The following is a 144179-nucleotide window of genomic DNA, read 5'->3' on the forward strand; positions in this document are numbered from 1 at the left end:
GTAGGGATCTATAATCGCTGTCTCTCTATAATAGCTTGCCGTTTTAATATTTTTTTCCCTCAAAGAAACTTAGAAAAAAGCTAAGAGATCAGTTACTCTCTCAAATCTGTTTGCAATTGTTCCTGCAATTTTGGGGAGCGGGGAACATTTGAAGCCAACAACCCCCCTCCCCCATGACTGCTTGATTTGGACTATCTTTTTTCCCTGTAAGGAATGCTGATTTCAGATGGAAGAAACTAGGTGAAACATCTTGATATATGGACATAAGAGCAAGATGAGATTCAGGGTCTACATAGTGAAGAGCCAGCATGGTATAAAGGTTAAGAGCGGTGGACTCTAATCTGGAGAACCAGGTTTGATTCTCCACTCCTACACATGAATGACAGACTCTAATCTGGTGAACTGGGTTGGTTTCCCCACTCCTACACATGAAGCCAGCTGGGTGACCTTGGGCTAGTCACACTTCTCTCAGAACTGTCTCAGCCCCACCTCCCTCACAAGGTGTCTGTTGTGGGGAAAGGAAGGGAAGGAGATTGTAAGCCGATTTGATTCTTCTTAAAAGGTAGAGAAAGTCGGCATATAAAAACCAACACTTCTTCTTTTTCTTCTTCTTCCACATCTGTTCCAGCAATCTATTTCCCCACTGTACCCTGGTCCTTCCTAGATGCTTCCGGAAAGCCTATAAATGCAGGGCACAGAGGCCAAAACCTACCCATATCGTCATCCTCCACAGAACAGATATACTACCCCCCAAAATGGAGGTTACATTTTGCCATCAGGGCTCGTAGCCATCGATGGACTATCCTCCGTGCATCATCCCCCTTCGCTTTTGATACTGACACTTTGGATCCAGACCTAAAACAGCCCAGGATTGACCCTCAGACTGCTATCTGACTATGCTACCCGCTTCTGGCCCTCAGGTCTGCTGGCATTCAGGACATTGGTGGGACTTCGTGGGATGTGGAGAACAGGCAAGACTGGGATGGTCCTCCTTCCCTTGAGCTCCACCCTCCCTCACTGCTTCAAAATGCTGCTCCCCAGGCAGATGTGGGCCTAAGAAGGTCAGGGAAGCCACCAGCCTCAGCCACAGGGTTGCAGGTAGGAATGGCTCCGCGATAGAGCCCTTACTGCTGGGTTTGGTGGCTGATCCAGATGGCTCCAAGACTGACCTGCCTGTATGCTCCCCCCCTCCACTCCTCTCCTAGTCAGAGTGCCAAGTCAAAGTCCGTTCCAAGGTCAAGGCCATGAGAGTTTCAGGAATGATCAGAGGACCAAGAGAACACAGGGTAGTAGTAATGTTGTTCACACGCCATCCTGGATGCAAGCGTTTGCTTAAATAAGCCTAAGAGGAACCAGCTGTTGCCGCTGCTCCTGTAGCTGTGGAGGGCTGCTGTTGGACACAGGGGAGTCCCCTGCTCTGGGTGGTTGTAGGCATGGGGGGAACTCATCCATCTGTGCCTGCTCAGCTTGCTGCTGTTCCTTTCTTCTACTGCCTGCTGCTTCAAGGTCCTCTTCCTCTGAAGCCTCAGCAGGCTGCCCCATGACAGTGTGTCTCTTCCAATAGGGTGGTTGTCATCTGCATTATTTCCACCTCTGCTACCAGGATCAGAAGCAGAATGGATCTGCTACCTGTATGTTTTCATACTGGCAATACAATGGTTAATTTCGACCATCCTCAGTTCTGCACTGCTCACTATGGTCATTTATGCATGGTCGCTTTAACCTCCTTTATTCCCTGTTTCAGCCAGGATCAAATTTTTCAGTATGCACACTATCTCATTCCTTGGAAGCTCAACGCTGTTTCAACGCAAAACGAACCCAGCTTTTCCCATTCCTCTTCTGGCCCGAATTAAACCGTTCATCCTGGCTCATTCTGGAGTCACAGAGTGTGCATACTGCATTAGGGGGAAACAAAGAAGATTGGCTTCTCTCACAGCCAATCACAAAGCAGTGTGTAAAGAGGCGGGGATTCAAGTGCATCCTTTCTTCTGAGCAAAAGAAAGGCTTTTTAAACATGAGGCTTGGATTTCTCTCCCCCTTCTTTCAGATTGCTCTGTTTTTTGTTTTTTGTCTTAAAGTCCTTTTTTATGCGGCAGTTGGGTTTGGCGGGAAGGAAATCTTCTCTCACGGTAAGCCAATTACAGAGTAACATTTAAAGGGGTGGGACTTGATTTGAGCTTGGGAGACTGCTTTTCTGTATTCATGGCTCGATTAGCACACAGTTTCGCCCCTGATCATTCCAGCCAATGCATACATTTTCTCCCAAATCGGGTTACATTAATGTGCACTGAACCCAGGTCCAACCAGGGAGAGCCAACCCATGCATAAAAGGCCAATGAAGACCGGCTGCCCTGTATTTTTCCCCCTTCGAAATATCTACTTATGTCATCCATTTAAAACTTTGCAACCTACAATATTAAACTTAGCTGTGAGTTGGATCTAAAGCAGCACCCACACACACACACACACACAACCTTTTTAAGCCTGTGAGTACCTTAGGAATTCTGACAAAGCGGGCCTGGGTGCGACAACAAATGGCTGCCAGAGGAGGCGGAGCCAATGACAAAATAGCTGCTGCGGGAGGTGGAGCCACATGCACAGAGGAAGCCCAAATGCAGGGGAGACGTGGGGCGATCTAAACAATACACCAGAAAGAGGAGTGAGAGAAAATAACACCAACGCTGTGGTGACAGGTGCAACTGAAGCAATGTTATTTTATTCTGCGCAGCCCATCAAATCTCCAGCGGCCAATCAGGAGCCCTGCTGGGCAAAATCTCCAAATGGCTCCACCCACTTTCTAAATACACTTTGTGAGAAAAGTGTCAGCAGGTGCCATGGCGCCCACAGGTACCATGTTGGGGACTCCTAACGCATCGCCCATGGGACTGGGTATCCCTGCCTCCCCACTCCTGTTTCAGTCCCGGAGCCCCCAAAAATCTGTTGCTGGAGGTCAAGGGCTACTTGCAAACAGTGTGGGAACAAAATGGGGGCCTATAGTGGGAGGGGAGAATCAGGAGTCTAGGACCATCACACCTGCGGGACCGCCTCTCCTGGTATCCCCCCCAAAGAGCTCTATGAATAGCAATCTGCTGGGGGTCCCCGGCTGTCCTCAACAAGGGCCAGGGCCTTTTCGGCCCTGGCCCCAGCCTGGTGGAATGCTCTGCCTAGTAACATCAGGGCCCTGCGGGATCTTAAGGAGTTCCACAGGGCCCGTAAAACGGAGCTATTCCGCCAGGCCTATGGTTGAGGACAACCGCAAGATAATCCAACAATACTGGCCTCCCCATCTCTCTCTCTCTCCCCCCCCCCCCCACTCCTGACAACTGTTGGGGGCTGACCTGTTAATTTTTGCTACGTAGTGGCACCGGGGTAAATTTAAGGCCACCTATTTATGATTGTATTATGTTTTACTGATGTTCTTGAGGTTTTAGATACTTTGAGGTTGTTGATGTTTTAACGATATTGAGGATTTTATGTATTTTAGCGGTTGTTACCCACCCTGAGCCTGGCTTGCTGGGGATGAGGGCAGGCTACAAATTTGAAAAAAATAAATAAAATAAAGCACATATCATCCTTCCTTTCTCCACCAACAGCACAGCAGCTCCATCAGCACCACAGCTTGCGATCCAACTCTTTGTGCTTATTTTTTTTTTTTAAACTGAGTCCCTTCTCCCCATATGGATAAAATTCTACCTTCTCCACAAACACCATTTTCCCCTTGGAACTGAGTAAGCATTTTGTTGGACAACTACGTATTGGGACATGTTTTTTTCTTGCAGAGGCAAACAGTAAAACTTAGCAAAATAACACTCTGAAGTGACTTCCTAAGCCACCTTGCATTGCTGGTGCGCTAGGATTTTCAGTGCAACAAAAAATAAATCCCAATATGCGGGATTAATAGTTAAGGTTATGCAAAATCCATTTAATCAGCATGGCTAATTTTAGATTTAACTAAAGCTGCTGGCAATTGCATGCATTTTGCTCTGGGGCTTTGCCTTTAAATAATGAGAGAATCCACTTTTAAAGGTACATTTATCTTAACTGAGAGCCTACCTAATGCTCTTTAGTTGCTGAAGAAGTGATTTGAATGGTATTTGCATGAAGAAAAAGAAGGAATTCTTCAGAGGTGCTCCTTCAAACTGTCAAGTAAGCACTTCACTTCTTTGCAGTTCTCTTAGTGAATACTCCATGGGTGAGTTTTCCCACAATAAAGCACCAACATGAATTTAGCTTCTGGGGCCAATTATACAAATTATACCTCCTTGCCTCCACAAAAAGTGCTGGGAGAATCCAAAACCTTGAAAGATAGATGGAGAGGAAAGCCCCACAACAGGGATATTCACTAAGGAGGGTGCCCTTTTCTCAGACCAACACCATGCGCTCACGACTCTAACATTCTTTCAAGATGTGTGGATTTTTTTTGTCTAAATTAAAAGTTACCACACACGGAAGGATTTAGTTCTACATTAACACCTTAAATCAAGCGTGAAACGGATTAGACCAAAAGTTAAAAGCATATTATAAACTGAGTTCTTAGCGAGAAGAACTTGGGCCGCCTCAGTTCTTAAAAGTAAAAAATAACAGGAAATGGAAGCATCTTTCTTCACAAGCTTCCATTTTGCCTCCTGTGTTAAATGTACAAATTGCGGAGCTTTGCATTTCATGGGGCAGAACTACCAATCCCCCTAGACTTGAACCTGCTGCCAAAAATGGCATCCTGAAGTCCCACCCCCTTCTCCATAATATAGGATTGCCTACCCTGTTTGCTAACGTTATCCAATCGCACTCTCTACCAGCCAAAGACATAAGACAGGAAACACACAACTGAATGATGTCAAGACATGGGAGAGAAGTTCCATCGTGTTACAGGGAAGGCAAGAGAAATCCCTCAGCACTCGGGGACTCCCTGACACATATCTTAATATTTGGAGTCAGGTTCACACCAGAAAGATGAACACAGCTTTTAACAGAGCAGAAGGTGATTTGGCGGGCAAATGGTATAGAAGATCATTCATTTCATCCCATCAACATCTTTGCTCAAAAAGGTTTTGCTGGTTTTCGAAGCACCAAAATCCCCTTCTGCACCTTTCTGGGATTCTCTGATGGAGACAGGCAGGACAAAAAGTTTCTGCCATATTTCAGTGGTCAGAAGATTGGCAGAATAGCTCAGCATCTTTTGGAGTGACCCTTGCCTGCCTCTTCTCTGCTCTTCGGCCCCAACAAGCACTGTGAGGGCAGCTGTTACCCTGTCTTCAACTGCCCAGCTGGGCCTTCCACCCAACTGCTTGCATGCCGTCTCCTTCGGCTCGTTCCCACTTGCAAAACTGCTGCACACATCCAAATGGACCACAGAGAAATGCTTTCCTTCCTCCCTCAGCTGCTTTGGAGATCAGGGCTCTTTCACAAATGATGAATAACGCACTTTCAATGCACTTTGCAGCTGGATTTTACTGTGGTCATTTATACATGGGAGTTTTGCCTGAGATTCATTGCTGGCTGGACCCATACTTTCCTGTTAGGAATCCATGCACCAGCAGTCTCCCAGCTCAAATCAAGTCTCTGCCCCTTTAAATGCTGCTTTTTAATTGGCTTACTTGTAGTGCTTACTGTGAGAGAAACTATCCCCCCCCCCCAAAAAAATCCAATTGCCACATAAAAAAGCATTTTAAGAACAGAACAAAAAACAACAGAGCAATCTGAAAAGAAGGGGGGGAATCCAAGCCTCGGTTTTAAAAATATTTTCTTTTGCTCAGAAAATGCTCCCAGGAAGCAGGAAGTATTTGAACCCCACCTCTTCAGGGTTGCTTTGCCAGCTACAGCTGCCTGTAGTATCTTGGATAGTGGATACACCATGCCCTTAAGCAAAAACAAACAAAAAAACCCCCTGTATCATCTTATCATTCTCAAAATGCACCAAAGACTAAAGTTAATCACCTGGAACGTTTTCACAAGGTCTAGGTCACAGGCTATTTTTATATTTAATACATCAAATGCTGATAAAAGAATCTCAGCAGAACTGCAATATACTGGGAGTGAAGCACGCACTATTCTGTTGGTGGCTTAGGGCCAAGGTCTGTTTTGCTGACAGGCAGGGCTTCTATGTTTAGGTATTTCTTTGTTATTAAGTGCTGCTAAAATTAATGTTTGCTAACCCAGACTATGTTCTGTTTGTTGGGTGATCAACTAATCTCTACTGACCTCTTTCCAAGTAGAGCATAAGAGCTGGTTTCTTTCCAATGTTTTGTTTTATCCACCAATGCAGTAGTTATAATCGCACTAACCAATCAATGCCTGACTGATATGCGCCTTGATAACCACAATCATGTGCTCCCCGTTCTCCTAAGCTATGAGAATTTCCAAGGCGGTGATAAAAGAACACTGTAGAGCTCTAGATAAAAGAACACTGAAAACATATGGGATCTTGTAATATTTGAAAATATACAGCATAGTGGAAACAGGCAGGCTCCTAAAAACAGGCAGCAAAAACACTAAACCTGCATCAGATTCCCAGACAGCCACTGTATCAGCCAACTCCAAGGCTGCATCTCAGTTTTGGCTAACTTGCTAAAAAATTCCATTCTATGGCTTGGATCCAGTGTTGCAAAAGTGGAAACATAAATGGGCTTTGCACAGTTCTGCTTGTGCATCACCTAGCACTTCCCAACCTTTATATTAGAGTGTCCAGAAGTTGGTTGCACACAATCTTGCACAAGCAGAAGCACAAGTGGGAATACAATATGTTTGACTTACCACAAGCAGCTATCACACTCTTTTCCCTGCCTTTCCATAAGCAGAAATTCTCCTTCTCCATCAGTGAGGGTAGGAGAGGAAAAGGGGAAGAGGCTGCTAGCTGGTGTAACACCTAGCTGGCGTTTTCCTCCTGCTCCACATAAGGCCTGGGGGTGTCCAGAGGCACTATTCAGCTGCAATGAAGATCAGCCAGGGGTAGGGTTGCCAGCTCTGGGTTAGGAAACACCTGGAGATTTTGGGGGTGGAGCCTGGAGTGGGCGGGGTTTACCAAAGGGGACCCAAAATGGCTTGCTTTGTTTTCCTCATCATACACCACCACTCTTTTGGAAGCCCCCCCCCAATTCCATAAGTGATCTGCTATGCAATCATAAGAACACTTTCCTGGGAGTAAATCCCATTGAATAAATCCAAATAGGAGACCGAATAGACGTGCTTAGAACTGCGCTCTAGATCTAGCATCTTCACATTTCTCACATGCCTTTTATGCATGGGTTATTTTCATGGTGATCACCCTTCAACTATTTCGGGGCTTTGTTTTCATTATGCACGTCTTTTCCAACCTTTAGAAGTCACTTTGCTTTCTCCCTGTGATTTCCCCACATTTTCTGGATGTCACCAGAAAAAGCATCTAGAAAACATGGGGAAAATGTGGGGAGACAGCAGGGTGACTTCTAAAGGTCGGAAAAGACATGCATAATGAAAATGAAGCCCAAAGTAGTCGAGGGGTGATCACCAAGGAACCAACCCATGCATAAAAGGCCACCGTTTTCAAACCAATACAGTAGCTAGAAGAATCACATTGCGGTAAGATTCTTCTTTAGCAGAAAGCTTAGTTTTATTTATTTTTCCTGTTTGTGGGCTATCTTTGCAACTTCAAAATATGCCTAACCCTAAAGCAGAGCGCTGTTTATTGAGCCAGAAGAAGAGGTAAATGTCAATACTTGAGCTACTTTTAAAAAAATTATAATAAGTTTATTACCAAATATAATGTATTATTACCAAATATAATACCAGATGCCTATAGGCAAGTTAATTCATATTGGGGAAATGTGTGTATGTGTGGGGTTTTTTGCAGGTAGTCAATACATGTGGTATCTACTACGTCCTAAATGACACACGAAACAGATTTACAGAGTCTTTAACATCAATTTTAATGGGTAAAGGATGTTACGGAAAGATCAGATCTGCAGGGGGGAAAGTAACCTTTCAAATTAGTGCTCCCCTTCGCACAATTAATCTTGATTTAATAAGACAACTAATGTATGTTATTTGAACATTGATTATTAAACATCCAGTGTAAAGAGCTGTTACTTTAAAATGGATAAGAACCCTATGCTGCAGCTTTTAATATGCCGCAAATAATGTTTTAATAAGCAATTGGTATTTATTTAATTTGCAGTGGTATTTAATTAACATGCAATAATGTTTTACGAAGTCTAAATTAAACGCTGCGCTTCTAAAAGCTTAATTAGAATGGTCTTCAGTAAGTGCAAAATAGATCAAGTATCTATTCTATACCACCATATGTCAAATGTGATTATTGGTAAGGTAGGTGTACAGTAAGGAATCCAGAGGATTGCGGGGGGGGGGGTCTTTAAAACACAAAACAATGTGATCTTAGTCTACCAATTGGAAGTCATAGAGAAAGTTACAATGAAGATTTCAATATAACTTGCGTAGATTAAAGGACAGTTTATTTTCATGCTTGACTCAGCATAAAATGTTTAAGACAGCAATTTCTTTTCCTTTAAAAAATATAAGTGTAATAGCAAACTAATTGTGTTCCATCAAAACGCTGTCTAGATCAGCTCTTGTTGCTGGAAAGAAACAGCTTGAGGCCTTAGGTGCTAAAAAAAATAAGAAAACAGAGATCTGTGGTCAAAAACATAGTGTCAGGTTATACCTCTGACACAAAAACAGAAGTCCGGTGGCCCCTTAAGGATTAACAACATTTATTCCAGTATGTACATCAGGAAAATTGCAGAGATGGGAGGGAGAAGGAGTTGGGGCAGAGAGAGGTGTGGTGCCAATCCTGCCCTCAATTTTGCAGCCGTAACTCTATGTGTAAGGGACTGGAACAGGTTAGGTTGTAACCTGTCACACAAAAAGGGCAGTCAGAGATATCAGAGGTTCCAACCTTTCATGAGGTGCAGATAAATGTAAAGTAATAGGATAATGTAAAGTTATAGGATAAACAACTGGTCAGGGAAAGAAAGAGCCTGAGGAATATCTGCGACAGGAAGCCCTTGGCATTTGAATACAGGAGATAAACACCAAATCGCCGGAAGCCCAGCTTGGCTCCTTGCCAAACACACACTGGCAGGTTGTGGAAAACACAAACTTGCTAAGCCTGTCTACTTACTAGGTCATAGGGAAAAAAATAATGACAGCCAAGAATTGCAGCCACTTGAAGAGAGAACCTGAGCTCAAAACGCAATCTTCGACCCTCTGCTGAAGGAAAGTCCCTCGACGAGGCAGAACCACACATGCACACGCCTTTATTGGCATATAGAAAGAAAAATGTACATTAAGATAGATCCAAGTACAATCGATAAAATTGGATATAACAATCCCGAATCAGCCATTAAGGAATGCTACATACCATTCATGGTATCTGATTGCTAACTGTAAAAACCTTGCAACTGAATCAATTATTTTTGGATTTTGTGTGGTCATAAGGTAGGATGTCCTAATTTCATCAGAAAGCCATTCCCTATTTACAAACAACAGGTCAATGAACTGGGATCGGCTGCAAGCATAAAAAGAGCAATTCAAATGTACATGAGCAAGTGATTCTATTTCATCATTCCAGCAAGGGCAAATTCTATTCGTAAATGGGATTTTATGAAACAAAGTGAATGGTAGTGCATTTAGCCAGGCAATAGGGTTGCCAGGTGCCCGGTGGTGGCAGGCAAACCCCCGGCAATTCGCCCCTCTGCCCACTGACCACCTGAGGGTCAGCAGGCAAACATGCACGTGCGCGCACACACCACACATACGTCACTTCTGGTTTACAACCAGAAGTGCTGCCTCGCTAGGGGCCTTATATCACTCAAACTCTTAGTTTGAGTGGTAAAGGGCCACTTTGCCACTCAAACTAAGCGGTATAAGGCCCCTCGCGAGGCAGCACGAGTGATGTGCATGTGCGTGGGCATGCACGCACAATCCAGACCTCAGCCTTAGAGCCTCCCGCTGGAGGAGAGGGGGGACCTGGCAGCCCTACCTGGCAAGCATGTATGCTCTTCGCTGTTTCAGTGCAGTTAGGCAAGTATAGCATAGCACGTTAGATTGTCTCTTTGACCAAGACTCCCAACTCAAGAGGAGACATCTACTACTTGCATGGCTTCTTTTTTTTTTTTATAATAATTTTATTGGTTTTTATAATACAAATTTTCCATGATAGTAAACAACAATAAAGGCAATATGAAATTCAAAATTCTAACTCTATGTTGTTATGGTTTCTTAAATTCATAACAAAAAAAAAACAATTAAAGGAAAATTTATGACTTCCCCATCGCCTCTCTCCGCCTCTTAATAAAGTATTCATCCCATCGTAATTGGTCTGATCTTAACTATCATAAATTCATTTAACTTTCATAAAACATCTTCCATTAATATAAACGATTATAACTCTTAATATTAATTGTGTCCTCTAGATCAGATTAATAAGTATTCTTCCATTTTCCCCAGTTTTAATTCATATTCACAATATTTCATCCAATCCTCCCATTCCCCTAAAAATCGAACATTGTCTTTTTCATTTAAAATGGCTGTAAGTTTTGCCATTTCCACCAATTCAAACATTTTCCCAATCCAGTCTTTTTTCTCGGGAATTTCTGCCCCTTTCCATTTTGCTGCATAAAGCAGTCTCGCAGCTGTTGTAGCATAGATCAAAAAAGTTCTTTGTATTAGCAAATCGTCAGGTATCATACTTAATAGCATCATTTCTGGTGTTTATGGTATATTTTTTGTACTATTAATCTCAATTCATTGTAGATCATATCCCAAAAATCTTTAGCTTTATCACAAGTCCACCACATATGATAAAAGGAACCAATTTCCTTATTACATTTCCAACATTTAGGGGATGTCACTTTATATATCTTTGCAATCTTCTTAGGTGTTAAATGCCATCTATACATCATTTTATAAATGTTTTCTCGAATTGATTGCGCATTTATTCCTTTCAAATCTTTTGACCATAGTCTTTCCCATTTATTTAAAGCAATATCATGTCCCATGTTTTGAGCCCAGTCGATCATAGTTGGTTTAATCGTCTCCTGCTCACAATATATTGTTAAAAGTAGATTATACATTTTCGAGATCAGTTTCAAATTGTTATCTAATAACACCTTGTGGAAAGGGGACTTTTCTTTAGAAAATCCATTTTTCATATCTTGTACATACTACTTGCATGGCTTCTAAGCTCCTGCGTTTCTATATCAAAAAAGTCTGCTCCTGATCACATCAAACGCTGACTTTTCTGTAAAGCAGTACAGGGAATCTAAAGAAATTCCTATTGATCTGATTTTTTTCTCAATATGTGTTATCCACATGGATGACTGAGGTTCAGTTAACGTATGAGAAATAAAACTATTTAGTTCAGCCTCGAAATGCCACTGAAGCCAAAATGTAATCGTTACCAACTGTGCTCTGGGTCCAAAAGTCTTTTATTTGTTTCTAGACACACATTTTGGTGTTCCAAGAATTTTACATAAGAATTTAGATTGTATTCTTTCAACGTCCTGATTTAAGGCATCATGAATCCATATTGGGTTTCCATAGAGGAGATGAGAACTTAGCTTTGCACTGAAAACCTTAAGAGCTGCTGGAACGTACTGATGACCTTTGGTGCAGTAGAAATATGTCATAAGGCAGAACCAAATCTTACAAGATACGCAACTGGCAATAGAAGCCACAGCCCTGCAGTTCTTTGTAACAAGTAAAGTCACATCCCATACTGTCACTGCACAATGAATTTTCACACCACAAGCGCAAGAAAGAGGGTGGCATAGCATTTGGGAGCTCCAAGGTCAAAGCACTGCCATGAACGCCGTCACAAAGCTTGCTGGGTGACCTCGGCTACTCATTCTCCCTCAGCCTGACCCACCTTGCAGGGTGAGAACAAAATGGGCAAGGGAGAACACTGCCTTGAAGGAAAGACAGGATAAAAAAAATGGACTGGCCAGGTGGAAAGATGGAAGAATCAGCAAATGTATCAATTTAGTGAAGGGGGGGTTACATCATGTTTTATTTACTTGAAAAAACAGGGGCGAACAAGTCACGGGGCAGCTATTTTGGCAAGGGTTCTATATCTCTTGTATCCTCTCATCCTACCTTTCTTTTAAACAGCAATCACATTTGGTGCGGCTACACCCAAGTTACACCGCAGTCTGCTGAGGTAAGCATATATCATGTGAAAGGCATATATAGTGTGAAAGAGGTTTTTTTTCCCCACATTTGCAATCTGCCAGGGCTCTAGAAAGTAAAAGGTGTTAACCAGTGTTAACCTCATAATAACCCTGTGAGGTAGATTAGACAGAGAGACAGCACAACCAGCCCTAGATCATCCACTCAGTTCCCCGGGCAAATGAAAATCTGAACCCAGACCTCCCCTGTACTATGAGTCACTGGATCTCTGTGTGTGCTGCAAAGCAACACAGTGTACAAAGTGCCCAAAAGACCTTCTGCACATATCTCCAAATGTATAGGGGAGGTAAGTCTGCCATTCACACATACACAAACGTACCACAGCAAACACCAGCGTTCACTGTGGCAAATGTAACTGCTGAGCAAAGGCGACCTGACTCGAAGCTCCGACTCTTAGTCCTTATGAAGAATACAAAGAAGAAACAATCCACAACCACCATTCTTTTGGGGTCTTACTGAAATGGTGCTTCAACGCCACAGACAAGGAAATTAATGCTCTGTAAAACAGATGCTTTTTATACGTTTCGGGGGGGGGGATGCAAATTTTACAGCAGCTTTGCTTCGCAATCCCTCATAATAACTACAACAAGGTTACCAATAAAAGAAAAAAACAGTCCTTTGAAAAAAAAGGTGCAGGGATTTGTGCCTTTGGCATGTGTACCTGGTATGCAGGCCTATTGAACCATTAGAAAGAGTAGTTAATTGGGAGGCTCATAACCAGCACAACCTGTCCTGAGACAGATGTGCTTCTGAGAGCCAGCGTGGTGCAGGGGTTAAGAGCAGTGGTTTGGAGCGGTGGACTCTGAACTGGAGAACCAGGTTTGATTCCCCACTCCTCCATGTGAGCGGTGGAGGCTAATCTGGTGAACTGGATTTGTTTCCCCACTCCTATACATGAAGCCTGCAGGGTGACCTTGGGCTAGTCACACACTCTCAGCCCTGCCTACCTCACAGGGTGTCTGTTGTGAGGAGGGGAAGGGAAAGTGATTGTAAGCCGGTTTGATTCTTCCTTAAGTGGTAGAGAAAGTTGGCATATAAAAACCAACTCTTCTTCTTCTGAGGAACAACAACATGCGGTCTGAAACCCCTTTCTGCCCAAGGAAGCTCTCTGTTTTACTCAAAAGCTGACACAGCACCTATAGAAAATTGGTTCGCCTTAACAATGGTATTCTTTTACCATCCCTGTGAATTTTGTTCTAATTGATTGACACGGTGACACATTTCTGAACCAATTGTGATATGATTCATAGAGTATTTCATATTAGGGGAAACAGTTTTATGAGGCGTTAGGTTCCTTAAGAACTGGAAACTCTTCCCTCGCGAATGCCATTTCCAACCCACTCTGCAATGAAAATGCCCTTCTAAATGGCAAACGCTAATCAACAAGAAGAGCAAATACAATTTTCTTATTCTTCAGCGATAAGAGAAAACTCTGATGTATTAGTAACTGGTCGGCTTTATTTCCTTGAGGTAAAAAATTGACTGTGAGGAAATGGCCCTTATTGTACTTGCTTGTTTGTGTTAGCACTAATAAAGGAAATGTGCTTTGTTTCCATTTTATTTAACAGTGGCTTGTTTATTCCTTCACTCACACTGGGACATAAGTACACAGAGCCCCCCCCCCTTTTTTTTACTTTATCCCACTGATAAATGGACCAATTTGCATTTGACAGGGAAGAAGAGGCTCAACCAGGCAGCTGCAGTGTATAAAACTTATGCATCTGACTGTAATTGCCGCACGCTTTATCTGAGCAAATGTAAATTTAGAGATTCCACAAAGGGCATCTCTTTTCATGCTGAATGCATTGTTCTGCAGTTTGCACAGATAGGGAGGCATTTATAAGCAATTCCAGTAAAAATTTAAAATGATGGTTCCTTTAACTATGATCTTTCTAAATAATTTGCCTTTCAAAAGAAAACAGAGATAAGGAGCAGTTCTCCCCATTTTCCCATCATTTTTCCTGGATAGTAACAGACTAATTATGATTTAGGATTAGAGACTGCAGCATAGTCAGTTTTTATATATAGTTACATAGCTTTATATATAGCTTATCCCTCAGCCCCACCTTCATAGCCTAGTACACATTTCACCCTCCAAAGGCCAAAATCTTGTGCACAAGATGGGTCTAAGCCAGGAGCCAGAAATCTGTGGCTTGATACGGAACCAGATATGGCTTCTAATAAAAAAAGAAACAACATCTTAAAGTTAAGGTACATTGTAGGTGAAGGGTATAAAAACCAACAAGAGTTGGTTTTTATACCCCCATTTCCCTCTACCTTTAAGGAGTGTCAAAGTGGCTTACCAAAGTGGCCTTCCCTCACCCCGCCCCCACAACAAGCACCGTATGAGATAGATGGGGCTGAGAGAGTTCAGAGAGAACTGTGACTAGCCCAAGGTCACCCAGCAGGCTTCATGTGGAGGAGCGGGGAATCGAACCCACTTCTCCAGATTAGAGTCTGCCACTCTTAACCACTACACCACCTGGTGGTGAGATGCTGGAATATGAGTGGAATGGCATAAGAACGTAAGAAGAACCTGTTGGATTAGATCCATGGTCCATCTTCTCCAGCATCTTGTTTCACACATTGGCCAACCAGTTGCCTTGGAGGGACTACACAGGACATAGAGGCAGAGGCCTTCCCCTGATGCTGCTTCCCAGTGCTGGCATTCAATGATATACTGCCTCTGAATGTGGAGGTTTGCTTCAGTCACTGTGGCTAGTAGCCATTGACAGCCCTCTTCTCCATGGATCTGTTTAACTCCCCTTCAAAGCCATATGTGCTCATGGCTATCATTATGTGCACTGGCAATGAACTCCACAGTTTAATTACTCCAAGAAAAGAAGTGTTTCCTTTTGTTGTGAACCTATTTACCCAACAATTTCACTGGATGCCTTCAAGTTGTAGTATTATGGGAAAGGATTTCCCCTATCCATTTTCTCCACTCCATGCACAATTTTATAAACTTCAACCATGAGTCATCCTTTTTCTAGACTGAAAAGTTTCAGGCCCTTCAGCCTTTCCTCATAGGGAAGGTGCTTCAACTCCCTAACCATCTTGGTTGCCCTCCTCTGTACGTTTTCCTTCTCTGCAATGTCTTTTTTGAGATAAGGTGACAAGAACTGCACACATTATTCCAAATGAAGCCACAGCATAGCTTTAGACAAGGGCATTACAATATTGGTTGTTTTATTTTCAGTCCCTTCTCTAATAATCCCTAGCATGCGAATTCATGGCTGTCCCACTCTGGGTCAACATTTTCATCCATCTTTCCACTACAACCCCAGGATCTCTTTCAGTCTCAGTCCGAGCAAGTTCAGAACCCGTCACCATATATTTAAAGTTAGGAGTTTTTGTTCCAATATGCATCACTTTACTCTTACCCATGTTGAATTTAATTTTCCATGCTGGAGCTCACTTAAATATTAGTAGTAGTAGTAGAAGAAGAAAAAGTAGTAGTAGTAGAAGAAGTAGCAGTAGTAGAAGAAGAAGAGTTGGGTTTTTTATGCCGACTTTCTCTACCACTTAAGGAAGAATCAAACCGGCTTACAATCACCTTCCCTTCCCCTCCCCACAACACACACCTTCTGAGGTAGGTGGGGCTAAGAGAGTATGACTAGCCCAAGGTCACCCAGCTGGCTTCATGTGTAGGAGTGGGGAAACCAACCCGGTTCATGAGATTAGCGTCTGCTGCTCATTTGGAGGAGTGGGGAATCAAACCCGGTTCTTCAGATCAGAGTCTACCGCTCCAAACCACCGCTCTTAACCACTACACCACTCTGGCTCCTCCTGTAGCTCTTCACAACCTTCATTTTCACCATCCTGAATAAATTGGTAGCAACCACAAACTTGGCTACTACACTGCTCACCCCCAAATCCAAATAATTAATAAACAAATTTAATTTAACCACTGCTCACTTTCCTCCATTGCGAGAACTGTCCATGTATTCCTACTCTCTGCTTCCTGCCATTTAACCAACTTTTAAACCATAAAAGGACCCTTCCTCTTATATCATGACTGCTAAACTTGCCCAGGAGTCTTTGGTGAGGTACCTTATTAAAAGACTTCTGGAAGTCCAATTACATCATGGCTATCCTATCACCCTCATCAGCGTTTATTAACCTGAGGAAAGAACTCCAAGAGGTTGCTGAGGCAGGATTTCTCTTTGCAGAAGCCATGCTGATTTTCCATCAGCAGACTTGGATCCTCGATGTGCCTACAGTTGACTACAGTTTCGACTAATTTACCTGGAACAGATGTTAGGCTAACTGGCCTGTAATCTCTTGGATCCCCTCTGGAGCCCATTCTAAAAACTGAGGTGACATTTGCTGTTTTCCAGTCATCTAGCACAGAGGCCAGTTTTTATCAGGCACATATTAATTTTTTTACACGTCTAACAGCCCATTCCTGACCTCCAAGGACGAAAGTCCTTAGGAAGCCAAAAAGGAGCTGTGCTGGCGGATGTCCCACTTACACCACCCAGGTGGGCTTGGACGCCAGTTGGGGGACCTGGATGCCAGTCTCCGTGGGCTGCCACCCAGGGACGCCACCCAGGGACGCCAGCTGTGCCTTCCGCCGGCATCTCACCGGCGCAAAGCCCACGCTTGTGTCTCGGGGGCATTCCCGGGGCGTGCCAGGGGCAGAGCTGCCACTAGGCAGCTTCCTGTCCCCTTTCGGCCCAGCACACCGGCAGGGAGAACAGTGTTGCTGCACCTGCTTTTTTGCTGGCGCAGCCTCGCTGTTCTTAATGGGGCAAAATGCCCCATTTAAAAATTAAAAAGCCTCCAAAAGGCTTTTTAAAGCCTTTCAGTGGCCAGGAAATGGCTTTGGAGGTGCCACGGTAGTGCCTCGGCCACACCATCCCCAGCAGCCAAAAGCTCAGGAATGGGCTGTAAGTGTTTTTTGGGGTGCAGAAATGCTACAGATCACTAATGAACATGTCTATAATCAGTAATGTTCAGGTGTAGATTTTCAGATTTGGAAATTGGCTTTCTTATACAGGCCCTAAGGTGACCCCTTGCTCTGAATTTTGATGTTATTGGCTTGTTAATTATAAAAGGTTGCTAACCCCTGGTCCATTAAAGTGTTTTTTAAACTTTTTAACTTAACCCTGTCTCCTTCCTCTTCCAGGAATAACCCCTTCCTAACCATGGTCCAGGCATATGACACTACTGTGTGTTAGAATCTGTGGACCCGACCTTTAGAGTACTTCCCCCACTACCTCCACTGTCTTGCTTGGCAGCGAAGTCTACCTGGCAGCTTCAAGCGTTCACAAAAAAGACATAAACTAAACTTCGGCACTCAGTTCTTATTTGGTATAGGAAGAGTGCAAGAGAGTAAAGGGCAGGGTTACAACACCAAAGAATAATATAATAATAAATTAATTAATAAAATACCACTTATGAAGGTAGAAAGCCAGCAGGGGTCGGGGGGCTATCCAGTGTGCTGCATGGAGTGTCACATGTATGATTATCTGCCTGCTGGACAGAAGTCGTGGGTGTGCGCTCGGTGCAGGGAGCTCCTGGCTCTCAGGAAGCGAGTTCACTTCCTCGAGGCCAAGGTAGCTCAACTGGAGGAGCTGAGGCAGGCAGAGAGAGAGGTGACTAAGGACTCCAGGCATGAAATAGTCACATCCCAGTCCCAAGGTGACGGCAACCTGCCAGTCACGGATGATGGAGCCCTTGGGGAAAGAGGCCATCTCACTGAGGTAGGGGAATGTAGTACCTTAGAAGGGACCTTTTCCTTGGTGGATGAACAGATATCCTCTCGTACTGAGGATATGCCTCAGAGGGGAGAGGGCTTCTTGTAGTGGGGGATTCAATCCTTAGGAATGTAGATAGCTGGGTTTCTGGTGGATGCATGGACCGCATGGTGACTTGCCTGCCTGGTGCGAAGGTTGTGGACATTAGTTGTCATATAGGTAGTCTGGTAGATTACCTGTCATATAGGTAGTCTGGTAGGTAGTGCTGGGGAGGAGCCAGTGGTTGTGGTGCATGTTGGCACCAATGAAGTGGGGAAATGTAGTCCGGAGGTCTTGGAATCCAAATTTAGGTTGCTAGGCAGGAGACTAAAAGCCAGGACCTCCAAGGTAGCTTTCTCAGAAATGCTACCTGTTCCACGTGCAGGACCAGCTAGGCAGGCACAGTTGGTGAGTCTCAATGTGTGGATGAGACGGTGGTACAGGGAAGAGGGCTTTAGATTTGTAAGGAACTGGGCAACATTTTGGGACAAGCCGGGCCTATACAAAAGGGACGGGCTCCACTTGAACCAGGATGGAACTAGATTGCTGGAGCATAATATAAAAAAGGTGGAAGAGCAGCTTTTAAACTGAACCATGGGGGAAAGCCGACAGGAGCTGAGAAGCATCCGGTTTGGGCAAACTCAGTGCACATGGACAAAGGGAAAATTGCTTCAGATTGCCCTCATGGGAATTACTTGGACATGAAAGGGAATGGGGAAAAAATGATGAATAGCCACTTAAAGGTGCCCAAAGGCACATGCCAGGCAAGTCGAAAGAGAGAAACAGTGTGGAGGTGTTTCTATGCTAATGCTAGATGCCTCCAAGCAAAAATGGGGGAATTAGAGTGCATGGTTTAAGGGAAAACATAGATATAGTGAGCATTACAGAAACCTGGTGGAGGGGAGAGAACCAGTGGGATACAGTCATCCCTGGTTACAAACGGTATAGAAATGACAGGGAAGGGCATATTGGAGGGGGTGTTGCTATGTATATCAAGGAAGGCATAGTGTCTAATAAGCTAGAGCCCATAAAAAGGGCAGACTCATCCACAGAATCCTTATGGGTGACAATTCCGGGCTCCAAAGGAGATTTAGTACTGGGGACGTTCTATCTGCCCCCTGACCAAATGGCTCAGGGTGATCTTGAGATGGAGAATGAAATTAGGGAAGCATGCAAAGGTAATGAAGTAGTAATAATGGGAGTTGTTTCAAGCTCCTGCACTACTGACTGCAATGGAGGTACTGAAGGCCCAGAGGCAACCTGTTCCTCCACTTCAGCTTCAGAGTCCTCCGGGTCCTCAGCTCCGAAGGCAGGGCCCATGACAACCCCCCGCAACATCATTTTACAACTCAACATATTCCTGTCTGGATCTTACAAATTAAACTTCAATTAACCACCAGAAGTGGCAACCATGGAAAGTGAGATTAAATGCATGGATCGTCTCTTCTCTCTGACAAACAACACCTATGAACTTGCTATTCTGAAATTGGATGAAATTCTGGGAGATCTTAAGGACATTAAAGTCCGGATTATGACAATGAGATCTGAGATGAGAGAAGGAAGCTCCCCAAATGATAAACCATTAAATGAAGAATTAAACACTGCAAAGGAGATGGAGAGCTACGAAGGATTTCCGAAGGATATATACCTGCATGAAGAAACCAAATCTACCCGACTGATAACCGTGGAGATGAATGTAAGCGACTTGGATTTTTGGTTGTATGTACTACCTGATGAACTTTTCAAAGTTAACTGGGAGAACCTAAAAGGGCAAACAGCTGGAAACACCGGGATTTTTCTCTTCGCCTTGGAGATGGAAGAAAATCTGTTGCAGATTCACTATCTTACATCAATTTTTACAGAGGGAACTGCATTAACAACTTCCATGGATGCCCTTCATCGTTCAAAGCTTTTGGGAAAGAGAGGAAGATGTTGGAAATTTAAGATAAAGAGACTGGGTCAAAGGGCTTAGTTTTTTTGGGGATTTAACTTAAAAGGTCATTAAACAGTTTGGCTTTGATAAAAACAGAATAATTAATGACATTAACATAATTGACAGTTATTAGATATGTGGGAGAAACAGAGAAATTAGAATATTTATTTCTAAAGGAGGTTAAAAATGTTACATATTATCTAATCCATTTTTATTTCTATTTTATATCTGTTCTTTTTTCCTTTTTGTTTTTTCTTTTTTCTTTTTTTCTCTTTACTTTAAAATAGGTAAATGAAATAGTAAATGTTTATAAATGTTTGTAATAATATTAGGATTAGAATCTTAAACAAAGAAGATAACAAATAAATGATAAGATTAAGGGAGATGTTGGGGAAGTCTTTATATTTTATTTTTTATTATCTATATATGGATGTATTTTCAATGACTTGGAGTTGGGGTTATACAGTGAAGTAGCCAAATTATTTAGGGTGGTTAAAACTAAATTGGACTGTGAAGAGCTCCAGTCCAGAAGGATCTCTGCATACTGGAAGAATGGGCATTAAAATGGCAAATGAGATTCAATGCGAGTAAGTGTAAAGTGATGCATATTGGGACAAAAAAATCCCAACTTCGCATATACACTGATGGGATCTGTGCTGGCAGCGACAGACCAAGAAAGGGATCTTGGGGTGGTAGTGGATAGCTCAATGAAGATGTCAATCCAGTGTGCGGCTGTTGTAAAAAAGGCAAATTCCATGCTGGCTATAATTAGATGAGGAATACAGAATAAAACTGCTGATATCATACTGCCCTTGTACCAATCTATGGTGAGACCACACTTGGAATACTGTGTACAGTTCTGGTCACCGCACCAAAAAAAGGATATTACAGAGCTTGAGAAGGTGCAGAAAAGAGCAACCAAAATGATTAGGGGACCAGAGCAACTGTCCTATGGGGAGTGGTTAAGACGCTTAGGGCTGTTTAGCTTGGAAAGAAGGCGGCTGAGGGGAAACATGATAGAGGTCTATAAAATTATGCATGGTTTGGAGAGAGTGGACAGGGAGACATTTTTCTCCCTCTCCCATCATACTAGAATACGGGGTCATCTGCTAAAGCTGGAGGGTGAGAGATTCAAAACAGATAAAAGGAAGTATTTTTTCACACAACGCATAGTTAAATTGTGGAACTCCCTGCCCCAGGATGTGGTGATGGCTGCCAGCTTGGAGGGCTTTAAGAGGGGAGTGGACATATTCATGGGGGAGAGGGGTATTCATGGCTGTTAGTTAGAATGGATATTAGTCATGCTGCATACCTATTCTCTCTAGTATCAGAGGAGCATGCCTATTATTTTGGGTGCGGTGGAACACAGGCAGGATGGTGCTGCTGCAGTCGTCTTGTTTGTGGCTTCCTAGAGGCACCTGGTTGGCCACTGTGTGAACAGACTGCTGGACTTGATGGGCCTTGGTCTGATCCAGCAGGGCCTTTCTTATGTTCTTGTCATGGTCTCTGACATATATGTGGTATTTTGTGAACATGTGCAGAATTAATTCCATGTAATTCCACATGTAAAGCTTGAATATAACATGCAAACTGAACCACAAGCTACAAAGGCTTGTATAATGAAATGCTTGTGTAATGCATATGTCCTTAGAACAGACTAACAGAATTCTCTCAAGGTCAGCTCTATCAAGAGCTAACTAATTATGTCACCCTGGTCTTGTCCTTGAAGGGGAAGAGCAGAGCACCTTTCCTTATCTATCAAGATTTTACTAAAATCACCTTTCTAACTCAGCTGCCAGATATCAGAATCTCAAAAGCAGAACACTTTTGTCCTTCTCAAGGTCTCAAGATATCTTAATGTACTAACAGTGCATTAATAGCTGAAACTGTGCTTATTATAGCTTAAAGGCATTAAAGTTCTCTCAAAGATATGAGGAATATGCTTTCTTGCTCTTCTGTAATCTCGCTCAAGGCTATGCAGCTGATCAAAGTAAGCAATGTCACTTTGCAGGTGACAAATGTAAACAATAATTGTTTTATGAGTTATATAGTTAAACATTGTGCTACAGATTTCTAAGTAGTCTCATTCAATGCGTATTGTCCTAACGAAGAGGATGGTATAAAAATTAAATATGTAACATGATCATGAAACCCAGAAATAAGTGTTTATACTTTAAGCTAAGTGGACTGAAAGGAAGTCCATATATGGACATAAGGAGCTGAGAAGCTGCTACTAAGCCATTTCTGCATTGCTCCTGATATCTGATAGAGGGAATAAAAGGTGTCCCTATTGATGGATAAGAAAGAGGGGATAAACGATTTCTCTGTACTCTTAATGAGTCTAGAAACAGTATAAATACAGCCCCAGTAAACTCAGAGATTTAGAACCTTCCAAAAGGCTCTCAGAAAAGGCTGAATGGTATGTATGGATTAAATACTTTACTCTAGACTTTGTGAATTAGATACTTTGAACTGAATCAGAATAATTTGACTGTTATATTTTATAAGTTGGATTTTGAAACTGAATAGTATGTAAGACTTGCTTGCTTTTACTGCATACATTGCTTTTACTGCATATGTTGCATATATTTACTGCATATATTGAAATACATACATTGTATTTTTACATGAGTTTTTATAGAAGTGTTAAAGACTTGATAATCTGCATTTACACCTATTTTACTAGAAGTATATCAATAAAAAGACTTGCTTTTTAAAAGTAAGTAAAGTTGTTGAGTCCTGCTTACTCAGTGATTGGCTGAATAAGATACCTTCACTTCTCAGTAAGTGGAACATTCTAAGAGCCTGTCATTCAAACAGCACGACCCGCTTCACAGCTGCTACAATGCAGAGGTCCTGCTTAGAAAGAGAACCCGCCCTCCACAGCTTATTTCCCAGCAGCCACAATCCATCACTTGCAAGTGTCCTTCAGGTTAGCTCACTATCCCCCCACATCCTGCTCCAGAGGAGGAGGAGCCCAAGAAGAAAAAGAGTTGGTTTTTATATGCCGATTATCTCTACCTTTTAAGGAGAATCAAACTTGTTTACAATCTCCTTCCCTTCCTCTCTCCACAACAGATACCTTGCGAGGTAAGTGAGGCTGAGAGAGTTTGGAGAGAACTGTGACTAGCCTAGGGTTGCCAACCTCCAGGTACTCAAACCAAGTAACAGCAGTATTGGCTGTGAAAAATACAGAAAACTATAACATGAACAGCGTAGCTTTGTTGTCAATTGAATACTGTTCGAAGGTACATTCAAATACAATCATATAATACAATGTGCAGTTCTTACATGAACAGAACTGTCGTATTCTCAATATAAAGTAGAGAGAATTAAAGTCCAAGTCCATGCCCAGAACTCCTTGAGACAGAAACAATCAAACCAATCTCCCTGGAGCTGTGTAGCAAGGTGCAGGACAAAGTGGACAATGATTGGTTCAAATGAACCCACCACAGGACAGGGATCCAGTATTCTTCCTGTTTCGGTAGGTTCTTCAACAGGGTTCAACACAGACTGCACAGTAGCAAGTTCACATGTTGATTGGAACATTATGTCCTGATTGCCCCCCCCCCCGGACTCTCTGTGGCCTAGTGTTCTATTAATGGCGCCAATTAGTATAATTAGGTTGTAATGGCTCATTGTTTATAATTGTTTATACTTTTTATTGATTTTAATGTATAGTCCTGCTGAATTCTATGTGTTGGATTATTTAACAATTGTCAGTCGCTCTGAGCCCGGCCCTAGCCAGGAAGTAGAGTGGGGTACAAATTGAATAAAATAAATAAATAAATAGGGGGCCAGAGAGATCCCATTCTCTTCTCCCAAAGTCCATGTTGTATAGGGTTGCCAGCTCCAGGTTGGGAAATACCTTGAGATTTTTGGGGTGGAGCCTGAGGAGGGCGGGGTTTGGGGAGGGGAGGGACTTCAATGCCATAGAGTCCAATGGCCAATGCAGCCATTTTCTCCAGGAGAACTGATCTCTATCGCCTGGAGATCAGATGTAATAGCAGGAGATCACCAGTCGCCACCTGGAGGTTGGCAACCCTAATGTTGTATGAGTCGCTCAAATCCACTCATCTTTGCACAAAGCCGCAGGCTGAACATGCACAGTGCTGTTCAAACCACCTCTGCCCCTTTCGCTTCTGGAGTAAATGAGTCAGGCTGGATTTGGGCGGGCAGTGAAGGCAGAACATGGTTAGGAGGGCGTGCCAGCTGATGGCAACCAAAACAAGGGAGAGCCTTGTGGCATCTCTGGTGCATTCATGTTTTTGTAAGCCAGAACTTACACCATCACGTGCAAGGAGTCTCTCCCTCGGGTGGCAGAAGGAGACATGTGGGAAGAAAGCCAGGGGTGCGCAGGTGGGCGTGAGAACTCATTAGGTGTTTTGCATTCTTCAAGAAAAATAAAAACGAGATCCAGCCGAAAGAGTCAACCATCCGGTCAGGGTGGACCGCTCCTGAGAGCAGAGGAAGTCACAAAGCCAGAAGAAGAGTTTCTAGACCTCTAAATAGGAGGGACTATTATTTTCGGCAGTCCCTGCTGATCCCAGCCAAACCTGTTTCTGTGAAATCTGCATCTGAACTTGTGAAATGCAATTAGTAGGATACTTAAAATTGCTGTAGCAGCAGGTGGGAGGGAAGGAAATACATTAAATATTGCATACAGCGGTGGCTTTAGCAGTTCTGTGGCAGGACAGCTTTCTCTGAACCAGGGAGGTTCAGATTGGTTGAAGGGGAGATTTAGGGTTCTGCAGAAGTTTGCTCTGTCATAAAAGAGTGCCAGCCTGTGCCCACTGTAATAAACCCGCCCAGGGTTTGTGTGTTTGCATGCTTATAGGAGTATTTTTGGTGCCACCACCCCAAACTAGATCCAGCCTTCTGTGTTTTCCAGTGGTTTGGGGGACACTAGTAAAGGCAATCTCTGAGCATGGGCGTTTCTCAAGGCACGAGGGGAGGTGTTTGCATATGTATCAAACACAGATATTCCATGGTTGGTCTTTTATTAACGTACATCTAACAAGACAAGAGAAGACAAGAGTCACTGGAAAAGGCAATCATGCCAGGAAAAGTTGAAGGCAGCAGGAAAAGAGGAAGACCCAACATGAGATGGATTGGATCAATAAAGAAGCCACGGCCCTCAGTTTGCAAGATCTGAGCAAGGCTGTTAAGGATAGGACATTTTGGAGGACATTGATTCATAGGGTCACCATGAGTCAGAAGCGACTTGACGGCACTTCACACACACACACACAACAGCTACTGCATTTGACGTAGGGAGTCTGTTTCTCTACCTGTGCATTCATCACCTTTTGTAAAGGGGTCTGGGGGTGAATCTCATTGTAAAGGTAAAAGTAGTCCCCTGTGCAAGCACTGGGTCATTAATGACCCATGGGGCGACGTCACATCCCGACGTTTACTAGGCAGACTACGTTTATGGTTGTCTACACTTTACCCCCAGCAAGCTGGGTACTTAGTTTACTGACCACGGAAGGATGGAAGGCTGAGTCAACCTTCAGCCTGAAACTGACTTCCATTGGGATTGAACTCAGGTCACGAGCAGAGCTTTGACTGCAGTAATGCAGCTTACCATTCTACACCACGGGGCTCTCTGTATCTCATTTTATCTGCACAGTAATTCTGTGAGGTAGGTTAGGCAGAGACGTAGGGGTTGCCTGTGGTCACCCACAGTGCCATCCTGAGCAGAATGTCAATAGGCTTAGAAGGGTGTAACTCTGTGCAGGATGGGGTGATCAGGAGTTGGGGTCACGTTTTGCTGGTTGACATCATTCTCACCACTACACTGCACTGCCTCAAACATCGGGAGCCAAGCACTGGCTTTATTGCCATCCATCAGAAGAGCCAGAATTGCATTCCTTCTCCATAAACTATTATAAATGGAGATCGTTGCCAACTTTAGCCCCCAGCAGAGTACGTTGCAATAGTCCAGTCTAGGAGAGAGCCAGCATGGTGTAGTGGTTAAGAGTGGTGGTTAGGAGCGGTGGACTCAAATCTGGAGAACCGAGTTTGATTCCCCACTCCTCCACATAAGCAGCCGACTCTAATCTGGTGAAACGGGTTGGTTTCCCCACTCCTCCACATGAAACCAGCTGGGTGACCTTGGGCTACTCACAGTTCTCTCAGAAAACTCTCAGCCTCACCTACCTCACAAGGTGTCTGTTGTGGGGAGGGGAAGGGAAGGTGACTGTAAGCTGGTTTGATTCTTCCTTAAGTGGTGGAGAAAGTCGGCATATGAAAACCAACTCTTCTTCTTCTAGGTGTAACTAAGGCATGGATCATTGTGGCTAGATGTGACTGAACCAGGAATGGATGCAGTTGACGGACCTGTTGCCAACCACCCCTTCACCTGCACTCCCTCCCAGCCTGAATGGTAACACCACAGTAACACCGTGAGCAAGTCCCACAAGGCACACAGCAGAACATGGGGAACACTGCCATGTTTTGTGACACAAAGGGAACCATGCAGCAGTGAACACAGCAGAAGATCCTGGGACGACAACCACAGCAACTGCTTCCAAGAAATCCTCTCTAGAAGAAATCGGGGTGTGCCAACAGCAATTAAGCCACACCAGGCAAGAAGACAAAGATGCCTGTTCCTGTATTGTCTTTTTCATGAGATGCAATCACTGACCATTAACACAATTCGGCTGCTAAGTGCCCTGTGACAGTCTGGAACCTTCTATTCAAAGCTTCCCATTGTCCTCAGAGCTCCTGCCCAATACATGACTCATCTTAATATTTTGTAATCCTGAATCATAATTCAATCAAAAACTGCCCTTCCTGATTCCGTTTAGTCAGTCCTATAGTTTTCTCTTGGTTACTCTCAAGTATCCCTTTATCCTCTGTCATGATCTTTTGTTGCCAGAAAAGAACCAATTTTACCCTATGGGACAAAAACTGTATAACTAACCTGGCTTTAGAACCAGTAGAGAGAGTCTCTGATCCTGGATACCAGTTGAACTGTAATACACTCCCAACACACGCTGGATCCCTTCTTCTTCCATCTGATTTATTTGCAGAATAGGACAGGTAATCTTTGCTCTCCCCCGATCTATCTCCCCACCGCCACCAATTTTCCAAACCACTATTCCCCATTTTCCACACCTTTAGCTCCAGTGTGGAGTAGCTCTGCTGAATGTTTCTTAAAAAGGTAAAGGTCCCTTGTGCAAGCACCGGGTCATTCCTGACCAATGGGGTGATGTCACATCCCGATGTTTACTAGGCAGACTATGGTTACGGGGTGGTTTGCCAGTGCCTTCCCCAGTCACCTTCCCTTTACCCCACAGCAAGCTGGGTACTCATTTGACCAACCTCGGAAGAATGGAAGGCTGAGTCAACCTTGAGCTGGCTACCTGAACCCGACTTCCGTTGGGATCGAACTCAGGTCGTGAGCAGAGCTTGGACTGCAGTACTGCAGCTTACTACTCTGTGCCACGGGGCTCCTAAATGTTTCTTAGTTGTGGCTATATTAATTGGGATAAGGAAAGTGTCTGTGCTTTGGTTTAGTACTGCTAGTATTTGCTTGGGTAAGTTCCCCCCTACCACCACTACTGTACCAAATCCCTCAATGAACTGTGTATTCCTTTTAAATCAGATCTGTCATCCTTTTCCTATTAAAGACTTGCTACTCACCACTACCTTTTTAGGTAAAAGATTCCAGTTTTGCTGTACCCTGCACAAACATGCAAGCTAATTCCCCATGTTAATCTGAATGCATGTTCAACGCATGATTTATCAAGATAGCAGCCCGTCAGGGAGCTTCATATTAATCCTAGGAATAGAAATACTAAGCCTTTGTGGCTGATGAAGCTACTTTTGTAGTGAAAACGCTGGAATACGTCCGGAGCCATGTTACCATCTGCATCTCCGTTTCCTGAAGATGAACTGAAACTGACTAGAAATTCATTTAACGTATCATATGAACATTTTCGTAACTATTCATCAGCACTTTTGGCTGGTTCTTCTTCTTATCCTTGTTGTCACTCTCCTGCTTTGTAACCTCGGTTGCTTAGCTTGGTTGTAACCTTATTCTTGTTGTAATATAGTGACAGCTTTTGCTGTTTTTGCTGCTTGCATTCCATTGCCTATTGCTTTATTATTTAATATTTTCTAGCCTACTACTGTCTAATTTGTGCCAATACTCCTTACAGTAGAGTGAGATGTTTGCATAAACTACCTGGAGGTTGGCAACCCTAATTGGACCCCACTGAGGACCTTTCCCTCCCTTAACCTCGCCTTCCCCAGGCTCCACCCTCAAAATCTCCAGGTATTTCCCAACCCAGAGCTGGCAACCCTAGTTGGGAAATACTGAAGATTGGGGGGGTGGAGCCTGAGAAAGGGGGTTTGAGGAGGGTCCTCAGTAGGGTAGCCAGGTCCCTCTTCGCCACCAGAGGGAGGTTTTGGGGGTGGAGCCTGAGGAGGGCGGCATTTGGGGAGGGAAGGGACTTCACTGCCATAGAGACCAATTGCCAAAGTGGCCATTTTCTTCAGGTGAAGTGATCTCTATCGGCTGGAGATCAGTTGTAATAGCGCAATATCTCTGTTATGTATGCAGAGGGAAGCAGCATCTATACTGAGCTTGGAGTTTCTCCAGGCTCCTGAGCTGCGTGTTCATATTGGCTGGAAGACTGGAGCTGTCCAGTCACAGACTCGGGTGCTTGTGCGTTCTCACTGGCTGCAACAGCTGTAGCCGCCCAATGGTGTACTGGGTGTGTGTGTGGCCTGCGGAGCTGAGCGAGCATATAAGCACGGTGCATTACTGAGTTAGCTACCTGTAGTCACAATAAAGCAATGTTGTAGCATCTCTGCCTCCTGACTCGTGTATCGCCCATGGGACTTAACAGTGGCGACTACCCAGCCCACCCCAGCTGAAATCACTTGAGGGCCTGTAAGCAGCTCGGCTCGCTGAAATCACTTAAGGCCGGTAAGCAGCCCGGCTCGACAGCTGAATCACTACCGATACACGGGGGGGGGGGGGGAGTTGCGGAGCAAGACCCGATGACTACCCTCAGGGAAGTTCGAGCCGTTCAACCCCGCCACTCCAGAGAAGTGGGAATCTTACGCTATGAGCCTGAAATTCTTCATGGCAGCCAACGACATCACAGATGCCGAAAAGAAGCGGGCGACCCTCCTCAGCAGCTGCAGACTGCCCAAGTTCGAGATCGCCCAGGGACTCCTGGCCCCCGTGCAGTTGGACTCACCAAATGACTTAACAATCTCCACCTAGTACCTGGATTCTAGTAACCCTAGTCCTCAACAGGGTACAACACCACAGAGTCCACCCTCCAAAGCAGCCCCTCTCTCCAGGGGAACTGATCTCTGTAAGTTAGTTACACCTAGACTACCCAGACCACCTAGACTGGACTATTGTAATGTACTCTGCTGGGGGCTACCCTTGAAGAGTGTTCTGAAGCCAAAACGAATGCAAAATGCAGCGTGGCTAGACCGTTGATCTGCTATAATACCTAGGGTTGCCAACCTCCATGTACCTGAAAACAAAGAGTAGACTATGCTATATATGTTGGCTGAGTAACCCAAAACAAAAACAGCAATAGGCTCAAACAAATCGTGTTAGAAATCACTGTGCATATGAACCGACGCACATCAGAGAACACCCTGAAGGAAGACAAAAATACAATAACAATAAACCATCTAACCCTGAATGTTAAGGACTGGAGGTAAATTCTATAAGCAACCATGTCCAAAAGAACGCCGACGTGATATTTCGTTGGTTCATATGCACAGTGATTTCTAATACAATTTGTTTGAGCCTATTGCTGTTCTTGTTTTGGGTTGCTTAACCTCCATGTACCAGCTGTAGATCTCCCGCTATTACAACTGATTTTCACCCGACAGAGATCAATTCATAGGGTTGCCACTGGCGGGAGGTTTTTGGGGTGGAGCCTGAGAAGGGTGGGGTTTGGGGAGGGACTTCCATGCCATAGAGTCCAATTGCCAAAGCGGCCATTTTCTCCAGGGGAACTGATCTCTATCAGCTGAAGATCAGTTGTCACAGCAGGAGATCTCCAGCTAGTCCCTGGACGTTGGCAACCCTATCAAGTCACCTGGAGAAAATGGCCACTTTGGCAATTGGACTCTATGGCACTGAAATCCTTCCCAACCCGCCCTCCCAGGCTCTGTCCCCCCAAATCTCCAGGTATTTTCCAACCCAGAGATGGCAACCCACGCAATACCGGGAGTTCGCCGGGCCCCACCTGGAGGTTGGCAACCCCCGCGGCCCGCTCTCTCACGCCCCCTCCCTCACACGCCAGCCGCGAATTGACCCCGCCCACCTGCGGGCGCCGGGGCTTCAGACCTCCGCCTTGCGCGTGCGCCGGGGCCAGCGAGCCCGCGCATGCGCGCTCGCCTCAGAAGCCCGACCGGGAGCGGAGCGAGGAGGTCCCCGTCGGCGCCTCGGAGGGGCGTCCCTCGTCTCCGGCGCCCCCTTCATGGCGGCCTCCCTTCCCTCGCCCGGGCCGTCCCGCCGCTCGGGGCCCGCGGCCGCAGCCGCCGTGGGCCCCCCTCGCTGAGGGGCAGGAAGGAGCCGCCGAGGAGGAGCCGCCGAGCGCTCGCCCAACCGCCCGCCCAACCGCCGGCCCGCCCCTGCGCGTGGGCCATGGCGACCCCGTGCCGGCCCCCTCCGCCGGGGCTCCTGCTGCTGCTCCTGGCGCTGCTGGACGGCGGCGGCGGTGGGGGGGGCCCCGCCAGGCTGCCCTCCGGCTGCAAGCAGGACGGGGGAGGCGGCCGCCCCAGGAGCGGCAAGGCGGCGGCCGCCGAAGGAGGAGGAGGCGGCGGCGGCGGGAAGGTGGTCTGCAGCAGCCTGGAGCTGGACCGCGTCCTGCACCCCGACGCGCTGCCCGACAGGACGGTCACCCTGTGAGTAGCGCCGCCACGCGCAGGAGGGCCTGGGGAGGGCCCCCCCCCCGGCGGGATGCCCTCCGCCCCCTCCCCGGGCCACGTCTGGCCACCCACGCAGACAGCGGCGCCAACCAAAGGGGGGGGGGTCCTAAGCAAGCGGAGGGGTCCTTTGAGTACTCTTTTCTTTTTTTAAATGACTCATTTAAACTCTTTTTTTAAAAACTTTTCTTTCTTGGCGGTGGTTTGTGAAGATCGTGGGAAAGAGTTTAATAATGCACGTTTAGAATAGCAAGGCATGTGTTTTAGCAATAACAACACCGGCCTCGTTCTTACCTAGGAGACCCTGATCTCCATCTTCTTATTCCATGGTTTGGGAATATGAATTTATAGTACTGGATGTAATAGAAAAGGGCAAGAGTCCAGTAGCACCTTAAAGACTAACAAAAATATGTTCTGGTAGGGTATGAGCTTTCGTGAGCCGCAGGACATATTTTTGTTAGTCTTTAAGGTGCTACTGGACTCTTGCCCTTTTCTACTACTGCAGACAGACTAACACAGACAGACTAACACGGCTACCCACTGTGAATAGTACTGGATGGTTTATCATTTAAAAAACACCATCCCCTTATGACAGTGGTCTCCAGCAAAATTTACCTCCTAAGGAGACACACCCCCAGTAAAAAATAAATAAAAGGGCATTCACAAATTGCTAAAGCTACAAAAAGCAATTTTCACAGTATTCATGACCCACTTCATGGTTAGGATGCACAGGGTTGAACACTCTGCCCTATGAAGCCAGTAACTTTCTAAATTTAAGATTTATAATATGGTCTGTAAGAGTTTTGTAGTTAAGATTGTGGATGGCTTATCAATAATGATAAACATCCTCCCGTTTTTGCCTTCAGTGTTTTTTGGGAAACAAGAAGTTCTTTCTCTTCCTTTCTCCCTCTGCCCTGGAACTCAGGTCAGTGAATATGCTAAGCGCCCTACTGGAGCAAACCAAAGCTTTATATGGTAGTATTCAAAGTCTTTAGGACAAGGAACCCGCTTAAATTAACCCGCGGTTAAAGTGACAGCCTGTGATCTGGAAAACCCAAATTCCGATCCCTGCTTTGTTATGGAAGCTTGTAGGGTGACCAATACAGTGGCCAGTTACACACCTAACTACCACACAGGGTTGTTGTCAGGATAAATAAAAGGGAGAATGTTGTAGGCCGCTTTGAGTTCCCATTGGAAGAAAAGTGGGATGTAAATGAAATAAATAAAATATCCTTCCTTTCACTCCCTTTTCATCATTCTGTCTCAATGTATTTTCTTCTTAAATACTCTTAAATGACAACAGAAAATGTTGTCAGTGGTGCAGCCCTTCTTAGGTCAAAGCATGACCCAGTTGTGGGACCTAACCTACATGTTCAGGACTGGATTAATGACAGTATTGTCTTTCCAGCCGTGGAGAAACAAGCAGCATATAAACTGATTATTAGTGTTTCATGGTTTGTTCTCAGCATATAGTGCAGAGTGGTCTACTGTTGCTGAACATTGATGTTTCGTTTAGGTACCAGAGCCTATAAGCACAAATGAAGGATCTTTGTATCCTTCAGAGTAAAGTTGTGCTCTTCATTTTGTAGCTCAATCATAGGCGTGTGTCAGGAGTTAGGAGTCGTGCGGTCCAGGCAGGCTCTTGACATGAGTTAGGCCCATTTCTGTTCAAGAGCATCTTTTGGTTTTGTTTCCCTGAGCTGTTCAAACTATCCCCGCTCCCTGCCTTCCCCCCCTGCTCTGACCTTGAGTCACAAGCAGGCAACTTCAGTATTATGGCTTGCTCACTCCCTGCTTCCCACCAGGCACTGTTATCTCCCAATTCCCAGGCCTGCTTGATCTTGCACCTGGGATTGCTTTGTGCTTAAAGTTATGCTTTGTAGACTGGATGGTCATTAGCAGCTTTGAATCTGCGGATTGCTGATGCTGTACCTGTGGCTCCTGAATAAGCATTTACCTGCTTTAGACCTGCTTGTCTGAGCGAGTGACTTTTTTGGGATTGCCGAGGTTGGCTGGAGAACCTCACATTGTGTTTACTCAGACACTGTGATGTGAGGTGGAAAAATTCCCAGCAATGTATTAAGAGTTTGAAAATGTTATAAAAAACATTGCTTTAAAAGGGTTTTTGGATTCCACGGCTAAAAAATGGTTGGAAGAAGTCTTCACAGCTAAAGTGCGAACAGTATTTTTTATAACAGTTTCAAACTCTTAATACATCGGTGGGAATACATAGAAAGTGCAAACAGTATTTTTTATAACAGTTTCAAACTTTTAATACATCGGTGGGAATACCTAGTGCGGTAACAGTGGTTGTATTTTTCCATGAAACGTTTTCTGCCCACATATGTAAATACAGTTGTCAGGGCTGTTGGACTGTCAATCAATCAATCATGTTAGATGGGCTAAATGGGGGATATGAAGCATGGATAAACCACAGTACTTGTACGTGGTGTATTTGCTTTCTTCTGGTAGCATTTTTTAAGTTTTGCTAACATTGGAAAACTTTCTTGGAAAATCCACCATTGCTCAGAGATAAGGTTGCAGTCTCTTCACATTTATATAGGAATAAGTTTCCCATTGAACTCAGTGGGGCTTGCTTCTGAGTAAGTGTGCTTACAATTGAGCTGCGAGTTCCATGTGATTGACTTAGGAGTAAAACATCCATAGAGAGGATTGGGCTGCAATAGCAAGGAGAAGTAGTGCTTTGCTAAACATCTGTTTCAAACTATTTTCTTGAAGGAAGAGTTCAGTTCTGTGTTGGATTATGTGATGTACCTGTTGTGTTGGTCCTTATATGCCTTATGCGCTGTCTTGCAAACTGGTTTCACAGCTCTCTGGGACAGCAGTGTGGTTCAACACCATAAGGTGGACATTGCCTGTTGAGTGTGATGTTTTGTGGAGTGGGAAATTATGAGTGAACTGTTGACCACTTATACAATTGATTGCATGAAAGGTACATGTCAAGAAACACCTCAAAGAAGCATGCTTGACAATTTTAGAATAAGAATGTAACTTTCTCCAAACTTTCTCCAGCCAGTAAAATGTTTTGATTTGGAAAATAAAGGTAATATAGCACTCGGCCTCTGAAGATTAACTGTGCCAACTTTCTCCCAGTTACACTCTTTTATGCTGATGGCCTTCAGTGGACTTAGAAGGGCGTAACTCTGTTTAGGATTGTGTGTGTGTTAAGTGCCATCAAGTCGCTTCCGACTCATATCGACCCTATGAATGAAAGTCTTCCAAAATGTCCTATCTTTGACAGCCTTGCTCAGATCTTGCAAATTGAAGGCTGCGGCTTCCTTTATTGAGTCAATCCATCTCTTGTTGGGTCTTCCTCTTTTCCTGCTGCCCTCAACCTTTCCTAGTGTGACTTTCTTTTCCAGTGACTCTTGTTGTCTCACGACGTGACCAAAATACGATAGCCTCGGTTTAGTCATTTTAGCTTCTATGGTCAGTTCGGGCTTGATTTGATCTATAACCCACTGATTTGTTTTTTTGGCAGTCCACGGAATCCGTAACACTCTCCTCCAACACCACATTTCAAAGGAATCTATTTTCTTCCTATCAGCTTTCTTCACTGTCCAGCTTTCACACCCATACATAGTAATAGGGAATACGATGGCATGAATTAATCTAGTCTTGGTGGCCCGTGACACATCCTTACACTTCAAAATCTTTTCTAGCTCCTTCATGGCTACCCTTCCCAGTCTCAATCTCCTTCTGATTTCTTGGCTGCAGTCTCTCTTTTGGTTGATGGTGGAGCCAAGGAATAGAAAGTCTTGAACAATTTCAATTTCCTCATTGTCAACCTTAAAGTTGTGTAGTTCTCCTGTAGTCATTACTTTTGTTTTCTTGATGTTCAGCTGTAGTCCTGCTTTGGCACTTTCTCTTAACTTTCAGCAGTAGTCGTTTCAAATCTTCACTATTTTCTGCCAATAATGTAGTGTCATCAGCATATCTCAAATTATTAATGTTCCTCCCTCCAATTTTTACTCCACCTTCATCTAAATCTAATCCAGTTTTCCTAATTATATGTTCTGCATATAGATTGAAGAGATAGGGAGATAGGATTGTCCTGGGGCGGGGGACAAATTGGAAGGTTCATACAATGGTATGGTAGTAGGGAATTGTCGCTTGTCAGTAGTAAAGTCACAGGCATAATCCAATTGGTGCCTGCATTACTTGTATATGACACAACAAAGGATGTACTGGTTCAGGTACAGGTTCAGTAAAGAAGGGGCAAAATATTGTGGTTTGAATGCAAAGAAAATTATGTATTGCCAGTATAAAAGTAGTACCTTCAAATATGTTTTGATGTGGTAGTAACAAATGAAAATCTGTCATTGATTATACTATGAACCTTATTTTTATTTGTTTGTTTCATTTATACCCCGCTTTTCATCCCAGTGGGGACCCAAAATGGCTTTCAGCATTGTCCCCATCTCCATTTTTATCCTCACAACAACCTTATGAGATAGCATAGTCTGAAAATGTGTGTCTGGCCCGAGGTCACCCAGGGAGCTTCCATGGCAGAGTGGGAGTTCAAACTTGAATCTCCTACATTGTAATCTGGCATTCTAACCACTTCACATGCTGCCTGTTTTTGTCATTTGGGAATTTCTTTCATTGATAATTATTCTTATTTAATAAAATAAAACTGTAGCAATCAGAATGCCATAGGTATCTGAAGGCCTCAGTTGTAAAAGGACAAGTTTCAAATGACACATGCAGGGAAAGAGAAGCACTGCAATAATTAATTACAGAACAGTTTACTTTAGGAAAGCACTAACTTTCCATTTAAACCAGGTACACCGAAGAGCTTCTGGGTTTCCTAATTCAGGATCCTAGTTCATATTCTGGGTTCCTTATTTTTATGAGTCTAAAGGCACATGTCACAAAAATCTGGAATGCTCAAATCCTATTGATATCAATACCCTTTACTTTCTCTGTATTGTACCCTGAAAATCAAATTGGTGATTAGAGTTGCATTTAATTAAACACAAGTCCTCAGTTCATTGCAACTGAATAGAATTTCGGGAAACAATGTAAACGTTTGTAGTATTAGAATAGAGTCACTTTTCCATATAGTGCAAATTTAGTTGGTCAAAAACAAATGTGCTTAATTTTCAGTTATACACTGTAACACATACAATTTCAGGTTTTTTTCTGTGTACTTTTTTTTTGTACTAGTATGTCGTGTTTTATTTCCCCACTGTTTTCTTCAAGTTCTTAAAAAGCAACTTTCCTTCTCTTGTTTTCCATGATCCTGGAAATTTTGCATGCTTTGGGAGGGGGGACATATTTGGTTGTAGGTCTGAGAGACTTTCAAAGAAAAGTTGGGATCCAGTGAATATTTTAAGATATGATACATTTCATGACAAATTGGGACATTTGTGATATACTGGATGTTCTTGATCGGGGAAGGAAATGCATCTTTATCTTGTATAGCTTGTGGCCAGGGAGGGTGCCTTCTCTCTTGTGAACCTGCCTGTCAAGGTTAACATCGTGCTCTGTGAGCTCCTCCTGTCTAAGTGGTAGTCACAATAGGTTTTGCATGGAAACAGGCTTTAGGCATTAATTGTTTTACATTTTGCTAGTGTTGGCTGGTATTTTGTTGGCTTTTAAATCTTGCTCTTGTTTTTAGTATTCCAATACTTTAACTTAGTGATGCTTTAACTTGTATTTTTGTGTTTTTATTTGCCTTGCTACAAACCATGATTAAGAGGCAATCTGTACACATTTTACATAAAAATCAAATTTGCATGGTTAGGATAGGTTCCAGGCACTAGCAGTATTAGCACTTTATGTTTGACCTCATTGGTTATCCATGTCAGAGCTCACAAGAGATTACTTATACTGTAGTAAAATTGGCCTTGCAGTGAACACTACGAACAATTATGCCTTTATGGTTAGGGTTGGGTCGGAATTCATAGAATCATAAAGGATCATCAGGGTCATCTTGTCCAGTGCAGGAAATTCAAAACTACCTCTCCCCCACACCCCCAGTGACTCATACTCCATGCCCAGAAGATGGCCAAGATGCCCTCCCTCTCATGATCTGCCTAAGGTCATAGAATCAGCATTGCTGATAGATGGCCATCTAGCCTCTGCTTAAAAACCTCCAGGGAAGGAGAGCTTACCACCTCCCGAGGAAGCCTGTCCCACTGAGGAACCACTCTAACTGTTAGAAAATTCTTCCTAATGTCTAGATGGAAATTCTTTTGATTTAATTTCACACCGTTGGTTCTGGTTCAACCTTCTGGGGCAACAGAAAACAACTCGGCACCCTCCTCTATATAACAGCCCTTCAAGTACTTGAAGATGGTTATCATATCCCCTCTCAGTCTTCTCTTCAAGCTAAACATACCCAGTTCACAGATGCTACTGATGAAATCAGACCTCTAGTGAGAGGCACATTTGGAACATATATGGCAGATATAATCCCTGTTCACATGTTAAAGAGAACTCACATATATTCTTCATGCATGTGCATACAGCTATTTTTTAGAAAGCACTGGGGCCCGTTAACTTTATAAATGAAGCCAGGGTCCAGTGCCTGAATACATGTGACTTTTAAATCACATGTTCAGCTGTAGATGCATTGAATATAACTTTAGAATTATTCAACACGCATATAAAGGATAATCAAATGTACGCTGTGCATGGATTGTATGTGTTCACTGTAACTTGGTGTTCACTGTAGATTATAAATAGCTGCTGATCTGGAATTGGGAAAGACTGCCACTTTATAACATACTGCCACAGAAGCAAGAAACAAAGTAGAGATGGGTGTTTTGCAAGGCTGCTAGGATTCATAAATTATTACAGAAGGAAGAAAGGAGAGGGCTAGAAAGCCAGTGTGGTGTAGTGTCAAATTGGTGTACCAGGATAGCGTATCAAACTGGAGCTAGGGAAACCCAGGTTCAAATCCACCATTCTACCTTGAAGTTTAGAGGGTGATCTTGGGCTGCACACTCTCTCTTAGCCTAACCTATCTCACAGAGTGACTGTGAGGATAAAAAGGAAGCGGGAGAAACCAAATGTTGGTTCTTGGCGCAAGAATGGGATAAAAATGTGGTAGATAGTAGAATTTGGGGTTAAATAGTACTGAAAAATACTAAAATAGTCAACAAGAGATAGGCATTCACAAAAAATCATTGTCACAGAATGTGGCAATCAGTGGCCACACAATCCCTTCGTTGGTTGTCAGTAGTTGTGTATTAATGACTGGTAGCCATGGTAAATAAAATGGACCCTTCAATTTTAGAAGCCACATAACCCTGAATGGCTGTTAAACAGTGGTTGATTCCCTTCAAGAAGTTCCTGGTTGGTTGCAGATGGAAACAGAATGCTGGATTAGTATCTAGGAAGACAATTCTTAACCCTCTTGATGGCAGAGCATTACACCAGGGCCATCTTGTGGGCTGAGGGCCTTTAGAATATAAAGTAATCTCCTCTTAGACATGTTTCCTAGACATTTCCCTGACACCACCAGTTTCTCCTAGATCAGGGGTCGGCAAACTCATTAGTCAAAAGAGCCAAATATCAACAGTACAACGATTGAGATTTCTTTTGAGAGCCAAATTTCTTAAACTTAAACTATATAGGTAGGTACACTGTTTATTAACTTAATAAACTTTAATTAAAGTTTTAAATCTAAACTATAGGTACACTGAATAAAACTTGATATCATACTTAATAGTGATCTTATTTATTGATAAAAATTAAATTGTAAGTCCCCGCCATTTCCCCCTCCCCGTCCGGAGTCCTCGTCTGGAGGCCTGGTCTACCACCATAAAAGCCTATTGGTAGACCTGGCCTCCGGCTGAGTCCCATTGGGAGGCCAGGTCTACCCATTGGCTTTCTTGGCAGTAGACCTGGCCTCCGTAGGCCCATAGAAGCCAATTGGTAGACCTGGCCTCTGCAGGGGGACTTTTTCCCCTCCTTGGAGTCCAGGTCTACCGCCAAGAAAGCCAGTGGGTAGACCTGGCCTCCCAATGGGACTCAGCCGGAGGCCAGGTCTACCAAAGGAAGCCTGCCCCGCCCAACAGCTGATAGGCAGGTGGGGGAGGGGGCAGGAACCGCCGAGCCGCCCGCCCAGCAAATCGCGCAGATAGAGGGGAGGGGAGGCTTTAGCCTCCCAACCATTGAGGGCAAGGGAAAGGGGGACCCGGCCATTCTCCACGGCGGGGGGGGGGAGAGACAGTGCGCCCGCTCTCCCGCTCTCTCAGGCGCGCCGGTTCCGCAGCCCAGCTGCCGGTGTGAGCAGGTGCAAGAGCAGGGGCTCCGAACCAAGTTCGGAGAGCCACACTCAACGGGCCAAAGAGCCGCATGCGGCTCTGGAGCCGCAGTTTTGAGACCCCTGTCCTAGATGTACACCTGTGTGACTGTGGCAGCAGGCTGGTTTCTAAATTATGCTGGTGGAAGATTTAGTGGCAGTTTTACATTGCTAGCCTTAGGACTGCATCCTTTATTTCTTGTATCTCCATAATTAAGCAATATGGTATTGTTAGTGCACAGTATTTGGCTTGGTATACCAAACTGTTGAGGATGACTTAAAGATGCAGGTAGCCCTAGAGTCCATACTCAGGTTTGACTTTTCTGAGTAGCATGCTGCTCTGCAAAACATCCAGAATTCTAAGGATCAAAACTGTGAACTTATTTCCTGCTTCATCTGTTGCAGTGGCTAAAGAAACTGCTTCAATAGCATTCTAGGCTGGTTTGGGGAAGGCAGAGAAGCTCAGATTATAATTGAAATAAAGGAGCCAACCCCCTTGCTATCTTCTCCATAGTGCTATTTGCACGTACATCCTGCATATATGTGTGTACATCACTTTGTAAGAAAGCAGCAGCATACAAAACTGGAGACCATTACATGGATAAATGTGGGGTTTAAATCACACATTCACCCATACATGTGTTGAATGTAACATGAGAATTACTCAGCTCACACAGAAAGAAAAATCAAGTATATACTGCACAGACTGTGCATGCATTACCTGTAACTTGTGAACAGGGCTCATGTTAGCAAAAACCCTGTCACACTTATGGTATAAACCAGCTTCCCCTGAGTGCCAAAGCAGCATCTGCTAAGGCTTCTACCCGATTGCAAGCGGCAGGACTGGACACAGAAGAAGCAGGCAAAGTGTGTGTCTGCAGTCTAACTCTCAATCCTGTGCTTTCTTTCCTCTGTGCTGCAGTGCTTATCCTTGGGTTAAAGCTTTAATTACTGTGATTTATGGCAGTTCTACAAAGTGCTTTTTAATTCTGATCTCATTTTGCCTTGGTGCAGTGGGAAATGCAGAGGAATGTTCTGTTCCCCAGAGCAACAGTGATCTTCATGGCTGAACAAGGATTTTAACCAGGGTCTTCATCTCCCTCCCATAGTTTATTTTGCTGAAAACCATTTCCCCCCAGAATAATCCCAATCTAGAATTCTGCAGTTTTGTGCTAGCACACCTCATGGTGCTACAGCAGGACTTTGACTGGTTTCCTGTTTACCTGATCCCAAATTGCAATCTCTCCAGCTTTTATGGCCCAAAGAGCTTTCAGAGATTCTTATCTAAGTTAAATGGTTCAATTGTTTTCAGCATTCAGCAGCGTCTACAATCCTGTTTTTTACTATCATTTAACTGAAGTAACAGGAGCCCTGTGGGTCAGAGTGGTAAACTTCAGTACTGCAGTCAGAGCTCTGCTCATGACCTGAGTTCGATCCCTATGGAAGTCAGTTTCAGGTAGCTGGCTCAGGGTTGACTCAGCCTTCCGTCCGTCCAAGGTTGGTAAAATGAATACCCAGCTTGCTGGGGGTAAAGTGTAGACGATTGGGGAAGGCAATGGCAAACCACCCCATAAACATAGTCTGCCTGGTAAATGTTGGGATGTGACGTCACCCCATGGATCAGTAATGACCCAGTGCTTGCCTTTACCTTCAACAGGTAAAAGGAAGACTATTAAAATACCTTTAAGTGTTAAAACTCTATCTGCAAAACTGAGAAATACAAGGCATTTCATTCTCAAAGCTAAATGTTGTGCAGCAGGGGTGGGGAACCTTTTTTTCCGCCAAGGGCCATTTGGATATTTATAACATCATTCGCGGGCTATACAGAATTATCAACTTAAAAATTAGCCGACCAAGCCCCAAGCAGGCCGCTGCCCCAGATACCCCCCCCCCGCCCCAGCACACGGGCAAGCAGGCAGGTAGCCGGCTCCTGCTACCTCTACCTGCAGGGATGAAATGAGGACACACTGGCTAAGAACCCCCCCCCCCGCGCGCACGCATTCTGGCCCTGCCTCCTTTAACCCCTCCATTGTCGCCACTTCCGCCCCCAGCCCTCTTGTAGTACAGAGGGAATGCATTTCTCCATGGCCCGGGTGGGAAAGGGTTAACACAGTTTCTTGGGCGGTCCTAGCATCTCCATAGCTTACTCTTCTGCAAGGGGGGGGGAAGGTTCCTTTTCTCTGCAAAAAAAACTCACATCCGCCTTGAATAGAGGCTATTCCTGTCCTCGGGAGGGGGCAGATCACCAGTCTTAAATCCTTCTGAGCTAGAGATCGTCCAGGACCCACGAAGGGCCAGACCAAATGATTTTGTGGGCCTTAAATGGCCCCTGGGCCTGACGATCCCCACCCGTGATGTACAGGTAATTCTTTTGAGGGGGTTGTTGATTGGTTTTCCCAGCTCTTGATATTCTGCCCAAACAATAAGTCTGAGGCAGACATCAGTGAAGCTGGCAAGTTAAATTAGTTATATTCTTACAGCTAACAATGAGAAGTAATAAAATATTCACTTTCATTTTTGTTCACAAAGGTTACCTTGAACCTAATTTGTTTTAGACAAAATTCAGATCAGACTGGAGAGAATGCAAGCTGTTAAAGAGTAATGCTCTCATGCCTGCCTTTTCAGAGAGCCAAGATGAGCGCTATCTAGGGAACAAGGAGACGAAATTCTGTCTAGCCTTGATTTTATGATCTTATCGTACCTTGAGGTAACAGACTGCCACTTAATCAGAACTAGCATGTGACTTTGTAATTACCGAGCTAACCACTATGCAAACATTTTTACTACTGTCAGCACTGCCTCTTTAAAATTTGCATAGGACATACAATTGTTACCATCTCAGGGTAGTGTCCTGAATGTTTTTGTAGGAAGACTGGGGTTAGGTTGAGTAATTAAGTGGGCGGAGGGGGGGAGAATTTTCGTTAGAATAAATTTATGCACTGATTCAAAGATGTGAGTAAACACACAGACTTGGATCCTGTCTAGAATTTCTGTGGGCACAAGCATGGGGCAATTTCTGCTAATCCCCCCCCCCCAGCAGTCCAAATACCCTCCAGTATTGCTTCTGGGGGGTGGGGGGGGTGGGGAGTCAGGAAAAGCTTGGTCTCCCTCAAGAAGGGGAAATCAGCAAATATCACACATATACCCCTTGCGCTTGAAGCAATTCTAGGTGGTCTTTGTTAATATGTTTTTAATGTAATTTCTGCAGTTGGTCAGAATGCTGCAACCTAAATCTTGATGGATAGGAACATATCTATTCATAATATTGTCGAAGGCTTTCACGGTCAGAGTTCATTGGTTCTTGTAGGTTATCCGGGCTGTGTAACCGTGGTCTTGGAATTTTCTTTCCTGACGTTTCGCCAGCAACTGTGGCAGGCATCTTCAGAGTAGTAACACTGAAGGACAGTAGTAACACTGTCCTTCAGTGTTACTACTCTGAAGATGCCTGCCACAGTTGCTGGCGAAACGTCAGGAAAGAAAATTCCAAGACCACGGTTACACAGCCCGGATAACCTACAAGAACCAATATCTATTCATATTTGAGAGAAACTACATTGGCTGCCCCTGAGCTTCCAGGCTCCATTCCCTGTCTGCATGTGTGCCTTAACAGGTACAATAACTTACAGTGTTATCTGAAGGGGCAGCTAATTCACAAAACCATTTTACCAAGCAGAAAGAGGAAAGTTCGTGCGGTGTGCTGATTGTTTTACCTAAAATGCAGCTTAGAAAATTTGGGGATTGTTTTTTTCCTATGCTCTCTCAGTATGCAGGCCACAAGGAAAATGTTTTATGCTTGGTGCCTTATTTTTTCCAGTTTATACAGAGCGATTTTGTTGGAGTTGAGGCTTGCTTGTGTGCAGTATGGGGTGAAATTCTTTCATTTAGATAGTCATAAGTAACTTTTTTTAGAAGTTGGTTTAAATAAATATCTTGAGGGATACTGACCTTGGACACTTTTGGTATACATAGATTTTTGCAGATGGTACAGTGGTTAAAATTGGTACTGTGCAAATCTATGAGGGTTGTATTTGTCAAGTGTGGTAAACTTTCATTTTTCCTGGAACTTACCCCAGAAAAAAATATTTACTTATGCTTCAGAAGGCTTTCCATGTTGCCACTGTTTGCAGTAGAAAAGATCTTTCATGATTGTACAGGCAGCTGTGTATCCTCTGAGTATACCCTTTCATATTATAATGTGATGTATTCTTTTCCTGTTACTAATGGCCAGTATCCAAAGAGCTAAATAAGCTCCCATGAGGGATTTGTGCTAATCTTGTGGAATTTTTTTCCTTTGAACTGCTGATTCCCATATCATATCACAAACTGCTTTTCAAACACACCTCAGTTTCAAAAGCAGTTATCCATGCAGTTTAGGGGCTTGCTGTTCAAGAAACAACAAGTCTAAGGCCACTGTAGACTCCGTCAGCTTACTGTATTTTAATGTCTTCATTATTGCAGTGTTCTAGATTTTGTTTTTAGTCATCTTGCAGAAAAAATAGATTAAAATTATATTAAGAAATACATCAATCAATTTTATTAATGTTGTAGTCAATCATTTTAATGAGTCCATGGATTATGTCCAGTATTAACCACTTGTCTGCTACAATAGCATCCAAAGCCCTGCATGACATTTTGCATCATTTAATTCAGTCATTGAAAGGTGTGATATAGTGCTGTGTTAGCAGCAAATTAAATAATAGTGGCACAGACAGAAAGGTTGGAAATTTATCTGAGTTTTAGTCTTGCTAATTTGTGTAGCTGTATGATCATTGGCTCTCCTACGGAGCAGTGTACATTTTTCAGATATTTTGAAGCCATGGAAAAAAGTTTTGTTGGGGGTGGAAATTGGAGGGGGGATTGAAATGTATGCGATACTTTACTATCAAACTGAAACCTGTTTTGTTCCTTTAACAATGTAAAGTGCATCATTTATAACTTTGTATGTAAAATTGTATTACTGGACATATTTATGGAATTTTCTACAAGCAAAATTGCAAAAATGCAGCCAATACTAAAGGAAATTTATCTCATAGCAGTTTTTACAAGCGCTTCCCAAAATGTCCCAGTTTTTCCAATGGAGCTGTTGGGAAGGAGGTCTGAAGTATGTGAATGGGCTATCACCTTATATGGGTGCGTATCCTTGGGACTTCACATCTGCTTTTGCAGGCCAGTCCTCAGTGTGTTTGTTTTGCTCCAGTTGAGTTCAGGGGGACTTATTCCCAAATAAGCATGTACAAAAATCTGATAGACCAGCAATATAAGCATAAAACAACCCAAATAGTATATGTTATTGAAAACATATGCTGATATCCTACCACTCTTCTCATGAAAGTTTGAGGCTTTCCTCCAGCCTAAAGAGTCTTGCCCTGGCCTGGAATGCCCCAAATGGTCAGATCTCAGAAGCTAAGCAAGGTCGGCCCTGGCTAATATTTGGATGGGAGACCTCCAAGGAATACCTGGGGCCTGTGGTACAAAATTAGAAATTTCACCAAAGTTTTCTGTAATTTGGTGGTAGTTTAAAGATCAGGCAGCACCGGAGTTGGATCCCACAGAGGATTTATTTCAGTGGAATATGACTTTCTTGCCACCTCCCAAAATGTTACTCCTTGGAGACTGAGGATGCCCCTACCCCCAAATAGCGTTGGGGGGAAGTGAAGGTCTGCAACAGGAAGGGGGAACGGAGGGAAATCACATCCCCTTCTGCCCATGGAAATCCTGTGTGGGACCCAAGCCTCTGTGTCTGATGTGTGTAGAGCTTTCCTTTTCTCTAATGGAAATGAATAACTGCCAGTTTAGCTCAGTATTTTTAGTTTTGTCTAATATTGTAATACAGACTTTAATTCAAATGTGTACAGTGTTGCCATTTGTAGTGTGCCCTGCGCTTTAGATTGTGGTCCCATTCTAGAGCTTTAGAAGTGTAGACGTGGGTTTCATGAGCGCAGTTCCCCTGTTCATTGCACTTGCTAAAGTGAATGGGGGAATATGTAACACACTGGAAATTTCTACATGGGGTAAGAAGTCTTTGGATTGCTGTGGGTACATTCTTAATACTGTCTTTTTACATTTGTTATGCTTTTAGATGTGTGTGTTCAGTTTGTGATGCTAAGTAAAGTGTAATAATACTGAACAATAAATAGCCTAAGCAGAAATAAAATAAAAAATCAGACGTTCTTTCATGTTCTAGCAAAATATTTGGCCCATGAATAGGCATTTGAGTCATCTGTGTTTGAATGGTTACTACTTATCAATTACTTACGCAAATATTTAATTTTTGTTTAGCTTAAGTCAAATAACTGAAGGTATGCTCCTGTATGCATTTTTCTTCATAATACTTAACATGTCACTCAGCTCCCTTTTGCACACAGATAGATTAATCAGTGTTGGATGTGACAACGCTAGACTTGTAATTCAAATACAAATGGTTTTCTGACTACGCTTGCATCCCTGTAGGGTTTTACTAGTTTGGACTTGAATTTTTTTGGTTGTTTTGAAACTGCACCAAGACCTGCACGTGGTTTCCTTTTGGGTTGTTGCTTCCGTCCTACTGCCCCACTGAAATGTTATCCATGCTTATGATTTGATATTTTCCACCTTCACGCTATTTTATGTTCACACACATTATAGCACATTAATTTCAGGTCTGAGGTTTCTGTGTTTCTGAAAAGGCCTTATTCATAAGATGTGATGAAATGCCATACAAAATGAGACTATGTGTCCGTCCAGCCCATTACTTAGATTTTTAATGGCTGGTGTTAAAACTTTTCAAGGCAAGAGACATTTGGAGGTGTTTTGCCATTGCCTGCTTCCACGTGGGCTGAGAGAGTTCTGTGACTGGCCCAAGGTCACCCAACAGTCTTCATAGAGGAATGGTGAATTGAACCCAGTTCTCCAGATTAGAATCCGCCGTTCTTAACCACCACACCACGCTGGCTCTCCATATGCTTATGTAGTACCAGTATTTCACTCTGAGGGACCCAGGCTTCTTCCTTTTTCCTCAGACTTGACCATATGTGATGATTTTTTTCAAAGTATTTGCGTTCTGATATTTCTCTTGACTGTTGTGCCGGTGATTTTGAAAACTTAACACTGATTTAATCATAGCAAATGCCTTTGCTTAAGTCCTGCACCTCTGAGCTTAGTTTCTGTTCTAAGTTACAGACAACGAACACGAGACACCCTCCATATGGCTTTTGTGAATGTTTTCAGTATGTTTCAGAGGAGATACCTTGAGTCTTGTTTTACTATTTCCAAATGGGTGTGGATTGGAAAGGCTTTTTAAGGGATGAGGAGGAGATCAACAATATGCATGAGACAGAAGAAAATAAGTTGGGAGTGAAGAACCATAAAAGTACCTGTTAGACAACCTTTAGGGTGGGACAAGTACTAGGAGAGCATTGTTGAAGGCTTTTGTTCTTGGGTTCAGCATTTGGAGGCATACTTGCACGCTGCCAAGTTTATTAGTGAAAGTTAACACATCAGAGAAAGACACAGTCCATTCTGCCAAATATGCTGGACCAGAGGGCCATCTTGCTTGGAAGTTTTGTCATAGTAGATGTGAGATCACGCGTCCTCCCAAATATCTTGATCTTTTGATATGCTATTGTTGTGAAGATTTAACTTGGCAATCGTGACGGTGGCCATTAATCATTAGTTACTTATACAGGCTGAGTATGCCTTATCCAGGCTGAGTATGCCTTATCCAGACATCCAATATCCGGACTGATCCGAAAACCGGACCTTTTGAGCCGGCATGCAGGCATTACTCACAGGCCCTCAGCAGTGCTATCAGTGGTTGAATGTACACAAAATTATTAAAAATATTGTTTAAAATTACATTTAGGCTATGTGTATAATATATATAAAAAAACATAAATGAATTTTGTGTTTAAACTTGGGTCCCATCCCCAAGATATCTCATTATGTATATGCAAAAATTCCAAAATATTCCATAATATGGAAAGATCTGAAATACGGACCACTTCTGGTCCCAAGCAGTCCAGTTAAGGGATACTCAACTTGTACCCTGCTTTTCAATAAAGAATAGGTGGTGAGCTGCCCATATGCCTCAGTCATAATCAGTGGGACCTGTATCTCACTTTCCTAGTACAGTGGTACTTACTCCATGACTTGTGGAGAGCCACATTTGCAGTTGCCACCAACTAAAAGAGCCACTTTTACTTCCATCCTAGGCATGAGGTCTGCACCTAAGGGAGGCTCGCAGCTGACCCATTCCTTTGGCAGCAGCTGTTTCATGGTGGAAACCATCTGACAACCACAAGTCCTATTGGGAAAGGGCCTTACCCACTTCCTTGAAATATGGGGCAGGTGCCCCATTGGGGGAAAGTCTCAGAAGAGCCACAAGAGACAAGTCAAAGAGCCAGATGTAGCTCCAAAGCCACTATCACTGCATTAATGGAGTTCACTGGGCTTGTTAGACAGTCTAGAAACAAGGGAGAAGGACATGGGGCCAGTAGTAGTAACTCTACGTTCTTTGGAGGAAGAGACTTAACCAAGAGGAATAAAAGTTTGTGTAAATTTAGCTCTTGTTCCTTCACGTACACATTAAGAAAGTGAGGAGACAGAGAGAGATTTTAAATTCTATTATATGGAGTTCCTGTTTTTTAAAATGGCATAAGGAATTGGAAGTATAGAAATAAAGTACTAGAAATTTATTTAAACTAAGTCTTTGATTGTTTTACTATATCGAATTTTTAATACTTTTAGTTTACTAGATTTCTATTTTTATATGTTATATGAGCCACATGGATAACATGTAGGTGAGATGTAAATCTACAACGCTATACACAAAGGTCAGACTTCTCCTAAGGTAATAGTCTGTTAGCTGTAAATCATTATGTTTTACTGGATCTATCCACCACTGACTACTCTTCTGCTTAGGAAATATCTGAGGATATGTGCAGATGGGAAACAATTTAAATGAGTAATTTAAATCTTGGTCCTGTCTTAAGTCTTTTTGTGCTGGAAGGCGTGAAGAAAAAGAAATCTTGTGGTTCTTCCTTGAGTCAAGTTTTTCAGATGCTGGATAGTTAAGTGCCAGTGATTTTCAGTAATAATTATGTACCAGATAAAGTTTCCATCTAAGATTGTTTCTTGTGATAATTCAAAGAAGTAAGAACATATGAGGCAATTGTCTGTGACAGGAAGAGCCACTGGTGTTGCCCCCTAACTTTGGGTCCATTATACCCCTAAGCTATCCTTCGCATTCTTCTACAGCACCTCTATAAAGAATAAGTGATAAACCATAGTACCAATGCAGTTTTTTAAAAGAGTTCTTCCTTTGGAATCTCATTTTAATATTTATTTTAAATTTATTACAGGATTCTGAGCAACAATAGGATATCGGAATTGAAGAATGGCTCATTTGCCGGATTAAGCCTCCTTGAACGATTGTAAGTTACCTAATACTACATTTTAATTATTGCAATAAAAAAACCTTACTTTTAAAAAACCATATTCAGTTCAATTTTTTTAAAGCATTGAGATGCTTTGCAGTTGGTGTTGGTATATGTATGTGAATTTATTTCCTGCCATACAAATACATAACTAGTTACTTCATAAAGTAATGGACATAAGCAAGTACAGTATCTCCTAATAATTTGTGAAATGACTTCAGTATTTTTCTGCCTATTCTATGAATATTTTCTTAGAAACACGTAGAGCTTAATTCCAAGTAAATGTTGGTTTGTATGCATATGGTGAAGTTGTTTTTTAGAAGATTCTGCAATTTTTCCCCTTTGGGGTCTCTTTAGTAGTCTTCAGACCTGGTACTCATGATGTAGTAGGAAAAGATAGCAAATGTCATGAGAAAAAATTGGCAGTGTCTTTTGTATTTTGGCTTAGATTGTTGGTAGTTCTGGTTGGGGTTCTCTTGTTATTTCTTAAGCTTATTGCATATTTATTTTCATTTGCTTTTTTCTGTCTGTAGCTGACTGAACAATTAATTGAAATAACCAACTACCACTTGAGCCTATGTTTTTTCATCAGCTTCTGTTGGTGTTAGAATGCTCTTCTAAGTATTTAAATCTTCAAAATTTCTTGAAATATATTTCTTCCAATTTTCTGTTGTAGTTTTCGTCTCTTACAACACTAAACTTCATAAAGTTGAAATTGATATGTCCACATTTTTTTCCATAGAGGCATATTGCTAGATGTTATCACTGTAGATTCCTGGGCTCAGTTTAAATAATAGCCAGGATATAATAAACTACTTACAGCCAACCAAGATCTTGAATATGCTGTTTATGAAACTCTCCTCTCTTTTCAAAAGATATTTCCTGGAGTGAAATAGCAGCTTGCAAGGAAAATATCTAAATCTCGGGTATGCAAAGCTACTTGTGGAATTTTGGATCCAGCTCATTAAATTTTAAAATGTAAGAAATAGATGCCTGAAGCCAAAGACTATAATTTCCCCTTTTATGAAGTGTTTGGTGTATATCCCCCCCCCAAAATGCATAGGTGCCAATAGACCTTTTCATTTCGTTATATGGGATAGTCTTGCATAATCATCTTAAAATGTCTTCTGGATGACTCTTGACAGGCCTGATCCAGGTCTAGGTATGCTCCCAAGAAGCTTTAGATGTCTAGTTAGCTTTCCTATATCAGGTCATTAACCATTAGAAAGAAGCACACTGTTCATACAGCATGTTTGCTTCATTGTGAGTACAGTACCCAAATTAATTCTATTAGAGAATCTTTGCATCCATTTCATCTTTATTAAGTTTAGGAGTCGTACAATCCAACAAGGCAGTGAATTGCCCATAGTGTTTCAAGAATTATTATTAAAATTAGTTGTAATTCAAAACGAAAGTGTTTTAGTAATATTTTTGAATCTTAAACTAATGCTGGAAGAGATTATTCTGAATTATTTGGAGGAAGGCAATAATCTTAATGTAAAAGGCACGATTTGCTTAAAGTCATTGAGGATTGAGTGGTTGTGGGGGGAGTACTTATGGGGTTTGGCGATATGCAGTTGAGTTTCTCTCAAGCTTTCTTCTAGTGGTCAGTTTAAAGGTAGGGGAGAACTAACCTTGACGTCGCTAACTTGCTTCTTCCAAAAAATGAACTTTGCAGCTTGTCCTGGTGAAAAGTGCAGGATTTAGTTGATATATCAAGTAGAGAATGGATGGCGTGAGAAGATGAAGGGAGGCTATGAAATCAGATTTTTCTCCTTCATGTGCAAACAGTGCTTCAATATTAGACATTTTCAATAGGTGAACAGAATGGGAAACTTTAACCGAAGCACTTTCTACCATCTCATTCCTTTTGGCATAATAGGAATCTTGTCTTGAGTGGGGAGGGAGGCTCAGCATGGTGTAGTGGTTAAGAGCACTGGATTCTAATCTGGAGAACTGGGTTTGATTCCCCACTCCACACAAGTGGTAAACTCTAATCTGGTGAACCATATTGGATTCTCCACTCCTCCATGTGAAGCCAGCTGGGTAACCTTGGGCCAGTCACAGCTCTCTCAGAGTCAGCTTTACCTACCTTACAATGTATCTGTTGTGGGGAGGGGAAGGGAAGGAGATTGTAAGCCGGGGTGATTCTCCTTAAAATGGTAGAGAAAATCAGCATATAAAAGCCAACTCTTCTTCTTCCTCTTCTTCCTTCTCCCTTTCTCTCTAATGGATCAGACTACAATTGGCTTCAGCCACTGCCATGATGAGGTGTCTAGACATTTCTTTGTCATCCTTGTTTCCTATGGCCTCGCTTCTTCCAATCCCATTGCCTCTTGGTTTCTTACATGATGTGATGGCACAGGAATTTTTAGTAGCACCGTATTTAACATTTTTAGCCTGATTGTATGTAGAGGATTGCCTTGCTCTCTTTTTTGGGGGCGGGGGGGCTGGTGGTTCTTCTTGTACTTCTTTATCCTCTCCTGTAAAGAAGCCCTTCTCTTTTTAATAACTGCAGAGGTTACCTTGGTAAGCAGATGAACTTTGCCTAATGAGCTGTGAAAGGTCAGGGCTAGCCTAAAGCATTTGTCAAACACTATGATTCAAATAGCTTCTGATCATAAAATAATTTATTTTTAAAAATTATTGCTGAGGGAAACAATTAAGCAACCATTCTAATCCATAGTTTGCTTATTGCCAGTACAGCTGTTTCTTCCTCTTATTTTTCAGGCAGAGTTGTAACCTAAAGTTATGCTGAACTTGCAACATGCTTTATTCATTAAGTATATCATCTGATATACTTTATATGGTAAACTAGAAAGTCTTCCAAGCATCCCACAAATTTAAGTCTCTTCAGCTGATGGCTTTAGTGAAAGCTAACAGTTTAATAAAATAATAGGTAGAGATGGATGCCTGTCTTCTAGGCATTAGATGTCATTTGGTGCAGAACGCTCTGTAGCAGAACTGTTACCAAATACGTTTTCGTATTGGAAAGAACACCAAATTCTGGTTATATTGAATATTATTAAAACTAATATGCCTTCCTCTGGGTGTAGAGCAGGGGTCACTGGGGGAGTGGCGGGGAGGTGGCAGTGAATTTCCTACAATGTGCAGGGGGTTGGACGAGGTGACCCTTGGCGTCCCTTCCAGCTTTTATGTTTCTATGTAATTATTTCAATGGTGCATTCTCTCTGAAAACACTAGTATGACATCAGACTAATGTCTAGCAGCTTATATTTTCTAATAGTTGTAATGTTTAAAATTTATCTAGTGTTTTTAAAGCATTTCCCTTACATTATCTCAGCAATCCCTGCAGTAATTCTGTAGAATTAGTCATTGTTTCAAATGGGGATTTGAGGCAGGCGATGTTTTGCTTAAGGCTACATGCTATGTTCATGGCAAGGGTGACGTTTTAATCAAGGGCTTACTGGTCCACATTTTTTTTTAATCCACAGTGTTTCTGTACAGATATCCTTTTCTCCAGATTCTGTTGTGGTGCGAGTTTCACTTTTTCTGGCCCTTGCCTCCTCTGTTACCACATATAATCGTTCAGTGTTTAGTGTGGATATCTTCCCCCCACCAGCACATACACCCTACCCCGCTTCAGGCAAGCTTTTGATTCCTTAAAACAGGGATGGGGAACTTGTAAAAAGGCAAGAAAATATTGGACAATGATACATAATGAAATTCCAATAATATTGAAAATCAAGTATGTGCTAGATCCAAAAAGTATGTTGTTAAAATTTTTTTGTCAAATAATATGCCAAAAATATATGGTGAACTATTTAAGTATATGGCGACAGTGACAAGAGTGGCTTACACAAGAAAGTGGAAAGCAGATGTAATTGAATGGACAAACAAAGTAGCAGAATATGCAATCATGGCTAAATTAACCTTTTCAGTGCGTAACAGATAAATCTCTGAATCTTATGAATAATGGAAAATATTATAAGTATATAGCAGATAATTAGAAAAAGAAATAGAATGTAAGCAATAAATCTATTATTGTGTGTGTGTGTGTGTGTGTGTGTGTGTGTGTAAAGTGCCGTCAAGTCGCAGCCAACTTATGGCAACCCCTTTCAGGGCTTTCATGGCAAGAGACTAACAGAGGTGGTTTGCCAGTGCCTTCCTCTAATCTATTATTAGATATGCAAATATAATCAGAAAGTAAAAAGTGGTAAGTCAAAAAAGGTGATAATTGGATTGTAATCGAAGTAAGTTCTAATATAATCTAACAATTAGTATGTGTATGTATGTACAGTTTGAAAAATAATTGTAATAATTAAAAAAACACAGCAGAACAGTGGACTTTAACACATGGATTGGGGAATCCTTGTAGAACTGCCAGCGCACAAGCAGACAGCAAGGATGCTTTTCCTCATCCTGCTGATAGGAGTCACACAAGAGCAAGGTGTGGTCACTTGGGCAAAGTTCAGAGACCCCCCTCCCCACAAAAGCTCATCCTTGCCCATTCTCTTCTCCTGGTCTGACCCCCCACACACACCGACCACCACCACACAGTCCACGAATGTTTTAATTGTAGTTGCAGTAAAGAGCTCTCCTCTCCACTGATGAAGCCAGAACTCTTGCTCCTCTTCTTATCACATAACTCTAACGTCACAGTACTTTCTGTGAAGTACTAGATGGGCTCCATGCCTGGGCTCCATCTGGGCATTAAAGGTGAGTACCAGGTCTGGAAGGGTTTATTTATTTATTTATTTTTAACTTTTCTAGCCCACTCTCCCAGGCCAAGGCCATGCTCAGGGCAGGTTACAACAATAAAAACCCAGTCACATATGCATATGTCTCATTAAAACGTTTAAAACAATAAAATACAACAAAGTTACAAAACATTGAACCCCTAGGTGGTGCACAAATCTTACAGCACCTGTTGTGCCAAACAGGCAGACAGGCCAACCCCCCCACCCCCAGCATAGTTGTTGTGTGTGTATGTGTGTCTCCAGGGAACATGCTTGAGGCAGCTTACAAAATAAAACTTAACATTGCTGTGATAAAGAATTGCTGATTGACTTGAAACAGACCACCATGATAGTAAACCTAGACTTCTAGCCAGCTGAGAAACGTAGTGGTTTTCATTTTATGAAGAAAAGTTTTAGAAGCAGATCATTCTCTCTCCCACTCCTGAATATTACAAACAAGTTCTGATCAGCTTGAAAATTCAATCTTGTGGTTTGCTTTTCTCTAATAAATCTTTTCACTTTTTTTTTAAACAGGGACCTTAAGAACAATCTCATCAGTGCTATAGACCCCGGAGCTTTCATAGGACTTCCATCTTTAAAAAGATTGTAAGTAATTACATTTGCTATCATCGAGTTAAGTGAATTGTAAGTAGGTAGTGTAGGTTCTGGTCTGAACTAAAGCTCTGGTGATCTTTAAAAAAAAAAACCTTTAAGCCATAGGCATGAGGCCTCCTGTCATGCAGTGTCCTGTTGCAGTTACTTAAATCTGTTTTGTGCCCTTTATGAAAACTGTACAAATCTGCAGAAGAAACTAACAGAGGCAACTAAAACAATAAAGATAGGACATTAGTTTTATCAAGAAGAGTTAAAGGGATTGTGGCTCTTTCAGCCGTAGCAGGTTTGTTCCGATGTTACTTGGCAAGTGTTTCCCTACATGGAAGGAACATGCGTTTGCCTTCTGAACTTCTCTTCTACCCTCACCCCTACCCATGGCTTCATATATGTCAAGAACAATGATATCTTAAAGATTGCTTTCTTCTGAACATACTGAATAGCACCAAGCCAGGTGGGAAATGAATGGCACAGCATTAAAGTCATCTGACTATTGTATTTGTGCAAGCAGTGGTTGCTGGGAGTGTGAGCAGCTGAGCTTCCCATAAGACAGTTGCCTGATTCTTTCCCAGTATGCCCTCATCAATGTTTGCTGCGCTAGTAGAATAACGTGGAGGTTAAAGTTTCCTAGAGGGGTCATAGGCCAAAGGCAGAAGTTTAGTGAACAGGTTAGGCCCTTTGCTGGGAATTCAGCACTCACTAATTGTTTAGTAACAACCATTTCCAAATAAAAGAAAGCCCTTAAGAAAACTGTGGTCATCCAATTAGTACAGTCCTTCAGCGGCTCATGCTGTCTGCTTGAACCAATAAAGTGGTCAACCACTTAAATCGTTTTGCTATTGTGTTCTTAAGCACTTACCATATTTACTCAAAGGAAAACGTCTTGAGTATAAGACAACTCCCCTAAAGAAAGAGAAAGCTATACATAAAACAGGTGAACATTGATTTAAGACATACACCCCAAAACTGGAGGGTCGGCCAGCCAGCCAGAGATTTTATCCTCCAGCCCACCTCTGTCTCCCCCATCTCTCTTCCTCCTAGCTGCAAGCTCCTGGGGGTTCCCTTGTCACAACCATCTTTCCCCTCTGACATTGCCTCTCTTTTGGCCCAATTGTTCCCAGTCAGAAAACACCAGTCAGCGTGACACAGCTGCTGGAGGGGGGGCACTCCTTCCTGTCTCCCTCTGTCCCAAGACTTGATCATTCATGGGTTGCTTCCATCCCTCCCCTCTGCTGACAGAGAGGCTAGCCTCTTTCTCCCTCCACACTTTCTGGCCAAGCCAGAAATCATGAAGAAGCGCCTCCGCGGCACTTCCAGCCATCCAACCAAGCTATTCGCCCTCTTGCCCTTCTCTACAGGTGTTCCAGAAATGGCAGGCTGGCCCTAGATCAGCCAGGTTGTAGGGGTGGCAACCTCCCTCCCCCCCCCCCCCCGCAGCAGGCCCTGCCGGTTGTAGAAAGAGGACAAATTTAAATAAATGTGTATCCTGTGTTTAAGAAGAAGAGTTGGTTTTTATACCCCAGTTTTCTCTGCCTAAGGAGTCTCAAACCGGCTTACAATCACCTTCCTTTCCTCTCCCCACAACAGACACCTTTTGAGGTAGGTGGGGCAGAGAGAGTATGAAGAGAACTGTGACTAGCTCAAGGTCACCCAGCAGGCTTCATGTGGAGGCGTGGGGAATCAAACCCAGTTCTCCAGATTGGAGTCAGCCACTGTTAACCACTACACCACACTGGCTCTCCAGACAACCCTCTCCCTAAAGCCCCCCCCCCCAAAAAGTGTAAAAAACGTGTATTTGAGTAAATTTGGTATCTGAGAATAGATTCCCACCAGAATCTCTGGGAGTCAGGGTAAGTAGTCAGCTCATTACAATCACCATATCAAAGTTTAACTGATCTTATGAGAACATGTAAGTGGTTCAGTCAAAACCCTTTCATCATCTTTGACACTACCTGTATTGTTGGCAATCATTTGGCTATCAGAAAAAGTAGCATTTGGGAAAGGTACCTATCTTTTCTGTTCTGCTTCCTTTGGGCAGAGACTTGACGAACAATCGAATAGGATGCCTGAACACTGATATGTTTAGAGGACTGACAAATCTCATTAGATTGTAAGTATCACTCTGCTAAATGTAACTTCTGGCGCATCTACCCAGCAGGCCTTTTCCCCCTTCTTTTATAGGGACTCCTTTGCTAACTGGGTTCCCAGGCAACCCGTTGTTCTAAAAATGCCGTTCAGACAAAAAAATAGGGGATTAGGAGGGGAAATCTTGATGATATTGGAAATTGATTAGTCATCTTTCCTGAAGGGGACCCACCAATGTGTAGGTTTTTTACAACGCAATGCCATGCTGAGTCACTTGCCTAACCCCATTATTTTTAGTCTAATTTTTATTGCACTGTTAAATACTCTTCAGTAGGTGGTAATGCTTCATTTAATTGCCTTCACTTGAGTGTCCAACACTCTCTCCTTGCCCCCCATCCTTTTCTGCAGCCACCTTATGCTTCTTTGCAAATGAGTCTTGAGTGTATTTTTGTCTCTCCCCCCCCCCCCTTTTTTAAAAGTTTGCTGCTTTCTCCATTTTTATTGTTGGGCCAGGATTGGAAAGAGAAACTGAGATTGACTAGAGCAGGGGTGTCGAACATAAGGCCCATAGGCTGGATCCAGCCACTTAAGAGCTTTTATGCGGCCTGCTGAAGTAGCCACCCCCCACTCTCAATCTGGGCTGGCAAGGCATGGCCCAGCCCAACCGAGTGTCATATATGTCATATCCGGCCCTTGTAACAAATGAGTTCGTCACCCCTGGACTAGACCCATTTCCTTGTCTTTCCCAGCCTTCTTTAATAATTTTGAGGTGCCCTTTATGACCAGATTCACACTGGTGCTTGATGCAGTATGGACTTCTGCTATAAAATCCTTAGCCTACGTAACTTGTATGTAGCAAAGTGTGGCATTTACAGAAAAATTACATTATTCTGGACTTTTGCCCTTTCTCTGTTAACAGAAGCTTGAACAAATAGTGCCACCTTATTTTTGGTTTGTTTATTTTTATGCAAAATGGAAATAAGCTGTTGGGGTGTGGCAGTGAACTGAACGAGAGCCCCAGTTCTTTACAATTCTATCCAAGGTGCTGGACTTAGTGTAAAACATCAAGCTCCATAATGTGACTTCAGCAATGCGGATTTCCCCATTTCTGAGAAGTCAGAATTGCTTGTATCTGGTTTTTAATGTTTCCTTTCTTTCCTTTTAAAACATTTTCCTAGAAATCTTTCAGGAAACCTGTTTTCGTCACTTGCACAAGGAACATTTGATTATCTTACTTCGCTAAAGTCTTTGTAAGTAAAAATCTCTTGAGGTAGAAAGTGTAACTATGTTTCAGCAGGTTTTTGAGGTTAAAATCAAATGCAATACATAACCAAATTAAGTTTCATTTCATTTTATTTGAAAGCAATGTTTCAATAGGCATTCTAGCTTCTGTAGTAAAATCTAAAAGTCCTTATCAGTGAGATAAAGCATATATTAACTTCAGACTAATAAATAACCAGACGACTCATCCGGTTGTTTGAAAGAAGTAAGAATAGCCTCCATGTAACCAAATTGGTAAGCTTGTGTAAATTCCAAGGCAGCTGGTTCTCTCTAAGGCCATTAGAATTCTGTGAATTATTATTTCAGATATGCATGCATAATTGGGCTGGTAAAACATTTGATGGACATGTGCTGAAATAACATAACAAAACAGCATAATGTGGCTATCAATTTTTCAAATATTTCAAAACAACTCAGCTGTATACCCAAAATTCCTCCCAGATTTATTTGAGACTACATGTTTAAAAAAGAATCCACCTGTTCTTTGATATGTTTCAGAGAATTTCAGACTGATTATCTTCTATGTGATTGTAATATGTTGTGGATGCAGCAGTGGCTACAGGACCGAAATATAACAGTACGCGAGACCCGATGTGCTTTTCCCAAGTTGCTACAGGCTCAACTCATTGTGAGTGTGAAGCAGGAGCTTCTGACATGTGGTAAGAGAATTACAGTTTAGAGTTTTGGAATCTCTGAGGCATGTGTTCTTGTGCACGACACAACACGCATATTTATTCTCTTCTTTCCTCTTGATTTGATGTTTTTGCACTGGATCTCACAATTAAGATCAGCCACACTGCTAACTTTGGAAGGAAGAAATTTTTTGAGCTTCATTAGAGATGTGAAATTTTTGGAAATTTTGAAACTGCTGGTGGGGTGGGGGACTTTTTCCCAAGAAAAAACAGAAATTTGGGGGGGAACTGAAATATATGCAATACTTATAGTCCTATTAAACCTAAATTAATTTTACTGTTTTAGCATAATATGCATAATTTATATATAAAGTGGCAATATATAAAACGGCAATATTTGACATATTTGTGGAATTTCAAAGTTATAAATGCTGTAGTTTTTTGCAAGCAAAATAATAAATATGCCCAATACTTGAGAGAAAACTGCAAGCTCATGCGCCCTAAGGTACATTTGCTGCCTGGTTAGAGAGAGTTCAATTCTCAGAGATTTTCGCTCAGGCTTTCATGTAGTTTCTGCCCCACCTCTTTCTGATCTTTTTGCTCCCTCCTGCAAAGTAGGGCAATAAGCTACTTGTTACCCAGTCTGTGGGTAAATGTGTCACAGTGGTTTATGGGAGAGGTGAAAAGATCAAACACATCAGGACAAAAGTCAACAGAAGGCATGCAACAGTTGAAAAGCAATGAGAGTCCTCCACACTCCCTTCATAAAGTTTAGGTATCCTAGGTGCAGAAATGCATTTTGGATTTTAGAACAGTATATGTCTACAGCATACCCCATCTAGTCTTTAAAACCATTTCACTCATTTGAAAAGAAGTATTTTATAGGAGGTTTTTTTATACTCCCAAAATTTCCATCAGAAAAATTGTGGGGGAGGCCTTGGACCCCCCCTCCTCATTTTTTTTGTTTTTCTTGGGCCTGAACATCTCTAGGTTTCATGGGCAGCTGTAGTTCTTTTAGGTAAAGGTCCCCTTTGCAAGCACCGGGTCATTCCTGACCCATGGGGTGACGTCACATCCCGACATTTACTAGGCAGACTTTTTGTTTTACGGGGTGGTTTGCCAGTACCTTCCCCAGTCATCTTCCCTTTACCCCCAGCAAGCTGGGTACTCATTTGACTGACCTTGGAAGGATGGAAGGCTGAGTCAACCTTGAGCCAGCTACCTGAAACCAACTTCCGTCGGGATCGAACTCAGGTCGTGAGCAGAGCTTTTGACTGCAGTACTGCAGCTTACCACTCTGCGCCACGGGGCTCTTTTAACTGAATACTATTTGAGTTTTTGGATTTTTTTGAACTGACACCAAAGCCTAAATTTCCTTTTACTAAAAATGGAAACTTAATTAAACCTCAGCTTTTAAAAAAGCAGCATAGCATGTCTTTACACCATCCTTCCAAACAGAGCAATGCAGGGGAAAGATAATAAAGAATTTCCGCTGGTGGAGGAGTGGCGATCTTGCCTGATTCTCCTCCTCACAAGCCTCTGTCCCATGAGGCTTTGTCCAATCAGGTTCTCCAATCCCCAGCATAGCCTTTTGGGAATCAAAAGGGGGCAGACGGGGAGTTATCTGCTTCGACAGGCAGAACATTGATAGGCTAAGAACCATAATTTGCAGCATTATATTTTGGAAGCTGTGTGATATCAGAACACATAATTTACTGAAAGTTTGAGTCGCTAGTAGCTTGCAGTTTGAACATGCTTAATTTTTAAAATTAAGACCAGAAGTGACTAATAATTGCCTTCAAGGCACGTCCGATATTACAACAAAGCCGTAATATATCTTCTGAATAGGCGCATCCGTATACATCTTATCTGCTTTTATAAGTTGCTGTTCAGAAAAGCGGAGAACTATTGATAAACAGATTTCTTGTGTTAGTAACATGGTATGTTAAAAGCATGATTGTTGAAATTGCTTTAAAGTTTATGGAAGCATTTAAGAATTACATACATGTTCCTGTTTGTTGCTTATCAATGAGAGGATTTTGGATCTGTGCTAGCTTAGTAATTCTTCAGTAAGGGCAGGTTTAGTAAAGTTCCATTTTCCAATAGGATCTACCCTTGTGGATCTGGCAGTATAGGTACAATAAGTCACTTGTTTTATCATTGTCTGTTATTTAAGGCTGATAAACTGAGACCGGTTGAATCATTTGATAATGGAAAGAAAGCACTCACCCTTCCTGACATTTTTTTAAAATAACAAATAAATTGCAGATGGCAAAGATTGCAGAATTTATATATATATATATATATTAGCTGTCTATTTTAAAGAATAAGGTGAATATATTAAATATAAAGGATAGGACATTTTGGAGGATATTGATTCATAGGGTCGCCATGAGTCGGAAACAACTTGACGGCACTTAACACACACACACACACACACACACACACACACACACACACACACTAAGTATTAAATATTTTGGCCATTGTGCTTTAGTGTGGTCCTGCGTAAGACCTATTGGTCATATGAGCAGAATCATTAAAGTAAAATAATTCTTGAGTGCCAGTGGATCCCAGTTGTATCTGTTGAGGGAGGGGGAGAGATGTAGCACCAGAAGGTAAGGCAGGAGGAAGGAGTTGGCAGATGCATGGGCAGAGCCACAATTACATTTGTAGCAGTGGGTCCCCAAAAAGTGTGGAAATTGCTGAGCTTGCCAGTAGCATGGACACAGAATTTTTGAAAAACAAATTTCTGCGCTAATATAAGATGGAAATCGCTACAAAAGTTAGCTTATTTGGCTTTAATCCACAATACAGTTTTATTCGTGCCAGTACTGATGACACTGGTGGCATATGTTGCATATATGTAAATAAGAGTACAGTTCAGTCCAGTTTTATTGCATAGGGCCAGAGGCAGTTACAAAAAACAAAACAGTAAAGATCCGTATGACAGTCATTAATAAAATTAATGTCCAGATCAGAGTTATCTTGGGCTTATCTAACATGAGATAAACAACAAGCTAGTCGTGCCAGAAATCTACTCTGTGGTACGTACATAAGAGAGAACGATCATTTTTCTTCCCTGCAGTACTAGATGTTGGGATTTTCTACTGAAGTGGATTGTCAGTAGGTTCACGAGTGACAAAAAGAAGGGCTTTGTCACAAAATACATAATCTGAGAATTCTCTAGCATACGCTGTAATGATGATGACTAACATGAAAATGTTTTTGTTTTTTTTAAAGGATTCTTCAAATTCTTGGAAAATAGCTTTACTAAAGGTGATAGAACATCCATGTACAGGAACAGGATATCTTCAAATACTCAATGCTTAGGGACAAATGATAGGACATCTCACTGGATATTGTTGGGGGCAAGGGCTAGACTGTAATGTGCTATAGATGGCAAGTCACATTTTAGGTTCTTAAATGTTGCTGTGCATGAGGTACTTGGTAACCTGGTTCTCATAATACAAGTAAACAAATATTGTGGACCAGCTATGGCCACAGTGAATACATGCAAGTGGAATGTTTTGAAAGGGAGAGCAAGAATTGATATAAACTCTTCACACACAACTGACATGTATTTTGAAGTTTGGTATTATAAACAGAGTACAGACTTTTTCATAGGAAGCATTTCAGATGGTGTGCTCACCTGATTCTGCTTGTGGTTACGTAAAATTTCAGTATAAGAATTTTCAAATTCACATGCAGTAATACTAGAAATGTATCCTGATACAAAAACTGTTAATGGTGGGGGTTTTGTTTGTTTGTTTCAATGGAATACAGAGCCACCTCTGGAGTTACCATCTTTCTACATGACCCCCTCTCACCGTCAGGTTGTATTTGAAGGAGATATTCTGCCTTTCCAGTGTATGGCTTCGTATATTGATCAGGACATGCAGATTCTGTGGTATCAGGATGGAAAGATAGTAGAAACTGATGAATCCCAGGGCATTTTTGTTGAAAAGAATATGATTCATAACTGCTCGCTCATTGCAAGGTAAGTGTTTTGTGGGCAGCTTCCTCCAGTTTCTTTGGATCACGTCGTTAAATATCTATGAATGGAAATTCACAAGTTGGTAGGATGCAGATGAAGGTAGTAGGATTACATCCATGGCTCCATCCCTTGCACATTCAGTATAATCTGCGAGCAAAAGCATATGCGCATATGTTCTGTTTGTGCAATTGGGCTCCCCATTTTTGAGGGCTTTCATTCAGACACACATGTCTGTTTGTGTAGAGGTGCCTCCTCTCACAAGTTCAGTCACATGTATTTGGGAGCACTCCTGTTCCCCACCCCACCCGCCACTTTAACCTTTCCTGGGTAGCTGTGTGTCAGTACTCTGGCTGTTTTGGCACATGAGCGATTTCACTTTTCTGTGTGATGTGACCTAGGGAAAACACCTTTCCTGCTCTAAAGTGTACTTAAAGCAGAAATGAGTTCCTCACTATTTGTGTAATACTTTCTTCCTGGAGGATAGAAGCATGCAGCGCTGCATCTCCAACGGTATACAGTTTTCCCCATAATTTGGCCCTTTACATTCATTTTCTGCCTTAAGTGGCACTGCGCTAGTCACATTTTGGGGTGGAAGATGACTGAACTCAGTATTTTATGCAATATTTATTTAAAATATATACCCACTCAATATGGGGATTAGGATGGGATGGGGTATACAGATTTTATTCAATACCTATGCTCTGGGAAGAGATCTCTTCCCCCTCACACACACACACAGTGGCTTGGATCCAGCAATACACAAATGGCAACATTAATGTGTTTAGCACAGTTCTGCTTGTGCAAGGCCTTGTAACACCTAGTGTTTTCCTCCCAGTATATTACAGTGCCCATGAATTGGTTGCGCAAGATGTTGTGCGAGGAGAAAAGCAAATGGGAGTACTATAAATTTGACATAGCACAAGCAGCTGTTCCGATCTTTTTCTTGCATTTCCGTTTGTACGCAAGTGATTTTTTTTGTGCTGGATCTCAGCCCTTTGTTTAGTTTTGATCATTTTTAAGTATTCCCTTATCAGGCTGAGTAAACTGGCTTTCTGAACAGAATTGACCCTTTAAAAATGCTTTCCTGCAGTGTTTGAATGTTGGTCTTTCCTCTTACCTTAATTTTAGTGCCCTGACCATATCAAATATTCAAGCAGGATCTACAGGCAACTGGGGTTGCCATGTGCAGACCAAACGTGGGAATAACTCAAGGACCGTTGACATCGTCGTATTGGACAGCTCTGCACAATACTGCCCACCAGAAAGAGTTGTCAACAATAAAGGTGACTTCAGGTTGGTGATGACAGCTCTGGAAGCGGTTGTGGTGGCTACTCTTATGCATTGCTTTTGAGCTCAAGTGTTAGTCTGTTCTGTTATCCTTTAAGTTATCCTTAATTTCATTACAGACAAAAATGTAGAGTCAGTGTCCTTTAATAAACCAGCTTGCTGGCAGAAAGCTGACCCACTCATTCTGCTTAAAATTGCCTGCTAAAGAACAAAGTCCTTAAAATTGCCTTTAATTTTCTAACAGTTTGAAGAGTAGTGTTTACTAAAATTTGCGCCAAGTAGCCATGATTTAACAAGAACACTGAGTGAATTTAAATTTTAATTTTAAGGATATAATTGTCCTCGGAAGAATTTTGCTGTTTTTACAGTTACTAATTGTATATTACTGTACACAATTGTATTCAAGAGCTGAGTACAATAGACATGCAACTGCCATTCATATCCCTTTTTTCTTGTGCTGAACTATCAGTAGTAAATACACCTTTCTCTTTTATATTGCCAACATTTCTCTTCATTTTGTACTTTATTTCTTTTTTCCCCACCATCTTTTCCTTTCTGAACTCTTTGCCAGTCACTCTAACAGTATATTACCTCTGGAGGTGACAGTTACAGTAATTAGATTATCTGAATGCGAAGTAACTCCTTTTCTTACTTGGGTCTGTTTTACTTTCTAGTAGTTGACATGAACATACACATTTGTCTGTTACATTAGTTGATGTTGGTTAGCATCCTTTTCTCTCTTTCTCCTCCTTCCTTCAGTTCAGAGATTCGTTACTTAAGGTGATTTTCAGCATGGATATCATTTCTTTGAGATCTGTGTTCAGATCACAACATTTTACTGAATGTAGCCTTTGGGTTGTAAGTTGCATTAAAAAAACTGGTTTTGAAAACAAGGTGAAACTAGATGTTGCTAAATTTCAGGTTTATACTGAGTCAGATGAATGGTCTAACCCAATAGTGTGTCTTCAGACTGGCAGCAGTTTTCTGAGGTCTCAGGTGCAAAGACTTTCCTCAGACCTGTTGACCTAATATCCTTTCAGTGGGAAATGGCAAGGATTGAACCTGGAACCTTTGTTTGCATATAGCCATTGAGCCATGGTCCCCCCACCCCAGCAAATGGCCATTGCAGAGAAATACATAAATGGACTTGGCTCATACTTGTTCCTAGCCTGCCTCACTCACATTTGTGAGACATTGTTGACCATGATTGCTCTTTAAGTATCTGAAGGGCTGTCACTTAGAGGAGGGCAGGGAGCTGTTCCTGTTGGCAACAGAGGATAGGACTTGCAATAATGGGTATAAATTACCCATTACCAGCTGGACATTAGGGGAAAGTTTTTTTACAGTAACAGTAGTTCAGCATGGGAATGGCTGCCTAGGGAGGTGGTGAGCTCCCCCTCACTGGCAGTCTTCAGGCAGCAGCTGGATGAACACTTGTCAGGGGTGCTTTAGGCTGATCCTGCATTGAGCCCCTGCCTGGACTAGTTGGCCTGAATGGCCCCTTCCAACTGTTCTATGAAAAAGACAATAAAAGGCCCAGCTTCCTTCCACTGCATAAGTGTATGTGCCAGGAGGCCATTTTTATTTGTCATGGGTAGTCAGCTGATCTCTTCAAATCTCAGAAGCTAAGCAGGGCCAACCCCTGGCAAGTATTTGGATGGATATCCAAGAAATACCAGGGTCATGACACAGAGCAAACCACCTCTGAACGTCTCTTGCCCCGAAAACCCCACCAGGGGTCGCCATAACTCAGATATGACTTGATGGCAAAAAAAAAGGTCAGCTGAGTGGTTACTTACAAGTCAGAAATGGGATTTATCATCACTTGGAGATGTTCATGGGCTCTTAATAGACACGTTGCCTTGACTCTTTGTACAGTAAAGCCTGGGTCCAAAGAAATATGTGAATGATTTTGCACACTCATTTGAAGCTTTATACCCTTTGTTGCTCCAAATGCTTTTTAATTTGTCTTTGGGATTGCAACTAGAGATAGAATCAAATGGCAAATAGGTTTGCCCTTCAAGTTTTCCCTACCATAATGACCTCTACTGCTTATTGATTATTTAACATAATGAGATTTTGTCCCACTGAAATTTCTTTCAAGGAAACACAGTTTCCAGAATCATCAACTTTAGCAAGAGGTTCACTAGAGTTCGCTGCAACTGACTTCTCTGTCTGTAGTCTAAAAGGGCAGTAACTCAGAGTTATTTTTCACCTTTTGAGGCTATGTACAGAAATCAAGTTGTGAATTATGAAGGAAATAATTCTGAACCAGATGGCTGTAAATGTACCTAGGAACATTTTCTTTTATTCCTGCTTTGGCTGGATGGAGCTTAGTGGAAGTGCCTGTTTTGCTTCTGCTTAGAAGCCATTTGATATTGAAGGGATAGAACTCTTTGCCAGGAAGAAAATGATAAATTCGGGCAAAGAAAGTAGTTTGTGTACATAAGGCATACTTCATTTTTGCTTGATCGTCCTTTGAAATTTCATATATAGCGCAATATTTACTCAGCAGTATGCTTTTTTTACATCTACATATTCTGTGCATCTTACGCAAATGCATCTTTTTATTACTTGCCATAGCAAAATGTAAAATAGCAAGCAAATTCTGGGGGAAAACTACTCCGCTTTCTTCTAGCAAATCTTTTCTTTGGGAACTTTTGAAAATAATTAAAACCCTTAAAGGCAACACGCCCTATCCTTTATATCCCCCAGCGATGGTATTTGATGGGGTACAATACCTCTGAACGTGGAAGTTTGATTTTCGTTACCCCAGGTAACAGCCATTGATAGACCTACCTACTGTGAATTCATTTAATCCATTTTTAAAACCATATAAACCATGGCATCACAGTCTTGTATCAGCAGATGTATTTTTGTTTTATTTTTCCTAAATCAGTTTCATTGGATGAGAGGATGGAACATTTCTCTCAGTTCTGCTTCAAATCTTTTATAACTTGATAAATTTGAGAGCCAGTGTGGTGTAGTGGTTAAGAGCGGCGGACTCTAATCTGGTGAACTGGGTTGGTTTCCCCCCCTCCTTCACATGAAGCCTGCTGGGTAACCTTGGGCTAGTCACAGTTCTTTCCGAACACACTCTACCCCACCTACCTCACAAGGTGCCTGTTACGGGGAGAGGAAGGGAAGGCGATTGTAAACTGGTTTGAGACTCCTTAAAGGTAGAGAAAAGCGGGGTATAAAAAACCAACTCTTATTCTTTCTTGAACATCTATCTTTCCCTGAGACTTTTATAATGTATACGGTTCCAAAGGCTTTTAGCTTTCTCTTGTGGAAAAAGTAGAATATACTCTTAGGAGTATCTTTACAACACTTTTCATGTTTACAACCAAAATGATTGCCATGCAGGAGGGGGGCAATTAACCGTCCCCCCATGAGTACCCTAATGAAAATCTATTAATCTCCCTGAAAACTACATAAAGCCCCAATAGAGAGGGAAAGAGTACTAATATTTTTCCTATCATTTCTCCCTGCTGGGGCTTAAAGCATACTGGGATACAGAAGGAGCATTTTCAACTGGGGGATATGGCATGTGTGGAAGTTCTCCCCCTGCTTTCCTTAGCACCCTAATCCAGACACCATATTTCTCTGCCGCCACCGCTACCATCTTACTTCTTTTAGAGCCAAATGATGCAGGGAGATGTGATCATAGATAGATTTTTTTAAAGACTGTAACTTACTGTTATCTCTGTTATACGTTGGGGGGGTACCCTGTAAAAATGTGAGAGAAAAGATAAGGTGTGCCCCTGGCATGTTCAGTTCATTTAATTATTTCTGTGGCAGCAGATGGGGGGAGGGGAGAGAGGGGAAAGCTGAGGAGGTTTCAGGGCATGAAGGATATGCTCCTGGTCAGCAGTCAGTAGAGTAACATTACCTGACTGGCTTCTGTTGACTCTTTACCAAAGCCTGGAATTAATCTTCAAAGTCTGTTTACATCAGGATTGCTCCCTGTTTCTTCTGTTTTCTGCCTTACATGGAACTTGTATGTTCCAGTTATGGCCAGGAAGACATATGATTAACTGTTAAATCTGCAATACACACTCCATGTTCCATTTTAAGACTGCAAATGGCTCCTTCATTGAGCCATGAAGTGTCTTTTCCCCCCTACCTGCCCCTACTTCACACACACCCTTTTTTGGTATTGGACATCCTGATCAGAGGTCTGAGGGACTCAAAAGTTTACTCACTATTTTGCAATACTTTGGTTGGTCCTAGTAAAATGCTTTTTAGTGTGGGGTGTGTGGGGGAGGGTGGAGGAGATAGGTATATTGCCCTGACCAGTCACAGCTGGAGAATCATTTTATCAAGGGGTAAGTGGGCTTGAGGCCCCATACCCCACTCTGTTTTGCCCCCAATGTAATAAATGGGCTAAACTTCCACACTACTTTGGTTTCTGGTTTTTGACAAGATTGGCATTTTGACAAAATGAGATCGCTTAGGGAGCTTGGGGGGTGGGTGGCGAGGCAGACATTCTAACTAATAGCCATGAATACGCCTTTCCTCCATGAATATGTCCACTCCCCTCTTAAAGCCCTCCAAGCTGGCAGCCATCACCACATCCTGGGGCAGGGAGTTCCACAGTTAAACTATGCGTTGTGTGAAAAAATACTTCCTTTTATCTGTTTAGAATCTCTCACCCTCCAGTTTTAGCAGATGGCCCCGTGTTCTAGTATTATGGGAGAGGGAGAAAAACTTCTCCCTGTCCACTCTCTCCAAACCATGCATAATTTTATAGACCTTTATCATGTCTCCCCTGGTTGGCCACTGTGTGAACAGACTGGTGGACTTGATGGGCCTTTGTCTGATCCAGCATGGCTTTCTTATGTTCTTACGATGTGATTTCTAAGTAAAAAAGGTTTTGGAGTTAATCCCACAAAAAATATTTTTTTCCCTTTGTGTGTAACACGTGTCTTTTTCCCCAAAAGTTTGCAAAATTGTGAGCAAGTCTAAACAATGTTATGCTGCTCTGGGTAGTATAGTAAGACTCTTCAGCATTTTCATGCTTCCTGAATTTTAAATGTTGGAAGACGTGCCAAGGTGACCTTTTCCATAGGTCACAGATACTTAGTTCTGAAGTGTCTCGTATTTGGTTCTGTAGACCTTAATTCCGCTATTTACTGATTTTTTTTCACACTTGCCATGTAAATTTGTCTAATCTTTCCCCTTAACTCTCTAGGTGGCCTCGAACGTTGGCAGGCATCACCGCATACCTGCTGTGCACTCGTTACTCAGCTGGCAGTGGAATATATACTGGCAACTCTCAAGATGAGAAGAGAGCTTGGCGTAGATGTAACAGGGGAGGGTTCTGGGCTGAAGAGGATTACTCTCGGTGCCAGTATGCTAATGATGCCACTAGAGTCCTGTACATGTTCAATCAGGTAATTCACAATTTCCCCCCCAATTTTTTCATGTTCAGTGAAATGATTGATAAAATAACTGTTGAAAGCTTTCGTGCTAACTTAAATGTTGGCCATTTGAAGGATTCTGTTGGGATCCAGAGAGCCCCATATGTATTTCCAAGTCACTTTTGTGTTCCCTTGGTGGCATTGCTCATTTTGACTTCCACTGCAGCTTCTCAAAGTGCATTTCTTCCAAAAGCTCTTTGACCTTCAAGAATGCTCTTCAGGAAGACAGGGATCCCCTTCCCACTGCAGATCCCCACATTGTACCCCCCATGTGGTTACAGAGGTTTCCTGTTCACCAGGAGCCCTTTTTGGGGACTTGGGGAGGCTTCAGGTAGGGAAAAGATAGGAAGCACAGTCCTTCTGAATCCCACCCATTGTATTGTTGAAGGCTTTCACAGTCAGAGTTCATTGGTTCTTGTAGGTTATCCGGGCTGTGTAACCGTGGTCTTGGTATTTTCTTTCCTGACGTTTCGCCAGCAGCTGTGGCAGGCATCTTCAGAGGAGTAACACTGAAGGACAGAGACACTGTCCTTCAGTGTTACTCCTCTGAAGATGCCTGCCACAGCTGCTGGCGAAACGTCAGGAAACAAAATACCAAGACCATGGTTACACAGCCCGGATAACCTACAAGAACCCACCCATTGTATTTATAGTAGGCTGATCTATGATGGTAACAAATAAAGATTGAGATTGAATTTATAGTAGGACCAGATTAATCAACCAACTTTAAAGTTCTGTATGACCTTTCTTATATGGCTGAATCCAATTTGATCTGTTTTGGTTGTGTACTTTTAACCAGTATTTTGTGCTTTGAACAGATGCCCCTCAACCTTACCAATGCTGTGGCTACAGCGCGGCAGCTGTTAGCTTATACCGTGGAAGCAGCAAACTTTTCTGACAAGATGGATGTTATTTTTGTGGCTGAAATGATAGAAAAATTTGGGAGATTTGCTGAGAAGTACAAAGAGGTAATTTTATAGTACAGAGGGCTTTTTTTTTTTGGAAGAACAATAAACCCTTTTCCCCCCTCACTAAAACTAAACTACACCATCAATTAGTTAATAAAACATTTTCTTTGAAATCTTTAACACTTACACAGAGGCAGCTAAATTAAAAAGTGCTTGTCAAATAGCTTTTAAGAGTCAACGTCTGCCTGTGGGAAGAAGCATTCCATTTTCTCGTTGAGCATTATTGATCTTCCCATTTAGACGTGTTGGAGACTACAGCCTACGAAGACTGCAATCAAATTAAAAGAACCCTAGTTACTAATTTTAAAAGCACCAGGAATATTTTTTAATTATAGAGGCAATTCCACAGTGGATTTTTGAAATAATCAAAGTAGTTCATTAAGTGGCTGTTTTAATTTGACCTAAAATGTGTGGAGGCTATGGGTTACAGGATGATTTATTGATTTATAAGGGTGTTTTCCCTGTTGTGATGTATGGGGTCTAGATCAGAGGTGTCGAACTCAATTGTTACGTGGACTGGATATGACATAAATGCCACTTGGACGGAGCAAGCCATGCCTCGACAGCCCAGATCAAGAGGTGGGTGGTGGTGGCTGCCTTGGCTGGCCAGCAGGCCGGATAAAAGCTCTCAAGGGGTCGAATCCGGCCCGCGGGCCTTATGTTTGACACCCCTGGTCTAGATTGACACAGACTGACATTGTTCTGTCACTGCTTGAAGGCAGTAAGAGCTATGAAAGTGCTAGACAGGAATTCATGAGCACCGTTTGCCATAGGAGTGTAAGTGTGGTAATAGGGCAGTGCACTTTTCACATTACTGAGTGAAGCCTCTTTTTAGTGATGTCTTGCATTGGCGAGCCATAAACGTGCCCTAGCTTTCTAGTTAGTGTGAATGTTCAACATATTAAATAGGCTATAGTCAACTGAAAGAAAAGATGAATGGATTGCTCTAGCTGAGAGAATCTCTTCTGAAAATCGACAGGGAACAGAGGCATACCACTGTTTAGGATTATGAATTCTCCAAGTGCTGCTTACTTTATATGGCAAATACGTTTGTGGGTCATAAATATATAAAACCACAAAGGCAAAATACTGACTCCTGATGGGCTGTGTTGTGTTGGTGTATTCCGCCGAGTGGCTTTGGAAGCCGAGTTGCCATTCACAGTTTACTGTATCTGTGTCTGAGCTATGCTGACAAACTGTGGCTGAAACTTAATTCTAGCCAGAGTAAACACAATTGTCCCTGATGTGTGCAGACGGCCTCTTTTTCGGTTGCTTTTGAATTCTGCCTTTTTTCTGTGGAACTTAAGGTGGTTTTCGTCCTGATCTGGGCCAGTCTTGATTGGCTTCAGCATGGTTGTTACAACATATCCTTGCAGGCCCACCCACTGATAGGTGGTCTGTAATTGATCACATTTGAATGTACATCATTGTATATTGCCTCTACTTCCTGCATTTCACAGCCTTTAGTGGGGTCCTGCTGTTGACGTTTTTTTCCTTCATACCTCATACGATGTCAGCCAAGTGAGGACCCGCTATATGCATCTGATGAAGTGGGCTGTAGTCCATCAAAGTTTATGCTAGAATAAAATCTGGTCAGGCTCTAAAGTGTCACCTGTTTATTAATATAGTTTTTCTGCTGATCTCTTTTGGAATTCCTGGTAACGTTGAAGGCACTGAAAAAATATTATGATTTTGGAACTGGGAGTAAAAATTGAAATTGATTTTATTGACATTGAACCCATCTGCCCATTCCACGGAATAACTAGGGTGGCATGCAATTCATGGAAAACTATTGTCGAAGGCTTTCACGGTCAGAGTTCATTGGTTCTTGTAGGTTATCCGGGCTGTGTGACCGTGGTCTTGGTATTTTCTTTCCTGACGTTTCGCCAGCAGCTGTGGCAGGCATCTTCAGAGGAGTGGGGTCCTGAAGGACAGTGTCTCTCAGTGTCAAGTGTGTAGGAAGAGTAATATATAGTCAGAAAGGGGTAGGGTTTGAGCTGAATCATTGTCCTGCAAAAAGTATCAAAGGTAATGTGCTAATCATTGTCCTGTAAGTATCAAGATAATGTGCTAATGAGGGTGTGGTATGTTAATATGGAACCATTGTATCCTGAAGCAATCTGTTAATGTGTGAATCCAAAGCTAATCTGCATGGCTATTGTGGACTGTAGTCTTTGTTAGTCTGGAGGTTTTCAGGACAGGAAGCCAAGCCTTATTCATTCTTAAACTCTCTTCTTTTCTGTTAAAGTTGTGCTGATGTTTATGAATTTCAATGGCTTCTCTGTGCAATCTGACAAAATAGTTGGTAAAATTGTCCAGTCTTTCAGTGTCTTGGAATAAGACCCTGTGTCCTGTTTGTGTCAGTCCATGTTGAGCCACTGCTGATTTCTCAGGTTGGCCAAGTCTGCAGTATCTTTCATGTTCTTTTATCCTTGTTTGTATGCTGCGTTTTGTGGTCCCGACGTCGGAGCATACAAACAAGGATAACATACAAACAACGCATACAAACAACCAATTTTTGGTTGTACCTGTCTGAACACAAATTTTGTTTGCATCCTTGTGATTTTCAGCAAATCTGGGCTGTGTAAAAGAGTATTACAGAAATTATCAGGAGTCACCAGATGTCTCATCTTAGAATATAAGCATCTCTTCATCACAAGGCCGTTGTAAATTTGGTGTAGACAGGTCAATCAGGACTTCACCGAAGAGACAAAAAAAATGGGTTTTTTTTTGTAATGGGTGAAGTCTACCTATTATATATATTATTTTCCTTCCTTAGTTCATGTCAGAATTGAAATGGACAGAAATTACCACAACTTCGGTTGGGAATAACATTACATTGGAGCAGCAATCTGTTCTCAAATACATGCAGTGAACTGCATCTGAAGGACTAACCATGGGCATGACAGCTTCTATATGTACAGAGAGAACAAAATCTATATGCGTATGAAATACCCACAAAGAAATGAAACTAAAACATTGCCATTTAAATAGAACTAGAAGTACCAGAGAAATCAATGTATTAGATATGCATAGTGCGTATATCATAATGTTGGATGCGAATGGAGAGTTACTTCAAACCGAAGCTTAATTTTGATTGTTCTTTAGTGTTTGTAAGGTTACCCTATGAGCCAAAACACTAGTATATGTAAAAAGGGGAATGGGAACCATGTATCAAGCTCCCTGGGGGATGTGCATTAGATTAAACATACAGTTTAAAGTAAATAATATTACCTGATTATTGTGATTTTGCAGTGGGGAGATGGAACAAAATGTTACTTTAAAATGCTTGTGCTTCAGACACACTTGATCTCTGTCTCCTGCACTAGCTTGGTGATGTGATGGTTGACATTGCAAGTAACATCATGCTGGCCGATGAGCACATTTTGTGGATGGCACAAAGAGAAGCAAAAGCTTGTACTAGAATCGTTCAGTGCCTACAGAGGATTGCTACGTACCGGTTGGCAAATGGTGCTCAGGTTTATTCAACGGTAGGTAATGGCATGCTTTGTTGGTATTCTTTTAATTCAGGTATAGGCATTGCTTTATTTCAGCAGTAGGAGGAGGAGTTTTTAGTAGGAGGAGTTTTAAATGAGAAAAACATTATTTTGGGATCAGAATATTTGAATTTTGAAAATAAATTTGTGTTCTGGTCCGTCAGTGTAACAATTCCTTAAGAGAGTTTTATAGTATCAGTAATGGCTTCGTGGCCCGGGCTAGCCCAATCTCATCAGATCTCTGAAGCAAAGCAGGGTCAGCCCTAGTAAGTACTTGGATGGGAGACCACCAAGGAATTCTAGGGTCGCTATGCAGAGGCAGGCAATGGCAAACCTCCGCTGTAAGTCCCTTGCCTTGAGAACCTCTTAAGGGGTCACCATGAGTCAGCTGTAACTTGACAGCACTTTCCACACATGCAGTGGCTTCTACACTCCTACACATGATGCCATCTGGGTGACCTTGGGCTAGTCACAGCTCTCTTAGAGCTCTCTCAGCCCCACCTACCTCACAGGGTGTCTGTTGTGGGGAGGGAAAGGGAAGGTGATTGTCAGCCGGTTTGATTCTTCTTTAAGTGGTAGAGAAAGTCGGCATATAAAAACCAACTCTTCTTCTTCATTGTATACAGAACAAAGCGGGTTTTTGTTTTTGATTTCTACAGTATTCTCCCAACATTGCTGTGGAAGCCTATGTCATCAAGGGCTCCAGCTTCACTGGGATGACCTGCACCGTCTTCCAGAAGATGGCTGCCACAGACCGCACGGGACTGCCTGACTATGGGCGAAGAGATGTGGATGGAAATCTGGATAAGCAGCTGGGCTTCAAGTGCAATGTCTCCAATACGTTATCAAGCCTGGCACTCAAGGTTAGACCTGGGGTGGGAGGTTATGCCACTGCCTAGACCATGGTGTTTCATAGTGCTGGGGTGGGCCATTGTGAATGAACCACCTGTGCAAAAAAATCCCTCAGATTTTTAAAAGGAAGGCTAAACGGGACCCTTCCTGTTGCATGCTCATGGCCCATTCCCTGAGTGTGATCCCTCAAAATAACTCCCTCAAAAACTGAACTACATCAAAGGGTTGATGGGGGGGGGTTAAATGGAAGATAGGAGCTGTGTGCCCTACCCTGTGCCACTTGGAGAAAGGCAGGCGGGAAAAAATTTGATCACTAGATTGGTGGTGATAGTAGAGCATCTACACTATCTTTGCGCCTTTTGTTCAAGGAGCTCAAGGTTTCTTTCATGGTTCTTCCCTCTTCCAATTTATCCTCGGAACAACTCTCAGAGGGTGGCAGATCCAGGCTGCCCAGCAAGCTGCATGACTCGAATGGGGATTCAATCCTGAGCCTCCAAGGCTTAGCCTGAGAAACTACAGTAGTGATATTATACAACTCTGGCTCTTAAGTAGTACAAATGGTGTGCTGGGCGCTGTGTTTGTGCTTATACATATTTGTCCCATACCAGTGTTCACAGGGCACAATTTAGAGATTATGAAAACCTATTCATAATTATGCAAGACAATGCTCTATTAGAGGGAAAGATAAGCTTAAGGTTACAGCTATTAAAATCTCTTTTTAGGATTTTTGCAGTCGGTTTAGGACAGAAATTTTATTGAGTAATTGGAAAGTCATAGCTATAATTTTTATTTTTGAGGGTTTTCTTTTACATAGACTATTCATATTCACAGATGCTTCTAGAAACATGGTTCACAAGAGAGAGCTCTCCACATTCTTAGGGAGATTTCCATGTTCAACTGTATTAGACATTGTACAGACCATTCCAAAAACAGATTCTTGGGCTCTGCTGAGAGAAAGGGTAGCCAAAGCAGAAGGGTGAAGGGGCTGCTTCTCCACCTATAAATGGTGGCATGCTCTTTCAGTTCTGTCTTAATGCTTACTATTTCATTGTAGAACACGGTCATGGAGGCGTCTATACAGCTGCCGCCTGCCCTTTTTTCCCAAAAGCGCAGAAGAGAAATCAGGCCAGCAGATGACACTGTCTATAAGCTTCAACTTATGGCATTCCGCAATGGGAAACTCTTCCCAGCCACAGGGAATTCAACAACTTTAGCCGATGACAGAAAGCGGCGTACGGTGGTCACACCCGTTATCCTCACCAAAATAGGTTTGTAGCTAGCAAATTAACACTTTCCGAGAGCATCAGCTTCAGTGTCATTAATTTTGAGATTATTGCTTTTTAAAAATCTGCGTTTGTATAACATGATTTCCCCCCATTTCCTACCAAACAAGATGGCTTAAGCCCACCCCATCGACACATTCCTATTAATGTGACATTGCGACGCATTGCACATGGCGCAGACGCTGTTGCTGCACAGTGGGACTTTGATTTGCTGAATGGACAAGGAGGGTGGAAATCGGATGGATGTCACATTCTTTCTTCAGATGAAAATGTCACTACCGTACAGTGCACCTCGCTCAGTAACTATGCTGTCTTGATGGTATGTGAACTGGTAACATTTTATGAAGTATTCCGTGGTGAATGGTTTTTTTTTTTACAGAGGAAAACCTCTGTTTTCATTACCTGTACAACTGTGAATAGTGTGCTGGATCTGGACATAGATACAGGTTGAAATCCCACTTGGCTTCATCAGGATAGTTGTTACCCAAATGGTCTACCTGTGGGTGACCCTCAGCAGATGGGTGCCCCCCTTTTGTGTTAAGAGCACCCCCACATGTATCCACATAAAATTAAATCAAGGACCTCTGTCTAGGTATACCAAGGTTCAGAACTGAGTAATAACGCTTCACTGTGGGAATGGGGAGATTACCAGAAATAAAGCAGATGTAAAATAGAACCAGAATCCAAATCTTTATTAGGAAAGATAGATTGAGGAGGCACTCAGAGATGCATTCTCTCTCTCTTTCCCTCTCTCGTTCACTCACTCACTCCCAAACTTTAACCCTAGATAATTTAACACTGATGCAATAAAAGCACACAGTAAAGGGGAGGGGCAAATGAAAACATACACACCTGTCCTGATGTGTTGAAGAAGTGCAGGGTAGAAGGAGAGAGAAGAAGGAAGAAGCAGGGCAGAGACTGAGGGAGGGCCAGAGCTGCACAGGGGCAGTAGTGAGGAAGTCTGGCTGCTGTGAAATTCTGTGGTTTGGGGGGAGCTATAGTTATGCTGGGAAATTGTGGGAAGGTGAGCGTCAAGTGGGCCCCCAAACTGGGATTGGTTTGGAACCAAAAAGTTTGGATCTTACCGACCTGTTGGATTCTATACTAATGGGGGATTGTTGAAATAAACTGGGCATTGGCTGTCCTGGGGGTCAAATCCTGGGGAAACAATAGGCTTAGCATAGGGGTGATTGCCAACTCATCCTTCCATGCATTAAGGGGTGTGGGAGGAAGGGACTAATTCACCGGCTGTTTCCCTTTCCCCTTTTTTATGTTAGGAAGTGCTTTAGGCAGAGTATTCATGCTGCTTTTCTATTGTCATGCTGGGGGGAATGAATGCCTTGCTGGAGCCTTATTTGAATTTCACTGAAATATGGGGGCTCCCTTAGGGATGTCTGTATGGTCTGCTAACAGAGCCCTGCGCCGACTTCTGTTTCAGTTCAGGCTAGTAAATGACCACTCTCTTGCTAACTTGTTAGCTAGAACGAATTACCATAAGAACAAGAAACAGGACTTTTTTTTGTCATGGTAGGTAGCTGTGTTAGTCTGTCTGTAGCAGTAGAAAAGAGCAAGAGTTCAGTAGCACCTTAAAGACTAACAACATTTCTGGCAGGGTATGAGCTTTTGTGAGCCATAGCTCACTTCAGAATTTTTGTGTGTGTGTGAATTTCCCCACCCCCCTTTCTTGGTAACACTGATACACTGAAATTAACTCACATGGGTGTGTGGGCCAGTCATTAAAGAATCTTGAAGGCTAGTGGAACTTTAGTGGAATTATTTCCAAAGCTGTTCTGAACCTTAATATATCTGAATTGTTAAGCAGCTTAGTCATTGAGAAAGTATTTCTGGAACAAATAACTTAAAATACTTTTAATTAGTTCAGAAGGACCTGAATTTGTTATTAAAGTACAATCTTTGTAGTTTACTTTCTTTTGCCCTTTAGAATATCAGTAGCAGGTGTTCTCAATTTTTGTTGCTTTTTAAAATGTAGTAATATGTGTGATGCTGTGGCCTGTGAAGTCTTTATGTGGAAGAAGATTGAAATAAAAATTATTTTTGAACTCTTGGTACTCGAAGCTATTCAAAAAATGTTAATCAGTATAATCCTAGAACTTGAACATTCTTATTCTTCGACTTGACAATTATACCTAATCCTTCTGTAGAAAAAAATGGTTTTTTAAAATCTAAAACATTAGCTGACTTCAGTTTATATTTAAAGAAGGAATTGATTTCAAGTGAAATATAACTGCCACCTGGTGGAGCAAACATAAAATTCTGCCAATCCCATTCCCCCCCCCCCCATTCTTTGAGGTGACTAGATTGTGCCCACTGTGTACATTCTGTTAATTTTGGATTCTTCTGTTAATTTTGGGTCAGTAGTTATCCTTTGATACTTGACAATTGCATTGTGCCAAGTGGCACTAACAGCCAGCATGTGGTAGTGGTTAAGAGCAGCGGACTCTAATCTGGAGAACCGGGTTCGATTCCCCACTCCTCCACATGAAGCCCACTGGGTGACCTTGGGCCAGTCACAGTTCTCTCCAAACTCTTTCAGCCCCACCTATCTCACAAGGTGCCTGTTGTGGGGAAGAGAAAGTGATTTTAAGCAGCTTTGAAACTCCTTAAAGGTGGAAAAAAAAAAAGCTGGGTATAAAAATCAACTCTTCTTTTAATACTAATAATTCTCAGGATTTAATGACTAAATCCCCAGGAACTCCTGCGTGAGGGGTGGAACTGTGGGAATTTCGAGGAGCCTTATTTAATTGTTCCACTGAAATTGACAGGTCAGGTTCAGTTCTGTCCCAGTCTTGCGCTGTTTTTAAACAGTCTTTAGGTAAAAGGTAAAGATAGTCCCCTGTGGAAGCACCGGGACATTCAGGGCCCATTGGATAACGTCACATCCCGACGTTTCCTAGGCAGACTTTGTGTACGGGATGGTTTGTCAGTGCCTTCCCCAGTCAACTTCCCTCTACCCCCAGCAAGCTGGGTACTCATTTTACCGACCTCAGAAGGATGGAAGGCTGAGTCAACCTTGAGGCGGCTACCTGAAACCAACTTCCGTTGGGATAGAGCTCAGGTTGTGAGCAGAGCTTTTGACTGCAGTACTGCAGCTTACCACTCTGCGCCACGGGGCTCCTTTGGGGGCTGTTAATGCCAAATGACTTCACAGGTTGGACTAACGCTACACCTCGTCTTGTTGTTGGTCAGGACTTGACAAGAACCGACTTCTATGCCCAGTCGGCTGGCCTTCTGCACCCAGTGACCTATGCCTCTGCCGTGATTCTTCTGATGTGCCTCTTAATGATCAAAGTGAGCTACATATACCATCACAGGTACCGACAGCCTATGTAACCTTACTTTGGATTTATATCAAACCCACAGAACGTTTAGTTGAATTTCTGAGGGTTTGTGTGGGTGCTGGCAACTCTGCACCGGAAGTAGAGGGAGGTTTTATTAAACCAGGAAGAGTTGGGTCAAGGTATCAACTAGCTTGAAAAGCTGAATGATGCATTGTTGGTCATTGATTCAGTGACTGAAGTAAATTGCTGCCATTTGCTGCCATTGGATGTGAGGATGGTCACGAGCATGGATGGGTTTAAAAGGGGGGTTAGATTCATGGAGGAGAGGTCCGTCAATGGCTTTTAGCCATGATGAGTAAATAGAACCCTATTCAAGAGGCAGCCAACCTCTGAAACCCAAGTGCTAGGAGGCAGCAGCAAGGGAGGGCTCAGCCGCTAATGCCCTGTTCATTTGGTCCTCCAGGGCAACTAGTTGGATGCTGTGTGAAACAAGATGCTAGACTTAGGTGAACCAATGGTCTGATCCAGCAGGGCTCTTATGTTCTTATGTACCTTTTTGTTATATGATAAGCTCTTAGTGGCAGTGGGAATTCTGCAGTCAGGAAACCCTTGCAGATCCAAAAATGCAGTAAGCCATATTCATAATATATAACTTTCTGCCAGTAGAATTAACAAAAAGCGGGAAAAAACCATAGTAACAGGAAAATAGAGTCTGGATTCATTCCCTCCCACATTCTTATTTTATCATGTGGAACTGGGTCACCATTGTGGCGCATTGTGGGGATTAAATGGTTTGGAATGCTGTAGTCAAGCATTTGTGCATAGCTATGGTAATCTTCTGGTCCTGCTAGAAAACCACCTCTACTGATCTTCCTTTGCAGTGTGCAGGTAAGTAAGAGTTGAATGTCTTCTGAGATAGTGTACTCTCAGTGCATATTGACCATGCTGACATGCCACACAAATTGAGTATTTTAAAAGATGCCATAAAGTCTGCTGTGGTGTACAGAGTCTCCTTGGCAAGTGAGCAACAGTTCTCCAGCAGGTAGATTTATGCAGAAAGGCTTCCTAAAGGTACAAAGTGTGAGAACCACTGATGCAGACCTTAAGTCTATCTCAAAGGTTATTTCCTGCCCTCTGTCAAGTCTTTATGACCGACTTATTTACAGAATATTTAGTATTTATAATGTCAGCTTTTATTTTGAAAGGCCCAGGGGGGTGCAGACTGGTGGGGACAGATGAATCAGGTTGAAACAGATGTTCTGCATAATGTGGGCGATTGTATGAAATGCTGCTGTGTCTTTGTTTGACAGCATCATCAGGATCAGCCTGAAAAGTTGGCACATGTTGGTGAACCTCTGCTTTCATATTTTTCTGACATGTGTGATGTATGTTGGAGGCATAACCCAGAGCAAGAATGCTACCGTCTGCCAAGCAGTAAGTGGGATGTGTTTTGGGAGAAAGGTACTAAAAAGTGTAATACAGGCTCAGTGTGTGTGCCATGTAATAACATTACTTTTTGGCAGTTACCTATCTTCCCTTTCAAGAAAGGTACTAAACCAAAATCACAAACACCGCTCTTCTGTCACTTCAGAGCTCACTTTGTTGCATTATACAGTTGTACAGGATCTTTTGGATTTTCTTCCATCAGGCAGCTTTTTCCCTCTCGATCTCTTTGTTGAGGAGCTCCAAGGCACTGCAGAGAATTGGGGAGAGGGGGACATTTGCCATTGCACACTAGTTCAGACAGAGCCATGGCTGTAGGCCCATTGTAACTGAAAGTATGTCCAAGAACACATCGAACACACTTCAGTAGCAGCACAGTGCGGGAGAAGATTGGTGGCTGTTGTCAAGGTATCTTGTCCATCATTAGCAATCCCCTCATTGTGGAGTCCTGTGAAAGCATGTGAGGAACCACAGGGTTTCCAGAGACACATCCTAGAGACCACTGAGCTTCTGGTTGTTTTCTGTTGCCCCAGATGGTCGGACCAGAACCAACTGGTTGAAATTAAATCAAAAGAGTTGCCGTCTAGACATTAGGAAGAATCTTCTAACTGTTTCAGTGGAACAGGCTTCCTCAGGAGGTGGTAAGCACTCCTTCCCTGGAGGTTTTTAAGCAGAGGCTGGATAGCCATCTGTCAGCAATGCTGATTCTATGACCTTAGGCAGATCATGAGAGGGAGGGCATCTTGGCCATCTTCTGGGCATGGAGTAGGGGTCACTGGGGGTGTGGGGGGGAGGTGGTTGTGAATTTCCTGCATTGTGCAGTGGGTTGGACTAGATGACCCTGGTGGTCCCTTCCAACTTTATGATTCTATGATTCTATACCATCTCCAGACTGAAAGCATATTCTTCAGCATTCCATTTAATTGTCTTAATTAGTTTTTCGCAGTTTTTCGTGCACGATCCAAGAAGCTGAATTACAAAATAGATTCACTCAGCCTTGCATTTCAGAAATACGATTTGTCCGCCAAAAATGCTTAAAAGCTCAGCTGCATTCTTAGTCTTGCAGCAGGAAAGTTGCCCCCTTCCCACCAAAGAGTTGTGTTCATTCCACAAGGTAGTCCTTTTCCAGTACCGCATTTCTGTGTATTTAAAAGCTAGCTGTGTACTGAACAATTATATATACACAGAAATAGGAGTTTTAAAGGGACCTACAATAAACATTACAGAGAGCCAGTGTGATGTAGTGGTTAAGAGCAGTGGACTGTAATCTGGAGAACCGGGTCTGATTCCCCACTCCTCCACATGAAGCCTTCTGGGTGACCTTGGGCCAGTCACAGTTCTCTCAGAACTCTCTCAGCCCAGGCGGAGGCAGGCAACAGCGAACCATCTCCGGACATTTCTCGCCTTGAAAACTCTACAGGGTCGCCGTAAGTCAGTTGTGACTTGATGGCACTTTCCAACCCCACAGGAAACATTAGGTCCACCCTTTACAATTGATACGGCTTACACATATTGTGAACTCTGATACCTGTACCTGAGTACAGGTAGTTGCATTAGAAGCTGCTTTTTCTACAGAAAGTTTGGAACAGAGTGATTTCTCCACCAATTAAATCAATAGGGGTTTCACATACACCGTGTTTTATCCAGAATGTACACATTCAGGGGTTTCTGCTTTATAAATGTTACATTTTGGAATCCTTGTTCTTAATGATCTCTCTCTGTGTGTGAGCATGCATTTGAGCAATTAAATGCAGTTTACTTAGACTGAGGTAACTGCATAGGAATTTTTTATCAGACATTTTACTGATCGGTTATACCCTGTCTCTCAAAACAAGTTGTCAGGGGATACTGAAATGTAATCGTTAATAAATGAATGTTTGCAAGTTGATGTTGGCCAGAGGATATATATGTTGTTAAAAAACCCAATATTTTGTATGGGTTTTGTTTGTTGGATAAATATTTTATTGTCTTAACATCTGTTCTCCAGGTTGGGATAATTCTGCACTACTCCACGCTGGCCACCTTATTGTGGATAGGAGTCACTTCTAGGAACATTTATAAGCAAGTTACAAGAAAAGTGAAAAGATGTCAAGATCCTGATGAACCACCACCCCCTCCTAGGCCAATGCTTAGGTGAGAGATATTTTTCTTCACCTTCCTCTCTATGTGCTGTGTGCCTGTACTAGGCTGAACGTGAAACTCAGTAGCCGGTAGGTGGAACACGAGCACAAAAATGATAAATGGAGAAAAGCTTGAAATATTTGTGTGGATGCTAAATTGCTGGGGAGGGGTTTCCTTGTATTTTTAATTAGCATGGGTTTCCAATTATGAGTCTGAAGCTGAAACTAATGGGATCTGTGCTGGCAGTGACAGACCAAGAAAGGGATCTTGGGGTGGCAGTGAGCTTCATGAACGTTCAGGGATTTGAACCCAGATCTCCCCAGTCTTGGTCCAGCACTCTCACTGGTGCACCATAGTGGCACTAAAGCTGTGTCCTGGCCTTCTGTTAAGTTGGGTGGAATACCTTGAAAGACTGCAGAGTATTCCTGGTAGCTCTTCCTTCCTGTATGTTTATAGAATCAATAAATGTCACCCTTCGTGTGATTGCTCCACACTCCCCAGAAGAAGAATTTTTTTTAATACCCCACTTTCCCTTACCATAAAGAGTCTCGAAGTGGCTTACAATCGCCTTCCCCTCCCCACAACAGACACCTTGTGAGGTAGGTGGGGCTGAGAGAGTTCGGAGAGAACTGTGACTTGCCCAAGGTCACCCAGCAGGCTTCTTGTGGAGGATTGGGGAAGCCAACCCGGTTCTCCAGATTAGAGTCCACCACTCTTAACCACTGTGCCACGCTTCAGCGCTAGCCTCACTCATTTTTCTAATGCATACAACAAAAAATACCTCCACCCTTTGCCTTTTCTCACATGCCTTCTAGCTGCATCGTTAAACACACTCTGACTTTCTCCTACTTGCAGTGCTCCTTGAGTCACCTCATTCCTTGCCACAAGCAAATTTGCGTACTTTCTGGGGTCTTCTAAAAATTGGAAGACTCTCCAGCAGTCTGGCCAATACAGATGTTTGTCTGTTGCATTGTCCCTCTTCCGCCTGCACATAGTAAAGTATGTGTGTTTCTACAGAGCCACTTGGGTTTCAGAATTAAGACAATTCTCCCAACAGCAAGAGAACCAAAATCTTCTTAGCACAATGGAATACGTCTTGATTACCAACCAAATCTGGCAACGGCACACTTCTACTTCCCTCTGAAAATTCTGAGCTTGGTCATTCTCTTAACCCAGGTTAGAACACTTCAGCACATAGCAAGGCTATGTGTAGACTAAGAGGAATGTTGGGCTGAGGGACTTTCAGACAGGCTTTGAACCAGGAAAGGAAATTTTCCAAGTGCAACCAGGAATATTTCTAAAAATAGAAATTTTTAATGAGCCCTGGATTAAGAAATGGGGTTGGGTTACTGGCAGGAAGGAAAAGGTTATATTCATCACATTTATAATCCATCCTCCACAGCCAAAACCAGGCTCAGGATGACTCACATAAAATAGATTATAAGATTAAAACAAGTTAAAACCAGAGTTAAAAACCAGCCGTACAAACACTGCACCCAAAAGGCGTCGCTAATGTGAAATACGGCTACAGCAAAAACCTGCTGCATTCTATATCCCCCACAAATAAGATAATTCTGGGGGGTGGGGGTAGCGGGGTAGGAAGTCCAGCATCAATGTGAAAAAACATAGCTGGCCTCGTGAAATAGCTTGGTCTTGCATGCCCTGCGGAAATTCCTGGGGTCTGAGACACCCAAGTTAACGTTCTTGCTGTGAAGTTCATTGGATGACCTTGGGCCAGTCATTCTCTTTCAGCTTAGTCAAACTGAAGATTGAATCAGATGTTAATCATAAGAAGAAACTCATATGTACTTCTGTTTGAGCAGAGAGTTTGCTGGCCTTGTTATCATAGAGTTGGAAGGGACCACCAGGGTCATCTAGTCCAATCCCCTGCACAATGCAGGAAATTAACAACTACCTCCCCCCACATCCCCAGTGACCCCAACCCTCCCCCCGCCATGCAGGATCCCACAATCAAAGCACTCCCAACAGATGGCCATTTAGCCTCTGCTTAAAGACCTCCAAAGACGGGGACTCTACCACCCTCCGAGGCAGCACATTCCACCGTCGAACAGCCCTCACCGTCAGAAAGTTCTTCCTAATGTTTAGGTGGAATCACTTTTCTATTAGTTTAAACCCATTACTCCATGTGTTAGTCTCTGGAGTAACAGAGAACAAGCTAATTCCCTCATCAACATGACATTCCTTCAAATATTTAAACATACCAGTTCCACAACAGTTGATTCACGTGTGGGTTGTTCTTTTTTTTACCCTGATACAATATTTCAACCTTGAAGCCTGGGACAAATGTTGTCCTGGACTAAGCAGAAATCATATGCATCTCCTCTGAATAAGTCTTTCTTCAAGCTTTTGCACAACAGCTGTAACATCAGGTAACTGTCTTAATCATGAACACAACATGGTATTTCTGTATGGCTCTCACTACCTCAGAGGAAGAGTGTGTACAACATGTGCTTTAATTCAGATTTCTGCATTGACACATATACACACTAGGAAGTTACGTACACAACACAAGGCACCTTTTTAAAAGAAGCAGAGCTGCCTTAGAAGAAAGGCATTTTGAGCAGAGAAGCTGAGGCCAGAAGGTGCATAATCCTTTTCGCTTCCTGCTGTTTCCCTGCTCTAAAATATCTCTCTCTCTCTCTCCCCAGCAGGGCTCAAAACACAATCTTCATTGTTGGCACAGATGCACTCAAGAGTCCATTATGCTTTATTTATCTGGAGTTGTCCACAAGGTGGCAGAAAATGTTCAGCTTTCCTTATAGCTGGAGCATCTGTGTTAATTTGTCATATACAGTATTTTTCTCTAGCTCACAGAGCACTAAAGAGAGAAACAGTTGGGAGTTTTCCCTGCGTATCCCCGTGCTTAGCTGAAGTGTGAATGAAGGAAGATTCTCAAAGCTCCTGTTCATTTCAATGGAGTCAACAGTAGTAGCTCCTGGTGGATAGTGTTCATCATACTTAACACTAAAGGAAAAATACTCAGTTAATGTATCCCTTATCCAAAATGCTTGGAACAAGAAGTGTTTTAGATTTCGGATTTTTTTTGGATTTTTGGAATATTTGCATATACATAATGAGATATCTTGGGGATGGGACCCAAGTCTAAACATGAAATCCATTTATGTTTTATATATACCTTTATACACTTAGGCTGAAGGTAATTTTATACAGTATTTTAATAATTTTGTGCATGTGGGGCATCATGAGGAACCGGCCATTGGCGCAACCAGCCTGCACACATGGCATTTTATTACTCTATGTGGGAGCTCACAAAGTTTTGGATTTTGGATCATTTTGGGTATTGGATTTTTAGACAAGGGATACTCAACCTGTACTGTAGTCACTGAGACCTTTCTGTTTCTCAGCTTTCCAGCAAGCATTTTTGCTATATACAATACTTTTCTTTTGGAAGCCATTCAAAGCTAACTGGATTGTGACCGTTCAGAGCCATTCATTAAGGTCCTTTTTTTTTATTTATTTTTTACTAAATTCTTACTAAATTTTTACTAAATTTTTTACTAAATTTTTATTAATTTCTGGCATGCAGAATTGTAGTACTGATGTCTGAAGAGTTTAAATTCTAAAATTTAGAAGGCTTCACAGGAGGAGAGGAAGATGAAGGAAAAGGGGGAAGTGTGTGAGTTAAGGTACACAGGCTTAGCTCATGACAGAGGATCTCAAGTCGAAAGTTAAGTTCGGAAACCAACAGATAACTTATGTGTGTACTAGAATTCTGGTTGTCCTGTCCAGTAAGTTCTGAAAATGTAGGTCAAGTTAGAGCATTGAGGAATAGCTCACTTTTGTGAAGAATAACTTCTACAGTCTGCTTTTTTTGAGGAACAAATGAACTTGATATTCAACGGGCAAACATTCCAGGTCACTGAGTTGTCTGCATGGGATGAATCCCATCAGATGAGCAATGGAAATTATTTCCATTACACTGAATTTTAAAATAATCCCCTCTACAGATTTATCTGCCTTAACGTTTGTGATTGGTTCCTGTAGGGCCTCATCAGGGCTAAAACTTTGTATGCTCATTGGGAAGCAAATTGAATTGAAAACAATGAATTTGCTGTGATTCTAGGCTTGTGGTGTAAGAAGAAGGTTACAATCACCAGTCGGTGTTTGCTTTGTGTTTTAGGTTCTACCTGATTGGTGGAGGCATCCCTGTCATCGTTTGTGGGATAACAGCTGCAGCAAACATCAGAAATTATGGAAGCAGGCCTGGTGCAGCATAGTAAGTTCTCACTGATGTGTGTCTGGGCAGTCGGTCTTAGTTCAGCTGTTCTCCCTCCGTGTTGGATGGTATCCAGAAGTGGGCTCTGCCCCCCACTCCACAGGCAGGGCTAGGCAAGTTCTTTTTGCATTGCTTCCACATCCGGCCAGGGAATTGTTCCTCCCCCACACAGCGGGAGGAATTTCTGAGGGAGGAATGAAAAGACAATTTAAAGAATGATGTTTCCGCAAAAGAACCAAAGAATTCCTCTTGACTTGAAGCTTGGTAGGCATAAACTGGGGTTCACCCCCTAGCCAGATGTGGAAGTGATGCAAAAACAATTTGCGTAGCCCCGCCTGTGGAGTGAGTGGGGAGGAGAAACCCTCACGGTAAGTCCAACTTTTCATTTCACGCAGCCGCTATGATTTCTGAAACTGGATGCCTTTCTCAGGTTTTTGTTTGTTTGCTTGTTTGCAGTTGCTGGATGGCATGGGAGCCAAGTTTGGGAGCTTTCTACGGACCTGCCAGTTTTATTATTTTTGTAAACTGCATGTATTTTCTCAGCATATTTATACAATTGAAACGGCACCCTGAGCGGAAGTTTGAACTTAAAGAGCCAGCTGAGGAACAGCAGCGTTTGGCCTCCAATGAACACGGGGAACTAAACCATCAAGATTCCATGTCCGTTTCACTAGTTTCTTCTTCAGCTTTGGAAAATGAGCACAGTTTCCATGCTCAGCTGCTGGGTGTGAGCCTGACTTTGTTCCTTTATGTGGCTCTGTGGAGTTTTGGGGCTTTTGCTGTTTCTTTATATTACCCATTGGATTTGGTATTCAGCTGCTTTTTTGGCATTTCATGTTTAAGTCTTAGTGGTTTTCTAATAATACATCACTGCATCAACAGAGAAGATATCAGGCATGCTTGGATAACAACCTGCTGCCCTGGAAGGAGCACATATTCGGTACAAGTTAACATTCAGCCTTCCTCCGTTACAAGTGGGACAAATGGGGAGCCTGCCAAGTGCACCAACAGCAGTGCAGAATCTTCATGCACTAATAAAAGCACATCAAGCGTAAAAAATTCCTCTCAAGGTTGCAAACTGACCAATATTCAGGCTGCAGCCGCTCAGCGTCCTTCTGGCTCTCTAGCACTGAACACGGGCCCACCCCTCGATAACAGTCTCACCGAACACTCGGTCGACAACGAGATTAAAATGCACGTGGCCCCGTTAGAGGCACCTTTGCGGCCAAATGGGCACCCAGGGCGCCATCACAAAAACCGTAGTAAAGGACACCGTGCCAGCAGGCTCACCGTCTTACGTGAGTACTCTTATGATGTCCCCACCAGCGTCGAGGGGAGCATCCAGAACAGTTTGCCGAAAACTCGCCAAAGTAGCGGCGAAGGACATTCCAGGAGCCGGAGAGCTTATCTGGCATACCGAGAGTGGCAGTATACCCAGTCCCAACAGGACAGCAGTGACGCTTGTAGTACTCTTCAAAAAGGCCACAGGAATACTGAAAAGACAGTTCTGACAAACTTTAAAAAGGATGCCCTAAGAAAGCCAGTGGTGGCTGAGCTGGAAGGGCAGCAGAAATCCTACGGCTTAAATTTGGCTATCCAAAGCGGACCACTGAAAAGCAGTGCCCAGGAAGGGACGTTGCTGAGTGCCGACAGTACCGGCAATATCAGGACTGGGTTGTGGAAGCATGAAACTACTGTATAATGAGATAGGAGAGTGAAGGGTATTAAAAGGAAAGTTCCTTTTCGGTTCAGAGCAATTTTTTTTCCAGTTTACAAACAAAGGTACTTTAACTTGGGAGATTATGAGGTAGGGAAGAAGATCTGCCTTATGAAAACACCTTATACCTTTTTGAAGTATGTCTTTGACGTTTTTACAAAGAATAATTGTTCTTTGTGAATTTTTTAAATTATCAGACTCTGTTTTGATACAGAATCGGATGCTTACTTTTTTTTTACATATAACTTTCTTTTTTATAGATATGTCCAGTGCATTTCACTTTCGTATTTAAATGTGTAAGATAAATTTCTTTAGAATCCTGTTACGTGCCATATTGGTTCAAATAATGAAAGGAGATGGGGGCGGGGGTGAAGGGTAGTTTGTATTTACATGTTAGTGTTCCTTTAAGTGCCTTAGAACCTACCGATTTCAGCTGCTGACAATTTCAGCAGCCGGAAGAAAAACAAGCACAGTATCTTGGACACTCTGGCAAAGTAGGGAGTCACAAGCTGTTGCCAAGCGACTGCTTAGGGGTACCACAGTGAGCAGGGTGCGGATGCATCCTCCCAACCATCAGGGGTACAGGAAGTGACCGCTTTCCCCTTGTAATCGCACGCCACCATTGCCTAGATCCCAGCCAATCCGTGGCACTGCCTCGGGGTTTTGGCTTGGACCCAAGCAGTGGAACAGGCCAGGAGGAAATAGCTGTAACTTACTTTGGGGTGACAAGCTCCCTTAGAATGGCATTGCCTGTTGCCGATATCCAAGTCCTTCTCATGTATAGGGTTGCCAGATCCAGGTTGGGAAATACCTGGAGATTTGGGGGGGGGGGGTAGAGTCTGAGGAGGGTGGGGTTTGGAGAAGGGAGGGACGGCACTTCAATGCCATAGTCCAATTACCAAAGCGGCCATTTTCTCCATTGTAATAGCAAGAGATCTCCAGCCACCACCTGGAGGTTGGCAACCCTACTCATGTAGTCACAGTATCATGGCTGTGCACAGGAAGCATCCCAGATCTGTTAGGGCTGTTTTTTTTCCTTCAAATTTGGTAGAGGACATTCCGTCAAGTCAATGCTAGCTTCCTTAGACTAAACAAGGTACAGTAAACATATGACAAAGATGGCTGCAGGTCATGTCCAGTTTTTTTATTGGAAAAAGTGAGTTCTTATTAATTCATCCTGTATAACAGGCATGTGTTTATAAACTTTTAGATTTTTAGGTATCTTCTCCCTCACAGTTAGCATTTTTGTTTGTTGTTTTGTTTTTTAATCAGAAGTTGTTTCTAAACATTTTTTAAAAGGCAAAAAGTGCTCATAGAGTAGCTTAAGGAAAGGGCCCATGCCCCGGGTCAGATTACAAGTTGTATGCTTCATAGGTGTGCATTTTAAAGTGGTACAATGACTTGTATGACTTCATATTTCAGCACAGCAAAAGATGTTGTGGATTTGGCAGCTCGTGGGGTATTGAATGACTACAGCATCTATCCTTATTCTTGTATAAACAATTTTCAGTCATAATAGAACTGTTCAGTCTTTGTGTTGAATTAATGTATCCACCAGCAAAACATCTTGATGTCCAAAGGGCACCTGGGAGTTCCAGACAGTAACACTGTTTTATGTATCTACTGGTCCCTCTTTCCTTTTGTGACTGTATCTTCCCTGTTGTTCACATGTTCTTTTTTCTTTTGTGAAATTGCTTCTTTGCCCTTCTTAAAATCCTCTTCCGCATCATCTCCATCCCAGGTACTTGTATACTCAGATGATGAAGCTCTTTGAATGGGGGAATTTAGGATGTAAAGTGTGGCCATGCTTATGCTGGAAATTATCCTTTGGGCTCTGACCAGGGGAACTCAATAAAGCCAAATTTTGGTATCATTTGTAATAAACAGTTCCTTATTTGCAGTGCATGGAAATAAGCTTTGTACTGATTAATCATGTCTGAGTGCTAGGAATAAATTGGGAGTGGACAGGAACAGGTGAACAGAAAAGTCTTTTTTAATTGATTAAGGTGTCTGTACTTCTGTGAGTCTCTGTCATTGTGCTGATTCAATGAAATAGTGGAGTTGTTTTTGCATACCCAATGTCAAGTGAAAATGAATGATCTGAGAACAATTGGTACCAAATGAGTGTTTTTTACATTTAGTAACTGATAATCTCAGTGCATTAAATAGTATACAGAGAAGACATCAGGGTCATCGGTTTCTGTCAGTTCTGCTTCAAAGTTTTTGTCGCTGTGTCTACCAGATGTTGTTTCTGGATTTTTACTACTTCCGTGGCTATTGAGCCAGTGCTGAAAATGTTCAGTGTTAAATTCTAGCACTGCAACCCTTTTCAAGTCTCAGAGACAAACGATTCAAAATTGCAAATGTGTCTTGTCAAGAACTTGTTCAAAAGTATCACAATTGTTCAGCTTTTCTTAGCAATAGCTAAATATTTCCCTGGAGTTGGTGCTAACTTGAAATTAGGATTTTTCTTCTTTGCAGACCTCCAAAGAATTACTTCAGGCACACCAATGCCCAAATGTATAAACCAGGGGTGTCAAACATAAGGCCCGAGGGCCGGATCCTGTCCCTTGAGAGCTCTTATCTGACCCATGAGCCAGCCGAGGCAGCCCCCGCTCCCGATCTGGGCTGGCAAGGCATGGCCCTGCCCGAACAAGTGGCATTTATGTCATATCCAGCCCTCAGTTCGACACTCCTGCTCTACAGCATGAAGAGCACTGCTGGATCAGTCCACTAGTCCATCATTACAACATTCTGTTTTTGATCTAATGCTCTGGAAGATCCATAGGAGGATCAAAGATGCCTGAGCCATTTCTGAGTGAGGCAACTAGGTACTACACCTTTGGAGGTAAAGCTGTTTTGTTTTTGCCATCAAGTCACGTCTGACTTATGGCGACCCTGTAGGGTTTTCAAGGCAAGAGACATTTGGAGGTGGTTTGCCATTGCCTGTCTCCCTGTCACCCTGGTATTCCTTGTAGGTCTCCCATTCAAAAAGAATCAGAGTTGGACGGGGCCATACAGGCCATCTAGTCCAACCCCTGCTCAATGCAGGATCAGCCTAAGTATCCCTGACAAGTGTTTGTCCAGCTGCTGCTTGAATAATGCCAGTGAGGGGTGGGGGGACTCATCACCTCCCCAGGAAGCTGATTCCACTGTCAAACAACCCTTACTATAAAGTTTCCCCCCCTAATACCCTGCTGGTACCTTTCAACTTGTAATTTAAACCCATTATTGTGAGTCCTATCCTGTGCTGCCAACAGGAATTGCTCCCTGCCCTCTAAGTGACAGACTATCAAATACTTAAAGAGAGAGTGATCATGTCCCCCCTCAACCTCCTCTTCTCCAGACTAAACATTCCCAAGTCCCTCAGCCTTTCCTCATAGGGCTTGGTCTCCAGGCCCCTGATCATCCTGGTCCCTCTCCTCTGCACCCGCTCCATTCTGTCCCCATTCTCTTTGAAGTGATACTTGCCAAAGTCAGGGATGAGAGTGTGTGACTGGCCCAAGGTCACCCAGCAAGCTTCCATGGCATGAGTGGAGATTCGAACCTGGGTTTCCCAGCTCCTAGCCCAACACTTTAACCACTACACCATGCTGTCTCTCAAGTTAAAAGCTTACGGTAGTGAAAAACGAGGTCTTCCTTGGCTCTGTGGGCTCTGTCCAGGGAAGTTTGCATGACTAGCTCATGGACGTTTAGGAAAATATGTATAGACCAAAACGTGTTAAACCTTGCTCTTCAAGAATTCATTCAGCAGATGGGCTAATGCTGTTATTGCTGTGGGTTTTTTATGTCATCTGTATGAGGCCTTTTCTACCAACTGAGGGGACCCACACAGCCTTTTACGATTTTGAGGCACCAGGTTTGTTTTAAACTGTAAGCCTTCCCCTCAGTTACAAGATGTTCTTAGGGTGGTGGTGGAAAGCGCCATCAAGTCACAGCTGACTTATAGCGACCCCATTGGGTTTTCAAGGCAAGAGATGTTCGAAGGTGGTTTGCCATTGCCTGCCTCCGCCTGGGCTGAGAGAGTTCTGAGAGAACTGTGACTGGCCCAAGGTCACCCAGCAGGCTTCGTGTGGAGGAATGGGGAATCAAACCCCATTCTCCAGATTCCACTACTCTTAACCACTACACCTCACTGGCTTTCTGTTCTTAGGGTAGCAAAGCGTAAAGGCTGCTGTGAGGTTTACTGCTGTAAGGTAATTTTTGTGGTGAGCAAGTAGAACACAGATCATTGAGGCAGGAATTGTTTGTAAACAAAAAAATTGTGATCAGAAATCAGAGGAGTGACTGAGGATGCAAAATTTCAAATACGGACTGAAGATCTGTGTTTTTTTTTTAATTGACTACACCTGCTAGGCATTCTGTTATGTAACATGCTGTTTAAATATCCCTTGCTTTCACAGTTAAAATTTGTTTTTCAGGTACCTAAAAACTACCCCTAGTGTCTGGGAGCTGGATTCTCTTGTCTTGCTGTGCAGGATAATGAGGGAAATGATTTATTTGCACATTGGTGGCCTTTCGTGAAAGAGGGATGTGCAGTATTGAGAAGGAAGGGCACAGGTTCTGTTGGAGCTGGTTTGGGTAACGTTAAAAAAAAATCATAGGAAAACATAATGAAAGAGCTGCAGCTCCTGCAATAAAAACATAGCCACTAGATGTCACTACAAAGAAATTATTAGTAAATGTTTAAAGTAAACAAACAAAAGGTTTGGGCTATATTTATCCATTTTCCTCCTCCTCTCAGGCACAATTCAGCCGACGTTAAGCCCTTTGCAGTCCTACGCCAGCAACCCGCAATGGCTGAACTGTAGTTCTGCATTGATCTTAAATTGTTTTGGTGCTTGTTGGGCCATGCCTACAGCTCCAGGGTAACTGTTTCAAAGAATACTTCTAAAATAGCTTCTTCCAGTAGGAAAGCAGGTGGATCTTTTTGCATATCACCTAGCTCAGTGGCTTTTGAGCTTTGTTCTGGGGAACCCTGGGGCTGCTTGGTAACATTTTGAGGGTGCCTTAAAGAGAAGTTCAGTAATGGGAAATCAAGCTTCCACGAAAAATTGCTCGTCTCCTGCAAAGGGAGAGTGATGTGTGTTCTGCGGCATGCTTTCAGTTCACGTGTGCTAATAGCGAGGCCTGAAGCTGCAATCACACCAGTCTTAATGTTTAGCACAACATTACGAATTTCAGGAATCACAGTTTGATCAGATGCTTGTTTTCAAAAACTGGGTGGGGGAGATACCTCCCTTAGAAACTGAGATATCAGAAGGAAAGCAGGGGTGTGCCTTCACAAGTAGAACCACGTCAAAAGGAGGGTGCGTTTACTTAGCAGGAGTGTTTTTACCCTTGACACAAAATGCTTTCCGCCCTTGCCTTAACTGGGGACAGTGTGGTGCCATCATGATTCCTGATTGGCTAGGATGACATAGCCAACAAAAAGAATGATTGGGGGGGGGGGGAATGAAGAAGTAAGAACATAAGAAAGGCCCTGCTGGATCAGACCAAGGCCCATCAAGTCCACCAGTCTGTTCACACAGTGGCCCATCAGGTGCCTCTAGGAAGCCCACAAAGAAGACGACCGCAGCAGCACCATCCTTCCTGTGTTCCACCGCACCTAATAAGAAAGCAGAAAAGAGATCCTAAGAGAATATTTCTCAGTTCCTGCAAGTTTTCTTTTTGCAGAGAGGTTTGTTTGTGAAAATGTGGCATTGGACAGGACAGTAGCACATCTCGTGTATATCAGTGATGTGCAGCTCTGGTCAATTTGCAGTGTGCTTTTAAAGTGCAAACAGCACCCTTAAACCTGTCAGGCATGGGTCTGAGAAAGGAATGTTGTGGTTTCCCCAGGTGCCGGCCAAGGCCAGCTCCATGCCTTGTAAATAGTGTTTAGACTCCCAGTGTGTGGGAACTCTTCTAGCGCCTCTTGACAGCTCCAAGGAGGGGGGGGGTTGCCATGGTATCCAGATCTCCCCGATTTGCCCTTTGCTTTTCTATATATGCTCTATGCTGTACCCATAGCTTTTACTAGTGTCCATTTGACTCCTGGCTTCTGTTACCTGTGCATTTTCTAATAAATCAAGCTTTCTTTGGACTGTCTGTCTGCTGAAGTCTGTTTGTGGGATTATCACGGGACTAGAGCTTACATAACCCGCAAAAATGTGTTTTCTTGAGCACAATATTGTTCTAAACTATATAGCAAATGTTCTGCACGTGTATGTTCTTGCACAGTTCATTGTCGTGTCTTCTGTGCAGTCCCACATGGGGGTCGGCTTCAGCGGGGCAGGCGCAGGCCAGCCGCGGGGATGTTTAGAGCATCCAGAAGCCTCAGCTCTACAGAGCGCTCCCCCTCCCACCCAGTCAGTGCTGTGGCTTTCCCGCCCAATAGTCACATGACTGGAGGGGGGAGCACTCTCCCCTCAGTTCCCTTTCTGCCACCGCAGGGAGAGGACGTCCTTGCTTCTGCTCTTCAGAAATTTTACCTCAGAAGTGGTGATGTTGAATTTCTGAGGAAAAATGGACAACAACTCATCAAAAACGGAAGATAAAGACAAAAACACTGGGGCTTTGTTCAAAAAATGCTCAAAATGTAAAACAAAAATGGCTAAAAAGGACACACATTCTGAATGTGTCCTCTGGAAGAGGGGCATAACACCTCCTGTAAATCGTGTGCCCAACAGACACCACGGGCCATTCAAGACAGGGCCACTAAATTAAGGGCTGCCCTGTGGAAGAAGTGTTTGGGGCCCCAAATTACCACACCAGCCGCTGGAGACTCCTCCTCCGTGGTTTCCGTGCCGGCTTCCACCTCGGCTCCACCCTCCTCAGGCTACACCCCCCCCCCCGTCCGAATATCTCCAGGTATTTCCCAACCTGGAGCTGGAAACCCTATCGCACAATGATGCTGTCCTCACTTTTGCTTGATCGTTGACTCACGAGCGCAGAGTCTGCCTGCATCCGCTTCTTCCCAGTGATCAGAAATGTTTTTGAAAAAAATATGGATGTTTGTTTTTATATATGATGACAGCAGCAAGAATATTATATGCACAAAAATGGAAAAATTCATACATACCTACAATAGAAGAATGGCTTGTCAAGATGTTGGAATTAGCGGAAATTGACTGCTCTGATTAGAGAAAACAACTTATCTAAGTGTGTTGAAAATTGGAGACCATTTATGGACTTTTTACATAATATGGAAAAAAATGAATTGATGATTTGTGGGTTTGAAGAGTAGAAGAATAAAAATGTAGGCATGATAGAGAAAAGTTTGATTTTTAAGTTGTAAGAATAATTAAAAATACTTTTGTGTACGTAGCTAGAGAACGCCCTGACCTGGATGGCCCAGGCTAGCCTGATCTCGTCAGATCTCAGAAGCTAAGCAGGGTCGGCCCTGGTTAGTATTGGGATGGGAGACCTCCAAGGAATACCAGGGTTGCTGTGCAGAGGAAGGCACTGGCAAACCACCTCTGTTAGTCTCTTGCCATGAAAACCCCCAAAGGGGTCACCATAAGTCGGCTGCGACTTGACGGCACTTTACATACATACATAGCTAGAGAACAGGTTGAAAAAGAAATGTTTGGAAAAGCAGCATTCCTGATTGTGGTGTGGAAGCACGTGAGAGCACACTTTCTGTACCCGTAGATTCTGGGTTGAGGAGTTCAAAATTGTCTGTAGGTGGGGGGGGGGGCAGCGTGATCCCTGTGTACCCACACTGAAATCAAGTGTAGAGGGTATACTGGCTCTTTGGAAGCAGCTTCCAGTTCCCTGTGTTCTCTAATGCAGAGTTGAGTTGTCAAACGGGGCTGAAACCTGACCAGGAAAGTAGAGAACCTTTGGAAAAGTGGCTTTGTAGGGTTGCCAACCTCTAGGTGGTGGCTGGAGAGCGCCCACTATTACAACTGACCTCCAGGTGTTAATCAGTTCCCCTGGAGAAAATAGCCACTTTGGAAAGTGGACTCTATGGCATTATATCCCATTGACATCCCTCCCGTCCTCAAACCCTGACCTCCTCGGGCTGCACCCTCAAAATCTCCAGGCATTTTCCAACTTGGTGCTGGCAACCCAAGTACTAATTTTCGGAGAAGGGCTTGGGTTTTAATTCAGAAAACACTACGGTTGCTGATGCTATTCCCCGTGTAGTTTACTTTGGAGGAGTTTGATTGGAGAAATTACTGCAAAGCCCACAGTGAATACTAGGACAGTTAATGGCTGAGCGAATGGCAGGGTTGATCTATATCCCCTAACCATCTTGTTTAGAATAATGTAATTAATACAGTCCTAGTCTAGGGATGGAATCATTCCTCCTCCTGCTGTCTTATTTGCACATCTTCAACATAAGCAGACATCTGCTTTGCCTTGATGAAAAATACATCCAGCAGCTGTTAGTCAGCATATGGTTTGGCTGCGGCCACTGCATACGGAACAGACCTTTTTGCCTTCCCTAACCCACGTTGCTACTTTTCTCAGGTGCTGCTTCTCAAACTGAAGATAGGAATCTGTCCTATAAATCACTTAACAATCTTGCCCAGGCAAAAAAAAAATCCTACCTGGCGTGCATGACAGCTAACTTCAACAGGCAAAAAAAGAAAAGAAAAAACCTCCAACACAACTATTTATAGCCTAATTTTCTGAGGCAGTAACCCAATGAAATTAAACACCTCTTCTTAAAATTGTTCTGAAAAATCCAAAGTGGAGAGGAAGAGAAGTAGCTGAGCCTCAAGTCAGGACTGTGGGATTTACAGTAACTGTGTCAAAAATTTCATTACTGCTTAGTATCAACAGTTCCGAACTTTTGTCATATTCCTGCCCTGTAATTTTATTTCTTTTAGGGTAAAATCAGACAGATCTTCTCAGTGTGGCTGAAGGGTTTTGAAAACAGAGTCTCTCCCCTGAAGATAAACGCTTCAGGAAGAAGCAAATGCCTGTCAGAACCACTGTTGCTACCTTGCCTGGGATCCTGGAGCAAATCTCTGAAAACAAAAGTCCAGCAGAGGACTTCCTTGTTGACCTGATCCTCCTGTAGCCTGAAATGTTATTCCTGGGGGACAGGAGGCCCTCAAGAACAACTTGCGGAGCAAACTGGGAATCCACACTGGGAGGGGGAACTGGCAAAAATCAACCCCTTGGTTAGCAGTTCCAAGCCAATGTCTGCCAAAGAGGGAAGACAACAGATGTCTGTGCTATACTTTTTATATTTTGTTCATTTTAAATTCTGGACCCTGAAGAAGTAGGTTGGTTTTTATACCCTGCTTTTCTCTGTCGTTAAGGAGTCTCAAACCGGCTTACAATCTCCTTCTCTTCCTCTCCCCACAACAGACACTTTGTGAGGTAGATGGGACTGAGAGAGTTCGGAGAGAACTGACTGGCCCAAGGTCACTCAGCTTGCTTCATGTGAAGGAATGGGGAATCAAACCCGGTTCTCCAGATTAGAGTCTGCCATTCATGTGGAGGAGTGGGGAATCAAGCCCGGTTCTCTAGGTTCTTGTAGGTTATCCAGGCTGTGTGACCGTGGTCTTGGTATTTTGTTTCCTGACGTTTCGCCAGCAGCTGTGGCAGGCATCTTCAGAGGAGTAACACTGACCTCAATGGGACACAATGCCAAAAAGTCCACCCTCCAAAGCATCCATCTGTAGAAAGATCTGTCTTGTCTGTTCACAGCTTTTTTCAGGTATCCTCAGATTTATCCGGTTCTCTAGATTAGAGTTCACCCCTCTTAACCACTACACCACGCTGGTTGAGGTACCTGGCAGGGGAGGGAGCATGTGGTATAGCCCTGCTGCCATTTTAGAATGCATGATTAAATGCTCTCATTTTTCAAAAACTCCCTGTGGAAAGTTAGCAAATCACAGACAAAGTCTAGTCCCGCCTTTGAACAGATGTTCTAGTAAGATGGTACAGCAGTCTATGGTGGCAGTCCCCCTCTCCTGCCAGAAGTAATGCATTCCTAGATAGACTGAACTTGCATACTTTTCCAGAACATACAAATGAGTTCTCAAGAGGGTTATCCTTCAAAGAGAACAAGAAGCAAAAATACCAAGAGTTGAATACCAAGAGTTGATTCCTTTTGACCTCCTTGATCCACTTTTCAGTGATAGGGTTGGATCTATTGAGTCAGCAGAAGAGCTTTCATCTGGTAGAAGGAGACTTCCTTGATGCAAGAGGCTTGAGGACTGAACTGCCATTCTGTCCATCATAACTTGCTTTGTTGAGTCAATTTCTATAGTACGTAGATCTGTATAATGGCTTTGTGTATAGATTAGCACTCGGAATGCACAAAATCCACAGGCAGGAGCTCCATTGTGAATTGTTTTCCATGATCCTAGCCAGATGTGACAAAGTGACAAATCCAGTTCCCTGAAACATATTCATTCATGAGCTTTCTATGGAGCTATAGATGGTTCAAAAGCTTCAGCTAGTTAGATTCTAGTAAGGGTCCCATTGCAACCAGTACGTTAAACTTCTTCTGTTACAATTGTGCTGACTCTTAGTTGCCTTTCACATTTGATTCAAGGTGATAGTTTTGGCATTTAAAGATGTAAATAGTTTGGGTCTATGATGCCCAAAGGATTGCCTGTTCTTAGACCAATCTGCCTGAACAGTGAAAGCTATCAGCCAGGCCTTCCTGTGGGAACCTGCTCTAAATGAGACTGCCGGCAACACAGAAATGAAATAATTCTTTTTTGGACCCTGCCTCTTGGACACCTTCAAACCTTACAGTGATTTAATCATATTATCCACAGTGGGTAGCCGTGTTAGTCTGTTTGCAGTAGTCAAAAAGGGCAAGAGTCCAGTAGCACCTTAAAGACTAACAAAAATATTTTCTGGTAGGGTATGAGCTTTCGTGAGCCACAGCTCACTTCTTCTCCTAGGCCTGGCTGCGTGTTACTGTTCAACATTAGCAGCCCTAAGAATGCCAGTGTAATGTAGAGGCTAGGGCTTCAGAGAAGGGTCTGGGAGTGTGTGTGTGTAAAGTGCCGTCAAGTCGCAGCTGACTTCTGGTGACCCCTTAGGGTTTTCAAGAAAAGAGACTAACAGAGGTGGTTTGCCAGTGCCTTCCTCTGCATAGCAACCCTGGTATTCCTTGGCAGCATCCAGAAAATGCAGGCAACACGTGGAAACACACAGGGAGAGCAAGGTGACCTCTGACGGTTGGGAAAGGCACACATAATCAAAATGAAGCACCGGAGCAGTCGGAGGGGTGACTGCAAGGGAAACAGCCCTGCATAAATGGCCAGAGCTGCAGCCTTAAAGAGCTATAGGTGTCTAGAACAGTTGTGTAGGATAACAGGACTAATTAGCTGGTGAATTAGGTCCCTGTCTGATAGCAGAGGCTTTGCAATGAGTTATAAGCCTGTCACAAAACAGGATGTCCATTCCTTGATGGCAGATAACAGAAATGCGGGGTGAAATCTATTGAAGCAGACTCTACAAAGGTCATTTACGCATGGTCGCTGTAGCCTCCTTTATTCCCTGTTTCAGCCAGGATCAAAGTAACCCGGGTTGGGGAAAACTGTATGCATTGGCTGGAATGATCAGGGACGAAACTGTGCTAATGGAGGCATGAATGCAGAAAAGCAGTCTCCAAAGTTCAAATCCAGTCCCAAATCACAAAATCACACAAGGTTGGAAGAGACCACAAGGGCCATCCAGTCCAACCCCCTGCCATGCAGGATCCCACAATCAAAGCGCTCTCACCATCCAACCATGCTGCTGTGTAATTGGCTTACCTCGCGAGAGAAGATTTCCTTCCCCCCAAATCCAACTGCCACATAAAAAAAACATTTTAAGAACAAAAAAGCAGCAATCTGATAGAAGGGGGGGGGCGAGAAACCCAAACCTTGTTTTAAAAAATGCCTTTCTTTTGCTCAGAAAGAGCTCTGAGGTAGCAGGAAGCCCTTGAATCCCTCCCTCTTTACACACTGCTTCGTGATTGGCTGTGAGAGAAGCCAATCTTCTGTGCTTCCCCTGTTTGGCTATTTGCATGCTGCCTTGAAGAGGGGGTTGGAAAAGGGTGGGGCGAAGCTCAATTTGAGAAAGTTGTACACTCGCTCAGTGATTCTGAAATGAGCCAGGATGAACGGTTTCATTCGGGCAAGAAGAAGAATGGGAAAATCCGGGTTCATTGTGCATTGAAACAGGGTTGAGCCGACAAGGAATGAGATCGTGTACGTTCAGAAAAATTTGATCCTGGCTGAAACAGGGAATAAAGGAGGTTACAGCAACCATGAGTAAATGACCAAAGAGACAATGATCAATGGATAGGGTTGCCAACTCCAGGTACTAGCTGGAGATCTCCTGCTATTACAACTCATCTTCAGCCGATAGAGATCACTTCCCCTGGAGAAAATAGCTTCTTTGGCCATTGGACTCTATGGCACTGAAGCCCCTCCTCTCCCCAAACCCCGCCCTCCTCAGGCTGTGCCCCCCAAATCGCCAGGTATTTCCCAACCCGGAGCTGGCAACCCTATCAATGGCTTTTGTAATAGTGATAGCGATTTAGTATCATGGTGGGGCTGAATGGATTAGCGACTAGCAGTAATAAAGGGATATACCATAGATTTCTAATTGTTTATATGGTTCCTTTTAAGGTTTCCACCCACCCTATTCTTTCAATGACGAATACAGAAGCCACCAGAGAGGTGGGAACATAGAATACATGTGGAAGGGTGGAATTCACGTGATGCTGTTGGGGTTTGCCAGCAAGAACAACTCCACTGACGTGTGAAGGAGTGGGTAGTTTCACTTTATCTTCACTGCAGCCCATAAGGGTCTTACAATGCCAGGAATCAATTTTCTGGGAGCTGGAAAGGCCTGCTGTACTACTCAAAATAGATACTAGTCATGAAGTGTGAGAAAAAGACCTAGGGCTGCAGAATATCTTGGATTAGACGTGCAACCCAATCCTGTGTGTGTTTACTCAAAAATAAGTCCAGTAAGTCTAGTGAAACTTACTGCCAAGTGAGTGTGGTGCAGTATTGATGCCTGATATGGATAATGGAACATGTTTAGACTTGCTGGATTGATCAAAGGGGCTAAAAATAAATTATATTCTTGATTTTTTTAATACTCTCTCAAAATTCTGCCACTGGCATATGCTTGAAATAATATGTGGAATGATCCTTTTGTGTCAGGGTATCCAAACTGCAGCCTGGGGTGGAGGCTGTTGGCCTCTGAACTGTTTTCATTTAGGCCTTAAACTTAAACGTAGACATTAGGAAGAATTTGCTAACAGTTAGAGCAGTTCCTCAGTGGAACAGTCTTCCTCGGGAGGTGGTATGCTCTCCTTTCCTGCAGGTTTTTAAACAGAGACTAGATGGCCATCTGTCAGCAATGCTGATTCTATGACCTTTGGCAAATCATGAGAGGGAGGGCATCTTGGCCATCTTCTGGGCATGGAGTAGGGGGTTACTGGGAGTGTGCGGGGAGTTGTGAATTTCCTGCATTGTGCAGGGGGCTGGACTAGATGACCCTGGTGGTCCCTTCCAACTCTATGATTCCATCCCTGCCCTGTTCGGCCACCCTCCTGGGGTGCCTGGGTGGATAGTAACTTTTGCAGGTGTTGCCTGAGACACAGTGCCCAGCTTCTCTGGCATGGAGCCTCCAGTTCCTCTGCTCCTACGCCTATCCCAGCAGGCTCTTCAAGCAGGGAGGGCAAGCAGCCTGCGCCCACTCTCCTTGCTGACAGAGCCTGCTCACACTGGGCCACTGGCAGAGGGGGTGAAATGGGACCGTTCCCACCCCTGCCTAGCGATGCCCTTCCCCCAGCTGAGGCAGAGGATCGCCCACCCTGAGCTCCTGCTGCCTGCTACTGCTTGGAGGGGTAGTGTGTTGCGGGGAGGGAATGGGTGGGGGAAGCTGTGTCATGGGCATGATGATGTCACTTCAGGAGAAAACCTCGAAGTGACAGCGGGTAGTTCTAGGAATTGCCAGAAGAAGAAGAGTTGATTTTTATACCCCGCTTTTCTCTACCTTTAACGTGTCTCAAAGTGGCCTTCCTCTCCCCACAACAGACACCTTGTGAGGTAGGTGAGGCCGAGAGAGTGCAGAGCAAACTGTGACTAGCCCAGGGTCACCCAGCTGGCTTCATGTGGAGGAGTGGGGAAACCAACCCAGTTCACGTGATTAGAGTCCACCACTACCAGCATGGTGTAGTGGTTAAGAGTGGTGGTTTGGAGCAGTGATCTGGAGAACCGGCTTTGATTCCCCACTCCTCCACATGAGTGGCAGAGGCTAATCTGGTGAATTGGATTTGTTGTTTCCCTACTCCTACACATGAAGCCAGCTGGGTGACCTTGGGCCAGTCACACTCTCTCAGCCTCACCTACCTCACAGGGTGTCTGTTGTAGGGATGGGAAGTAGATTGTAAGCCGGTTTGATTCTTGCTTAAGTGGTAGAGAAAGTCACCATATAAAAACCAACTCTTCTTCTTCTTCTTCTACACCACACTGACTCTCAGGTAACTCTGTGGCTTTACCATAGAGCTTCTGGTGATTCCTAGAGCTACCCACAGTCACTTCTGGGTTTCCCCACATTATCATGCCCATGATGCCCCCTTGTCCCCACCCCCAACCCTCATGCCAGCCTGGCAACCCTAACTTGGATGTTTCTGTTCTATGGAGTCCTGCTAAACAGTAACTTTAATCATGTAGCCATCAATGTCCATCTTGAGTGTTTGTCTTTTAATATGCACTTGCATACTGATCTCACTCACAAGTAAGCCCTGCTACATGCGATAGGTTTTCTTCCCAAGAAGGCATGCGCAGGAGTGATGCTTGAGGGTATCGAAGGCAAATGGCCTGGTCTCTTTTGATAGCCTCACTGAGCCCTGAATTCCAGGCTTGCTGGGACCGTGTGGCAACTACACAGATGATGGGCCCCGATGAGAATGCTCAGCACACCATCTGTCTCCTGCCTTGACAAGGATGCTCCCAAAATGAAAGGCTCAATGCCCCAATGTATAAAGTGTAATTAAAATTGATTTACTTGGCCAAGCAAAACTTATTACTTATCAAGGTGCGATTTATTTGTTCAGAGCAATCAATTCAAAAGATAAAGTAGAGGGGGGGACTTGAATGCAGATGGGCTTCTGCTGGTAGAAAACAACTGTGAGTTATTTGTCATATGTGAGGAATCAAAACATACCATTAATGTGGTTCAGGCTATGCCTGTGTGATGTGAACTACCCACCACATCAGTACTGGTGCCAGGCCTGAGCTGGAAACCAGCAGGAGACTGGGGAGGGGGACTTGGAGGGCAGCCTTCAGCCATGGTGCTGCTGAGAAAAACCCAGAAGGGACTTCACACCATTGGCCCAATGGCCATTAAAAAAAATTCTCTTGCCCCCACTTGGAGCGGCTGTGGGAAACAGACCCACAGAGGAATAGCAACTCTGCATATCAGGCATGCTGTTCAAAGTCTGGTAAACAACTTATTACTAGGCCGATAGCTAGATTACTTTCCGGGACTGCAAAATCAGGATGGAGGTTGATTAGAACTATACAGGGCAGTTCTGCAGCCCTGGTTAAGGAACACACTGCTGCAAGCCCTGGTTCTGCAACTCTGGTTAGAAAACATGTTTTTCCTCCCAGCAAGAACCCTATTAGTAAAAGAAAGACCAACCTAGCACCACTGTGCACTTGCAGTCCGTCAACCACTTAACATTTCTCCTTCACAAGGAACTCTCCTGTGCCCATAGATGTGAAGAGGGAAGGCAGACTGCTTCATGTTGCCAGCTGGATGACCACAGGCTGCAGGGAGGATGAGTCCTCTCTCAGCAGGAACATGTGTCAAAACTGTCCCAGGCACCATTATGGTATTATTGATCAGCCATCCTGAATCTTTGCTAGGACAGTGAGCTCTGAAGACTAGTTCACTGGACCTTGGTACACTACTACCATACACTCTGTGTGGGTAGTAGTGTACCCCTGCAGGCTGTCTGGAAACTTAGAATAATAGAATCATAGAGTTGGAAGGAACCACCAGAGTCATCTAGTCCAACCCCCTGCACAATGCAGGAAATTAACAACTACCTCCCCCACACACCCCCATGATCCCTACTTCATGCCCAGAAGATGGACAAGATGCCGCCCTCTCATGATCTGACTAAGGTCATAGAATCAGCATTGCTGACAGATGGACATCTAGACTCTGCTTAAAAACCTCCAGGGAAGGAGAGCTTACCAGCTCACGATTAAGCCTGTTCCACCGAATAACTGCTCTAACTGTTAGAAAATTCTTCCTAATGTCTAGACGGAAACTCTTTTGATTTAATTTCAACCTGTTGGTTCTGGTCTGACCCTCAGCACCATCCTCTATATGACAGCTCTTCAAGATGTCAATCTTCTCCTCTTCAGGCTAAACATACCCAGCTCATTCAACCTTTTCTCATAGGATTTGGTTTCCAGACCCCTCACCATCTTTGTTGCCCTCCTCTGGACATGTTCCAGCTTGTCTACATCCTTCTTAAACTGCAGAGCCCCAAACTGAACACAATACTCTAGGTGAGCTCTAACCAGAACAGAGTAACGCAATACCATCACTTCACATGATCTGGATACTATACTTCTGTTGATACAGCCCAAGATCCCATTTGCCTTTTTAGCTACCATATCACACTGCTGACTCATATTTAGTGTTTGGTCTACTAAGATCCCAAGATCGTTTTCGCACACACTACTGCTAAGACAAGTCTCCCCCATCCTATAATTATGCATTTGATTTTTCCTACCTAAATGCAGATCTTTACATTTATCTCTGTTGAAATGCATTGTATTAGTTTATCCCAGTTTTCCAACATGTCAAGATCATCCTGTATCCTGGCTCTGTCTTCTACCGTATTTGCTACCCTCCCAATTTAGTATCATCTGCACATTTAATAAGCATCCCCTCTATTCCTTCATCCAAATCATTTATAAAGATTTTGAACAACACTGGGCCCAGGACAGATCCCTGAGGCACTCTACTAATCACTCCTCTCCAAGTGGATGAGGAACCATTAACAAGCACTCTTTGGGTGTGATCTGTCAACTAGTTATTGATGGTTTTAATGGGAGCTTTAGAATTGTTTAGCAAGCTACAATGAGTATTTTTTTTAATGTAAAAGCAGCCTAGAAATTTGCCAAATGAATAAATACACAGCAAGGCATCTTTGTTGCCAGATGACAGTTTTACAATCAACAGGTTCATTCCTTGGTGTCTTTTAGCCCAATTAAGTCACTGAGGTGGAAGCAAGTTGAAAGATTTATTATTCAGCTGAATAACAGGCTTCTGTCCAAAGTAGAAGCAACCACTTTTCGTCCAGCATAAGATTATACACTTGCCAGGATGTAAATCATTACAAACGTCATGTTCTCCTCCTCTTCACGTCATTCTCTCACCACCTTAGACATACAAAGTAATGTTAAGCCCATAACACATTCTTTCATAGGATGCATGATTGCAAAATGGAGGCTATTTTGCCTTAGCCAAAGCAACTGCCTCATCAGCAGGGTAACAGAACAATCGGTCCTTAGAGCAGGGCACAGGGGAGACTATGGATACGCTGCACTTTCTTGTCTCCTACAACTAGGGTTGTCAGGCCCTTCTTCGCCACTGGCGGGAGGTTTTTTGGGTGGAGACTGAGGAGGGCAGAATTTGAGATGGGGAGGGACTTCAATTAGGGTTGCCAACTTCATAAGAACATAAGAAAGGCCCTGCTGGATCAGACCAAGGCCCATCAAGTCCAGTAGTCTGTTCACACAGAGGCCAACCAGGTGCCTCTAGGAAGCCACAAACAAGACGACTGCAGCAGCACCATCCTGCCTGTGCTCCACCACACCCAAAATAATAGGCATGCTCCTCTAATACTAGAGGGAATAGGTATGCAGCATGACTAGTATCCATTCTAACTAATAGCCATGAATACCCCTCCCCTCCATGAATATGTCCACTCCCCTCTTAAAGCCCTCCAAGCTGGCAGCCATCACCACATCCTGGGGCAGGGAGTTCCACAATTTAACTATGCGTTGTGTGAAAAAATACTTCCTTTTATCTGTTTTAAATCTTTCCCCCTCCAGCTTTAGCAGATGACCCCGTGTTCTAGTATTATGGGAGAGGGAGAAAAACTTCCAGGTACTATCTGGAGATCTCCTGCTATTACAACTGATCTCCAGCCGATAGAGTTCAGTTTACCTGGAGAAAATGGCTGCTTTGGCAATTGGACTCTATGGCATTGAAGTCCCTCCCCTCTCCAAACCCCACCCTCCTCAGGCTCCGCCCCCCAAAGAAACCCAACGGTGGCAAAGAGGTACCTCGCAACCCTAAATTCAAGGCTGTAGAGTCCTATTGCCAAAGTGGCCATTTTCTCTAGGTGAACTGATCTCTATAGGCTGGCGATCAGTTGTAATAGCAGGAGATAGTACCTAGAGGTTGGCAACCCTACCTACAACCGCATCTGACCTCCATGAATCCACAGCTCCTTTCATCTACTTCAGAAAGCTGCTCTCATTATTTTCATTAACCCTTAGCTCATGTTGTCAGCTGTATCTTATATACCTAATAATTAAGAAAATCTACCCCCCTTTTAAAAATGTAATACATGAAATATGTATGTGAATTGCTCAGACAATTAATGCTCTTGCAGGACATAAAAAAATTAATAAAAATATAAAAGACAGGTTCTGTTTTCAACAAAGTAATAATTAAAATAGAATTGCAGAGCAGAGAAAACAAGGCTACTCCTCCCAATCCAGATGGGGCCAAAAAGAAAGCAGGTCTGTTAATAGGCAGACACACAAAACATTAAGGCTGCCGGGTTGCTAAAGAAACCTTGAAAATCAGTATGCAAATGCAAGTTGAAAGGGCTCCCAGGATAATGAACCAGAACCCTTGACTAGAGTGGGTAGGATTAAAAATTAGATCAAAGTTGAGGATAACATAAATGATTGAAACGTTAGCTGAAGAAATTCTGGGTGGAAAAAAAAGAAGAAAATATTCGTGCAGTGCTTAATTTCTAACCTGTTTCTATATCCTTCAGTCCACCTCAGAGTTTCATGTGCTCAACATGTGTCTTGCTCCAGTAATGAAGGAACCATGTCACTTGCCTAGAGATGTAAAATTTCTAAAAATTTTGACGCCATGGGGGGAAAGGGTCCCCTCCCAGAAAACAATGGAGATTTGGGGAAGAATTTAAATATATACAATACTTACTGTCCTATCAAACCTAAACTAATTTTACTGCTTTAACATAACATGCTTAATTTACTTAGTGCAGGGGTGGGGAATGTCAGGCCCGGGGGCCTTTTAAGGCCAGCGAAATCATTTGGTCTGGCCCTTCATGGGTCCTGGCAGATCTCTAGCTCAGAAGGATCTAAGACTGGAGATCCGCCCCCTCCCGCGGACAGGAATAGCCTCTGTTCAAGGCAGATATGAGTTTGTTTTGCCGAGAAAAGGAACCTTCCCCCCTCTTGCAGAACAGTTGTTAGCTATGGAGCTGCTAGGACCGCCCAAGAAACTGTATTAAAGGGGGCAGGGCCAGAAAGCGTGGCGGGGGGGCAAGTTCTTAGCCAGTGTGTCCTCATTTCATCCCTGCAGGCGGAGGTAGCAGGAGCCGGCTGTAGAATCCAGCCCCGACCATGCGGAGCAGGAGCAACTCCAGCGTGCGGCTGGACGGCTACGCCGGGAGATGTTGTAAAAGTGGGAGCTCTCTAGCCACCTCATGGAGTTTGGCAACCCTATGCCATAGCCAGTTGCCAGACTCTGGACAGGTATTCCTTTCCTTTATCCCTTAGAAGCTCCTTGATCCACTGATCTTGAGCAGCACAGTTTTGAATCTAATGTTTGGGGGATATAAGGACTGAGATAAATTTTGCCACTGCCAATGTAGCCTTGGGGTCCCTATCACTTAATAAAAAAGGCATTATATCAGACACAGAGGCATTGAATTTATGTATTAAAAGAGGAGAGATATATAGTGCTCTAAGGGTCCTCACAGAAACGGCATTCCAAGAGCACATGAGCTAATGAGTCAATGGAGCCAGAAGAGCACGGACAAGTCCTTTCCGAGTAGGGTAAATTCAAAATTCTGCCTTGCATAACCATTGAAGGGTTAGTGTTTAATCTAGCTAGAAAGAAGGCTCTAGAGAAGAGAGGAATTGTCAAAAAGTAGGTATAAGGCAGGCAAACCACGTGGTTGTGGTATTCTGAAAAACTGAGATGAGGAAACGCGACGAGCACGAAAAGATATGCTATCATAATCAATCTCTTTTATATGCCTTTTATTGTAGCAAAAGCTTCTGTTTTTCCAAGATCTGATAACACATCCCATGAGATGCCCATCTGTGACAGTTCCTCATCAAATATTTTTTGCCATGAGGATCTATTTGAGTCATGCTTCACAGAAACTAAGTACCCCTTAAGTTGTAGTTTAAAAGCAAACAACCATGCCCTAGCTTCGAGAGACATTTGTCCAAACTAAGAGTGAACACATTCAGGGGCATTTAACAGTTTTTGTAAAATTGGACAGGTATTGTCTTGTTAACATCTGAATGAGACCTGAAAGAGAGAGAGAGTACGTGCAATGGGAAAGACAGTGGATCAAAAGAGATTCAAAATGCCAAAGATATACTTTTGTCTACAAGTAAGTGCCACCTCAAAATGCTTAGAACGGTGTATGTGTGTGCACGTCATATCTGGTGGACTTGCTGAAAAGTTATTCCTCTTTAGGAAGAAGTGTTAGCTATAATAAAAGAGATAACAAGGCAAGGCGCTCCAGATCATCCTCGGAATATTTGGCTGGATTACTTTTAGAATGTTTTAAGAGAGGAAAAGAAAGAATTGGTGGCTCAGATGTTAATTAAAGGAAGCACTGAAATGGATGTTAAGTGGAGAAATGAAATGAAGAGTTGTTCTGGTGAAAATGCAATACCTGACTGACATTGCCATTTACTAATTTGGTAGGAGTAAAAGGGAGAGAAAGACGCTTCGTCTGAAGTTGTACAGTTATTATTAGCTTTTTATCTGCTTTTTTGCTTACTACAATAGATATTTCAAACCATGACCAGGGTGTCAAATGCAAATGGATCAGAGGAAGAATTTTTCTGTCCAATATTTGCTGGTGTGGGGGGGAGGTACATCTGTGAGGAGAAACCATTTCTTTCACTACTGAGTAACCTGAATAAGCCCCCACATATCTAGAATTAAGAGGAAGGGTCTCTTGGCCAAGAGGTGTAATGTTCAGACAGGGTTTGAACAACACTACCTAACCTTTTTCAAGGTACTCATCTGTTTCTTCTCCTATCAAATGCCTTCAGGCAGCTAGAAAGACCTCTGCAACTAGGATTGCCAACCTCCAGGTGGTCACAAGAAAAGAAGGCTCAGTGCTGTAAGGATAATTGGAGCAACCCAAAACAGCACTATAACACAATAAAGCAAATAAGTGAATTTTATAAAGTGCAAAGTGAATAAATATATACAGTATATACAAAGGGAGTACAAACAGATACAAAATTTACACTAACAATCCAATAAATATGACTTATCAAGAAGATGCCAAAGATCCTAATTCAACAGGTAAGTTCAAGTATTCAACCAATTAAGGTATCATTTGATATTAGAATTTTTTGAGTCTTTCAAATTCTTTTTAGGTTGCAGTTATTGGAACAAAGCCACAGGAAAAAGATGTCAGACGTGTCGTCTAGATCGGGACCACGTTTCGCATATGGCTTCTTCGGTGACCTGTATCTGTGTATCACAAATGCATGTATTCAACTAATAAATCAACATTTATAATATACATTAAAACATTATTTAATAATAAAAAGACTATGCCAGCATAAATATTCTTACCAATAATAAATATATGTATAAGTGCCTTAGTAGGTGTTGTCTCATAGGGACCGCAAAGATTTGTATCCAGGTCTCCAAAAGGACAGAATAGTCAAGGAAAGATAAGGGTGGAATTTAAAAGTAAAAGGATTTGGCTCTTAAATGATCGCAGCTGTAGCAGACAGACTCAGAAAAAAAGGGCTCTTAAAGTGATACTATCCTAAAAAACAGGAATAATCTAGTTCATTGTTTAGACCATTGGGAGACAATGTTCCCATAAGGAAAATAAGTTTGGTCTCCATTTGGTGCAGTGTTTTTTGGATATTTTGCGAGTCATAGGGTCGACCGCGGAATTGCCATAACACACAAAAGGAGAAATCCCTGTCTCCATGTCCTTTTTCTAAAAAATGGGCCGTGAGCGGGGCTTCAAAATTTCTGGAGCGAATTCTGGAAGAATGTTCAGAGATCCTGGTCCTCACGGGGCGAATGGTGCTGCCAATGTATTTTAAACCACATTTACATTCCACGCAATAAACAACATTTTTTGAAGCACAATTAAAGAAATTTTTTAGAAGAAAACGGAAACCAGTGGTAGTAGATGTGAGCTCTTTGACTGTAAGGCATAAATTACACACTGAGAACGTACCGCAACGATGATGTCCTATTGCTGGCGGCAAAAGTAAAGAAGTGGAAAAAGAAGGCTGGGGAGAAATGTCAGTATGAACCAGGAAGTCACGCATGGATCGTGGGCGGCGTAATCTGCATAGAGGTGGATTTTTACAGCCAGGTAAAGTTTCTACTAGATGCCAATGTCTTTTGATTATGTTATTGATCAGATGAGCCTTGGAGCTATGTTGTAGGGACCAAGTGATGTTAGTAGAAGATGTAGGTGGTTTTGATCTTAAAAGTTCCTGTCTGTCTTTCAGATCTGCTCTGGTTTTGGCTAACTGTAAGACGTGGGGTGGATATCCTTTGGCTGACAATGCATTGTTTAAAGAAGCAGCTGTATAGTGATAGTCTGTTGAAAGAGTTGAATTCCACTTTATTCTTAAAAAATGACTATAAGGAAGGTTATTAATTAAGTGTGGTGGATGAAAAGAAGACATTTCTCCCCAGCCTTCTTTTTCCACTTCTGAGTCTGTCTGCTACAGCTGCGATCATTTAAGAGCCAAATCCTTTTACTTTTAAATTCCACCCTTATCTTTCCTTGACTATTCTGTCCTTTTGGAGACCTGGATACAAATCTTTGCGGTCCCTATGAGACAACACCTACTAAGGCACTTATACATATATTTATTATTGGTAAGAATATTTATGCTGGCATAGTCTTTTTATTATTAAATAATGTTTTAATGTATATTATAAATGTTGATTTATTAGTTGAATACATGCATTTGTGATACACAGATACAGGTCACCGAAGAAGCCATATGCGAAACGTGGTCCCGATCTAGACGACACGTCTGACATCTTTTTCCTGTGGCTTTGTTCCAATAACTGCAACCTAAAAAGAATTTGAAAGACTCAAAAAATTCTAATAACAAATGATACCTTAATTGGTTGAATACTTGAACTTACCTGTTGAATTAGGATCTTTGGCATCTTCTTGATAAGTCATATTTATTGGATTGTTAGTGTAAATTTTGTATCTGTTTGTACTCCCTTTGTATATGCTGTATATATTTATTCACTTTGCACTTTATAAAATTCACTTATTTGCTTTATAGTGTTATAGTGCTGTTTTGGGTTGCTCCAACCTCCAGGTGGTAGCTGGAGATCTGGGATTACAACTGATCTTCAAGTGACAGAGATCAGTTCACCTGGAGAAAATTGCCACTTTGGAAGGTAGACTCTGTGGCATTATATTCCTGCTGAGGTCCCTCTCCAAACCCCACCCTCCAGGCTGGCAACTGTTGGATATTACTCTACTTGTGAATTAGAGTCGATGGACGGTTGATAATGATCATGCATGAGTCAGAAAAGGATGCACACAAAAATAACACACAAAGTCTTTCCTTGCTTAAGAAACAAAATCTTTATCTAGCAGGGAAAGGGTACTGGAATATAAAACAATAACAATCCTTCTTACTATATTTCTAGTTCCCTAATAAACTTGCTAGATTTCTGTACCCCCACAACAACCTCCCTTTCAGTAAACTACATGTCAGAGTTTTCTAATTTAGCCTTCTTTCTTTGAAATGCTAGTTCACTTTATGCTGGGAATATTCAATTATGTCATCCCTCATCTGCTGTATGAAATGATAATGCCATGAGGCTCAGTGAGTACTAGGGGTAACAACTCTGGGTTGTGAAATTTGTGGAAATTTGGGGGGGGGGGTAGAGAGGGTGCAATTTCTCCAGGAGATCAACTCTCTGTAGTCTGGAGGAGATCAGTTGTAATTCCAATCATCCTAGTGATGACTGAAGCAACTGAGATCCATTAATGGATGTTCCAAGCATATTAAGGGTGTATGTGGGGGGACTGGCATGGATAAGGGTTCGCATGGTGTAGCTAGGGTTGCCAGCCTCCAGGTACTAGCAATCTCCTGCTATTACAACTGATCTCCATTGATACTGATCAGTTCTCCTGGAGAAAATGGCCACTTTGGCAATTGTACTCTATGACATTGAAGTCCCTCCCCTCCCCAAACCCCGCCCTCCACAGGCTCCGCCCCAGAATCCTCCCTCCAGTGGTGAAGAGGGACCTGGCAACCCTAGGTGTAGCTGGCATGGTGATTGGAGTGGGACAACCAGGTTCAAATCCCTGCTGTGCCATGGAAGCTCATGGGGGGACCTTGGGCCAGTCACACACTTGTCATTTATGTATGGGTACTTGGACTCATGTTCCACTTTTTACTGACTCAGTTGTTCCTTGGAGTTATGCATGAATTTTCCGTCCATTAGAGATGACCTTGCAGCCAGCCCTCACAAATCCCGGGACTTCCTGTTGCTGTGAAATCCCAATTCTTCAATGAGATCAGCCCGGGTCAAATTGTCCTCCTCTCCATTCATAATCCAAAGTGTGGGTGAGTGGAGCTGGGGTGTGTTTGTGACTTTTTTTACAGTAAGCACTGCAGCCAATTACAAAGCAGAGTTTCAGGGGGCAGAGACTCAAATGTTTCTGGATTTTTTTCATCTACCAGTCACTTAAAAATGGGTTTTAAAACAATGCTTGGGTTTCTCCCCCCCCAATTCCATTCCTTTAAAAGAGCTCCTTTTTGTGAAATGGCTTTTACCACAGCACTTAGTTTCCATGGAGGGGGAGGGGAACTGGACTTTTTTTCACACCAAGCACTACAGCCAGTTACAAAACAGCATTCTCAAGGGGTGGGGAGATGCTTCCAGTTTTGAGCTTAGTGACTTTTGCTGGTGCATAGCAATTTTTGAATTTGCAAGAGAAAAGTGGGTTAAGTGAGCATCAAACCCCAGGTAAAACTCGCATGCATAAAAGACCTACAGGGTTGTTGTGAGGATAAAATGGAGGAGTCCAGAATGATGTGAAAAGCCGCTTTGGATCCTGATCAGGGAAAAAAGCAGGATGTAAACAGATAAATAAATAATGGCCAAATCATGATAGAGGAAGGGGGAAATCCTCTCTTCCATACTATTACCTGTCTTCATACTGCCCTCACAGCTTGTATTTAACTAATTGGGAGAAAAATAAGGCAGTTTATATATGTTTCAACTTTTAAGGACCTATTGGGATCAGAAGAGTGATGTCATGAGACTGGATTAAACTCCCACACACAATGAGCCCAGTCAGAACCAGGGGCCCCATGGTTGCTATTCACAATTAAAAATGCTCAGGGGGGTCCATGTGTAGATCCATCAGGCTGGGTTCTAAGGCCCAGGCCTGCGCACATGTTCTTAGCCATGGTATGACATAATTCTGTTCAGCCTTTGGAAATCGTACGGTGAGACTCAGGCAAACCCATGAGTTCTGAGAATGGCTCAGTGAGCAAAAGGACAGCTAATAACTATGACGGGAAAATCATTAAGTACAAGACAATGATGAAGGTTTCGCATCCTGTCAAAAAGAGTTTTTGCCATAGCCGAGTCTCCTTCAAAAGGAAGAGGATTCTGAATTAATTTTAGTGCATATTCTCTATCTTAATGTAATTACCTTTGGCCATTTATCGCTGGACCACTGCTAGCTGACAGCAAAGTGTTAGGGAACTCAGCCAGCATTCGATTGTGATCAATGAACCCTCAGAATTAAGCCAATTATGAGATCGCTCTGGAAGATTTAGTGGATCGCACCCCAGAGCTTGAGAGGAGAATGATAAAACGGTCACATTTAACAAGGTTAGTTAAACAAACAGGCTTATGTATCACACGTTCTGTATAAATGACAGCACTTCCAGCCTGCCCATTACTTTCATAAATAACAACGGGTTATGTTTTGGGGGGTGAGGGAATGCATCTCTGCCTTCTAATCAAACTGGAAGGATACAAATAAGTTTCATGCCCTCATCTTTGTCTTATCCTCCAGTTACTTTCTCTCTAAGAGGGGCGATGGCAAATAATGATGTTAGTTATCCAGGACTAGGGATGTTGCAAACCTCGCAACAACCAGGTTTGTCAGGTGAAACATCCTGTGTTTAACAGCTGTAATTACTTGCACTGAGCAGCCGCTTAACACTTTTGCGACTGTGCAGTGGTTGTGGTGGTTCGGTTTCATTTTCTTCTGACTTGCAACCCATCATAGGTCTTTTATGCATGGCTGTTCCACTCGCGGTCACCCCTCCGATGACTTCGGGTCTTTGTGTTTATTACGCATGCCATTTTCAACCATCAGAGGTCGCCTCGCTCTCCCTCTGCATTTCCCTGTGTTTTGCCCATGTTTTCAAAGACCTGTTTTATCTCAAATTTGAAAAGGCGGGCAAAATGCAGGGAAACGCAGGGAGAGAGAGAGAGACAACCTCCGACTATCAGAAACGGCATGCGTAATTAACACAAAGACCCAAAGTCATCAGAGGGGTGACGGCGAGTGAAACAGCCATGCATAAAGGACTAGTAATTCTCTCCCAGAATTATGGATGGTTGGGGCATTTGAATGTCACAAGGAGGATCCTGTAACTCCCATAAGGCTGTGTGAAAAATTATCTTAACAACGTGGTATTCAACACCAAATGGTAAGACTTTTTTAAAAATAAGGTGCTTTGTTTATAATCACAGGCTGAACAGTTAATGTGCTCACGATCTATTAGGCGATCAGCTACTGTGAGGTGAGCAGCGCTGATGGGCCATATGACAGTGCATCATGTGCACGGTGTCAATGGCCTTATACTACCCTGTGCTATTTTAATACCTGAAAAGTAACCCAGCAAACAGGGTTGAGCTACTTGCAAACAGTTCACTGAAAAATCAGCTCCCTGCTCCCCTCTGGAAAGCAGAGGGAGAACCAAACTGGTGCGTGTTTGAGCATCCTTATTTTTGAGCATCCAAGTTTGCTAAGATTTACTTTAAAGTCTATTCTTGGGCAGGCCCACACTATATTTTCTTAGCCATTTTCTTAATTTCATCATTATAGCTTCACCCGAGGAATACAGGAAATTTGGTTTGGTGAATGCTGAGAATTCTCTGTGATCTGTAGTGTCCCTCAACTTGAAATAACATTTTCCTGGGATCCCTGTTTTTTTTATTATAAAGCTGATTTAACACCAGATCATGTGCCTTCTGAAATTGTGCCTTTCAACAAATAATGCCATTTGGCCATGGGTTTTGGTTTTTTAATTTGCTTTGTTTTGTTTGCCCACAATCCACTCTATAAATCCTGTTACCCTAACATCAGCAAACTGTTGTGCTAGAAAAGTTTCAAGATATAATGTGATATAAATACATAAAGCAAAGTTATAATGTATAATCAAAAATGATGTAATAAGAAAAAAGTTTGGTATAGGAGACAGAGTGTTGGTGCTGGGTTCAAATCCATAGAATTCACTGGATAAATTTAGATAATCTCGCAACCTTATCTAGTATGGTGTAGTGGTTAAGAGCTGTGGTTTGGGGTGGTGGACTCTAATCTGGAGAACCAGGTTTGATTCCCCACTCCTCCACATGAGGGGCGGACACTAATCTGGTGAACAGGGTTGGTTTCCCCACTCCTGCACATGAAGCCTGCTGGGTGACCTTGGGCTAGTTACAGCTCTCTTTGAGCTCTCTCAGCCCCACCCACCTCACAAGGTGTCTGTTGTGGGGAGGGGAAGGGGAAATGATTGAAAGTCGGCAACTCTTCCTCTTCTTCTTCCTCTTCTTCTTCTTCTACCTCACAGGATTATTATGAGAATAAAACTATATAGCAGAACATCAGAACGCTGCTAGATCACATCAATTGCCCAACTAGTCAAAATTCAGTTTTCCACAGGCTAACCAGGTGCTCTGAAAAGTCCACAAGCAGGGAAACAGAGGCCCAAGCTTTCATCTGTTACTGCTACCTCTTTGAGACTCCTACCGATTTTTAGAGGGAGGAAAAGGTTGGAAGCTCTGCATTGTGTCTGTTTGAGCCCTTAGCAACAGAGCACCTTTTTTTTTTTGCTTGTAGAAAGTCACAAATTCAATCCCTGGCATCCCCGCTTAAAGATTCTGAAGCAGCAGGAAGGGCTTTGTAGACAGCACCAGAGTAGGTAGTGCTAAGCCAGATAGGCGGCTGGTTTAACCAATAGGAGGCATCTTCGTAAGTGAAAAAAATTCAGTGACGCATAGGGTTGCCAACCTCCAGGTGACACCTGGAGGTCTCTCGGTATTACAATTGATTTCTAGATGACCAAGATCAGTTCTCCTGGATAAAATGGCTGCTTTGGAGGTAGGTTGCCAGGTCCCTCTTCCCAACCGGCGGGAGGTTTTTGGGGTGGAGCCTGAGGAGGGCGGGGTTTGGGGAGGGGAGGGACTTCAATGCCATAGAGTCCAATTGCCAAAGTGGCCATTTTCTCCAGGTGAACTGATCTCTATCAGCTGGAGGTCAGTTGTAATAGCAGGAGATCTCCAGCTAGTACCTGGAGATTGGCAACCCTAGTGTAAGAGCAGAGGCACTGGAGGCTCCATGCCGTGTCGCTTTCCATGGCATTGCCATGAAGCAGCAGAGCTCTGTTGAACAAATTTAGTAGTAAATATTGTTTATTTGAATAATGGGTGTTTATATGATTGTAACAGCTATGTATGTAAAATTTATTGTAAATGCTTTATTGTTAGTGGTACAACATCCATGAGAATCTTCTGATGAAGACGATCGGTTGAAACAGAATAAAATCTACCGGAGACCTGTTAAGAAATATGAAGATAATATTATAATGGACATGTACTTATGATATGTCAAAATAACTGGATACTTACAGTATATTGCATGGAATAGAATCATTTCTAAGTTAGCATGCCCTAAGTGGCTGCATATGGAAACATTTGTACTATCGTGTCACATGTGACTTTGATGACATATTTATGATTTTGGAGACATAGTAGTATGGTGGTTTCATGCTAACGAAATTTGCAGACTGTTAAACTTGCCTGGGTTGCTTTGTTTTTGATAGTATCTGGAGGTTGGCAACCCTATTTGGAGGGTGGACTCAATGATACTATACCCTGCTGAGGTCCCTCCCCTTCCCAAACTCCCGCCCTCCCCTGAGTCCAACCCCCCAAATCTCCAGGTATTTCCCAACCCAGAGCTGCCGACCATAACCACCGACGTTGCTTTCTCTGATGAAATCTGTGTTTTTGAAAATGAAATTTATTGTTATTCCTTTGTTAAAAATAATCCTGGCACAAATAGTTTAAACTTAAACAAGTTGACTTGTTTAAGGTGAAAGCAAAGAATGAAAGCCAAGGGCAAGCTATTGTGTTTATTCTTTCTGGTTTGGTTTCTTTTCATTTTGGTTTGCCAAAAATGAAGGGGGGGGGGACCCTTCTCAATTAGTTACACTAAGGGAGCAAGCCTTAACAGGTCTACTTAGAAGCAAGTCCCCTGTTATTCAGTGGGGCTTACTCCCAGGAAAGGCTGCTTAAGACTGCAGCCTAAGTTTTATCCATAGTTTTGGAAACTGGAAATCTGAAAACAGAGAAAGTTCCAGGACTGTAAATCTCTCTGCACTAAAATGGAGAGAGAGCTCATGAACAAACAGAGTGGACTGAGAGAGCACTTTAATTCTTCATTAGCAACCAGAGCGGTATCCAGGGATTGGTGAAAAGCTAACATGACTCCATTATAAAGGGACAATCCAGGAAAGGGCAGACTGGGGTGTATCTGATCCTTAGCATTGGAAAGGATTCCAGTTTCAGGATGTCAGGAAAGGAAAGCAGAGACAGTTTTGCGAGTTTGACGAGTCAGGAGTATAGATTTTGCAGAGATCAGAGTTTCACGCTATCAAAAGATGCTTTGTCTCTGTGAGTCAGAAGGAACAACACATGGGTTATGGTTTATTGACTAAACAGTGTGTGTGACCGGTAGGCTTGCCATCTGCCAGGTGGGCCTGGAGATCTCCCTGAATTAAAACTGTTATCCAGACTGCAGGGGTCAGTTACCTGGGGGAAATGGCTACTTTGGAAGGTGGATTCTATGGCATTATACCCCGCTGAGGTCCTTCTCCTTCCCAAACTCTGCTGTCCCCAGGGTCCACCCCCAAATTATCAGGACTTTCAGAACCTGGAGCTGGCAACCCTAAAGGGTCCCCAGTCTCCCTGAGTTTGTGAGCACTTCTGGAATTTTGAGGGTATAGAATTGACACCTCCACAAAACGGCTGCCATGGCGGCAGAAGCCACTTCACCAAATGTTGGGCAGTTGCAAGCCAAGCATCTTCCTGTGGTGGAGCATCTTTTCTCCCCAAAGCTGGTCATATGCTTGCCAACTCTGGGTTGGGAAATACCTGGAGATTTTAGGGGTAGAGCCTGGGGAGGGTGGGTTTGGGGAGGGGAGGGGCCTCAGCAGGCTATAATACCATAGAATCCACTCTCCAAAGCAGTCATTTTCTCCAGAGAAACTGATCTTGGTCATCTGGAGATCAACTGTAATAGCGGGAGATCTCCAAGTGCTACCTGGAGGTTGGCAGGCCTAGCTTGTCACCAGATTCTTCTGGGTAAGTACCAGCTTTTTGTCCATTTCCCAGAAATTGGTGTGGTGATCGATACTGCCTCTGAACATGGAGATTCCCTTTTGCCATTGTGGCTCAAAACCTTTCACAGACTATCAATTCCCCACTATTTTATCTGTAAAGTTTAAAGGATTGCTCAATAACAACAGTAGTTCTATCAAAACCACTGTTTTCTTATTCTTCTTTAGTCTTAGTTTTTGAATTCTTGGCTTATATTTTTAAATCGTATATTTTAAACGCCACTTTTCTCTTTAATGGAAAAGTTGTTGGGAAATGTTATAAAATAAGCTTAGAGGCAGAGAAACAGTATGGGAGAGGAAGAAAATTAAACACAGATTAAATTAAACCAGCAGAGAAAAGGAGGGTCAGAGTGCTCCATAACAAACTGGAGAATGAAGTAATCCAGAAAGCTGGTTAATGGAATAGTATAAAAATTGAGACGGCTCAGGTGGTTTTTCTATTTGATTTGATGTTTTTAATAAACAAACCAGAAGACAATAAAGATTTTTCTAAGCTTCACGAAACTCTGACAGTTGAACAAATAAAAATAGCACAGTGACTCACAGCTGTGTCACTTTCTAAAAGAGAAGTGTGGGTAATGGAAATGGGACTTATTCTTGTGATTTGGATGGCCCTCTGTGGCTTTCCCATATACTTGAATATCTCATTAAACAAGCATGTATCTTTCTGTTCTGGTTTTGTAGAAGCAAATGTTTGCGGACAGGTTCTGTTTCTGGCTTTACAGCCAGCAAAACTCCGTGGAGAACCATGTAATATTATTTGAAATGTCTTGTGTGGGATGCGGAAGGTTGATGGTGTTGGTGTGAGGAGAAGAGAACATGACTTCCAATGTGTGTCCACTAGGAACATAAACTCGGCCACCTCCAAGTGTGTGTGTGTGTAAAGTGCTGTCAAGTCGCAGCTGACTTATGGTGACCCCAGCAAGGGGCTTTCAAGGCAAGTGAGAAGCCGAGGAGGTTTGCCGTTGCCTTCCTTTGCATAGTCTTCCTTGGTGGTCTCTCTTCCAAGTACCAACCCTGCTTAGCTTCTGAGGTCTGATGAGATCAGGCTATACCATGCTGTCTTCCCTCTCAATCACCTCCATCCATTACTTACAATCTCTAACTTTCCCTCAAAATTCTTTAATTTTCAACCTCAGAGGGACCCCTTCTGTTTAATTCTACTTTAATTCTTATGACAACCTATGATAGTAAGAATTATCTGGAAACATTTTGGCTTCCCTTGTTATGTGTCAAATGTTTTGCCTGAGGTGAAAGCTTCAATTTTGCTGTAGCTTTATACTTGGCAAAATCTTGGGGGCAGCTCTGAAGAAGAAGAAGAGTTGGTTTTTATACCCCACGTTGTCTCTACCATAAGGAGTCTCAAAGCGGCTTACAATCGCCTTCCCTCTCCCCTCACCTTGTGAGGTAGGTGGGGCTGAGAGAGTTCAGAGAGAACTGTGACTAGCCTAAGGTCACCCAGCTGGCTTCATGTGGAAGAGTGGGGAAACCAACTCGGTTCACCAGATTATCTAAAACTTACTTATTTGTCTTTTATGGTGGATGGTGTCCGTTACACTCTCCTCCAAAACCACATTTCAAATGAATCAGTTTTCTTCCTGTCAGCTTTCTTCATTGTCCAACTTTCACAACCATACACAGTATATTTAATTCTGATTAAATAATGCACGGTGCAACATTGTGATAGTGAAATTACTGAAAGGAAAACTAATACAAGACAACAGACTTCCCAGCTCACCATTTATCATGCAACAAGCTATATAGACAAGATACGTGTTCCGCAATGCAAAACTTGGGCTGGAGAATTTTTGGGTGTCTGCATCCGCTTCCTCGTGTAGGCCACGGCTTAATCTTCTCAGCAAGATGCCGAATTACATACCTGTTTAAGTCCTTTGCTACATCACAGCAGCCGCTCACGAGTACTCAGTAGTGGCATAAAGCTCCTGATGCTCCCTTATGCTCCCACCTTCCATGCAGAGCTGAATCTACAAGCCTGATTAGTCAGCCTGCCGGGATGCACCATTTTTAGAGTTCTGACGTGTGCTCTTTCTGACACCTCTTAATATTCCTTGCATTTTTTTCTTGATAAACGTTTATCATTTCTCTATAAAAGGATCATTATAATTTTTTACCTGCATAGTTTCCATTTATTCTCTGGACCTAAAAGGCACTTATTTCTTTTATTTATCAATCGTTCAAAACTGGCTTTTCTTGTTAACAGATGGCAACATGTGCAGATTTCTAATCTGCGTCCAAACTATTAAAAATCCCATGATTCTTAGATGTCTTTTCAATGTATTGACTTAGTTTGCTTCATCTCTGGGCTTCATTCTTTGTCTTGTTTTATTGTGCGACAAGCTATTCTTTCAAACCAAAGAGCACCTTGGGTACACCAAGTTTTCTTGTGAGCATTAATGCATTCATGTGGGCCCGCAAAACTGGTAAGTGACCATATATTATGGCATGCTGGGTGGGTTGAAACCCTTTTGTAGTCCCAGGCAGGCAGCAAATTCTGGTTCCTAAGGAGTGCTGTGTTGGATGAGCTGCATTTGCTCTGCTAAGGCCCAAGTTGCCTAGACTTGCAGCCAATGTCCTTTTATAAACTGCACAACAGTGCAGTTAAGATCAGGGCTGTAGCTGGGGCGGGGGAGGATGAGGAGGGCAGCTGCTGCCCCTGTGGCATGCAGAGAGGGTGGCAGAACTGCCTCTCCTACAGGAGAAGCAGGCTGGGTAGGAACGGCAGTTGTACTGTCCTCTCTGCATGCCACATGGGTGGCAGCTGCCCTCCTCACCTCCCCCCTCCCCAGTTACGGCCCTGAGAACTGGACAGTTTTGGAGGAGAGCCATGGTACAGCCAACATAAGAATCCAAAAGTCAGTTCTAGCCATAGCCAAGCAGCTAAAAAAATATATAAAAAAAGGAGCTGTTAACAAGCTGGCTAGCAGCCTCTTCCTGGAGGCAAAGAAAGCAGGGAAGTCAAGGAGCCTCCAAGGCAAGGGGCAGACCAAGGAGGAAGCTTTCTTTGGACCAGTTTATGCTAACTAGCAGTCTCTGCATGAGTGCATAGGACCCACTGGTGGGCTGTATTTTTACAGAGGGGCCATTCGGGCCACACAAATGCAGTGGCTAATTTTTTAGTTATCTCACTGGTAAACCTGCCAGTGGTGCCACATATGGCAGTGTTGTCAACCAGCCTGTATTTCCAAAGGGTTGTAAGTTGCCAGACCCCTCCTCCTGCTAAGGGTGCCATAAATGGCACGGGGACCAAAGACTGACAGCAAGAGCGTGACACTGCTCCACGCAATATGGATGCCACTCAGAGAATTTTGTGATCCATCTTGTGTGTAAAACTTCGGCAGCTGTGCACTTTCCCACATCCCAAAGGTGTGCCAGGCTAGACAATGGAGCTGGCTAGTCTCCATTGTGTCATGCTAAGGTGATTTAATCAGCGCTGCAAGCCAACTATTAATTATCCTAGCTGTACCCATCCTGTGCCATCAGTCAGTATTCAGGAGAATAGCCCATTCTCCTGCTTCCTGACAACTCATCAAGCCTCTCCTATCTTTTTGTTTGGACCCTGGAAAAGCAAGCAATTCTTTGTCTCTGACTTTCCTACCAGATTATTTCATACCACCTCAGGACCCATATTGGTCCTTTAGCCATTCATAATGTGTGTGAGTCCTGGATCTGTGCACGCACCCCCACTTGTGTGTGGACTCCTTTTCTTCACTCCCCAAAACACTGGCCATTTCCCCCCGAAGCACTGCTTTCTCTGGACATCTCTCCCAGATTGGTAAATATCACCCATCCCTGAACTCTATTAAACTTTCCACCCTTCTTTCACTTAGCTCTTGTATGATTTATGTGTGTATTTTCACTGCTTGAAAGATATATACTTTATTATTTTATTCTTTAATAAAATCCTTTAAATTGTACAACTGCCTGATTATTCGAGAGTTTCCCCCAGGACTTATGCTAGTATACATAGTTTATTGATCCCGGTTACCCACCTCTTCCTCTTTCTCCGCAGCTAATTTAGGGTAACAGGGTAGACATGCTAGTCACTTGCACCAAAATAAGACTGAAGTCCAGCAGCATGTTAACGATTAACAAAATGTATTCCATCAAAGCATTTGTAAATCAAAGCTTACTTCATGGAATATTCCTATGTGGTGCCCCTTCTCCGCTCACAAGAGTGCCTAACGCCCTCTACCCCTCAGTCTCTCAGGTTCAGGGTTACACATAGGTCAAGCTGTCACACTAGCCTTCTTGCCTCTTTTAAAATCTCTAGATTTCACCTCTCAGGTCCTCTCTCTCACTCAGAGAGACATCTGCAGACGGGGTGGCCCACCCCCCTTTAATAACAGGCCCTCACTCAACACTTCACATGCTGCCTCCATTTATTCTTATGCTGAAACATACCGAGATCGCTACTTGTATGATTGAGTGTGTTCCTTTCCCTGAGACACGCAGCCTGCAGGGTGAAACAAACAAGGAGTTAATTTTTATTTATGGATTAAACACAACACTAAATAACTTAGTGTTTCAGGTAGCCGGCTCAAGGTTGACTCAGCCTTCCATCCTTCCGAGGTCGGTGAAATGAGTACCCAGCTTGCTGGGGGTAAAGGGAAGATGACTGGGGAAGGCAATGGCAAACCACCCCGCAAACAAAGTCTGCCTTGGAAATGTCGGAATGTGACGTCACCCCATGGGTCAGGAATGACCCGGTGCTTGCACAGGGGACCTTTACCTTTTTAAATAACTTAAGCTGGATGTTACAATGTTTCTTTTCCCTTGAACCTTTGAACTGTTTCCCTATTCCAGCATTCAGGTTCCTTTGTTACAAACTGACTTTTCTTTCCATTTAGCTATAAGCTGCTCTTCGCCTCCGCTTCACCCAGTCAGTCCTACTCTTCACCCTCTCTAACTCCCTCATTGGCTACTCTCCACTGCTGTTTTCCTACCCTCCCTCACTAACATCCATTAGCTCTCATTGGTTGCTCTTAGGGAGAAGTCAAACCTAACCTGTCCATCACAACCTCATTAGCAGTTATTCATATATGGAGTATATATATGACCAACGGATGGGCAAGTGTGGGGAGATTTTTATAAAGAGAGGATAGTTCCAAACCAACTGCCTATAGTAATCATCTTCTTTTGTGCCTTATAAAGTCTTCATTGTCCCTGATATTCTAAGACTTCGATCCTACACATATTTAGAATCAAACCCCGTAGTGGGATTTAATTTGAAGGAAATATGCACAGGATTGGGCTGCCAGTTTCAGGCTGATCTGGCCAGGTCTATAACCATCCTTTGAAAGCATCTTCAGTTTGTTCAATAAGCTTGTTAAAAACAAACTGTGCGCTGTCGATTTAAAGACATTTCAGTTCTCATCTACATTCAAGGGTGTAAGCTCCTGTGTCCACCTTGCTAATTAGCTTCCCATGCATTTTCAAAAATGTGCCTTTTAAATATCTGAGTGGCAGTTCTGTCTCCAGCTGCTCTTCAGATTGTATCAGCTTGATTTAAGTCCTGCTCCTTTGAGCCAAGGTTATTCTGAGCAACAAGTGGCAATCAGTAAGAAGCAGTAGGCAGCATGCAAATGTGGGTTCCCAGTTTCTTACTTTTTAATACAACTGGATGTGTGGATAGTTGCACTCGGGTTGGATCCATACTAAATTTACCATTGACAGATGTCACTTCTATCAGTGGAACAAAAACTTTTCTACCTCCCCGTTTCCCACTGTGGTCCATTGATTGGCATTAAATTATGACCAGAATAATAATTTGGATTCAATGCCACGACATGCACAGAATTATTTGGAGTTTCAAATTGAATGCTGGACTCCAGAGATCTGCACAGATCAAAATATATCCTTTTCTGAATTAGAAGTTCAGCTATCCTATTGTAAATGCTAACTGTAACTCTGATATCTGCAAATATGCTGAGTAATAGCACTTGTGATTCATTTCCTTTAGAACGATCAAACTTAATCTACTCTTTTTCCTACCTTTCCCCCCCCAATTCAAGTGATTTCTCATATTTTACTCATGTGTCTTTATAGCCCATTTTAAAGGTCATTGAATTTAATTTCCTTCTGTAGAATATATCACTCAGCATTAGGGATGGGTAAGTTTCTTTAATGTCTCAAAAGGATGCTCCTGTAACTCTTTAGACCCATTAAAAATTCTTATGTGGCTTGGAAAATTTGTCATTGCTAGCAAATGTTGAATTCCATAGGGGTGGGATGGTGAAGGCACCCTGCATGTATGAATATGATATTGTAGCATGATATTATATTATGGTAGACTCTAATAAGGAGCAGTGGACTCTAATCTGGAGAAACAGGTTTGATTCTCCACTCTTCCACATGAGCGGTGGACTCTAACCTGGTGACCAGGTTCATTTCCCCACTCCTACACATGAAGCCTGCTGGGTGACCTTGGGCTAGTCACAGTTCTTTCTGAACACTCTCAGACCCACCTACCTCACAAGGTGTCTGTTGTGGGGAGAGGCCATTATAGGCTGGTTTGAAATTGCTTAAGGTAGAGAAATTTGGAGTATAAAAACCAACTCCTCTTCTTCTTCTTCTTTTCTCACACATACACATAGCCTACCATCACAGGCTGTTGTGAGGATTTAGCAGACGACTGGAGAACCATGTATACTGCCCTAATCTCCTTGGTGGAAAGTGGTGCTAACAGTATGATAGATAGGAAGGAACAGATCCTGTTTGTTCAATGAGCGGTCTCTGTGAGCCTGTTTATCCACTAATAACTCTGCTATTGTTATGAGTTGTAAAAAAAGAAATTAATCCCAAGCATTTATAAAATAAACTGCTGTTTGGCAAAATAACAAACTTGAACATATCTCAAAGGAGCTTTTTGAACTTTGCTAAACCTTTCCCCAAATAAAATTTGGAATGGCAAAAGTCAAATTGCTTGTCAATTTAAAATGCAAACAGTAAGGTTTCCAAACTGCAGGTGGTAGAAGAAGAGTTTGTTTTTATACTCCAATTTTCTTTACCTTTAAGGAGTCTCAAACTGGCATACAATCACCTTCCCTTCCTCTTCCCACAACAGACACCTTGTGAGGTAGGTGAGAGAGTTCAGAGATAACTGACTGGCCCAAGGTCACCCAGCTGGCTTCATGTGGAGGAGTGAGGAAACCAACCCGGTTCACTGGATTAGAGTCCTCCGCTCATGTGGAGGAGTGGGGAATCAAACCCAGTTCTCCAGATTAGTGTCCACCACTCTTAACCACTACAGCATGCTCGGTCTCCAAGATGGTGTCCAAGAACAGATTTGCACTCAGTCACCAAGGTGAAATTCCAGAAGCAGATCTGAAATAAAGGTCTTCCATGCATGGCTGTTTCACTCGCCATCACCCCTCCGACGACTTTGGGTCTTTGTGTTGATTATGCATGCCGTTTCCAATCATCAGAGGTCACCTCACTCTCCTCCTGCGTTTCCCTGCACTTTGCCCACGTTTTCAGAGCCCTGTTTTATCTCGAATTAGAAAATGAGGGCAAAACATGGGGAAACGCAGGAGGAGAGCGAGGTGACCTCTGACGGTCAGAAACGGCATGCATAATCAACACAAAGACCTGAAGTTGTCGGAGGGGCGACCATGAGGGGAACAACCATACATAAAAGATCATAGTCGGGACCTAACTATTAGCATCACCTGCTCCACCAAGCTGAACTCCACCAGCCATGTATTGTGGCATTTCAGTTGCTGGGCAAATCCAAACCGCTATCTCTGTCCCCGACTCCCCAATTCTTGTATTCCTGGACTGCCAAACCAGGAGAGCTAGTGAACCTCTGACCAGCTGCCATGTATAATGGGCAGGCTAATTATGTGCTCTCTTTGATGCTCTTGAGGGGATTGAGCATGCTATGTGCAATTCAAAGGGAGCATTAAATACCAGACACAATCTCTTAAACTCAATCCACTGCAGTCTATATAGGGATAGAGCTGTGCATTGCTTGGGCAGCTGTAGATAAAGCTTAGTTGGACTACTGTAAATCTTGGAGGCAACCCGTCCATCAGCTATACTCTGAAAGGCACTATGGAACTTAATGTATGTGTGTGTGCATGGGATCATCATTCAGAATAACGATTTTATTTCACTGTTAAAATGTGAAAAATGACACATTTTTCAATTCTCATTGTACAAGCATGCATTTTTCTATTTCTCATTATACAATATCTTCAATTTTGGTTATACACTCAAGAAAGGGGGTGGGGAATGATGATGGGACTTTGAATCAATATTATTAATATTTTGTGTTGAAACTGTAGCCAGAGGTATTAATAGGAATAAAAATAGGCTTGGTTAAGTTTTTGGGGGTGGAGATTTTGGGGGTGGAGCCTGCGGAGGGCAGGGTTTGGGAGGGGAGGGACTTCAATGGGGTATATTATGCCATAGAGTCCACCTTGTTAGCCAAATTGCCCTTTAACTTGGGGAATTAGCCGGCAAGATGGCAAATTACAATATTTATTTGTATAGCGGTATCGCAACCTTTGTCTACCAGAGTCTGTAACTATGACCTTAAAATAAAGACAGAAGCAATGGATTTCCAATTAAAAGGTGTTTATGTCCTTTTCATTCAATCAGTGATGCACACAAACATACAGAGGATCTAAGAATATCAAGAGAGGAGTATAAGCACAGATGCCAACGTGGCAGGAGGTCGTTGATGGGATTATATTTACCTTCCAGATGAGGTGGTGTCCAAGCTCAGTCAGACTAAAACAGATTGAAAGTTAAAACCGAGATAGGGGCAGGGGTTCCCGTAGACTTGACCAGCAAGGCGGGAGGGAGCGAGGTAAGGCTGCGCAAACCAAACCAGCAAAGTAACAGCAAAAGGTGCCAGGAAAGACCTAAGGTGTCCGAGAGCGATCCCAGAGATTCGAGAGAGCGATGTAAGCGAGCTAATAGGCTGGGGGCAGCCCAGCTATACTGTTTTTCTGGGGGCAGGGAGAGGGGTTTCACCCCTTCTAGGTTCCCAGGTGGCAAAAAGGTGACAAAGGACTAAGCTGTGGCTACCGGGGTGGGGGGTAGTGAGAATTTAGAAATCTATTCTGATTCCAATGACTTTTGCAACTCGTGATAAACTGGAAACTCTCTGCTGACGAGATTAACATACTGGAACAATTGGTGCGCTCTGAGCAAACGTCCTAGGATCGCTTGGGCATGGCAAGAGGAACGACTCATCTTGATATCTGGATCTCTGTTGACGGCCCATTAAGGGGTGGATGTTGCAAGAGGAGGGGGGTGTTTGACATCGACTATGTGACTGTCTGCTTTCTATGACATGGCTGCGGCTGGAACAGAGGTTGCACAGGAACATGGCTTCTCTCAGGTTCACCGGAGGCTGCCCCTGCATCTGCTTCCTGGCTGCTAACTACACGGCGCTCGCAGGAGCGGCCGAGTCCGTAACAACGGAGCACGCAGCAACCGTCCTGTAGCATTTGGGGCGGGAGCGCCCACAGCACAGTAGTTGAGTGTCTGCACAGCGGGCTGCCAGCTCCAGTCCGGGAGGTTTGGACAGGCCCGTTTGCTATCAACCTTCCAAACAGACATTTTCTCCAAGGGAACTGATTTCTGTCACTTGGAGGTCAGTTGTAATAGCGGGAGATGTCCAGCCACCACCTGGAAGTTGGCAACCCTAGAAGGAAGTCAATTTGTTCTCAAGTGGAAGGTACCTGGAATGTAAACATGGGGGTGGGGAGTTACTTTTTGAATAAGTGAGATTTCATGATGGTTGGGATCATAGTCCATGACATCAATTAGAAGACTCATCTGGACCAATCTGCTTTTAAAGGAAATGCTGAACTGTGGAATTACCCTATAATTTTTTACTTTTAAAAATTAATTGCTTCTCAAGATGAGAAAGAAATAAAAGGAGGCATCTCATTTTACACTCCATTAAATTTTGGAATGCTTGTTGCATTACAGAATTATGAGTAGGGGGCTGAAGAAGTGTGTGCTGCCAAGCATCCCTCAGCACTTCTTGATCTGCAGCTTTGTATTTTCCACATGAGAAAATGGAGCTAGTCTGAGGGTAAACTTGCTATTCCTCATTTTTCACCTCTGTGTAGGGTTGCTAGCTCTGGGTTGGGAAATACCTGGAGATTTGGGAGGGGAGTGGAGTCTGAGGAGGGCAGATTTTGGGGAGGGGAGGGACTACAGTGGGGTATAATGCCATAGAGTCCACCTTCCAAAATGGCCATTTTCTCCAGGTGAACTGGAGATCAACTGTAATAGCGGGGGATCACCAGGTGCCACATGGAGGTTGGCAATCCTTCCTCTGTGTCATGCTCAGAGCAGGGATTTGTGTTTCTCTCCCTGCCTTCATGGGGAGGTTGCCAAATCTGGCTCTGGATTGTTTTTTTAGATCTGGAGGTGGAGCATGGAAAGGGTAAGAGTTGTGTGAGCAGTTGGATCCCTCCTCCTGTTAAAGAGCTTGATGGAGGCCAGGAGGTCTCCAAGACTGACATCAGAGGAGGGTACAGCTCCTACAAAATGTATTCTCCTCAGAGTTTTTGGGATCCATTTTGGTTGTGTTCAAGCCTGGACAGGAAGAAGGTTGACAGCGGACCTTTTCCCCTGGCCTGAAGGTATCACTAGCTTAACAATGGGGCTAGCTAAACTCCATTGTGTCACACTAAGGTGATTTAATCAAGCACTCCGAGCAGACCGTTACTCACCCTATCTGCACCCATCCCAGCAATCCAACAGTATTCAAGAGAATAGTCCAGGCATTGTCTTGGGTCCTGACGACTCATCAAGCCTCTCCTATGTTATTGTTCTAACCCTGGAAAAGCAATAAATTCTTAAGTCTCTGGCTCTCCGCATACCACTTCAGGACCCATTTTAGGGTATAAATATTAGTCCTTTGGCCATTCATAGTGTGTGTATGTTCTGTATCTGTGTGTGCACTGGTACTTGTGTGTGGGCTCTTTCCCTTTCTTCCACTTTCCCTCCACAGCACTGCTTTCTCTGGATGTCCCTTCAAGACTAGTAACTATAACCTTTCCCTAAAACACTCTCCCAAAATCCTCCCTTTTCGCTTAGTCAGCCGCTGTATTAGGGTTGCCAACCTCCAGGTAGTAAATACAAAAACAAATAGCGCTGTATAAATGACTAGTCAATTAAAAAAAAACGCACAAGCTCTATAATTAGCAAAAGACAAATGCTATGTTCAAAGGCAATGAGTATAAGGTGACACACTACCATAAACACAAAATCAAACTGTACCATAGGCATACAGAAAAAAACAATGCGTAACGACAGCTAAATAGATGGAATTCAACAAGGTAAGTAGGCTACGAAGTTCATTCCCAAAGTTGGTAAGCGCAGTGGTTGATCCTGCTGAAAGCAATCAGGAACAGGAGCTGATAGACATGCGCAAAACGGCGGTTGTCGAAGTAAAGTTGGCCATGCGCAGTAACACAATTGAAGGTAAGTGAAAGCTGGAAACGATGGACATGCACAGTAGACAAAATTGCCGAAAACGGGAGTAGCACAACTTTCAAAATGATAATAACTTGGTAAAGGTAAAGGTCCCCTGTGCAAGCACTGGGTCATTCCTGACCCATGGGGTGACGTCACATCCTGATGTTTCCAAGGCAGACTTTGTTTGCGGGGTGGTTTGCCAGTGCCTTCCCCAGTCATCTTCCCTTTACCCCCAGCAAGCTGGGTACTCATTTGACCGACCTCGGAAGGATGGAAGGCTGAGTCAACCTTGAGCCGGTTACCTGAAACCAACTTCCGTCGGGATCAAACTCAGGTCGTGAGCAGAGCTTTTGACTGCAGTACTGCAGCTTAACACTCTGCGCCATAGGGCTCCTAATAACTTGGTAGCTGTCTAGAAATTCAAACTGTAGCCTCTGTGCAAGGAACAAGATGAATGGAACATGGCCTCTAGATTGTAATCATGTTTCGCTAGAAGGCTTCGTCAGCTGGGGAAGGGAGTGTGGGAAAGAACTGATTAACGTGCCAATATAAACATACATAAATATGATTACAAAAGTTAAGAATTCTGTAACAAACACCAACTGAAGATAGAGAAGCTCAGGTTTGAACTTAACAATAACAGAAAATGTTAAATAGACAATGCAGCATTTAGAAGACCCTCAGGTTCATGTTTCAATGATAAGATCTCTATACCGAAATGGCTAACCTTTATTAAATAGTAACTCCTTAAAGTGACCAGACAATAATTAAAGGAAGCATGACAGGTCGAATTCAGTATTTAAACTGGATGGGCTCATGGTTTTAAACATATGTATGAATTTACATTCATGCTGCAACAGTATACGTTTCATAATGGTTTGATTGTAAGGATGGGGTCTAAATTGCCACAAAACAAAGAAACTGAAATCACGGTCCCCGTGTCCCTTTTCAAGGAAATGGGACATGAGTGGTGCGTCTTTCACTCTTGCTCGAATGAGTGAACGATGTTCACAAATGCGGGTGCGGATGGCTCACATCGTAGACCCAATGTACATAAGACAACTGCACAGGATCGCGTAAACTACTCCTTTAGAGGAGCAGTTTGAAAATTGTCTTAATTCAAAAGAGAAGCCAGTATTGGTAGTGCTAAGATTTTTAATAGGAAAGCTCATTGAACAGACAGAGCAGGATCCACATTTGTGCTGCCCGAAGGGGGGAGAGGTGTTAATTGAACGTGGTGGAAGGATATCACAATGGGTAAGTATATTGTTGATGGCTCTGGATTTCCGTAGACCACAGATTGGGGGAGTTTCACAACCTGGAATTGAAGTCAACAGATGCCAATGTTTTTGGACAATGTTATTAATCTTATTAGATCTTGGGCTGTATTCTAAGGACCAATACATTTTAAAGTTGTTGTGTTGTCTGACTTGTGAAGAAAAAAATGTGGAGCGTGGGCATATTTCAGCTTTTCTTCTGGCAGATTGCAAAATGTTTCCAGGGTAGCCTCTTTGTCTTAAGGTGGCTTCATAATTGTCAGCTTCCTTAGAAAAATCATGGTTATTAGTGGCATTATGTTTTAACCTTAAAAAATTACTATAAGGGAGGTTATTGATTAGATGTTTGGGATGATATGATGAGTAGTGCAATCCTGTAGTATTATAACATGTGGCTTGGAAAAAGTTCTAACAGCAAGTTTTCTCTCCTTAGAGATGAAAACTTCGAGGTCGAGAAATGCAGTGTTGGTAGAACTGCAATGTCCTTTAAAGACAGGTTAATGTCACAGTTATTAATCCAATCTTTGAATTTTAAAAAATGTTCTTCAGAATCAGAATCAGGAAATAAAGATCATCAACATACCTCTTGAATGTTATGATGTGGTCCTTAAAGGGGTTGTTACTGAAGATGAATTTATGCTCAAAATCTATCATATAGAGATTAGCGATGGCAGGGGCACAAGCGGCCCCCATAGCTACTCCCTTGGTTTGTAGTTAGAATTGGTCCTTGTAGTGGAAAAAGTTGTTCTCAAAGAGAACATCAACCAGCTCCAACAGGAAATGTGTTGGGGGAGAAAGTTTAGATATTTTATTCAATTGATTTTGAATAATATTCCTAGCTTCAGGCAATGGTACGTTGGTGTATAATGATGCAATGTCTAAAGTTGCCATGACGCCACCTATGGGTAGATAAGTGTTTTCGAATTGTTTTATGAAGCCTCATGAGTCAAGGAGAAATGAAGGGGTTTGTTTAACAAAGGGCTGTAGAAAGTAATCTAGGTATTTGGCTATGGGTTCTAATTGGGAATTGATCGCTGAAATTATTGGATGACCTGGAGGTGGTAATGTATTTTTGTGAATTTTGGTATGGAAAATAGGGATAGCAGTGTGTTCTGTAATGAGGTATTCTGCAGTTGGGGAATCAATGTAGTTTAGAGCAGAAGCTTCATAAACTACAGTCCGAATGATTTTATCAACAGATTTGACTGGATTTGAAGGTAAAGGTTGGTAAAATCTATTGTCATTAAGTTGTTTAAGGTTTTCAGAGTCATAGTCCTTTTTATTCAAAATCACTATAGAACTGCCCTTATCAGCCTTCTTGATTACTATGGAGGAGTGTGGGAAACCAACCCATGTGGGGAAATCAACCCGGTTCACCAGATTAAAATCTGAAGGAGTGGGGAAACCAACCCGGTTCACCAGATTAAAGTCTGCCGCTCATGTGGAGGAGTGGGGAATCAAACACGGTTCTCTAGATTAGAGTCCACTGCTCTTAACTGCTACACCTCACTGGCTTTAACACCCTTGGATACTTGGCTAGAAAGGCACAATGGAACTATTTTCATGATAGTAAACATCAACTAATAAAATAATGTTTAAAAGATTGTGGGGGAGAGACAAGCCTTTAATTAATAGGTTTCTGCGTATAAATATGCTGTCATTCAACCTTTTCTTTAAAGAGAAGAGATGCATCGTGCAGTAGTAAGAGGCTATTTTAGCAGGTGAAGTGGTAGAAAAGGATGAAGCAATGGAAGTCACCTTGAGAGCAGATGGGGAACAGTCAAAGACTAATGGCAAATTTATGATCCTGTTTAAGAGCAGGAGCCAAATCAAGTCAAATGGAATAATAAATTCACAGGCTATATTGGATGAGGACATCTTAAAGTAGACTTTATTAGTAAAATCAATTTGGTGCATGCCTGTGAGAATTATTAGAACAGAGTCCCTCCTTGTTGCAGAAGAGCATTTTTGGTTTTACGTTTAGGTGGGGGGGGGGGCAGTGAAAAATAGCCAACAGTATATAGACAGAAAAATAAAATTCTCAAGGCTCTGACCACTTAGCCATTCTTTTAGTACATGCATAAATTTGACCACTGAAAAACAGCCAATACTGAGAGCATTTTCAACAGCATCTTAGAAGAATGTATGTGCTTTGGTGAATCTCCAAAAGGGAAGAGCTCCTTCTTCCATTCATAAGGCAACAGAAGATGCAACCATGCCCAAACTAACTTCTTTGATATACAACAGACCCATGTCAGAATTTCAAGAGAAATGGAATATTTTCTTTAATTATATAGCTAACAGTTAAGATTAGAATTAAATTAAAAATAGAATTAAAATGATTTAGGTAATGTGTAGATTTATAATAAATATATTATTGGATATGAAGACATGAGAATATAGAGCATTGTAATTTAAAGAGGCTGATTGTTAAAAAGTAATTTCAAAATTAAAATAGTATGATGATTGTGTATGTTTGAATGTTATTATTGTTATGTTTGTTTACAATTTTTTAAGACAAAAGGAAAGAGCTCCATGGTCAATCAATCAATCAACCAATAATTCCTTTATTGGCATAAAAAGGTACAATACAAAAGGATATGAAAGGAATGGAAATATTAAAAGGTGCCCTTTAAAAAATAGTTAGTAGACAGTTACATTGAATAACACTGTTGATACTACCATCTAATTAACTGTTTGGCGGGCTTTTAAAACAAATTTTTAACAACTGCGCCACAGTCTCCATTATTTGACGTGAACGGTTGTTCAATAAATAGGTGACATTAAAAGGATCTGGGACATTCTGTCTATCAATCAACAGGGGGCTTAATAGTTCATTGCAAGGTTCTGTATAGAAACTACAATAGAATAAGACATGATCAACTGTTTCAATACAATTGTTGTCACAGGGGCAAAGCCTGGCAGACAGGGATTTTCCAAAATCTGCCTTCAAGTAGCTCCATGGTCGTGGCCGAACGGTCATTGATGGGCCTCTTGGTTTGACATGGCTAGTGTAACTTGCACATGGACAATAGAGTCAAGAGAGTGGAGACTGCAACAGGTTATAGGATGGAATCGACGGAATGTAGGTTCATAAGAACATAAAAGCCATGCTGGATCAGACCAAGGCCCATCAAGTCCAGCAGTCTGTTCACACAGTGGCCAATCAGGTGCCTCTAGGAAGCCCGCAAATAAGACGACTGCAGCAGCATTGTCCTGCCTGTGTTCCACAGCACCTCATATAACAGGCATGCTCCTCTGATCCTGGAGAGAATAGGTATGCATCATGACTAGTATTCATTTTGACTAATAGCCATGGATAGCCCTATCCTACATGAACATATCCCCTCCTTCCAAAGAGGCCATTTTCTCCAGGTGATCTCTGTTGCCTGAAGATCAGTTATGATCTCAGGAGATCTCCAGCCACCATGACTAGTATCCATTTTTATTAGTAGCCTACACCTCTCCTCCATGAACATGTCCACTCCCCTCTTAAAGTCTTCCAAGTTGGCAGCCACAACCACAACCTGGGGCAGGGAGTTCCACAATTTAATAATGCGTTGTGTGAAGAAATACTTCATTTTATCTGTTTTGAATCTCTCACCCTCCAGCTTCAGCAGAAGAGCCCGGGTTCTGGTATTATGAGAGAGGGAGAAAAGTTTCTCCCTGTCCACTCTTTCTATACCATGCATAATTTTATAGTCCTCTATCATGTCTCCCCTTAACCGCCTTCTTTCCAAGCTAAACAGCCCTAAGCGTTTCAACCGCTCCTCATAGGGCAGTTGCTCTAGTCCCCTGAACATTTTGGTTGGAACAACGTTCGTTGGAAAATTTGGTTGGAACAATGTTGGTTGGAACAGGTTCGGAACAATGTGGGTCGTTCTTGATCAAGAACACTACTTGGAATTCTAAGCAGAAGGAACCATCTGAAACCTCTGAATTCTGATTACGGGCAGTGACTTCCTTTCCCTCAGGTATTGATCCAATCATTCAGTATGGAACAAGATTTCCCTAGCATTCAGTTGCCAGCTCTGGATTGGGAAATTCCTGGAGATTTTGGGGGTGGAGCCTGGTGGAGGGTGGGATATTGGGATAAGAGGGACATCAGCAGAGTATAATGCCATAGGGACAAACGTCCAAAGCAGCCATTTTCTCCAGATGAGCTCATCTCTGTTGGCTGGAGACCAGTTGTAATTCTGGGAGATTGCTAGCCTCTGCCTGGAGGTTATGTGTGATGTGTAAGTTATAGTAGAAAAACAGGGTTATCTAAGAAACTTTGGCCATAGTGGCTGCATAGGTCCACCTGGAGGTTAGCAGCCCTACTTCATAGGTTTGTTGCAAACATAAAATTGGATAAGATCCCCTACCTGTACAACCCCCTGAGCCTCTTGGTGGAAGGGTTGGGAACAAGTGTTAATATTAAGAATACTGAGAGGATCTCAAGTATTTGTTCACTGCACATCCATCTCTGGCCTAAAGTGTATTTCTCACCCAAACATCATAAATATTACAGGAAAAATGTTGCTCTGTAAAACTCTTGCATAACTGCAGAGGGGGAAAGTGTTTTTGAAAACTGAGCAGCTTGAAAGGCCTATATTTTTACAGCCATACATTATCTCAGACAATATTGTTGTTTAGTTCAGAAGAAGAAAGAGCACAGAAAAGACACTAAAACACAAAGTTTTCTGGCAACAAAATGTGCTGATCAGAACTTACTCTTTCTGGTAGTTTCAGTAGCTGGATTTCTACTTCGGCTGTCTAGTTTTAAGATAAGAAGCTTTGTGCAGTAAGTAGGGTTTGATTTTTTAAAGTAATGTTATATCTAGGTTTTTTTCCTTTTTCTTTTATTGTAAGACTACATGTTTCTAATAAATTTATTAAATAATAATAATTTTTTTAAAAAAAATTAAAATTCGCTGATTAAAAACAGTTTTAGATCATAGATCTTTTATGCATGGCTGTTTCATTTGCCGTCAGCCCTCCAGTGACTTTGGGTCTTTGTGTTGATTATGCACGCCATTTCCGACCTCACTCTCCCCTTGCATTTGCCCGCATTTTGAGGGACCTGTTTTATCTCGAATTTGAAAACGCGGGCAAAACGAAGGGGAATGCAGGGGGAGAGCGAGGCGACCTCTGATGGTTGGAAATGGCATGCATAACCCAAAGACCTGAAGTCATCAGAGGGGTGACAGCGAGGGAAACAGCTATGCATAAAAGACCATAGTCTCAGAATTTTCTCTATCACTGGAGAGTTTGGAATGTGATGTTTTATTCACATGAATTCCTGCACCCACTCAGTCATGGGCGGCGCCCACCAGTCCTCAGATGGTTCTTGTTTATGTGGATCCCTCCTTATGCCCCGCCATGACAATTTTGCCCAAGTCAGCAGGGGCTTTTGCACATGACAACCTGCAAATGGGCAAGATCAACAACTGCCCGTATGTGTTCTTTCTCCATTATGGCTCCTGCCTTGTAGAATGGCCTGCCCAAGGAGGTCAGGAAAGCTCCCACCCTCCTGGCTTTCCGCAAACTATGGAAAACCGAACTATGCAAGAAGGCTTTTCTGCACAGGTAATAAGGTTGCACTACACAAAATAGGTTTACTTTTTCAGATAAATGATGAGGGACTGTTGGTCTATACTGCTGTGTATTGTTTATTGTAAGTAGAATCTTATGTGTGTGATTTCTGTACCACTTAACGTGTTACCTGAATACTTATGCTGTGCTTGAGTTGAAATGCCTGGTTGTCTTATAGAGGCCAATGATAGACAATAAGGAGGAGGTTAAGTTAAGAGCAACAGTTCTTTATTTAGCTAAACACAGACCTGGGGTGAAATAACCACAGATAAGATGCAGGGTTACTCACCAGAGAACAAAGGAAACTCAGTATCATTTATGCATTCGGATGGGGCAGGCCCATAGCTGCTGACAAGCAGATTGATACACAAAAGCAATTAAGAAATGCTGTGGGGACCTGAGTTAAAAGACAAAAGACATTATTTTTACCAACACTTTAACATCAAAGTTAACATTACCATTAGAGCAGGATGAGTGTATTGTCATCAGAAAATTGATAGCTTATTTTTACTCTTAGCTAAACATTTTTAAAACAATAAAAACAATAAGGCATTTCATTGACCCAGCAACGGATAAGAGAAGCACAAATCTTATAATAATTTAGTTTTACTATATACTTTTAATACTTTTTAAGTTTAACACCTACATTGATCCCTCCAAAGCTGAGTTCTTTTTAACCAAAACAAGCTTAAAATTCTTCAATTAAAATTCAAGAGAATAATGTTTAACCTCTTTGCTCTTTACCAAAGCAAAATATAAAATTCAAACACGGGTTTCTTTTATTTTACTACAACCTTTCCCTGACCCTCCGTGTACAATACACACAACTCGCCTACTTTCTCATTCCCTCCCTTTCTTTATTTGCACAGCTACACCTTTTAAATACCATCTTCAATTACCCTTTCACATTGCTTCCTTTGCTTTCAATACACAAACCACTTTTACCACCCTTTTCAACGTTTACTGAGACAGCCCCCTTTCTTTCACCTCTAAACTTACCCTCTTTACACTTTCACAGCCACCATTCAAAATTGCACATGCACAATCCTGTTATTTGCTCCACATTACCACAAAACAGTCACAAATCTCATAACATAACCAAGCCATATCTTCTGTCTGTACCCAAACGAAAATAAATACTTTAAAGTAGCTCACAGATATGTTCTTTTTTTCAGCCACTAACTGCGCGTCCCGCTCCCATCGGGATCCGGCACCCCAGCAGGGAGGTGGCAGCATTTTTGTTGTTGAAAAGGAGAAAGGAGGAGGGAAAGAGGGGGAAATTATTTATAGAAGGCATGTATCTGGCTATGCAGGGCTAGGCAGATACAAACAGCTTGATAAGTAAGAAACAGCTTTTTAAGAGAGAAAGAAAGAGAGAAAGCTTAAATACAATTCATTGTTAAAATTTAAACAACTCTTTCTACTTTAAAAATCTTTTATTTTACTCCCATTCCCCTTATATACGGTTAACCTTTTTCTGATGCATCTCGGCTTTTTAAACTTAAAAGGGACCTTTTGTCCTCTTACTTTTAATCCTCTGGTCCTGAATTAACACTCTTACCCCAATACCCCAGAGGGCAAGAAGTAGAAACAGGAAAACCAGGGATAAAGGTTTTCTTCTAGTTTTTCAACACACGCATCCCATGGCTCTGACCCATTCTTCACTCATCAGCGGGAATTAACTGATGGAACCCGGGATTCTTTTTCCTGCCAGTTACTTGCAATCCGATCTTACCATGGTGGGGGGCTACTACCATTACTCAGGAATTTTATAAGGCAACACCTTTCACACAGACAGTAAAAATCAGCCGCCTTCATTCACACACACACACATGTTCTGTTTTGTTTTTCTTCACCATACTCACAACGGATCTTGATCCCAGCCATTCACTCCTCTCCACACAGCTTAACCTCCTTCAGCGAGCGTTTGGGTTGGGCTTTTTTTGGAGTCCTTCGCCCCCCAGGGAAGCAAGCTGGGGTCCTTCCAGCCAAAAGGGCTGGGTGCGCACTAGAGACGTCAGGCCTTCCCTGGAGCAATTTTCCCCATGCCCACCTACCGAAGGCCAGAGGATTCTAAAAACGAATCCCCTCCCAATTATGTTGGGGTGTTAAAAAAAATAGGGAGGCGGCCTTGCAGCTTCGCCCCACGTTGCTTGGGCGCCAAATGAAATGCCTGGTTGTCTTATAGAGGCCAATGATAGACAACAAGGAGGAGGTTAAGTTAAGAGCAACAGTTCTTTATTTAGCTAAACACAGACCTGGGGAGAAATAACCACAGATAAGATGCAGGGTTACTCACCAATGAACAAAGGAAAGTCAGTATCATTTATGCATTCGGATGGGGCAGGCCCATAGCTGCTGACAAGCAGATTGATACACAAAAGCACCAATACACATTAGGTGTCTACTCCACGATAAATAGCATAGCCTATAGATATTGCCCGAAGGCGTCACTGAGTGAGTGCTTGATCTTGCGAGCTTAGTAACCAGAAACCACATTCCTGAGGATGAAGGTAATTCAGAGCTTTTTCTCTATTGGTGTGAGGCCGTACCAGGCACAGAGAGCATGATTTGCTGGTGCATGGCTCCCGGATGCCAACTTCCCCAAAGCTTCCATGTATGTGCATATGAGTACATAGTATTTTATATCAGCCGTTATATCTGGGCATTACAGAGGTTTTTTTTCTGGTGATTCCAGACTTCTAAAATCCTAATCCATTGGTTATTGAATGTCCCATTTTTGTGATTGTACTGGCTCACTATGTGTAATCCACCTTGAGTCCTTGTGAGAAAGGTGGACTATAAATAACAAAAATAAACAAAACAATTATTTTTGCATGCATAAGATTTATCCTAAGGCCTGCTGTAGACTCTAGTTGTGGCAGAGAGCCATTGTAGCATACTGCACATTTTCATAAAAGTACATCAAGTCCTCTGAGAGCCTCACACAAAAACATACTTCACAAATCCTGTCACACACTTTATTGTTCCCAAGCTGAACGGTATTCTGCCTGTCACCCTGGCTGGCTGTCAGTGTGGTGTAGTGGTTAAGAGCAGTGGATTCTAATCTGGAAAACCGAGTTCAATTCCCCACTCCTCTACATGAAGCCTGCTGGGTGACCTTGGGCCAGTCACGATCTCTCAAAACTCTCTCGGCCTACGTGGAGGCAGGCAATGGCAAACCACCTCTGAACGTCTCTTGCCTTGAAAACCCTATGGGGTCACCATAAGTCAGCTGTGACTCAACGGCATGCACACGCCAGGCCTGCTGCGCCTTTATCTTATGTAGTGGAACTTTGCCAAATAACAATCATGCCAAATGGATTCTTATATAAAATATGACAGTGTCCCTGCTGTACAGCAACATTCACACTTGGAATGTTTTAAATCTAATCAGTACATTTTAATCTCACACTTACTCCAAGAAGCTGAAGGTGGTATACAGGCTTTTCCATTCATCATTGATTCCTCACACCACCCCTGTGAGGTAGGTTATACTGAGAGAGAATGACTTCATCTAAGGTCACCTAGCAAGTTGCACGGCAGAGCAAGGCTTTTAATTTGAACTGGCCAGCTCCTCAGCTGATATCTAACCACTACCCACCACTGCCTTCTGTGCCAAATGCTGTTGAATGTTCCCTCTGTTCCACAAGTGGGATGCCATGTGGGATGAGAAGCTGGCATTACAGAAGCACTAGCTTGTACAAGCCATCTGGGAGCCATTTATTTCCAGCGGATCTGGAGGCCATGACTCTCGTACAGTTTTGGGAGCATTTGCAATAGCTACAGTAAAATTACCAGTACAGAGCTACCTTTTAACCAGCATGCAACCTTTTCTTCCCTCACAGATCAAAAGGTTTTGTACCTCTGATGTTTTTTTAAAAAACCCATTTAATTGATTATAGCAGCACTCACTGAGGGCTGTAGCCATCTTTCCTTATTAGGAGGAGCTGCCATGTTCCCAGTGGACGTGTCAGTTAAATCAATGGGAAATCAACCATTTATTCAAGACCGACAAGAACCTTCTCTCACCCTGTCTCTCAAGGCCAGATCTCTCATGTGTTTACTGCTGCAATGCTATGCACACCTGCTCAGGGGTAAAACTCCCAACACAGCGGAGCTTCCTGCTGAGCAACCATGCATAAGATTGCCCTGTGAGTCTCTTCAGAGCAGTTGGTATAAGAAATTATATATTACATGAGAGCAGTTAATTTTAGAAGCTTTTACCTATTTATGCTGAATACTTTCCTTTAATACCTGGATGAAGAACTTCCTTATCCTTGACCTCATTTAAACATCCTGCCATGCTCACAGATGTAGTAGCTAAAGGAATTTTTCCCCATGAATGATAACGATTATAATGATCTTAAAAAAAAAAAAAAAACTTTCCTGACCAGGGGAATTCTTGAAAGGGTAGATGTAGGCATCAGGTGGGTAAACTATAAACCGATTTTGGCTCCCGGCTCATCCTTATCCCCATTCTGAGTAACATTCTTCCCTCTCCAAATGAGTCAGTACTTCCCTTGGCAGAATATATGTTGATTTCTTCCTTAATTGGGTGAATTCATTGATTTTTTTTAGCACTGGCAATCCAACAGGTGTGAAGTGCACTTTAGCTTCCCCTAGTCCAAGTAACAGTTCAGATAGTCAATGGCAGCTTGATTTAAAGTTTCATCCATTTCCATCAAGTTTCAAATCTTAATTTGAATACTTCTGGTTATTGGCTGGGAAGGCAGACCCTTACCCAATGAAGGGCTTGCTTTCTTGCTTTGGCTAACGACCAACCTCCCCTCTTATGCTGATCACAGTTTTCCTTAAAAAGGCAAAGGAAGTCCCCTGTGCAACCACCAGGTCAATACTGACCCATGGGGTGATGTCCCATCTCAACGTTTACTAGGCAGACTTTGTTTGCTGGGTGGTTTGCCAGTGCCTTCCCCAGTCGTCTACACTTTACCCCCAGAAAGCTGGGTACTCATTTGACCGACCTCGGAAGGATGGAAGGCTGAGTCAACCTTGAGCCGGCTACTTGAACCCGACTTCCATTGGGATCGAGCTCAGGTCGTGAGCAGAACTTCAACAACAGTACTGCAGCTTACCACTCTGTGCCATGGGGCTCCTTTCCCTTGGAAATATCTAAATAAGAGTTAAATCTTTTGTCTGTACCATGCTGCACTCTTTGGAGATTGGAGGTTTAGGATTGGGGCCTAATTAGCAAGAGTTTTTGACTTTCTGATTCTTGGTTTGGAGAGCCCGAGAAGGCCAACTCCATCTTGAAATAGTCTAAACAAAGAATTGTAGGCAAAATATAAATGCAGTGTCCTGTCTGACTTTTGGACCCAGAATCTACCAATGTGGAGAGCCTGTATTATAGAATATATTTTAGAATGTATTTTATATCCTTTTAAGAATTTTTTTTTGCTTTTAACTTGCAAATGTACTTTTTTTATTGCCCTTTAGACCAATTCTTTTAAAATTGTAATTCTCTGCCTAGGATTTAAATTTACACCCAGCATGACCAAAAGACGGTGTGAGGAGGCAATCACGTCCAAGGTAATACTGTGATTTTGTGTGCGTGTGGCTCTTTTTATAAGAGAATTAATAATTGTCCTCAGTGACCTAGTTAACAGTTGAGATGTTTTTCATAGGATTTTTTACTCCTGGCTGGGTCAGAATATAGGATGGGACACAGGCAGCAGTTCAGGCTAGAAAAACTCTGCATGTTCCAAAGGACCCCGTTCTTCCCTATGCTGAAGTGTTCGTTGCATAATATTATTCAGGCAACATGAGGGCAGCAATTAAAACAGACTTGAAGTTGTGATATGTTCTTGTTCCTATTTAATTTAAAGTCAATACCATGTTTCTAGGTTGGTGTATAAGTCTGAGATAGGGTTGCCAACCTCCAGGTAGTCAAAAAAGACAGCACGGAGGCTCCAAATAAATGACAACTCTACACACTTTTTGTCATTTTAACATGCTATAGTGACAAGAAAATCCATTCATTTAATTACATTCATTTAAATAAACCTTACATTCACTCTATCTTTCTACTTACTGACTATATAATATACAAGTGAATATCTCATGAACCACAATTAAACCACAAATAAACCGTATCCCCAACAATACACAAACTGGAAAAACACACAATGCAATACTATAATCAAGAGAATTGACGCCCGACAGGGAGAAGGGGGCAGCAGCCCCAGACTGTCAGTCCTGCCTGCTTTGGAGAAGCCGCCGCAGGGGCTGAATAGTGTTGAGCGTTGCTGCGGGTGGCAGCAAATTAGCAAAGTTTCAGGCTTTGTCATATAAGGTGGTTTTTCTAGTTGCAATCACCTCTCCCAGAAGGGTCAGTGACTTATGAGCACTTTGGCCTGATCCCCCATTTTTAAAGGTCCACAAGGATAAGGTAGTGCTTCGCACTAGTTTGGATCACCTCCCCAAGGTAGTTTCCAAATTTCACACATCCCAAGATTTTGTTTTGCCATCCTTCTTACCTACCCCGAGTTCAAGGATGGAACAGTCTCTTCACACGCTAGATGTATGAAGAGGTTTATTGTTCTATTTAAATTGCACGTTACAGTTTAGGGTTGATCCCAACCTCTTTGTCAGTTTCCATGGCCCCTACAGAAAGGCAGGGCTGCTTCTGCGCAATCCTTGTCACATTGGATAACCAGGGCCATACAGGAATCCTACTCTGCTGCAGGACAAGAGTGTCCCCTACAGGCTTCATCAGCGGCGTTTTCCGCTGATGTGGACATAAGGGACCTCTGCAGGGCCGCAACGTGATCACCTGCAATGACATTCATACAACATTATTCTATTGATGTAGATGCCACTAAGGATGCTGCAGTTGGGAGGGCTGTACTCCAATCAGTTATTCAATAAAGTTAAATAAAGTTAATAAAATTAAGCTGTGCAGCCTCACACCCACCTCCTGTGTTATTAGCTTGCTAGTCTCCCATGAGGGACTGCACAGAGGCCACGTAGGTGAAAAACAAAGTTGCACTTACCTGTAATTGTTGTTCACCGAGTGGTCCTCTGTGCAG

At 42.9% G+C, this 144179-nt stretch overlaps 1 protein-coding gene across 1 annotated transcript; it reads left to right on the plus strand.

Moving 5' to 3' along the window:
- The first annotated feature begins 30487 nt into the window (after nt 1-30487).
- Nucleotides 30488-87935, plus strand: ADGRA3 (adhesion G protein-coupled receptor A3). Its single transcript, XM_056855599.1, has 19 exons — nt 30488-30747; nt 48385-48456; nt 53694-53765; nt 55810-55881; nt 57035-57106; nt 57636-57796; nt 61556-61769; nt 62895-63059; nt 68248-68449; nt 69295-69444; nt 72774-72935; nt 73601-73804; nt 74848-75061; nt 75187-75395; nt 78284-78408; nt 79686-79809; nt 81806-81951; nt 86102-86197; nt 86654-87935. The coding sequence occupies exons 1-19, from the start codon at nt 30488-30490 to the stop codon at nt 87897-87899; spliced, it is 3966 nt and encodes a 1321-aa protein (XP_056711577.1). The 3' UTR covers nt 87900-87935.
- Nucleotides 87936-144179: the final 56244 nt, after the last annotated feature.

Source organism: Euleptes europaea, chromosome 9 (genome assembly GCF_029931775.1).
Source record: "Euleptes europaea isolate rEulEur1 chromosome 9, rEulEur1.hap1, whole genome shotgun sequence".
Classification (NCBI taxonomy): Eukaryota; Metazoa; Chordata; class Lepidosauria; order Squamata; family Sphaerodactylidae; genus Euleptes; species Euleptes europaea.

Bases quoted from the DNA above. Each gene is read 5' to 3' on its own strand.
- ADGRA3 (XM_056855599.1), top strand. From the start codon at position 30,488: ATGGCGACCCCGTGCCGGCCCCCTCCGCCGGGGCTCCTGCTGCTGCTC. The intron at 48,457-53,693 runs GTAAGTTACCTA...TTTTTTAAACAG, and splicing joins TTAAGCCTCCTTGAACGATT to GGACCTTAAGAACAATCTCA. The intron at 61,770-62,894 runs GTAAGTGTTTTG...CCTTAATTTTAG, and splicing joins AACTGCTCGCTCATTGCAAG to TGCCCTGACCATATCAAATA.